Below are 144,179 nucleotides of genomic sequence, written 5' to 3' on the forward strand. Positions count from 1 at the left end.
CTGGTCCTGGTTCTGGTTCTGGTTCTGGTCCTGGTCCCGACGTCTTCCTCTGGGCTGCTGGGTAACGATGGTGTCGTATTTTTTTTTTTTTTTTGATACTGACCTTTATTTTGTTTTGTTTTGTTTGTTTCATGTGTTGAAATGTTTGTTGTTGTTTGTTGACGCTGTCGTGGTTTTGTGTGGGGATGTGGATCTGGATCAGGACTCTTGGACCTGGTTGTGGTCCTGGTCCTGGTTCTGGTTCTGGTCCGACTCATAAACAGTGAAGTGTCTGAACCCTGGTCAAACAAGAAAAAAGAAAAGAAAAAAAACTCAATAAAGTTGAAGTGAACCAAGTCTGAGTCGTTTGTGGTGAGTTCAGGTTCCTCAGAGAACGTGGGAGAAGTCAGTTTCTGGTCCTGGACCCAGTTGTTCAAAGGGTTAAAAACTGATTGGATTTTGGATCATTGATCAGATCAAATCTTGAAAATGGATCAAACCTTCATCAGTTTGTGTTAGTCGGATCAGGAAAACGTTGATCCAGAACATCAGGATTATTCTGATCCCAGCAGTTTGGTGGATTCAGGAACAAAATGGGATTTAAATTAAATTTTATCTGGTCAAATAAACAACATTTATAATGTAGAATATATACAGTTTTGATTATTTCACAATTAAAGAACTTTTCCCCAACTATTAGCAAATTTAATGAGATTTGAAGTTTAAATTTGAAACACATGGGAAAATGTTCCCAATGTATTTGACTGATGTACTGTATATTTGCATTTTTAAAATCTATTTAAACATCCAGACCAGATGAGATCATTTCTGGCTGTTTAAAAAACACTGAAGAAACAAAAAACCAATCCAACAAAGTATAAATGAAACAGTAATCTATTTCAATTAAAAAAAAAATTATTTTTAATTGCTTTATATATATATATATATATACACACACACAGAACAATACAGTTTTGCGAGGGGTAATAGTTACAGGGTATCCGTGGGGTCTTAAAAAGTCAAAAATTTGAAAATCTAAATTTTAGGCCCCTTTTCGCTCCTATAAATTCTGTAATATTCGCCTATCCAAGGTGTACCCAAAGTAAATTGAATGCTGTACTTGAACTGTTTGGAGAATATGGATGTGCTTGGTCTCTTTTGAAAGGCATCACTCTGAAGTTTTTCCCTAAACTGAAATAATCACTATAAGTGCTATTATCATTGAGTAATCTAAGTTGGAACACACTGAATTAGAATGTTTTTATTCTCGCCTGAATTTTTTTGTTGCAATCAGATGCCTGAAGATGAGTGTAGCTGAGAATTTTAGCTGGAAAACACAATGGGACTACAGCATGAAGCCTTACCTGGCCCCAGTTCAAATTTGATAACAATTCTGCTAAAAATGAGTATTTTACACATGTTTTACTAAGTGTATGTCTAGGCGTTTTCCTAAAGTTGCCATTGAGAAACAATACATGCGCCAAAGTGCAGCTTTTGCACAGTTACGCATGAAGATGGCAGTGCTGCCTTTTCCCAGGGACCGTGAATGCAGCATATCGTTCGTTTCGTAATTTCATTGGCTATTCAATGCATCAGTTGCCATCGGGATCGGTTCCTATTGGCTGAAGCCATTCAGCGCTGTCGGAGGGGATGTTCCTCATGAGACACAGCCACTCATTCGCTATTGCAGGCGGCAGCCGGGGACAGGGAGCTTGTGATTGGTCGAGTGAGCTGTCAATCGAAAGGTCAGAGTGCAGCGCCATTTTGAGAAGTGAAATAAACATTGTTTTCATGTAAACGCCGGATTTATGAGGAGAAATAAACGGATTTACTGGATATACAATGCGTAATTTCATAAGATGCAGCAGCGGGATGAGGCTATCTACCGGTACAACCGTGTGTTTTGGACTAAATACTTTACTGGATTGGATTTACTGGACTTTTCTGAATGTAACGAGACCAAGCTTGTGGGGAAACCCTGTGATCCTGAGCCTGCCCTGACACAAATCGTGAGTTATATCGGCTTTTTACGAACTTTGTTAGCATGTTTAAAGTCTGATTCGAGTGTTGCTGTGATGATTATATTTGGAAATGGTCGGCATATCTTTAATCACAAGAGTTTTAGCTTTCCAACGATATGTGGCATGACTATTTCAAGTCACTGGTGACATCCTCTATGACACCTCCCTGTTTAAAACCCCCCCGGGGGCCCGTGGGCGGGCCGTTGGAACGGGAAGAGGTTGTCTTAAATTTGTTGAATTATTGTGTTCAAGTCTTAAATCATTTTAGACAGGTCTTAAATGTTCTTATGCCCTCCATGGGCGAGCATTTCACTCGCATTTGCCCCTAAAAAAAAAAATACATGTGTGAAACGGGGAAAATCACAAAAACAGAAAGATCACAACCTGCGATTGGTCAAAAACTACAAATCCCACAATTCTCTGCCTCAACAATAACAGTAGTTAGTGTAAGTAAGGGAGAGTGGAGCTGTCGGTGAAAAGAGGAAACAACGCCACGTCTGGTCCTGTTCTATGTTGTTCGTTCACACCGTCACCGTTTATTCGTTACGTCCGCGGTGTAAAAGGCCGTGACGCAAAGACGCGATTAGGCGCGAGACGCGGTATACGCGACTTTTTTTTTTTTGCGACGCTACACGCGATTCTTTTATGGCGACGGGACCCTCGCGTCTTCGTCTATTTCATCGTGTTTGGTGGGAAGACCCTCAAGGGGTTTCCCACACAAACACGAGGAACGCTTTTTTTTCGCGCGAGCTTTTACGCGCAACCAAACGCGAGATACGCGAGTTAACGCTCGTTTTCACGAGCCCGCCCATTTTCACTACAACAATTTTTTTTTTTTTTTTTTTTTCAAAGGAGGTTAAATCGAAAGCAACTGGACTTAGTTATTTGTCTAGGAAGACGTTTCACCTTCATCCAAGAGGCTTCATCAGTTCATGTAGCATCTGACCAGGCTGGGACTGGTCCAACTAACTGGTGTGGAGACTCAGTATAAGTCCAGTTGCTTTCGATTTAACCTCCTTTGAAATACTATGACCTGGACAAATGAGAATATGCACAGGCCTACAACAACATTTCTGCTCTCACCAACCATGGTTGAGGTCACAACGCTGCGCTGTAGCTGCTCTGGAAGTCCGAGACACTGAGGCCAAAGAGGAGCAGTGCGTCGCTGTGTCGGACTGTTTGGATTTAAGAAGCTGCACAGAGTCAGGTGAGCAGAAGCTGCCCCCCCCCCTCACCGTGGACAGCGGCACAGACACAGAGACAACATGGAGCTGTGTGACAGGTTGAGTTTTATTTATCATGATAATTACAGTTTTTCTCAATCGCTTTGGTGCTATTCTCAGATCAGAATGAAAGTTCTCATAACTATTAGTTCAACCTCCACAACATGTAGTCATTTGTCCACATCATAGTAGCAGTTTCTCCTTCCTCTGAACAAATTGCAAATGCTTTTGGACATGTATCAGTTGCTCTCATACAATTCTCTGCTGTTTTACAACATTATCATTTGTTTATGTCATGTCAGTCAAAATGAACTATACTTTTGAACGCGGAATAGTCTTTCCCTATAAAACTAATAGTCCTCATTTCATTGCTTGAGTCATTACAAAATTGTTGAACTAGTTTTCGAAATCTGTCAAACTAATTTTAAATGTTGGGAGAAGCACTGTGAATTCAATGATTCAAACATTTACAGTAAGGAACAACAGGTATGTATTCAGCACTAAACAATCTGCACTGCTGTCATTGTGTCAGGCATTACTGTAAGATACAGTGGGACAAGAACTTTTTTACATTTAGACTTACACGGTACTGCACTACAGCATTTTATAAGTAGGAAGCACTTTGACAGTATTGTACACTACAGTAATAATGGTTGATGCAGTACATGTACTGTACATTACTGTAATTTTACTCTGCATCACATAGGATTACAAGACAACCTCACAGAGGTGGAAGAGACTGAGCCCATTACAAACAATGGCATAAGGTTGAAAGAGATACAATGTAAGGATGACATTACTGTATCTTTGGGAATATTGAATCTGTTTCAATCGCTACAACTGACAGAGTGATGTAGATGAAAATGTGACTGGAACGTCTGGATGTGCAGGAATGATTTACAGTACTCTGTAGGTTCAGTTACTAGGCTATATGTACTGCAACATTGTTTATGTAAAGTTGTACCCTAAGAGTGTTTCTTATGTTTGTTGTAGATGACTGTAGTGTATTTTTCCTTTGCACAATGCTGTGAACAAATCAGAATTGCAAAGAGCATATGCAGTAGAAATGTGAAACATACATATTCAGTATCTCCACTAAATACAGTAATGTGTAACTTTACTGTAGTTTTCACATGGCTGTACAAGTAGTGTATAGTGCTGTCTGGAGCATTTTCAGGTAGTATCATCACTTTTTGCATTGGAAAACACTTAGAGAATAAAGTGTCCTAATGAAAACATGACAAAGCCATTTGACCATCTTGTTCATAAACGATGGTGTCAGGACTTCTCATTTTGACGACACTGACAGTTTCATTGACATGAGTACTTGCTTTTGAGGGATGGACAATCCATTTTGAGCAAGTGACGCGCTTTTGCAGGTCATCCACTAGGTTTTGCAGTTTGCGATAATTGTTCTGAGAAATGCACTAACTGTTGTGCAAATGTTAAGTGTGATGTGAGAAAAGCACCAAAGCGACTGAGAAAAACTGTAATACATACTTAGTAACAAGCCTGTAAGTTCAACAAATCAGTATATGCTACTGTGACTTAACTAGCCTAGTTAAATAAAAAGATGTAGTTTAATACCATAATATATAGGGCTGACCAAAGGCCAATTTATTTACTTCATGTGTCAAATATTTATTACTTGTTGCTACGACTCATTTTAGCTTCTTTCACCAAACTCCCATGATGCACTGAGCTCCTACATCCCATCCTTGTTCTTTAGGGCTGCTGTGTGTGGACCAGATGCTGCCGTCACCATGACAACGTCCCAACGTGCAGGAGGACACGCGGTCAGAAACTCCAGAGGTCAGAGAGGAGGTGGGTGGTCCTCCGCTCTGATTGGCTGAGAGACCCCGACTCCTCTCCCTGGACCCAGGACCGGCCCAGTCATGTGACTCTGAGTGAGGGGGGGTAAGAGGGTAAGAGGGGGGGTAAGAGGGTAAGAGGGGGGGGTAAGAGGGTAAGAGGGGGGGTAAGAGGGTAAGAGGGGGGTATCTGTCGGTCATGTGACCTGGAGACTCTGACTAAAATTAACCAGCAGCTGATCTGATCTGAGGTCAAATTTCTCAGCATGGACGACGACTGTTGCCGCTGCGCTGAGACAAGGTGAGAGCTGCTACACTGAGACTGTGTAGTACTGCAGTACTACTACACTAATACTACAATACAATACTACTACGCTGTAATAATACTACCTCACTGTTATACTGGAGTACCACAGTACTGCAATACTACAGAGCTATAGGAATACAACACTAACTACAACATGACACCAGTGTTCACCGACTACAACACTAACACTGTGGTACTGTGTGATACTACTACAACACTGTACAGCTGTACTCTGATAATACAACACTGTAATACAGTAGTACTGCAATAACACAGTGGTGCTATGATAATACTACTGTAATTATAGTGTAGTACCACAACACTGTAACACAACAGTCCATTACTGTGATAGGCTACTACACAACAATAACACTGTACATTGTTATATTACTGCACTGTAATACTACAGCACTAATGAAAATACAACTAACAAGATACACTCAGAGTAAATGTACTTTTTTCATTCTGTGTAACTGACAACGTGAAGATAAATGGAAAATAAATCAAATCAAATCAAATAAATCACTGTTGTAATTTCACCAAAATGAGGATTTTCTGTTATATTGTAAATTTAAATTTTCCTTTATTGTCATCGAGCAATGAAGCACAACGAAATATAGGTGAATCTCTCCCTAATCATTTTAAAAACTATAAAATAAATATACAAAGAGTAATTTAAGATATATATTCATTATGTAATAATGCAATACATTTTCACCTCATTTTGTAATAAAATTGTTAAACGTAATATGTAATAAACTTTGCCGCATTTTGTAATAAGTTGTTACATATTGCATTAGTTACAAAATACAAGTGTTGCACTTTTTTATATAGAAACTTTAATAATAATTTTGTGCAAAATGTAACAACTTATTACAAAATGCAGCAAAGTTTATTACATATTGTGTTTAAGAATTTTATTACAAAATGTGGCAGATTTTACAAAATATTACATCATGAGGTGAAATTAATTACATTATTACAAAATGCGGCCTCAATACAGGCCTCAATTAAATGAATAATTAGAAAAACGGTTTTCTTTACAATTTATTTAGTCAAATAGAAATGAAATCAAAGAAATGAAATGTTTTGTATTTGTTCCTACAGGATGATCAGGAGGAGAGCGAGGCTGCAGCTCAGAGGTCAGAGGTCATCTCGCCTGTCTCCCCGTGCGGCGCTGTGACGTCGTCGTCGTCGTGGTCACCATGGTGGGGGGCGTGGTGGTGTGCGGCTCCATCGGCTCGGTCAGAGCTCTGTGGGAGACCCGGATCAAGAGGAGGAGGGAGGAGCAGGACGAGGAGGAGCAGCAGAGGAGGAGGAGCGGCACCGAGCGGCGCTCCAGACTCAGCCTGGGGGTCTGGGAGGACCGGGCCGTTCTGGCTCCACTCAGACAGAAGCTGCAGACCGAGGACGGACGGCTGGTGCTCCGCATCGAGCAGGAGGAGTGGAAGGTATCTACAGATTATTGTCCTGGTCCAGTCTATGGTCTGATGCAGGGGCGTAGCTTTGGGTTATTTATTTATTTATTTATTTAAAGGTTTAAGGATCAGGGACATTGCACATTAATAAAAACATTTAAACAAATGTAAACATGCCAGAATTAGCCAAAAGGCTATTTTGCATCTGTTGTCCCTGGACTGATGTTAAAAGTCACCCTAAAAGAAAAATAAAATTTTTTGGATTATCAACATACAAATAATACATTCAATGATTAAAAAGCTGAATAGTGGACAAAAGACAGAGAGCTCAGTGAAGGTCCATGCATACACACACAAACTAACATAAAACTGAACTCAAACAGCAGCCGCTACAGACAAAACAGAAGCAACATTAAGCAGCAACACCAACAGAAAAAAAAAAAAAAAGTACACAAGACACAATCACATTATACACATTGGACACATTAGAAGCCATGCACAAAAAGCAACAATACTAGACAATTAATACACTGACAGACAACATGACAGGAAATGTAATGTTCACAGCAGGTTAAACATTTGGGGGGGGTCTCTGTCTGTATAGGGATTTTTTTAAACAAAAAAGTCAGCGTATGCATGAAAAAGTGCAAAATCATTAACTTTGATAAAAGGACAAGGCTTATTTACCTCTTTATTTTGTCATCCCCACCTTTCAGTCATTTACCACTATTAGTATTATTATCTTGCCTGGATGAAGCATTATGAACATAGCACATCACAGCTTGTCAATAGCACAATGTAAAAAAAACAATTTGATTCAGAGAGAAAAGCCAATTCAGTAGCTACTGAGACCAGACAGCTGACTTGAGATAACACTTAACTTTTTAACTCAGTGATATGACTATCACCTCTTTGGGACAGTGTCTTTTCTCCTTTTATATGATGAACCAGCCATTTAAGACTGTTTCTTGGCCTTGTGGCTCTTTTCATTATGTTTCTGAGCAGAATATGGGCTTGACCAATTATGACCAGAGATTACCACGTCATAAAATAATGGCATTACTAACGGCGCTACTTTTTTCAGTAACAGTAATCAAAAAAGTTACTGTTTCCCCATTATAACGCTGTTACCGTTACTGACAATAAAATGCGCCGTTATTTGACTCAAGAAGTCCCATCAGAAAATAATAATACACCTGTTAAAGTATAGCCTACGTTCTAACATCTTTTTCAGTCCGTCAACTTGTCTAATTAGTAGAAAAAAGCCGTTTATCTGGAACTAATCAACTGGAGTTGGTAAACGGGAGGTTACGGGGATGAGTCAGAGTAATTTGACATATTTGAGCATTTTACTGAAAAAAGTAACGCAATAGTTACTGTTATTATGTAGTAATTCAGTTACTAACTCAATTACTTTTTGTTAGGGCTGCTACTAATGATTATTTTCATTATCAATGAATCTGTCGATTATTGTTTGTTCAATAAAATGTTTAAAATCATCAACCAGTGTTTCCCAAACCAGCAGACGACGTCCTCAAATGTCTTGTTTTGTCCACAAACCAAAGAGAGACTCAGTTTATTGTCATAAAGGAACAAAGAAACCAGAAATATTCACATTTAAGAAGCTGAAATCAGAGAATTTGGACTTTTGTTCTTAAGAAACGACTCAAACTGATTATTAGATTATCAAAACAGTTGATAATTAATTTAATAATCGATTATTGTTTGATTAATCAAGTAATTTTTTTTATTTTTTTATATCATAAATGACGCCCTTGGTCTGATGTGAGTGTTTGTCTCTGCAGGTCCTACCGGGCTGTCTGGTCCAGCTCAACCAGGTCCAGGAGTGGCAGCTCCACCGGACCGGACTGCAGAAGATCCCTCACTTCATCTCCAGCTTCCAGAACCTCCTGGTGCTCGATCTGTCCCGCAACGGCGTCTCTGAAATCCCCAAACAGATCGGTCAGTAGCTCCCGACAGGTCAAAGAGGGGGTTTATGGGTGCAGATCCCGGGGGGGACGGGGGGGACGTGGTTCCCCCAATTTCTGAAAAACATGAATTGTCCCCCCCAATAAAAATACCCCAAACTATTCAAAATTTTGCAAATGTATTTTCAGACTTCACATTCCTCACATCTAAAAAGAAATTATTGAATTGGTGGAACAAATAATGTTTGACAAATATATTTCTAGGTGTAACCCTGATAAAAATACAGTGGGTTTACTAAATGTATTTGTGATGGATTAATGTTAAACAGTTCAATTTTTGTGTAAATCCATGAAAAGAGTATAGTTGCAGTTGCTTGATGTGACCACAGGAGGGCGCTTTAGGTACGCTCAATGAGGAAAAGTCTGGTCATGCGTGCGTTGCATGCTGGGAAGAAGACGGGCAAGAATTGCTCTGATACGGATGTTGCTGTGTGATACTGTCGAGCAAGATCGTCGGATGTTTTGTGGAAGAATACGGTTTTATTTTCACAGTACGACTCTGTTCAGCTTTTTGAGTTATCCCGAGGGAGTGCCCGTGCGACTGTAGCCGGAATAGACGCTTCGTTTTGTGTTTCTAACCAAGAACTCCGGTGAGTTGTAACGTTACTGTGTTATGGTGATATGCTAAGTTGCTAACAGCTAATGGAGACGTGAGTTTTCGGTTGTTTATAAATGCAGAATGTTAACTCTTTCGCGACCATTGACGAGTAAACTCATCAAAACCGTTTTTTCTTTTTACAGATTAGACACTCTGGGGTACCCTGTGTGTGAATATGGTAGTCCTCTGATATGTAAAACTGTTTTAAACTATATCACAACATAATGTTTTTTATAAACTGTGTGATCTTGGTTTTGTTTGAGTAATCGTTCTCCTTGAATGCTGCTGTGGGGACGGCGTGCAGCGCTGTGCGGCTGTCGGCTACAGTGTTGCCACTTTCTCGCTGAATCTGGTAACTTTCCAAACCCTCTTTTGACAAAAGTGACCGACGACAAATGTGGCGAGTTTTTCCGGTGCTGTTAGAAACGTTTCTGGTTTGGAGACTCGGATCTGAAAGCCCGTTATCTCTGCTGTTTTCCCGGTGTTACAAATCAACTCGTTTCCACGTTAACTGGTGACTTTTGTTTACAAATGTTGGGCCGCTGCCAGATGCTCCGATCACGGAGAGAAGATGTAGGTGACCTCGCGAATGCCTGAATGAATGAATCTGTTGAGCTCTCGCTCCACCTCATTAATCCAAGCATGATGCTTCATGTTGTGCATTACAATTGTGGGATCCGAAGACACAATATTATGTAAACATTTTCCAAAAAAAAAAAAAAAAAAATCACCCGACACGGGGTTCGAACCGAGTCTGTCACCGACTGCAAAACTGTCATAGCAGAGAGTTTAACCATTACACTACGTAACCGCACAGATGATGTGACAAGGTGATAGAGCTACTGTTGAAATTAAATGCTGTCAAAACAACACCACGGCCAAATTAACTTGTGACCACACTGTTATTGCAATGATACCGCTTTACAGGTCCAGCTTGTTGCACCTCTGAAAAACATTTCATGATGATCAAGATCAAGTCTGGTGAAGATGGTCGAGGAAAATCACGCATTTGATGACACGTTTACGTCCGTGTGTGTAAATAAAACAATTTGAATTCGAGCGGAGTAACGTAGGCTACGTGACATATGGGATTCCACACATTTTGGCACACTCAGTTAAAATACTCCATGTAATTGGAGCACATTTGTGCATGTGCAAGTGCAGCTGTAAACTGCTGTTTGTGCTGCGTTCTGTTGTTGGCAGTTTATTCTATGTCCACAAGGACATCTAAAAATATACTGTAATGGGAAATTTTGGTATAGCATGTTATTCAGGTGTGTGCTTTAAGACTGGGGCACAAACATGTTATTCAAGTGAACATTCCTGTGCTGACAATTTATGTGGCCTTATCAGGGGAAGCAATATCCACACTTAGCAGGCCCGAGGTCAGGACCTGAAGGATCGCTTTGACACAGTGCCTGTGGATTTACCACTCTCACTATCAGGGGGTAAAGCCAGGCATGGCGCCATATATTTTGTCTGTTCAAAGCTTTGTTTTACTATAAGATAGCGTGTCTCTAAACTTCTTCAGCTCACTCACTCACTGACTGTACTCCTGTTCGGTTGTTTGTGTGTGACTCCATTCATGAATGCCTTTTATTAAAACTCAAGAAAGACAGCTGACGTGTCCACTCATCCTTTTTTAATATTTTGGTGAAGGAACAACATTTTTTGCCACCACAATTTGGCGACCACGAAGGGACCCCATCTGTGAGCGGATTTTTCGTTTCTGGACCGAAGGTGATTAAAGCGCACACCTCGGACTCCCCCGTCAAGGAAGGTTGAGAAGAGGGCCTGACGTCCAGAGGACTGAGAGTCCCCTCACCGGTCGGGGTCCAACGAACTCGGTGGCTACAGAAAACACCTCGCTGTCTTTTTCTGGTGAGTTTTGAGAAAAGAAAGGGCCAAAGTCCCGTCTCTACCTACTGAGTTCGCAGTAGTGGCGGCAGACGTGCCGGACAACTCGGCTTCCTATTCGGGGGAGGCCAAGTGTCAGGGAGCGGTAGACTTCCCTCAAGTCGAGGACTTGGGGCTTCAGGTTCTAGGAACCTGCAGTAAGCCAGACCCGGGAGTCTGAGGCACTTAGGGGCTACAACACTAAGACAGGCGGAGTAAGGAGAAGAAACAATTTTGACTGTCTGGAGAACTACAATTTAATTTTGAGAAAATAATTAAAGTCGGAATCCGGTTAAAGTTAAAGAGTAAATTTAAAATTAAAATTTAGCAGTGCTACTCTTCTTCTCTTTTCTTTAAAACAGAAAATAATCTAAATTGCGGTTATTCTGAAATTAAATCTAAATTTATTATGCTTAAAGATTTTAAAGATTCAAATTTGAACGGTGAGTAAGTAAGATAATCTAAATCTGAGTGGCCTACTGTTTTTTCTTTTGTGAAAATTAAACTTGCAAACGTCTGAGAGAATACAATCATGGGAACGAAACAAAGCAAACCCTCTGGATGTAATCTATCCGAGGGACCAGATTACGAAGCCCCAAATATAAAGTACATGACAGATAACTATGGAGAGGAAGCCATGGCCCAATTAGATCTGTGGGTCAGAGAATTTAAATTTCCAAAAATGGGCAGCCTGAGCGTTGAAGAGTTAAAGGCTTTAAATGCGAGACTGCTGCGTCGGAATAATAAAAGCAAGAAGGGAATTAGGATAAATTGGAAAGCTTTTGACATGTGGATGTGTGAAGCAGAGTGTAGGCAGGGCTCCAACAGGACCGTGCCCCGGTGTCTGAAGCGGGATCCAGACCTGGACTCGACTGCACCGTGCCATCCACCTCCACCCCCACCTTCATCGTCACTTCAGGATGTTTCTCCTCATCATCATCATCATCAGCAGCAGCAGCTCCCACCCTGCCTGGCGCTCCCCAAGCCCGGGGAAAAAGAACAATGTGAGCAGCCCGTGTCCATGCCATGGACAGTGGCTGGTAAACATGCTGTCTGTGCACAGTCGCCACTGGTATACTGATGCCATTGAAGCAGTCTTGACTGCAGAACTGATAAAGAACATGGACAGTGGTGACAGAGGGGGCAGCTGTGGCCGCGACCGCCAACTCCACCCGCGACGCAGGTCTCAGAACCGAGGCCGGGACCATGCCGGCTGCGGACGCGGAGCAGCAGGTCGCGGCAACGAAAGGGGGGGCCGATGCTTTCGGTGTGGCAAGATAGGACACTGGGCACGGTACTGCCCCAATGAGAGGAGAGAGAGGGTGAATTGGGACTCACTACTATATGGTGGAAGTGCAGGCCGGGACGGGTCTGGTGGAGACACTGGGCCGGCAGCTGGGAGCGCATTGGAAACACGTGAGAACACCTACACTAACACACACACTGATACACAGACACATGCTGCACGCCGTAACACTGATACTGACACTGAGCTCATGCTAGAAACAGTTCAGAGCCTCGAAGCAGAACTACAACACGCACAACTAGAACCTAGGTACACAATGATGATAGACATGTTGAAATATCTGGATCGGGTCGAATCCGGGGCCACTGATTCTAGTTAAGCAGCTATGAATTTGATAATAAATAGCTTAAACTCAGCACCACGTATCAGTAGACAGTTGGTGTGGGAGGGAAGTTTTTAGCTCCACTAAAATGCATTTGATCCTAATTTGGGAAACATTTCAAACATTCATTGCTCATGACAGAAGTCCAGTTTTAAATTGATGAAAAATGATTTATTTGTTTGTTAGGTTTATCTTTGATTTGTACACTAGACGGGGTTGAGTGAGATAAGGGTAGAAAACTATCAATGCTTTTCCACCACCCCGACACACAAATCATGTTACGGGGGAAAGTAACTCTCCCCCTGCTCTGTTGTGCTGCAGCTCCGAGCACACACACACATTGACGTCACATGCCTGTGCTGCAGTACACACATACACTCCTATTATGACAGTAGGAGTATCACTGATTAAATAATGCTAGGCGGGGATTGTTTGAATGCAAATAGGTTATTTTGAGGTAATGTTAAATGTATTGCCTCAACAATCTGAACCACACATCTCATTGGTAAATCCTGCATGTACAAACTTGGAAAATTGGGTAGAGAAGCTAAATGCTTCCTCAAACTAGGAGGCTACAGCTGATCCTCAGGTGCACTTTAAAGAAGTCCTGAGGGCAAATTGCAAATTGTTGAATAATGATGTTGAAGTTGAGGATGAGATCATATTTTTCTTTGACTATCCCAATTTTCACATAGACAAGAAACTGTTTAAATCTGTTGAAGAGATCTCGGAATTAAAAGATATTCTCAGTCATCTCTGGGCTAAAAGTGAGCATGACGTTTCTGATTAAAAACAATTATAAGCCTGTTGGTATAACGATTAGCCTAAATCACACTGTTTTGTCCCTGTTGTGACTACTATCCTCTCAGACATGATGCAAGTGAAGGCTTTAGGCCTGTGTATGATGCTTTGTTGAAAGCTGGTGTGATTGTGCCATGTGCTGGTTCTCCAGTGAGAACCCCCATTTTTTCTGGTGCATAAGATTCGACCTGAGGGCGAGCCTGCGGAGTGGAGATTTGTGCAAGACCTGCAGGCTGTAAAAGTTGCTGTGCAGGCCAGGGCGCCGATGGTACAGAATCCGTACACGATTTTGTTTAGAATTCCAACAAATAGTAAATGGTTTTTTGTTGTTGTTGATCTTTTTAAACGCTTTCATGTAAGTTTGACAGTCAATTTTGGTTTTGCCTTTTGGTTTGGTGGGAAGGTGTATGCGTTTTGCTCGGTTGTGTCAGGGTTGGTGTAAATCTTCAACGATTTATTGCTTTACTCTGGGGGACAGCCTGGAGCCTCTGGTGTTGCCAGAGAAACGTGCTTTGTTGCAGAATGGTGATGGTATCTTGATTGCAAGTGAGACCAGAGAGAGATGCGTTAAAGCTGCTCTGGCTCTTTTGACCCATCTGGGTAAACAGGGGCACTAGGCCAGCCTGTCCAACATGTAGTTTGTTGCCACAGAGGTCACATCTTGGGTCACATGATCTTAACAGAGGGAGGATCCCCCTCATAAGAAAAAATAAATAAATTTCAATTCTGTAAATTCATTAAAGTGATATAATTTTTGGCCATGAGAAGCTAGCAGACAATGGGTCGCTCGTTGTGCAGTAATTTAGGCACCATTCGCAGCAATTGCTTATGGACAAGGCCTAAAGCTCAGACCCTGTCACTTAGGTTTGACACTGACGACTGTGGAGGCTGTCAAAGTGTTGTAGTGACTTTAAAGTAGTTTTACAAAGCACCTCCAGTACTTGGACTGACTGACTGCTCATGACCTTTGACCAGGACTGTTGACGAGAAGGAGGGATTCTGACTTCTGTCATGTACTGTTTTAACCCTGTTACTCTCCTTCCAACAGCTGAGGACGGAAAGCCACATGACCATGTGGCCATCATAATGTATGTTTTTCTCCCACAGGCCAGAGTTAAAGGATACTCTACTCAGTATTTTTTTTTTTTTTTGAAGAGTGTTAATTTTCAGGAGGTTGGACATATTTGGGTGAATGGAGACGACTTCAACAGGAAAACCTAAATGATCAGCATTAATTGATATTTCTTTTTGGTTGAACTGCTGGTACCGACATAACAAATTGCTGTGCGAAAGTTCACGTAAACAACATTGACATTTTCTCTCTAGGTGATACCAGGACAGATGCAGCTGCAGTCGCAGCTTCAAGGCTACTTTTGTCTCACGAAGTATGTGTCCGTTGTTTTTCTCTAACACCCCCGTTCCATCCCCACAGTTGTGGCTACCGCTGAGATAGCCAACTTGTTGATATGAGCCTCTCTGGCAAGAGAGGGCCGTGTGGAAAACCAGAGAACAGCAGTCTCTGCTGTTTCCCTTGTTTATGTTTTCTCCACAGTGTGTGAAGTTGACACATGGGTTGAACCATGTGTCAAAAAGGGGGAAGGATGAATGATTGAAGTATGTATGAAATCACTGGCCAGTGTGTGGATGAATGATGTGGTATTGTGCATTCTCGTTGTTGTCTGTTTGTTTTTTCCTGCTGTTTGTTTTTCGTATAAATGTTACCAACAGGTGGAGGTTGCCCTACAGGGCCAGCAGACACAGAGCTGTGTGACCGCAGGTCAGGCGACTACATCGTGGTGAACGACCATGACATCCCTGTAAGCAGCTCGGGTGCGGCCTAAGGGTGGCGACCAGTTTCCTGCTGGTTATCTCCATCACCGCGTGGCTGTCGGTGCTGTTACTGAAGGAGATCTACAACCGCAGGACGAGCAACAACGTCATGACAGATTCACCTCACCCAGGCCACAAATCTACACCACACGCTTTGCATTCTGGTGAAGACATCTGCTGTTACCGTGAGTAACACAACATCGAGCTGGAGGACAACGTCGGATGCAGGGCAGTGATGAGAGCTGCAAGGGTGCTGACCAACGCAAGCTGCCGTGCTTGCGCTGCCCTGTCACATGACAAAGGTAACTCTGTGCCGTTGAACACCTCTTCCTAAAATTCTGGGGGCAATGATTGCTTTTACCCAGAATGACATGGCCCTGCACTCGTAGTTCACAACCCGACAGAGGAACGGCTGAGGATTCAACGCAACTGTTGTGAGTTACGAGGGGCTGAAGGTTTGTTCCTGGAATGTTTCCACAGTTGTTTTGAAAACAACTCCACTTTTCCCAAAGGACCACAAATCCTACTACTCAGAGAAGCGCAGTTTGTTCACTCAGGATCGTGTTACACCCAGAGAGCAGTCTCTGGGTACATCAGCACGTGGACAACCTGTGGTGGCGACAGGTAATGTGGGACGACAACTTGGACATCTTCAGATGTGACCTGATATGGTCGCAGGTTTCAATTCTCATAAACATTGACTTTAGGATCACTCTCACTCTCACAAGAACTACAGAGTTGCGGGATGAGCTCCTTTAAGTTTCCATATTCAGTGTTGATAATTTTTCACATTGAGTGATGTAACCAATAAAGTTGTTTTTTTTATGTTTTCAGTTTAGGATAATCACAAAACACCATGCTTGTTTTCATGCATTGCTATATGTGTGAGTTTGATGTTTTGCTTATCTTTAACAGTAGTATTTTATCATTGCTTGTGATTTTGTTTCTACTGCTGGACATGACGGTGTTTACTGAAAGTCTGAATTTCACAAACACAGTTTTGATATCTCTGATTGTTTCATGTTTTTGGTTATTCGTACCATTGGTGAAATCAGTGATGGACTGGAATGACGAGTGGGTTTCCTCCCTTCTGGGGAGGACGATGAGTTGCTTTAACTTTGTATTTTGCCTTAATCATTCCTACGTTTTTTAGTCTCACAGTTTGATTTGATTTGTTTTGTGTTATTCTGGGTCTTCTGCATATTATTTGAAGTAGTTTAGTTTAGTATTGATTATGGGATTTTTTCCTCATCATATTCGAGGTTTTTCCCCTTTTATCTTAAGTTAAGAGCAGCTAGACGGATGAGTCTTTTACCCTCCTCTTGTCAAGTGAGGGGAGGGGTTTTGGCTCGTCTGTGCCTGTGACCTGGGGTCCTCTGCCTGGGGTCTGTAAACTCCCGAGTTGGAGACTGGGGGTGCTGGCGTTTGGCTGGTGCGGGGCAGGGCACCAAAGGTCATGGGGTAGTTCAGTACAAAATTTCCTGTTTCTTGTTTGGTTTAGCATAAAAATGCTAAAAAGGGTGGAATGTAATGGGAAATTTTGGTATAGCATGTTATTCAGGTGTGTGCTTTAAGACTGGGGCACAAACATGTTATTCAAGTGAACATTCCTGTGCTGACAATTTATGTGGCCTTATCAGGGGAAGCAATATCCACACTTAGCAGGCCCGAGGTCAGGACCTGAAGGATCGCTTTGACACAGTGCCTGTGGATTTACCACTCTCACTATCAGGGGGTAAAGCCAGGCATGGCGCCATATATTTTGTCTGTTCAAAGCTTTGTTTTACTATAAGATAGCGTGTCTCTAAACTTCTTCAGCTCACTCACTCACTGACTGTACTCCTGTTCGGTTGTTTGTGTGTGACTCCATTCATGAATGCCTTTTATTAAAACTCAAGAAAGACAGCTGACGTGTCCACTCATCCTTTTTTAATATTTTGGTGAAGGAACAACATTTTTTGCCACCACAATACGCTAAATATATATTAAAAAAATCAACAAGATCTGTGGACAAAAATTAACAATATAATAGTGTGCCATAGGAGAATTAACTTCCAGCTTCTCCAGATACAGAACATTACAGATATTATGCATATTATACATTTTCAAATAAAATAAATAAATAAAAAGTCGGCGATACGGGATTCAAACCGAGTGTGTCACCGACTAAGATCTCTGTGTCAGAGTGTTTAACGATTACGCCATGTATCTGAACAGATTGCTGTTGTCACAAAGTGATACAATTACTGTTGAAATAAAAATGACGCCATGGCTGTCAAAACACTACCACGGCCAAATTAACTTGTGGCCACTGTTATGTCCTGACAATATTTCTACACTTAGAAGAGGAAACACACTTTCTGGCCTTTAAATGATGCCATGTAAAGCCCTTTGAGACAAACTGTTTGTAAAAAACAAACGGGCTGGTTAATTCCCCTATGGCACAAGAGATATGTGAGTGTGTGCTAGTCTCGAATAAACATGCTTGAAGAATAACTCTGCCTCCATGTAAGTGTAATTGAGAAATATTGTTCTTTCATTTCTTTTCTATTATATTGTTAGTTTTTGTCCACAGATCTTGTTGATTTTTTAAATATATATTTAGCGTATATTTTTAGATGTCCTTGTGGACATAGAATAAACTGCCAACAACAGAACGCAGCACAAACAGCAGTTTACAGCTGCACTTGCACATGCTCTAAATGTGCTCCAATTACATGGAGTATTTTAACTGAGTGTGCCAAAATGTGTGGAATCCCATATGTCACGTAGCCTACGTTACTCCGCTCGAATTCAAATTGTTTTATTTACACACACGGACGTAAACGTGTCATCAAATGCGTGATTTTCCTCGACCATCTTCACCAGACTTGATCTTGATCATCGTGAAATGTTTTTCAGAGGTGCAACAAGCTGGACCTGTAAAGCGGTATCATTGCAATAACAGTGTGGTCACAAGTTAATTTGGCCGTGGTGTTGTTTTGACAGCATTTAATTTCAACAGTAGCTCTATCACAAAATCTTCAAACAAAGGAGCGCTTCGTGGACTCGTTGTTTAAAAAGAGGTGCTCTTTGGAAAGGGATCAATGATGTGAGAAAACAAAAGAAAAATTCCAAGGCACTCTCTTACCTATAAAATGCCTTTATTAAATTATGGCATGGTCAACATGACAATTAAAAACTCCGACGCGTTTCGGCGGCTAGCCTTCATCAGGGAGTCAAATGGAGTGGGACAGGAACAATGGTTCTTTTATACAAGTGTTTGTCCAATGACAAGTGTCCGCCTGGTTGCCACAACCCAGAGTGGGTGTGGTCATCAGCCCATTAAAGGGACATATCCATGGCCCAGGCCTCAACTAAGCTGAATGAAAGAATAAAAGAAAACAATCAGTGATATGTACAAAATAAACATGCCAACAGATACCAAAGAGAAAACACTAGATATCAAATAAGATACAACAAAACAATCAAACAGCATAAGATAAAACAAATACAATAATAAGCAGACAGAAACCAGAGAAAAACTAGAGAACATAACAAACTCACAAGAAAACAGTGAAGTCTAAGTCCTCATTCAGGCCCGGATGTTTTGTAGCCTGCAACTTGTAGATCCAAAACACTTCCCTTTGATTCAGTTTTCTTTGTCTATTGCCTTTGCGTATAGAAGATGGAATGTGGTCTATGCCAAATGCTTGCAAGGTAGAAGGATTACTGTTATGGAAGTCAAGGTAGTGTTTGGCCATGGGATAATTAACATTTCCAGTGCGAATTGCATACTTGTGTTCTGCCAATCTGTCTTGGAGGCGTCTTTTGGTTCTGCCTATGTAAAACACTTTGCAGGTGGGACATTCCAACCTATAGATGACAAAGGTAGTTTTACAGTTGATGAAGTGGTTGATAGTATATTCTTTCTGCAATGCAAAATCAAGAAATGTCTTAGTTTGTATAACATTAGCGCAGTGATTACACTGGTGGCATTTATAGGACCCTTTTGGCTTAATGTCCAACCATGTTTTTTGGGTGTCTGGTTTAAGATGGCTGTGAACCAGTTTATCCTGCAGAGTAGGACACCTCTTGAAGCTAAACAGTGGTGGTTCAGGGAAAACTTGACTCAATGTGGTATCGCTTTCTATAATGGCCCAATTCCTTTTTATGATATCTTTAATATTTTCTGCTTCTGTGCTGTAAGTGGTTACAAATGCCACTCTGTCTTTCCTTTCTTTTGGGGTCTGACTTTGTAATAATGTCTGTCTGTCCAGGTCTTTGGCCCTCGTGAATGCTTTCTGTAGGTTGATGTCTTTAAAACCCCTTTCCTGAAAACGTGTAAACATTTCTTTAGAATTTGTTTCAAAATCCCTTTCTTGGTCGCAGATTCTCCGCACCCGCTGAAACTGGCCATAGGGAATATTTTCTTTAAGTCTCTTAGGGTGAAAACTCCTGGCATGTAGTGTGGTGTTTCTGTCTGTCGGTTTTCTATACATAGAGGTGTGTAGATTACCTTGATTGTCTTTAAAGATCTTAAGGTCTAAGAAATGTATACACTCCTTGCTGTAATCCAAAGACAACTTGATATTAGGATTAACACTGTTCAGAAAGGAATGAAAATCCAGTAGCTCTGTCTCTGAGCCAGACCAAATAACACAGACATCATCAATATACCGGCCCCACCAAATAATATGATTGAGGAACTTATTCCTTTGATGGTCAAAAACAAAATCTTCCTCCCATTTTCCCAGATAAAGACCTGCATAGGAGGGACTATAACAAGCCCCCATGGCACAACCTTTGATTTGTTTGAACACTTTATCCTGAAATATGAAAACATTGTTATTTAAAGTCCATTCTGTCAGTGTCAGTAAAAATCCACTAGGTGGCATTTCAGAATCTGAGCGGGCACTTAAAAAATGTCTTAGTGCTGCCAGGCCTTGTTCGTGTTCTATCGTTGTATATAATGATTCAACGTCCATGGTGGCTAAAAAAGTTTCACCATCTATGTTTTCTAGTTGTTCAAGCCTATTAAGAACATCAGTGGTGTCCTGGACATAGGCTGGAAGTGCAGGTAGAAATGGCTTGATGAAATAATCAATATATTTGGAGACAGGTTCAGTAAGACTGTCATTGCCTGATATCACTGGTCTGCCTGGGGGGTTTATCACACATTTATGTATTTTTGGAAGCATGTAAAAAGAAGGCATTTGTGGATTCTCATTGTATAGAAACTTAAGTTCTCCTTCAGAAATCCAACCATTTTCTTTTGCTTCCAAAAGCATCTGACCCAGTTCAATTTTTAGAGACTCGGTAGGGTTAAATGTTAGAGGTTGGTAAAATTCTCTGTTGTATAGTTGCCTATGAGCCTCTTTAACATACATTTCCTTACTCAACACAACAATGGCACCGCCCTTATCTGCTTTCTTAATGACAATGTCTTCATCTTTTGACAATGTTTCCAAAGCTACTTTTTCTTTCATGGTGAGGTTGAAATGTTTATTTGTCCGTTTGTTCTTAAATAAGTTCTCAATGTCAAAATTTACTTTTTTAGAAAATGTATTCAAAGTAGCACTTTGGACCAAAGGGCAGAAAGTAGACTTTGGTTTGAATTGTGTTCTGGTGTGAATAGGTGCAGGCTGACCTGAGTCCAAGGGTCTCGTAGAAGCCGAGGGGGTCTGTTTGTACCATGCTTTAAGGTGTAGATTCCTGTAAAAACGAAATAAGTCAATCTTTGTATCAAATTCCTTTGCTGAGAAGGTGGGAGCAAAGGATAACCCCTTTGAGAGGACTAGAGTACTTTCCTCTGAGAGGGGTTTACCCGAGATGTTGATCACAGCCTCCTGGCGCTGCTCCGTGTGTATCTGGGCTCTGGGTTTCTTTCTTCCCCTTCGCGTCCTCCTCGTCCCCTTCCTCTGCTCCTTCCTGGTCCGTGTCCCCCTCCTCTCACTCCGTTGGGTCGGTGGGGTGGGTTTTCTCGTTGCTCTAAAAAATCCTGTGATGTCTGGGCTGCAACACCAGCATTGTCATCATCATCTCTGCTGGTGAAGTTAAAGGACACCGTTCTGGGCCGAGCTCTAAATCGTGGGCCTCCGTTTGTGTTCCTAGGTGTTTTCTTTCTCCAGTTATAGATTTTTCCTTCCTTATAATCTGTTGTATCTCTCTGAAACTTTCTGATCTTTTCTTGTTTGAGTGTTTTTGTAAATGTCTCAAGATCAGTATTCAGTTTTTCATCAAGTTGCAAAGTGTTTGTCTTAGCTGGGTGTTCCTCAATTGTCTTTCTTATCACAGATATCTCTTTCTGAGTTACTTCTCTGTCTTTGTTAGACTCTTCTATTAGCAGGAGCATCAGGTCAGAGGAGCATTTGTTAAGAATGGCTTCCCACCTGTCTCTGAAGTCCTTTTTGTCATCTCCTCCATAGGCTGGGAATTTCTTAATCCGTAGACCTCTGGGGATGAGTCCTTTTCTCCAATAATCAGACAGAGTTACTGAGTTCAGGTGAAGTCTCATGTCTTTCTCCAGCAAGTACCTGAGGTCCTTGTAGGCTTTGTTTAGATCAGCCCGGGGTGAACCTTCATCAGGCAAATCATCCATCAATGAAGAGGAGGTGATGATCCGCTGTCCCTCCTCCAAAGAGTAGGAGAAGGTGTTCTCCATGTTGAGTGTTCTCAGTGGTCCAACACAGGAACAATGGCTGTGGAGCTGCTCCTTAGAAGCACATCCCAAATGCTTTGCAAAGTTCAAAAAATCTTCAAACAAAGGAGCGCTTCGTGGACTCGTTGTTTAAAAAGAGGTGCTCTTTGGAAGGGATCAATGATGTGAGAAAACAAAAGAAAAATTCCAAGGCACTCTCTTACCTATAAAATGCCTTTATTAAATTATGGCATGGTCAACATGACAATTAAAAACTCCGACGCGTTTCGGCGTCTAGCCTTCATCAGGGAGTCAAATGGAGTGGGACAGGAACAATGGTTCTTTTATACAAATGTTTGTCCAATGACAAGTGTCCACCTGGTTGCCACAACCCAGAGTGGGTGTGGTCATCAGCCCATTAAAGGGACATATCCATGGCCCAGGCCTCAACTAAGAAGAAAACAGTGAAGTCATATAGTCGTAGTCTTATTTCGTTTTTACAGGAATCTACACCTTAAAGCATGGTACAAACAGACCCCCTCGGCTTCTACGAGACCCTTGGACTCAGGTCAGCCTGCACCTATTCACACCAGAACACAATTCAAACCAAAGTCTACTTTCTGCCCTTTGGTCCAAAGTGCTACTTTGAATACATTTTCTAAAAAAGTAAATTTTGACATTGAGAACTTATTTAAGAACAAACGGACAAATAAACATTTCAACCTCACCATGAAAGAAAAAGTAGCTTTGGAAACATTGTCAAAAGATGAAGACATTGTCATTAAGAAAGCAGATAAGGGCGGTGCCATTGTTGTGTTGAGTAAGGAAATGTATGTTAAAGAGGCTCATAGGCAACTATACAACAGAGAATTTTACCAACCTCTAACATTTAACCCTACCGAGTCTCTAAAAATTGAACTGGGTCAGATGCTTTTGGAAGCAAAAGAAAATGGTTGGATTTCTGAAGGAGAACTTAAGTTTCTATACAATGAGAATCCACAAATGCCTTCTTTTTACATGCTTCCAAAAATACATAAATGTGTGATAAACCCCCCAGGCAGACCAGTGATATCAGGCAATGACAGTCTTACTGAACCTGTCTCCAAATATATTGATTATTTCATCAAGCCATTTCTACCTGCACTTCCAGCCTATGTCCAGGACACCACTGATGTTCTTAATAGGCTTGAACAACTAGAAAACATAGATGGTGAAACTTTTTTAGCCACCATGGACGTTGAATCATTATATACAACGATAGAACACGAACAAGGCCTGGCAGCACTAAGACATTTTTTAAGTGCCCGCTCAGATTCTGAAATGCCACCTAGTGGATTTTTACTGACACTGACAGAATGGACTTTAAATAACAATGTTTTCATATTTCAGGATAAAGTGTTCAAACAAATCAAAGGTTGTGCCATGGGGGCTTGTTATAGTCCCTCCTATGCAGGTCTTTATCTGGGAAAATGGGAGGAAGATTTTGTTTTTGACCATCAAAGGAATAAGTTCCTCAATCATATTATTTGGTGGGGCCGGTATATTGATGATGTCTGTGTTATTTGGTCTGGCTCAGAGACAGAGCTACTGGATTTTCATTCCTTTCTGAACAGTGTTAATCCTAATATCAAGTTGTCTTTGGATTACAGCAAGGAGTGTATACATTTCTTAGACCTTAAGATCTTTAAAGACAATCAAGGTAATCTACACACCTCTATGTATAGAAAACCGACAGACAGAAACACCACACTACATGCCAGGAGTTTTCACCCTAAGAGACTTAAAGAAAATATTCCCTATGGCCAGTTTCAGCGGGTGCGGAGAATCTGCGACCAAGAAAGGGATTTTGAAACAAATTCTAAAGAAATGTTTACACGTTTTCAGGAAAGGGGTTTTAAAGACATCAACCTACAGAAAGCATTCACGAGGGCCAAAGACCTGGACAGACAGACATTATTACAAAGTCAGACCCCAAAAGAAAGGAAAGACAGAGTGGCATTTGTAACCACTTACAGCACAGAAGCAGAAAATATTAAAGATATCATAAAAAGGAATTGGGCCATTATAGAAAGCGATACCACATTGAGTCAAGTTTTCCCTGAACCACCACTGTTTAGCTTCAAGAGGTGTCCTACTCTGCAGGATAAACTGGTTCACAGCCATCTTAAACCAGACACCCAAAAAACATGGTTGGACATTAAGCCAAAAGGGTCCTATAAATGCCACCAGTGTAATCACTGCGCTAATGTTATACAAACTAAGACATTTCTTGATTTTGCATTGCAGAAAGAATATACTATCAACCACTTCATCAACTGTAAAACTACCTTTGTCATCTATAGGTTGGAATGTCCCACCTGCAAAGTGTTTTACATAGGCAGAACCAAAAGACGCCTCCAAGACAGATTGGCAGAACACAAGTATGCAATTCGCACTGGAAATGTTAATTATCCCATGGCCAAACACTACCTTGACTTCCATAACAGTAATCCTTCTACCTTGCAAGCATTTGGCATAGACCACATTCCATCTTCTATACGCAAAGGCAATAGACAAAGAAAACTGAATCAAAGGGAAGTGTTTTGGATCTACAAGTTGCAGGCTACAAAACATCCGGGCCTGAATGAGGACTTAGACTTCACTGTTTTCTTGTGAGTTTGTTATGGTCTCTAGTTTTTCTCTGGTTTCTGTCTGCATATTATTGTATTTGTTTTATCTTATGCTGTTTTGATTGTTTTGTTGTATCTTATTTGATATCTAGTGTTTTCTCTTTGGTATCTGTTGGCATGTTTATTTTGTACATATCACTGATTGTTTTCTTTTATTCTTTCATTCAGCTTAGTTGAGGCCTGGGCCATGGATATGTCCCTTTAATGGGCTGATGACCACACCCACTCTGGGTTGTGGCAACCAGGTGGACACTTGTCATTGGACAAACATTTGTATAAAAGAACCATTGTTCCTGTCCCACTCCATTTGACTCCCTGATGAAGGCTAGACGCCGAAACGCGTCGGAGTTTTTAATTGTCATGTTGACCATGCCATAATTTAATAAAGGCATTTTATAGGTAAGAGAGTGCCTTGGAATTTTTCTTTTGTTTTCTCACATCATTGATCCCTTCCAAAGAGCACCTCTTTTTAAACAACGAGTCCACGAAGCGCTCCTTTGTTTGAAGATTCTTCATCAGTTTGTGTTAGTCGGATCAGGAAAACGTTGATCCAGAACATCAGGATTATTCTGATCCCAGCAGTTTGGTGGATTCAGGAACAAAATGGGATTTAAATTAAATTGTATCTGGTCAAATAAACAACATTTATAATGTAGAATATATACAGTTTTGATTATTTCACAATTAAAGAACTTTTCCCCAACTATTAGCAAATTTAATGAGATTTGAAGTTTAAATTTGAAACACATGGGAAAATGTTACCAATGTATTTGACTGATGTACTGTATATTTGCATTTTTAAAATCTATTTAAACATCCAGACCAGATGAGATCATTTCTGGCTGTTTAAAAAACACTGAAGAAACCAAAAACCAATCCAACAAAGTATAAATGAAACAGTAATCTATTTCAATTTAAAAAAAAAATTTTTAATTGCTTTATTTATATATATATTAAATTTGTTGAATTATTGTGTTCAAGTCTTAAATCATTTTAGACAGGTCTTAAATGTTCTTATGCCCTCCATGGGCGAGCATTTCACTCGCATTTGCCCCTAAAAAAAAAAATACATGTGTGAAACGGGGAAAATCACAAAAACAGAAAGAGCACAACCTGCGATTGGTCAAAAACTACAAATCCCACAATTCTCTGGCCTCAACAATAACAGTAGTTGGTGTAAGTAAGGGAGAGTGGAGCTGTCGGTGAAAAGAGGAAACAACGCCACGTCTGGTCCTGTTCTTGTTCGTTCACACCGTCACCGTTTATTCGTTACGTCCGCGGTGTAAAAGGCCGTGACGCAAAGACGCGATTAGGCGCGAGACGCGGTATACGCGACTTTTTTTTTTTTGCGACGCTACACGCGATTCTTTTATGGCGACGGGACCCTCGCGTCTTCGTCTATTTCATCGTGTTTGGTGGGAAGACCCACGAGGGGCTTCCCACGAGGGGCTTCCCACACAAACACGAGGAACGCTTTTTTTTCGCGCGAGCTTTTACGCGCAACCAAACGCGAGATACGCGAGTTAACGCTCGTTTTCACGAGCCCGCCCATTTTCACCACAACAATTTTTTTTTTTTTTTTTTTTTTTTTTTTCAAAAGAGGTTAAATCGAAAGCAACTGGTCTGGACTTAGTTATTTGTCTAGGAAGACGTTTCACCTTCATCCAAGAGGCTTCATCAGTTCATGTAGCATCTGACCAGGCTGGGACTGGTCCAACTATCTGGTGTGGAGACTCAGTATAAGTCCAGTTGCTTTCGATTTAACCTCCTTTGAAATACTATGACCTGGACAAATGAGAATATGCACAGGCCTACAACAACATTTCTGCTCTCACCAACCATGGTTGAGGTCACAACGCTGCGCTGTAGCTGCTCTGGAAGTCCGAGACACTGAGGCCAAAGAGGAGCAGTGCGTCGCTGTGTCGGACTGTTTGGATTTAAGAAGCTGCACAGAGTCAGGTGAGCAGAAGCTGCCCCCCCCCCCCCCCCCCCCCCCCCCCCCTCACCGTGGACAGCGGCACAGACACAGAGACAACATGGAGCTGTGTGACAGGTTGAGTTTTATTTATCATGATAATTACAGTTTTTCTCAATCGCTTTGGTGCTATTCTCAGATCAGAATGAAAGTTCTCATAACTATTAGTTCAACCTCCACAACATGTAATCATTTGTCCACATCATAGTAGCAGTTTCTCCTTCCTCTGAACAAATTGCAAATGCTTTTGGACATGTATCAGTTGCTCTCATACAATTCTCTGCTGTTTTACAACATTATCATTTGTTTATGTCATGTCAGTCAAAATGAACTATACTTTTGAACGCGGAATAGTCTTTCCCTATAAAACTAATAGTCCTCATTTCATTGCTTGAGTCATTACAAAATTGTTGAACTAGTTTTCGAAATCTGTCAAACTAATTTTAAATGTTGGGAGAAGCACTGTGAATTCAATGATTCAAACATTTACAGTAAGGAACAACAGGTATGTATTCAGCACTAAACAATCTGCACTGCTGTCATTGTGTCAGGCATTACTGTAAGATACAGTGGGACAAGAACTTTTTTACATTTAGACTTACACGGTACTGCACTACAGCATTTTATAAGTAGGAAGCACTTTGACAGTATTGTACACTACAGTAATAATGGTTGATGCAGTACATGTACTGTACATTACTGTAATTTTACTCTGCATCACATAGGATTACAAGACAACCTCACAGAGGTGGAAGAGACTGAGCCCATTACAAACAATGGCATAAGGTTGAAAGAGATACAATGTAAGGATGACATTACTGTATCTTTGGGAATATTGAATCTGTTTCAATCGCTACAATTGACAGAGTGATGTAGATGGAAATGTGACTGGAACGTCTGGATGTGCAGGAATGATTTACAGTACTCTGTAGGTTCAGTTACCATATGTACTGCAACATTGTTTATGTAAAGTTGTACCCTAAGAGTGTTTCTTATGTTTGTTGTAGATGACTGTAGTGTATTTTTCCTTTGCACAATGCTGTGAACAAATCAGAATTGCAAAGAGCATATGCAGTAGAAATGTGAAACATACATATTCAGTATCTCCACTAAAACTAAACTACTAAACTAAACTTTGCCGCATTTTGTTATAAGTTGTTACATATTGCATTAGTTACAAAATACAAGTGTTGCACTTTTTTATATAGAAACTTTAATAATAATTTTGTGCAAAATGTAACAACTTATTACAAAATGCAGCAAAGTTTATTACATATTGTGTTTGTTATGGAACTGTGTACTTTTTACTTGCAGTTGCATTTTTCGACCAGTAGACGGCGCAGTAGTTTAATTCATGTGTTTTTTGCGTGCATGGGTTTTTACAGGAAGTGATGTAGCTATACGGATGTTGTTTTTTACCTGCTCCGTAGCAAGAGAGTTCTCCGTCCTCACGTTTGTACCCCTTTGTAGTGGCAATATGAGTAAGTAAACATTATTTGTCATTAGTAGATTGCAAACGCTTCTGTAGGCTAGTTTATCGTAATTTGTTCATTAACGAGCGAGAGTTGATCGCGGACTCTGCCCGTAGATCTGTGTGTGAGTGTGTGTGTGTTAGATCCGCTACCTCCGTTAGCAGCTGGTTACATGTAAACTTGTATTATTTACCTTGTGGTAATTGAACCTTTTTGTATTTGTTTCAGTTTCACAATTTCTGGCAATAAATGCGATCCAGTCACAACTCCAGCCTGTTCCTTGGATACAATGTCAGAAAGAGTTTAGCTGGCTGTGAATCCCAGTCCAGGACACTAGTCAACACTGGGTGAAGCAGTACAGTGAAATCATAGCACTCGGCGAGGGACGTCGACAAACTGTTGGACACTGACTAGAGAGCCAGTCACAGACACATACTCACCTTCACCAGCCCTTCCCAGCCAAGCATAATGGAGACATCGGAGGCTCAAGGTCAAGATAGTGAGGAGACCAAATCACTCTCCGCTCACTCCTTAAAGTCCTCAAAGTCAGAAAGGCTGACTGTTAGATCATCAGCAAGAGCTTCAAGCAGGTCAACTACATCGAGCAGAGCAAGTATGGCAGCAGCAAAGGCTCAAGCGGAAGCACAGGCTGCTAAAGCCAGGCTAGCCTACGCTGAGAAAGAAATGAACATAAAGGTGGAAAAAGCTCGCTTAGAAGCAAGTCTTGGTGTACTTGAGCTACAGAAAGAGGCTGATGCTGCCATGGCCAAAGCAGAGGTGATGGAGCTTGCTGCTGCTCAGCTCGACGCTGCAGAGCGAAGCGGTGAGTTTGACTTCTTGCCTACCCAGGCAACCCCAGAGCAGAAAGTGACTGATTACATAAATAAACACAATCACACTGAACTTCCTCAAAGTCAGAAAGACACTTTTATGCAGCATTGTGGCACCACCTGTCAGCAAAAACAAGCGAAACCTTTGCCGACATTCACACCTTTTCAACGAGAACCAAATCGCCACCAATTCTCACCACTAGATGGCAGCAAACCAACACTACAAAGAGATGTAGTTCAACAAAGTCCTCCCTACAATGTGTTACAGCCACAGTATAGGTTCGCTACGAACCACACAGCTTCCGACAACGCAACCAGTGACCTCGCAAGGTTCTTAGCAAAGAGTCAGCTTGTGAGTGGAGGACTGACTAAGTTTGATGACCAACCAGAGACTTATCTGAGCTGGAAGACCACGTTTCAGAGTACCATTGCAGATCTTGGACTAACTGACACTGAAGAAATAAATCTGCTCATCAAGTGGCTGGGCCCTGAGTCCTCTGAACATGCTAAAAGGATGAAAGCAGTCAATATACGTCACCCATCTGCTGGTTTAAATATGATCTGGACAAGACTTGAAGAATGCTATGGCTCATCAGAAGCAATAGAAAGAGCCCTGTTTTCCAGGATAGAAAACTTTCCAAAGCTCTCCAGCAAAGAACCTCGCAAGCTTCGTGAGCTCTCCGACCTGCTCTGTGAACTGGAAGCTGCAAAGCTAGATGGATACTTACCTGGTTTAAGTTACTTCGACACAGCCAGGGGAGTGAGTCCAATTGTGGAGAAGCTACCCTTTCACCTTCAGGAAAAGTGGACAGCGGTCGGGTCAAGGTTTAAAGAAGACTATAAAGTTGCCTTCCCACCTTTCTCTTTCTTTTCTGAGTTTGTGAGGAAAGAGGCTAGAGCAAGGAATGACCCAAGCTTCACCACAGCTCATCCCTCCTCTGTCAGCTTCAAGAAAGAGAGGCTTCCAGGTAATTACAACACAAGGCCATCAGTCACAGTGCACAAGACAGACGTGTCAACAGATGTACACACACACACAGCGGTTAAACATGCAACTGAAGATATAAGCAGGCAATGTCCTATACATCACACACCGCACCCACTGAAAAGATGCAGAGGTTTCCGAACAATGCTATTGGAAGACAGAAAGAAATTCATCAAAGACAATAACATCTGCTATCGTTGCCTTGCATCCACCAGTCATCAGGCAAAAGATTGTCACTATTAAGTGTGTGGAGTGTGACAGTGAGAGGCACCTGGCAGCTCTCCACCCTGGCCCACCAGTGCAGACACCAAAGCCCCTCTCTTCCTCCAAAGAGCATGGCGGGGAGAGTCTGAGCTCATCAAACCTAGATGTTACCGCCACCTGCACAGAGGTATGTGGAAATGGGATCACAGGGAAATCCTGCTCCAAGATTTGCCTGGTACACGTCTTCCCAGAAGGACAACGACATAACATCAAGAGGATGTATGCAATCATAGACGATCAAAGTAATCTGTCCCTTGCAAAGACTGAGTTTTTTGATATGTTTAACATCCAGGGCACAGTAGAACCATACACCCTCAAGACTTGTGCTGGCACAACAGAAACATCAGGCAGAAGAGCATGTGGTTATACAGTGGAGTCAGCAGACGGGAAATTGAACTTTCCTCTCCCTGTGCTCATTGAATGCAATGCTATCCCTAATAATAGAGAAGAAATACCTACCCCTGAAGCCGCACGTCATCACCATCATCTGAGGTCAGTCGCTGCTGAGATACCGCCCCTCGACCCAGATGTTGACATCCTCCTGCTCATTGGACGGAACCTTCTGAGAGCTCACAAGGTGAGAAAACAGTTGAACGGCAGACACAATGACCCATATGCACAGAAGCTTGACCTGGGCTGGGTTATCATCGGCGATGTGTGCCTCGGCAGTGCTCACAAGCCAACTGAAGTGAGTGCTCTAAAAACACATGTGTTAAACAATGGACGCCCCAGCTTTCTCACCCCCTGTGACAACCGCTTCAGTGTGAAGGAGAATTTCAGCCTGATGGGTCACACAAAAGCAACTCCTCAACAGCCGCAACCACCAAACCCACACTCCAAGCCCACTGCAGAGAATTTAGGAGAGACTGTTTTTTGCCGCACTGTTACTGACAACCAGCTCGCACCTTCTGTCAAAGACACACTCTTTTTAAAGAAGATGAAAGGAGTCTTCAAAGACAAAAATAACAGCTGGGTTGCACCATTGCCGTTTAGGAGCCCCAGACGTCTGCTCCCAGACAACAGGCCCTATGCCTACAAGCGGCTTATGTCTCTTCGTCGCACACTTGACAAGAAGGAAGACATGAGAGCCCACTTCGTCGAGTTCATGCAGAAAATGATTGATAACAAACATGCAGAGCTTGCACCACCTTGTGATAAGGATAAAGAGAGATGGTATCTTCCCACTTTTGGCGTCTACCACCCGCAGAAGCCCGGGAAGATTCGAGTAGTGTTTGACTCGAGTGCACAGTTTGATGGAGTGTCTCTCAATGACGTGCTGCTTAAGGGGCCTGACTTGAACAACACCCTGTTGGGTGTGCTCCTCCGGTTTCGAAAGGAACCGGTTGCCATAACAGCCGACATAGAACACATGTTTTACTGTTTTGTTGTTTGTGAAGAGCACAGAGATTTCCTTCGTTTTCTCTGGTATGAAGACAATGATCTCAGCAAGGACGTGGTAGATTACCGCATGAGAGTACATGTGTTTGGAAATAGTCCCTCTCCAGCTGTGGCAATCTTCGGGCTGAGAATGGCAGCAAAGGAGGCAGAAGAGGTCTACGGCAGTGATGCACGACACTTCATAGAACAAGACTTTTACGTTGATGATGCCCTGAAATCCTTTCCAACTGAAGCTGAGGCTGTCGATGTCCTGCAGAGAGCTCAAAAGATGCTTGCTCTCTCTAATCTGCGTCTCCACAAAATCGCCTCCAACAGAGTGGAGGTGATGAACGCCTTTTCTCCTGAAGACAGAGCCAAGGAAATCAAAGATCTGGACCTCTCCACAGATGAGCTTCCTGTCCAGCGCAGCTTGGGAGTGAGTTGGAATATCATGTCTGATACATTCACTTTCCATGTTCCTCAGAGCCAGAAGCCCTTCACTCGCCGTGGGGTGCTTTCAGTTGTAAACAGCTTGTTCGATCCTCTAGGCTTCCTTGCCCCTGTAACTATCAAAGGACGACTTTTACTCAGACAGCTCTCCAACAGTGACCTTGAGTGGGATAGCCCTCTTCTCCCCGACATGTATGATGGCTGGAGAAGCTGGCAAGAGTCGCTGCAGGATCTCCAGGCACTGCATATCCCTCGCACATATGTCTCCTTCTCCATTTCACAAGCTAAGTGTATTGAGCTTTGTATGTTTTCAGATGCTTCAGTCAGAGCTATAGCCGCAGCAGCCTATCTGAAAGTCACACATGGAGATGGACACACTGAAGTTGGCTTCATCATGGGAAAGGCCAAGTTGGCTCCAGTACCAGAGCTCACCATCCCCAGACTGGAGCTCTGCGCCGCGGTGCTCGCTGTGGAGTTGTCTGAGCTCCTCACAGAAGAAATTGACATGAAAATAGACAAAACTACATTCTACACAGACAGTAAAGTGGTGCTAGGATACATAAACAACCAGCACAGAAGATTTCATGTATATGTAAACAATCGTGTACAGAGAATCAAGCAATCCTCCCTACCAGATCAGTGGAGATATGTCTCAACAGAGCACAACCCAGCAGATCATGGCTCTAGGTCTGTAGGAGCAGGGAAGCTTGCCAGCACCACGTGGTTATGTGGTCCTGCGTTTCTTTTGCAGCCTGAGAGCACAACACCCGAGAAAGGCCCATTTGAGCTTGTTAAACCAGAGGCAGATGTTGAAATTCACTCTAAAGTGACAGTGCTCACCACCACAGTCTCTACAAAGCATTTGGGCTCAGCACGTTTTGAGCGCTTCTCTAAGTGGACGTCCCTGATCAAAGCAGTAGCTCACCTTTGTCACATCTCTCACAGCTTCATCAAATCCAGAGAAGAAACCAGTTGTGCAGGATGGCACCTCTGCAAGACAAGTCTCACAGATGAAGCTTTAACTCAAGCAGAACACACAGTGATCAGATGTGTCCAGCATGAAGTGTATTCAGAAGAAATCAAATGCATCATGGCAAAACGAGGTCTGTCCTCCAACAGTTCTCTTCACAAGCTTCATCCAGTCATCGATGAAAATGGCCTACTCCGGGTAGGAGGACGCCTTGCAGAGTCAAACGTGTCAAGTCGTGAAGCTAACCCTCTTCTGATCCCAGGCAAGCATCACATCACTACACTGCTGATCCGCCATCATCATGTGGCTGTAAAGCATCAAGGAAGGCACTTTACTGAGGGAGCGGTGAGAGCAAGTGGCCTGTGGATAGTAGGAGCCAAGAGGTGTATTGGCAGCATTATCCATAGATGTGTGACCTGCAGGAAACTACGCGGCAGAGAGGAGCAGCAAATCATGGCAGATTTGCCAGCTGAACGTTTACAGACTGACCCCCCGTTTTCTTATGTTGGCCTTGATGTATTTGGACCATGGGAGGTCATTGCACGCCGCACTAAAGGAGGACTAGCCAACAGTAAGAGATGGGCGGTTCTGTTTACATGCATGTCCACTCGAGCTGTTCACATCGAAGTGATTGAAACTATGAGCTCTTCCAGCTTCATCAATGCACTTCGCAGATTCTTCGCGATCAGAGGTACTGCTAAGCAGTTGAGGTCAGACTGTGGCACCAACTTTGTTGGTGCAGCCAGGGAGCTGAAGCTGGAGCCTCCAAAGCCTGGTGAGATGAGTGTAGACAGCTACCTCCTCAATCAAAGATGTTCATGGATGTTCAACCCGCCCCACTCATCCCACATGGGTGGCACGTGGGAGCGGATGATAGGAATTACACGACGCATCCTGGATTCAATGCTCTTACAAGTGAGCCACTCCAAGCTGACTCATGAGGTTCTGATAACCCTGATGGCTGAAGTTACAGCTATTATTAATGCAAGACCTTTAGTGCCTGTCTCCACTGACCCAGAAGCTCCTCTGATCTTAACCCCCTCAACTCTACTCACCCAGAAGTTTGGTGTCCTCTCACCTCCCCCTGGAGACTTCACCAAAGCTGACATGTTCAAATTTCAGTGGAAAAGGGTTCAAGTTCTTGCTGACACTTTCTGGGCTCGGTGGCAGAAAGAATACCTCAACATGCTCCAGAGTCGTCAAAAATGGCAGCTCATCAGGCCAAACATGAAGGAAGGAGATATTGTTCTTCTAAAGGACAAGCAACTGAAAAGAAATGAATGGCCAACAGGAGTCATAGTAAAAGCTCTTCCAAGTAAAGATGGCCTTGTCAGGAAAGTGGAGGTCAAGGTTACCCACAACAAGTCTAAAAAGACTTTCCTCAGACCCATTTCAGAGTGTATTCTTCTCTTATCTCCAGGAGATTAGATTGTGTAAATTTGTTATTGTGGCATTTTTAAAATAATGCCAGACGGGGAGTGTTATGGAACTGTGTACTTTTTACTTGCAGTTGCATTTTTCGACCAGTAGACGGCGCAGTAGTTTCATTCATGTGTTTTTTGCGTGCATGGGTTTTTACAGGAAGTGATGTAGCTATACGGATGTTGTTTTTTACCTGCTCCGTAGCAAGAGAGTTCTCCGTCCTCACGTTTGTACCCCTTTGTAGTGGCAATATGAGTAAGTAAACATTATTTGTCATTAGTAGATTGCAAACGCTTCTGTAGGCTAGTTTATCGTAATTTGTTCATTAACGAGCGAGAGTTGATCGCGGACTCTGCCCGTAGATCTGTGTGTGAGTGTGTGTGTGTTAGATCCGCTACCTCCGTTAGCAGCTGGTTACATGTAAACTTGTATTATTTACCTTGTGGTAATTGAACCTTTTTGTATTTGTTTCAGTTTCACAATTTCTGGCAATAAATGCGATCCAGTCACAACTCCAGCCTGTTCCTTGGATACAATGTCAGAAAGAGTTTAGCTGGCTGTGAATCCCAGTCCAGGACACTAGTCAACACTGGGTGAAGCAGTACAGTGTTTAAGAATTTTATTACAAAATGTGGCAGATTTTACAAAATATTACATCATGAGGTGAAATTAATTACATTATTACAAAATGCGGCCTCAATACAGGCCTCAATTAAATTAATAATTAAAAAACGGTTTTCTTTACAATTTATTTAGTCAAATAGAAATGAAATCAAAGAAATGAAATGTTTTGTATTTGTTCCTACAGGATGATCAGGAGGAGAGCGAGGCTGCAGCTCAGAGGTCAGAGGTCATCTCGCCTGTCTCCCCGTGCGGCGCTGTGACGTCATCGTCGTCGTGGTCACCATGGTGGGGGGCGTGGTGGTGTGCGGCTCCATCGGCTCGGTCAGAGCTCTGTGGGAGACCCGGATCAAGAGGAGGAGGGAGGAGCAGGACGAGGAGGAGCAGCAGAGGAGGAGGAGCGGCACCGAGCGGCGCTCCAGACTCAGCCTGGGGGTCTTGGAGGACCGGGCCGTTCTGGCTCCACTCAGACAGAAGCTGCAGACCGAGGACGGACGGCTGGTGCTCCGCATCGAGCAGGAGGAGTGGAAGGTATCTACAGATTATTGTCCTGGTCCAGTCTTCGGTCTGATGCAGGGGCCTAACTTTGGGTTAAACATTTGGGGGGGGTTAAGATATCTGTCTGTATAGGGATTTTTTAAAGCAAAAAAGTCACCGTATGCGTGGAAAAGTGCTAAATTATTAACTTTGATAAAAGGACAAGGCTTATTTACCTCTTTATTTTGTCATTTTCATATTCGTTACAGTAGTAAAATGAACTTAAAGCAGAAGTAAGCAGAATGTTTGTGTTAAAGCAGAAGTAAGCAATATTTTTGTGTTCATATAAGTCTTAACTCAGTGATATGACTATAACCTCTTTGGGACAGTGTCTTTTCTCCTTTTATATGATGAACCAGCCATTTAAGACTGTTTCTTGGCCTTGTGGCTCTTTTCATTATGTTTCTGTGCAGAATATGGACTTGACCAATTATGACCAGGGATTACTACGTCTACGTCATGAAATAACGGCGCTACTTTTTTCAGTAACAGTAATCAAAAAAGTTACTGTTTCCCCGTTACAACGCTGTTACCGTTACTGACAATAAAATGCGCCGTTACTTGACTCAAGAAGTCCCATCAGAAAATAGTAATAGGCTACACCTGTTAAAGTTTACGTTATACATTTTTTTTTCGGTCCATCAACTAGTCTAACATATTTGAGCATTTTATGAAATAAAAGTAACTCAATAGTTACTGTTATTATGTAGTAATTCAGTTACTATTTTACTTTTTGGTAGGGCTGCAACTAACGATTATTTTCATTATCAATTAATCTGTCGATTATTTAAACGATTAATTGATTTGTTGTTTGTTCAATAAAATGTTGAAAATCATCAACCAGTGTTTCCCAAACCACCAGACGACGTCCTCAAATGTCTTGTTTTGTCCACAAACCAAAGAGAGACTCAGTTTATTGTCATAAAGGAACAAAGAAACCAGAAATATTCACATTTAAGAAGCTGAAATCAGAGAATTTGGACTTTTGTTCTTAAGAAACGACTCAAACTGATTATTAGATTATCAAAACAGTTGATAATTAATTTAATAATCGATTATTGTTTGATTAATCAAGTAATTTTTTTTTTTTTTTTTAATATCATAAATGACGCCCTTGGTCTGATGTGAGTGTTTGTCTCCAAATCCCCAAACAGATCGGTCAGTAGTAGCTCCGACAGGTCAAAGAGGGGGTTTAGGCATGGGTGCAGATCCCGGGGGGGATTTCTGAAAAACATGAATTGTCCCCCCCAATAAAAATACCCCAAACTATTCAAAATTTAACAAATGTATTTTCAGACTTCACATTCCTCACATCGAAAAAGAAATTATTGAAATGGTGGAACAAATAATGTTTGACAAATATATTTCTAGGGCTGACCCGATTATCATATTTCGATAATCGAAGCTTCGCGTACATAAAATCGATTTTAATCGAAGCTTCGACAGCCAGTGGGGTGCGCGATCGTCACGTCTGACGGGGGGGGGGGGTCGTAGCGGAAATAATGAAAGTAATGGCAAACAAACACTGCATATCTCATAAATCAAGCAGGTTTCCAGGATGCCAAGTCGCCTACTCATTTTAATAATTTAATAATTAACAATTGCCGATGAGAACCGGTGTCAAAAAGGAAAAAAGGAAGAAAAAAAAACAATCGATCACGGACTTAAAGATCGATTACCATGGCAACGAACGAAGCTTCGAAGCTTCGATTTTTTTGGGTCAGCCCTATATATTTCTGACTCCACATTCCACCTCTAGTCTCCTCCACTACAATGCAAATGATGGGTAGTTTCTTACTCAGACGCCGATGATATCAGCAGGCTTTAAAAAAAAACGACCCCCTCAATCTTAGGGCTTCATATTTTTTAATCATGCATAAAGTTCCATACACTGGGAGAAAGGGAAGATGGTGAGAAGAATTGGGGATCTGGGAGGGTCGGTGGGAGGCGAAAGATAAGAACGTGAGTAGATATTATATGTCCGAGACCCTTTAAATTATAATTTACTAATATAACAGCAGTGATACGTGCTGTTGGCTGTTTAGGACAAATAAACAAGAAAGGTATAAGCACAATAAATGATTCCCTGTGCAGGACTTTTTGAATGATATGCCGAGACTCTGCGGAGTTGTGATTTATGGCGGCATGGTATGAGCTGCATATGGGCAAAACAAAAAAACAAACAAAAAAAATCACTTTTGTGTCCCCCCCAATCCTGGCATCGGATCTGCACCCCTGGGTTTAGAAGACCGACCCTGTAGCCGGTCTCACCATGTGTCTTCCTGGTTCTGGTTCTGGTCTCAGGGATGTTGACGTGGCTCAGAGAGCTGATGCTGAGCTACAACAGAGTGCAGGTGGTTCCCGAGGAGCTGAGCGGCTGTGAGAGTCTGGAGAGACTGGAGCTGGCCATGAACCGGGAGCTGGACCACCTCCCTGACCAGGTACGGACCAGGGGCCGGATAGGAGTCGACTTAATGAGTAAAACAAATTCTTGACTGAAAGATGCACTTAAAAGGTAGTTATCAAGCATCTTAATCAGACTTTTAGTGAAGTGTAGGACTGAATCTTAAATGCCGGTCTCAGAGCTGAGTTACCACAGTACTGTGCCGTAAACTGAATTTTAGATGTCACTTCCAATTCTTCCAAGTCTTAGAGGATTTTAGTCTTAAGTGCTGAGAATTTGTGGAATTTAGTCCAACTCTCAAACTTAAGAATAAAAGCTTTTTATCAACTTTCTCAAGTCTAAGAATAACTCATACTCCCCCAGATATTTAAAGGGATAGCATTTTGGCAAATTGGCCCATTGCACATTCACCACGCTATGAGATAATAACACAACGTTACCAGACAGAGTTGTTTTAGAGGAAAATGCAGAGACTGCTTGCTGAAAAACTGTACCTGAAGGCAACGCACATCAGCGGTTTTGCATGAATTTCCCTCTACAACAACTCTGTGTGGTAACGTTCTGTTATTATCTCATAGCGTGGTGAATGTGCAGGTCACAACTTGTCCACCAGAGCGTTTTGGAGTTGTTGGATTGTGTATTTGATGAGTTTGATGAGGGAAACCAAGAAATCGCCTCCGTAGCATAGCTCTGAGCAGCTCACGGCTCTGCTCCGCCGTTCTAAAAACAGCTTGCACCGACAATTAAAGGTAACGAACCTACTGCTGCTATGACTATAGGGGTTATGGCAATGAGCCAATTTGCCAAAATGTTGAGCTATCCCTTTAAGACTAAAATGGCCTCGAAGATGCTTTGTAAATACGGCCCCAGAACTTGAACCAGGATCTACATGAAGCACGAGCACTAACATGAATAACAAGGTTCATGTGACACCTAACTCGTCTGATCAGTGGGTGTGTGGAGGGGTTCTCCAGAGGTTCTGGTCCAGCTGCTGGTCTCAGGTCTGTTCTGTGTCCCCTCTCTAGTTCAGACACCTGAGGAACCTGCAGCACCTGGATCTGTCCATGAAGGACTTCACCGGCATGCCGGACTGCGTGGTCGCTCTGCCGGCGCTCCAGTGGCTCGACATGGGAGGAAACCGTCTGCAGTGTTTACCTGAGGACATCCACAGGTGGGTGGTGGAGACACAGTGTGAGCCCCCCGCACTCTGTCACCTTTATTTATACATCTATTCTTGGACTTTTGCCTACATATTTGTATTTACACACGTGTAGAAACCTCAGCCGATGTGGCCTTCGTTCTCTGGACATTATACAGATGCAGGAATGGAACTGGGCAAAAAGGCTTTTAAATGTTCTGCCCCGTCGACCTGGAACGATGTGCAGCAGCACTTTTTCCATTTAATTTCATTTTGATTTATTCCATTCATGGTATACACAGGGTTGCGCATATTTACATAATGTACACATTGTCACCATGAATGAAAAGGAGCAGGATGAAGAAAACGTATAGTACCTGCCCCTCTCTGTTGTTATACTTACATTGGCTTACTTCAACACCAATATTATACTCTATTTCAAAATATTAAAGATGATGAAACATAGTAGTGACAAGAAAACAAACAAAATAGCAGTGGACACCACTCGTCTATCTATCTTTTCTTTTTTTCCCCTTCTTTTTCTCTTTCTCCTTCTTCTTTTTTGTAGACGCTTATCTTTTCTTTTTTAAACATTTTCTTAAACTGAGACATACTTGTACAACTTTTCAGTTCCTTGCTTTGTGAATGCCACAATTTTACACCTGCAACAGAAATACACATTTGTTTTAAGCTTAGCCTTGCAAATGTATGTTTAACCCTCAGATCCTGTTAAAAATCACTAACGTTCCCCTGATTGGGACATTTTTTGTACCCTGTTTTCAAACACACACCACGTCAAAGTAAAAATAGGTATTACAATCATTTTTTGGGGGGCCTGATGGGCGACCTTGATGCTGATTGGTCACGTGATGTTTGGCGCTGACGTTGATGCTGTGCTCTCCTGCACTTCCCCATCCTGAACGCCTCATTGGACCAGAGCTGCCAGAACATCACCTACAAGGTACGACCCAGACCGGTCCAGACCGGACTTCTTTATTTTCTACATTGTAGATTCATTTGCCATCCAGGATCACGTAATCCACCTTTACCTTTACCCCAGTTGTTCAGAGCAGATACAAATTTTTCTAGATGAGCAAATCCAGATAATGAGTGTTTTTAAATGTGACTGTGACAAGGCAATTTTATTTGTATAGCCCGTTTTTACCAACAGTTTGTCTCAAAGGGCTTTACATCCCATCATAACAACATCCTCTGCCCTTAGACCCTCACATCCACTGAGGAAAAACTCCACTTTTTTTTTTTTTTTAAGATTTGTTTTTTATTAACAGAATCTCTTACAGGATGTTATGGTGCATAGCAAGACTCTACAGTTTGTTACAATGAGATAGATCGTATTTTACAGGGAGAACGTACTGTACATAATCTTACAAATACACCACAAGGATGATTTCAGGAAACCCTTTTAACAGGGAAACAATTGGAGAAACCTCAGGGTGGAAAACATGGAAATTGAAGGGGAAAAGGGGGAGAGGAGGAGAGGAGAGAAGAGAGGAGAGGAGGGGAGGAGAGAGGAGGAGAGGGGAGGAGAGGAGAGGAGACTAGGATGGGAGAGGAGAAGAGAAGGAGGAGGAGGGGAGGAGAGAGGAGAAGAGGGGAGAGGAGAGGAAGGGAGAAGAGGAGAGATGGGGAGAGGAGAGGGGGAGTAGAGAAGAGGAGGGGAGAGGAGAGAAGAGAAGAGGAGAGGGGAGGGGAGAAGAGGAGAAGAGAGTAAAGGGGAGGAGAGAAGAGGAGAAGAGAGAGGAGGTGAAGAGGGGAGGAGAGGGGAGAGGAGAGGAGGAGAGGAGAGGGGAGAGAAAGAAATGAGAAGAGAGGAGGGAAGGGGAGGAGAGGAGAAGAGGAGGGGAGAGATGGGGAGAACAGAAGAGAGGAGGGAAGGGGAGGAGAGGAGAAGTCTAATCCTGTAGCAGCGTAGCTATAAAATGCTTCACATCTTTTCTATCTAGTCACTGATGCTCCAGGTTCAGGTGCTGCAGTCGTCGTCGTTGTCGTCATTGCTGTTGTTGTTTGTGTGGTTGCCGTGGTGACCGTGTCTCTTGCCCTCAGGCGTCTCACAACATGGGGCTGGCGATGGACACGAGTCAGGGTCTGCTGGTCCCCAACGTGAAGAAGGTGCAGCTGCTCAGCGTGTTGGACATGGCCCAGGAGCTGAACCGGCTGCAGGCGCTCGGCGCCGTGGGGCAGCTGGGAACGTCGGAGCTGACGGGGGGAACGTTCACCCTGTCCAACATCGGATCAGTGAGTCCAGCCGCCACCGAGACGGACTCTAGACCCGGTCTAACCACAACCTGTTAGAACTAGATTAGAAAACTTTATTGATCCCCAAGGGGAAACTGCTTTGCCACCCAATAAAAACACATACTCCGCTTCGCGTCAGGCCGAACAACGCCCCTTAGCCGTGGTATAATGAGCAGAGACCACGGACTGGAGTGATATATTGCTTTTATAAAACGGTTACCAATAATGACAATATGAAAGAGGGATACGCAATCAATTTCATGTAGTTTTATTCAACCAGAAATACATATTATTCAATAAAATAGCCTCACTGTGGAAAAAATAGTCCCACCTCTCCAGACGTTAGCTCCAAGTAGCTCTGCATCTCGTCTTTTCCTCCGCTTTTTTTCAGGTGAAAGTCACTGCTCAGTCCCCTCTACCATTGTTAACCCTCTGGAGGTGAAAGTTCACCTTAAACATGTCAATTCAACTACTTTAGTCCATTTTTTAACATCGTAAAAACATCAACTGTCTTTGCTACGGACTGCAACAGTCCGTTGTCATGGATACATGACAACAACTTCCATTCACACCAGTCATACGTGCCTGAGGCGGAGTGATAGCCTACGCTGTGATAAGGCTTTAGAATAGTAGCCGTGGTATATGCTCAATATACCACAGTTAACAACCAATCAGATGGGCGGATTTCACCTTTCCGTTTTATAAATCCACTTAACAAACAATACAAACATTTCCATACCATTGCACAAAACTTATCAACATGATTGGATACTTCATACGACAGAGTAGGCTGCTCAAAGCAAGTGATTTAAATTGATATTAAAGGGACAACGAGGAGTTTCTATTTGGTTATAAAAAAAGTCTCACGTTAATGTGGATGAATCTACGCTACCACTTGTTAATGGGCCCATTTTAGATTATGTTATGTTATGTTATGTTATGTTTATTTATTTGATATGGACATCACAAATACATTGAGACTGTTCCAGTGGATAGACCAGATGCTTTGCTTGAGTGTGTTTAGCACAAGTGCTAATTTTCAACACCAGTCCATAGGCGGCTAATCTAAAAATACAGAACATATTATCAACAGTATTAGATAAAACCAAGTGCATGACACTACATCATGACAGTAACATACTAAAAAATACAGAGCACAAGATCAACGAGAGGAGATTGAGCAAACAGAAATCATGATCCTAACAGTAAAAGTAGTAACACTGAAGACGTCCATATTTATACATGTGAGCATTGTTGTTTTGCTTTTAATCCTCTGTTAAACGAGTTTGTGTCAGTCTCCAGTTTCAGGTGAGTGGGTAAAGTGTTCCATAGGTTAACCCCTTTTATTGAGAAGGCAGACTGTCCAAATGATGTTGTACACTTGGGAACAATGCAGTCGCCATAGTAGGAGGCTCGTGTGTTTACTCGGCTTGAGCTACAGCGTCTTTTTATCAGTGCAGAAAACAGGGCTGATACACAGTTATGAAGACATTTAAAAACCAGTCTGATATTAACAGTAAATTATAAAGTTTTCAAATGCAAGAAGGTTGTGTTTTCTCAGGATGCCGCAGTGGTGCCATCTCATTGGTTTTTGATCCATCATTTTTATTGCTTGCTTATATATTATTAGAAAACTTTATTGATCCCGAAGGGGAAACTGCTTTACCACCCAATAAAAACACATACATCCACTTAACAAACAATACAAACATTTCCATACCCCGCACAATCTCCGTTTATGGTGGGAACTACGACGGTATGTGATCGTCTTCCAACCTCTGACTTTATCTCTTGATGAATGAAAACATGAGTCTGTCTTGCACCGGTCAAAGAATTTCACGGTGCGGAGGCTCATAAATGTAGTGTGAAAACACTTTGCCTTTCCAAAACTCCTCGTTGTCCCTTTAACAAACAATACAAACATTTCCATACCATCGCACAAAACTTATCACCATGATTGGATACTTCATACGACAGAGTAGGCTGCTCAAAGCAAGTGATTTAAATTGATTTTAATATAGGCAAGGATAAATAAATGAATATACACCTCCAGAAGATTTAAAAAAACAACAACAGACAACCGCTATTTGTGGTTAAAATATCGGTAACACTTTACTTGAATAGGTATTCATAAGATTGACATAACACTGTCATAACCATGACATAACAGCTGTGATGAACATCAATGAATACTTATGACAGCTGTCGTTAAGTGTCATTCGGTAAGTTATGTCACTTTTAATGCAAAGTTGACATTGTTTGAGATGTTTTTGTTCTGACAACTTGACATAAAGACAATTTAAACTGTCATAGCAGACCTCATTGCCAAACTTAATAATAAGACATAATTTTTAAAGTTTGGCAATTAGGTCTGCTATGACAGTTTAAATTGTCTTTATGTCAAGTTGTCAGAACAAAAACATCTCAAACAATGTCAACTTTGCATTAAAAGTGACATAACTTACCGAATGACACTTAACGACAGCTGTCATAAGTATTCATTGATGTTCATCACAGCTGTTATGTCAATCTTATGAATACCTTTTCAAGGAAAGTGTTACCAAATATCTGACTGCTGCAGGAACAAAGGAGCGTCTAAGTCGTTCAGTAGAACACTGAGGCATCACTAACCGCTCACTGAAGCAGCTTTTAAGATGCTTAAATATATTGTGGAGTGGGTGGTTACCATGGAGAGAACATATCATCATGTTCTCTCTCTCTCTCTCCTGTGTGTTGTAGATCGGAGGGACGTACGCCAAACCAGTCATCCTCCCTCCTGAGGTCTCCATCGGAGCGCTGGGGAAAATGCAGGTGAGTTGCAGACTTTCCCACGACCCATGAACACACCACAGACATCAAACATCAAAGTACTTAGATAAGCCAAGCCCCGCCCCCTTCCTGTGTGTGTGTGCAGGGTAAGAAATTAAGAAAGTATTTTCGGGGCAATTTTGGCCCCCGTGGTCTAAAAAATTAGGCCATTTTCAAAATGTGTGGGGGCCATTAAAAAAAAGGTAATTAGAGCTAGTGAATTAACACATAATACTGTTGAAATGAACGAGTTTCGGGGCAGATAATGTTATTTAGAGGCTGCATCTCGGTGCCCCGGTCAGAAATAAGGTCCAGGTTGTTAAAAACGACACTTCTCCTTTAAACTTATGGGCTATAATAACATCGGACGTTGTTTATTGATAAACTGAGCGCCGACACGTTAGATGATGAGGGTACAAAGTAATAAGAACTGGTAGATTATCACTGTGCGTCGCAGTAGCGTCAGGCCGCCCCTCAACTCATTGAGTGTCAAATTTTGATTTTTTTTTTAATTAAAGGGATAGTTCAACATTTTGGCAAATACACAATCCAACAACTCCACAACGCTCTGGTGGACAAGTTGTGACCTGCACATTCACCACGCTATGAGATAATAACACAACGTTACCAGACAGAGTTGTTTTAGAGGGAAATTCATGCAAAACCGCTGATGCACGTTGCCTTCAGGGACAGTTTTTCATCAACAGTCTCTGTATTTCCCTCTAAAACAACTCTGTGTGGTAACGTTGTGTTATTATCTCATAGCGTGGTGAATGTGCAGCTCACAACTTGTCCACCAGAGTGTTGTGGAGTTGTTGGATTGTGTATTTGATGAGTTTGATGAGGGGAACCAAGAAATCCCATAATGAGCCTCCGTAGCGTAGCTCTGAGCAGCTCACGGCTCTGCTCCGCCGTTCTAAAAACAGCTTGCACCGACAATTGAAGGTAACGAACCTACTGCTAAGACTATAGGGATTATGGCAATGGGCCAATTTTGCCTAAATGTTGAACTATCCCTTTAAATATCTGGGGGAGTATGAGTTATTCTTAGACTTGAGAAAGTTGATAAAAAGCTTTTATTCTTAAGTTTGAGAGTTGGACTAAATTCCACAAAACAAAAAACACAAAGACTATAGGGATTATGGTGATGGGCCAATTTGCCAAAATGTTGAACTATAATGTACATAGCGGGGAAAAAAATCTTCATTTGTTTGTGCGTGTGTGTGTGTGTGTGTGTGTGTGTGTGTGTGTGTGTGTGCTCTCAGGTGCTGCCCCGGTTCGGCGCCGGCGGTCAGGTGGTCCCGGCTCACATCATGAAGGTCAGCTGGTCGGCGGATCACCGCATCATCGACGGCGCCACCATGTGCCGCTTCTCCAACCTGTGGCGGGAATACCTGGAGAACCCGGCCAGCATGGTGCTGGACCTCAAGTGACCGGACCCAACCGGATGGAACCGGATGGAACCGGACCGCCAACACTAACACACCTTCACCTCTCCCCCTTCGCCGCCACCGCTGCTGCTGCTGCCTTCATCATCATCTTCTTTTCTCTCATTTCCTTGTTGCCTTTGAGCGAGTTGCGGCGGCGGCGCGATGCGGCGGGGGAGGGGCCAGCCTGTCAATCATGTCGTTTCCATGACAACCACTCACTCACTCATCCCCTTACTCTCTCACTCTCTCTCTCTCTCTCTCGGTTGGAGGTTTAGAGGTTTTTGTAGTTTTTGGTCCAAGTTGAACCAGGGTTCAGCTCTTCAGGTGCTGGTGGTCTGAGTCTGGGTCTGGATTCTCTTTGCTGGGGGGTCGGGGGTGTGTGTGTGTGTGTGTGTGTGTGTGTGTGTGTGTGTGTGTGTGTGTGTGTGTGTGTGTGTGTGTGTGTGTGTGTGTGTGTGTGTCATCAGTTCATTGATCAGTTTGGACTCTGGTACCCCCCCCCCCCCCCCCCCAACCCCTCTCTGGATCCTGGACCGGACCAGTTTTGTTGTTTTTTTTTCTATTTGGAAAATTAATCCTAATAATTTTAATCTGTGAAACTTTTAATTTGAAAATCACAGGACAGGAAGTTGGTTCAAAAGTGAGACTGAACCAGTGTGTGTGAGTGTGTGTGTGAGATCCAGGACCAGAGTCTGAGACCTGAGACCCGGGTTCACCAGAGTCCAGTTCCACCAGTTCGATCCAGATCAGATGAACCCGTCTGGGATCTGGTCCAGCTTAAAGTGGTTTTCTGAGTCCTGAACCAGGACCACCGCTCTGTGAAAGGTCCAGAAAGTCTCCGCTGATCATCAGGACCAGAACTTCACATGGTTCTGGTCCTGGTTCTGGTCCTGGTCCCGGTCCGATCTGGTCCCGACTGACTGAACTGTGTGTAAATGAACCGGTGGACCTGCTGCTGGTTCTGGTTCTGGTTCTGGACCCGTCTGACTGTTACTGCTCCTCCAGCTCCTGAGGGGAGACCTGGTCCTGGTCCTGGTCCTGGTCCTGGTCCTGGTTCTGGTTCTGGTTCTGGTTCTGGTCCCGGTCCCGACGTCTTCCTCTGGGCTGCTGGGTAACGATGGTGTCGTAGTTTTTTTTTTTTTTTTGATACTGACCTTTATTTTGTTTTGTTTTGTTTGTTTCATGTGTTGAAATGTTTGTTGTTGTTTGTTGACGCTGTCGTGGTTTTGTGTGGGGATGTGGATCTGGATCAGGACTCTTGGACCTGGTTGTGGTCCTGGTCCTGGTTCTGGTTCTGGTCCGACTCATAAACAGTGAAGTGTCTGAACCCTGGTCAAACAAGAAAAAAGAAAAGAAAAAAAACTCAATAAAGTTGAAGTGAACCAAGTCTGAGTCGTTTGTGGTGAGTTCAGGTTCCTCAGAGAACGTGGGAAAAGTCAGTTTCTGGTCCTGGACCCAGTTGTTCAAAGGGTTTAAAAACTGATTGGATTTTGGATCATTGATCAGATCAAATCTTGAAAATGGATCAAACCTTCATCAGTTTGTGTTAGTCGGATCAGGAAAACGTTGATCCAGAACATCAGGATTATTCTGATCCCAGCAGTTTGGTGGATTCAGGAACAAAATGGGATTTAAATTAAATTTTATCTGGTCAAATAAACAACATTTATGATGTAGAATATATACAGTTTTGATTATTTCACAATTAAAGAACTTTTCCCCAACTATTAGCAAATTTACTGAGATTTGAAGTTTAAATTTGAAACACATGGGAAAATGTTCCCAATGTATTTGACTGATGTACTGTATATTTGCATTTTTAAAATCTATTTAAACATCCAGACCAGATGAGATCATTTCTGGCTGTTTAAAAAACACTGAAGAAACAAAAAACCAATCCAACAAAGTATAAATGAAACAGTAATCTATTTCAATTTTAAATTTTTTTTTTTTAATTGCTTTATTTATATATATATATATACAGAACAATACAGTTTTGCGAGGGGTAATAGTTACAGGGTATCCGTGGGGTCTTAAAAAGTCAAAAATTTGAAAATCTAAATTTTAGGCCCCTTTTCGCTCCTATAAATTCTGTAATATTCGCCTATCCAAGGTGTACCCAAAGTAAATTGAATGCTGTTCTTGAACTGTTTGGAGAATATGGATGTGCTTGGTCTCTTTTGAAAGGCATCACTCTGAAGTTTTTCCCTAAACTGAAATAATCACTATAAGTGCTATTATCATTGAGTAATCTAAGTTGGAACACACTGAATTAGAATGTTTTTATTCTCGCCTGAATTTTTTTGTTGCAATCAGATGCCTGAAGATGAGTGTAGCTGAGAATTTTAGCTGGAAAACACAATGGGACTACAGCATGAAGCCTTACCTGGCCCCAGTTCAAATTTGATAACAATTCTGCTAAAAATGAGTATTTTACACATGTTTTACTAAGTGTATGTCTAGGCGTTTTCCTAAAGTTGCCATTGAGAAACAATACATGCGCCAAGTGCAGCTTTTGCACAGTTACGCATGAAGATGGCAGTGCTGCCTTTTCCCAGGGACAGTGAATGCAGCACATCGTTCGTTTCGTAATCTCATTGGCTATTCAATGCATTAGTTGCCATCGGGACTTTTTCCTATTGGCTGAAGCCATTCAGCGCTGTCGGAGGGGATGTTCCTCATGAGACACAGCCACTCATTCGCTATTGCAGGCGGCAGCCGGGGACAGGGAGCTTGTGATTGGTCGAGTGAGCTGTCAATCGAAAGGTCAGAGTGCAGCGCCATTTTGAGAAGTGAAATAAACATTGGCTGTATTCGAAACCGCATACTATACTGCTAGTACGTAGGGGAGACCGGGGACAGTAGCAACAGGGGATGGTTGCAACATGTCATTTTTCTCCAATCAGGAACAAGCTAGAGTGATGATACTCACACTGCACATGCTTAGTTGGATTCCCCCCCTTGCAGAGAAAGATCAGTTGAATTCAAAAGATGCTCCAGGTTTTATTGCAAAAAAACTGTTTTTGAGGTATGAAAGTATTTTTTTTCTTGAGCTTTGTTTTTGTTAAAACTGTTGTCACTCTTTTTGTGATTCTGCTCAAACTTATATGGTTTAAAGGAGTGACATGTTAACTTTAAGGTGATATGATTAGCATGTATCAAGAGCACTTTGTTTAGCTAGCACATGGGGTTTCATCATGGCTGTCCGGTCGTTGCAACTGTCCCCGTGCAATATATGAATATAAAAACAGACCACAAAACAGTATTTTGACATTAATTTTTTTTTACTGTTGTATTGCTAATATTAAAATGATGAGAGAATAAATGACAATGGCAATATAAAAGTTATTCCCTCACAAATTATTCCATTCATCCTATACACTGAAAGTCTTTTTTTTTCAATTTGAATATTTGACATCTGCACATGCAGTAATTCCTCCTCATCTAGACAAATCTATACTGTAATTGCCATCTGATCAAAGCTGATGAATAAATAACACTATAGAACTTACATTTTTGATAATAATCCTTTTACTAGACATGAAATATATTGTATTTGTAACATGTTGCAACTGTCCCCGGGCCCGGGGTCAGTTGCAACATCTGACTCCTTACACTCAAATGCAAATTGTGAAGAATGTGGATTCTGTAATCATCTATTAATTGTATTGACTATTAACAGACAAATGTAAGTTTATTGTATAAAAATTTGGTTTGTCTAATCCAAACCGTCTCTGAGTAAGAGAGCCAAATGCAAAAAGTGTTGCAACTGTCCCCGGTCTCCCCTACTGATTTGGCCAAAATGTAGTATGTAGTATGCAGTATGCGAACAAAAGCAAAATCTGCAGTATGCGAAAAGTTCCCGGATGTCGTACTGATTCGGAAAATATTTCCAGTATGCATCTGACCAGTCTACATCGCCTACTGTATCCCACAATGCAATGCTCCCCTGACGTCCTAACGTAACCAGAGCGTAACCAAAGACGGTAGTGTAGCCGTGTACCGTAACTATAGTTTAATAAAATAAAACTTAATGCAGACTGATCGGTTCATTGTAAAATATTTATTTATTTTTTGTAAATGTGGTGATTTCTGTACGTAACGTTAGGCTCCAGAGCCCCGAGGCAGCGCTGCTCACACACAAGAAGCTTCACTTTACATTCAAACAAACTAACTTAATGCTACTGCCACAATTGAGATTTCATCAATGAGACCAACATTTTTCTCCTAAAAATAACTTAACCAGCCGGTGGTAAACCTTTAAAAACCTGCGGGTAAGTTAATTAGCGACCGTTTTCTCCTCCGGAATGACGTCGTAGTGCTGGCCGGCCGAGCACGTCAGGAGCCGGGCTGCTGCCTCTGTGATGTCCCGGTCGCTGCGGAGCTTCACTTCTCCGAAAAACATCGGAGAAAACTTTTAAACAGCCGTCATTTGGATAAACTGGCCGTATATTTGGGGTCTTAACAGTTACTTTCTCGCATGAAAAAATATTAAAACTTAAAAAAGTTACATAATTACAGCGCTAGAGCGAGAAATAAAACAGCTTTTAGCCTGTTTTACAGCTGCTGCTACCGGTTGCCGTGAAATGCATTCTGGGAAACTCGTATACTGCATACTGCGATGATAACGGTGTCGGTCTGCTGAAGCAGCATACTGAATCCCACATTCAGTATGCAGTATACAGTACATATAACGCAGTATGTAGTAGGCAGTACGGTAGTATGCGGTTTCGAAAACAGCCATTGTTTTCATGTAAACGCCGGATTTATGAGGAGAAATAAACGGATTTACTGGATATACAATGCGTAATTTCATAAGATGCAGCAGCGGGATGAGGCTATCTACCGGTACAACCGTGTGTTTTGGACTAAATACTTTACTGGATTGGATTTACTGGACTTTTCTGAATGTAACGAGACCAAGCTTGTGGGGAAACCCTGTGATCCTGAGCCTGCCCTGACACAAATCGTGAGTTATATCGGCTTTTTACGAACTTTGTTAGCATGTTTAAAGTCTGATTCGAGTGTTGCTGTGATGATTATATTTGGAAATGGTCGGCATATCTTTAATCACAACAGTTTTAGCTTTCCAACGATATGTGGTATGACTATTTCAAGTCACTGGTGACATCCTCTATGACACCTCCCTGTTTAAAACCCCCCCGGGGGCCCGTGGGCGGGCCGTTGGAACGGGAAGAGGTTGTCTTAAATTTGTTGAATTATTGTGTTCAAGTCTTAAATAATTTTAGACAGGTCTTAAATGTTCTTATGCCCTCCATGGGCGAGCATTTCACTCGCATTTGCCCCTAAAAAAAAAAATACATGTGTGAAACGGGGAAAATCACAAAAACAGAAAGATCACAACCTGCGATTGGTCAAAAACTACAAATCCCACAATTCTCTGCCTCAACAATAACAGTAGTTAGTGTAAGTAAGGGAGAGTGGAGCTGTCGGTGGAAAGAGGAAACAACGCCACGTCTGGTCCTGTTCTATGTTGTTGGTTCACACCGTCACCGTTTATTCGTTACGTCCGCGGTGTAAAAGGCCGTGACGCAAAGACGCGATTAGGCGCGAGACGCGGTAGACGCGACTTTTTTTTTTTTGCGATGCTACACGCGATTCTTTTATGGCGACGGGACCCTCGCGTCTTCGTCTATTTCATCGTGTTTGGTGGGAAGACCCACAGGGGCTTCCCACTCAAACACGAGGAACGCTTTTTTTTCGCGCGAGCTTTTACGCGCAACCAAACGCGAGATACGCGAGTTAACGCTCGTTTTCACGAGCCCGCCCATTTTCACTACAACAATTTTTTTTTTTTTTTTTTTTTTTTTTTTCAAAGGAGGTTCAACTGGACTTAGTTATTTGTCTAGGAAGACGTTTCACCTTCATCCAAGAGGCTTCATCAGTTCATGTAGCATCTGACCAGGCTGGGACTGGTCCAACTATCTGGTGTGGAGACTCAGTATAAGTCCAGTTGCTTTCGATTTAACCTCCTTTGAAATACTATGACCTGGACAAAGGAGAATATGCACAGGCCTACAACAACATTTCTGCTCTCACCAACCATGGTTGAGGTCACAACGCTGCGCTGTAGCTGCTCTGGAAGTCCGAGACACTGAGGCCAAAGAGGAGCAGTGCGTCGCTGTGTCGGACTGTTTGGATTTAAGAAGCTGCACAGAGTCAGGTGAGCAGAAGCTGCCCCCCCCCCCCCCTCACCGTGGACAGCGGCACAGACACAGAGACAACATGGAGCTGTGTGACAGGTTGAGTTTTATTTATCATGATAATTACAGTTTTTCTCAATCGCTTTGGTGCTATTCTCAGATCAGAATGGAAGTTCTCATAACTATTAGTTCAACCTCCACAACATGTAGTCATTTGTCCACATCATAGTAGCAGTTTCTCCTTCCTCTGAACAAATTGTAAATGCTTTTGGACATGTATCAGTTGCTCTCATACAATTCTCTGCTGTTTTACAACATTATCATTTGTTTATGTCATGTCAGTCAAAATGAACTATACTTTTGAACGCGGAATAGTCTTTCTCTATTAAACTAATAGTCCTCATTTCATTGCTTGAGTCATTACAAAAAAGGGACAAGAACTTTTTTACATTTAGACTTACACGGTACTGCACTACAGCATTTTATAAGTAGGAAGCACTTTGACAGTATTGTACACTACAGTAATAATGGTTGATGCAGTACATGTACACTGTACATTACTGTAATTTTACTCTGCATCACATAGGATTACAAGACAACCTCACAGAGGTGGAAGAGACTGAGCCCATTACAAACAATGGCATAAGGTTGAAAGAGATACAATGTAAGGATGACATTACTGTATCTTTGGGAATATTGAATCTGTTTCAATCGCTACAACTGACAGAGTGATGTAGATGAAAATGTGACTGGAACGTCTGGATGTGCAGGAATGATTTACAGTACTCTGTAGGTTCAGTTACTAGGCTATATGTACTGCAACATTGTTTATGTAAAGTTGTACCCTAAGAGTGTTTCTTATGTTTGTTGTAGATGACTGTAGTGTATTTTTCCTTTGCACAATGCTGTGAACAAATCAGAATTGCAAAGAGCATATGCAGTAGAAATGTGAAACATACATATTCAGTATCTCCACTAAATACATTAATGTGTAACTTTACTGTAGTTTTCACATGGCTGTACAAGTAGTGTATAGTGCTGTCTGGAGCATTTTCAGGTAGTATCATCACTTTTTGCATTGGAAAACACTTAGAGAATAAAGTGTCCTAATGAAAACATGACAAAGCCATTTGACCATCTTGTTCATAAACGATGGTGTCAGGACTTCTCATTTTGACGACACTGACAGTTTCATTGACATGAGTACTTGCTTTTGAGGGATGGACAATCCATTTTGAGCAAGTGACGCGCTTTTGCAGGTCATCCACTAGGTTTTGCAGTTTGCAATAATTGTTCTGAGAAATGCACTAACTGTTGTGCAAATGTTAAGTGTGATGTGAGAAAAGCACCAAAGCGACTGAGAAAAACTGTAATACATACTTAGTAACAAGCCTGTAAGTTCAACAAATCAGTATATGCTACTGTGACTTAACTAGCCTAGTTAAATAAATAGATGTAGTTTAATACCATAATATATAGGGCTGACCAAAGGCCAATTTATTTACTTCATGTGTCAAATATTTATTACTTGTTGCTACGACTCATTTTAGCTTCTTTCACCAAACTCCCATGATGCACTGAGCTCCTACATCCCATCCTTGTTCTTTAGGGCTGCTGCTGTGTGTGGACCAGATGCTGCCGTCACCATGACAACGTCCCAACGTGCAGGAGGACACGCGGTCAGAAACTCCAGAGGTCAGAGAGGAGGTGGGTGGTCCTCCGCTCTGATTGGCTGAGAGACCCCGACTCCTCTCCCTGGACCCAGGACCGGCCCAGTCATGTGACTCTGAGTGAGGGGGGGTAAGAGGGTAAGAGGGGGGGTAAGAGGGGGGGTAAGAGGGTAAGAGGTGGGGGTAAGAGGGTAAGAGGGTAAGAGGGGGGGTAAGAGGTGGGGTATCTGTCGGTCATGTGACCTGGAGACTCTGACTAAAATTAACCAGCAGCTGATCTGATCTGAGGTCAAATTTCTCAGCATGGACGACGACTGTTGCCGCTGCGCTGAGACAAGGTGAGAGCTGCTACACTGAGACTGTGTAGTACTGCAGTACTACTACACTAATACTACAATAGTTCTAATATACACATTCGGTGCAACTTAGACACATCATCAGTGATGTAACCTGGGTTCACTGGGTGTTTCGGGTCTCGCAACATCATACACCCTCGCCCAGGCGACCCAGCCGGGGTTGATCAAGCCCCAGCTTGTGTCTAAGTAGCATGTGTAGCCCACGGATCTCCCCGCTTGATCCACAGCCATCTCGACGCCTTTTCTGCCGCGTCTGTGATGTTCTTGATGGCTTTCCTTATTTGCAGTCCCTTCACTCCCAACATCTTGAGTGCCCTGATGAGAGACTGGCCGGCGAATCCTCTGCATCCGACCTCGATGGGGTTGCACCGGGTCCTCCATCCCCTGCTTCGACATTCTCCTGCCAGCTCCTCGTACTTGGCTCTCTTCCTCTCAAAGGCCTCTTCCATCCGGTCTTCCCAGGGAACAGTCAATTCCAGCAGGACCACTTGCCTTGTTGTTGCTGACACCAGGACCATGTCTGGCCTAAGTGTGGTCACTGCGATGTTCTCCGGGAATTTCAGCTGTTTCCCTAGGTCGACTTCCAGCTGCCAGTCCCGAGCTGTTGCCAGCAGCCCCCCTGTTTGACTCCGGCACTGCTGTGGCTTCTCCCCAGCCCTAACAAAGGTGATGGACTGCTTTGCTGGTTGTTGGTGTTTGCTGGTGGAGATCCCTGTGCTGATGGCCTCTGCGATGACCCGCAGCACTTGGTCATGTCGCCAGCGGTAGCGCCCATCTCCCAGCGCCCTGGGGCAACAGCTCAGGACGTGCTCCAGCGATCCACCTTTCTGGCAGAGAGGACACAGTGGAGTCTCGGCCAAGCCCCAGCGGAAGAGGTTGGATGGGCTCGGGAGGACATCGTACACCGACCGAACAAGGAACTTAATCCGGTGTGGCTCAGCTCTCCATAGCTCTGTCCACGATATCTTCCGTTCAGCTACCCCGTCCCATCGGGTCCACGCCCCCTGCTGCCGCATCCCCACTGTCCTACTGCAGCGGGCTTCCTCCACCCCTGCTCGGACTGCCTCCTGGATCAGCTGGCGTCTTTCCTTTCCCTGGGCCTTGTTATAGCGTGGTCTTGGGTTGCTCCCGAGGCCTGCCCGTCCGGATGCCACTGTCCCCACCAGCTCGCTGTGTCGCAACCGGGACTCAGCTTGGTCGACTGCCTCGTGGGCCTTCCATTTCCTGCCTGTTCTTACTTCTATGCTAGCCGAGGAGACTTTGATGTCACTGGAGTCCCTGTACAGCAGCACCTCTCTTGCTCGAGTAACCATAAACTCCTCCGTCAGACTGCTAAATGGCAGTTTTAGCTTGTTGTTCCTCCCGTACAAGGCGATGCTGCTGAGGCTTCGCGGTAGGCCCAGCCACCTCCGCAGGAAACAGCTGACCTTCCTCTCGAAGCACTCGGTGGTAGTCATTGGCACATCATAGACCAGTAGCGGCCAGAGGAGACGTGGCAGGATGCCGTGTTGGTAAATCCAAGCTTTAAACTTGCCTGGTAGGCCTGACTTATCCACTGCTGTCAGCCAGGTCCCCAACTCCTCAGATGTTGCTTGGAGCGCTCCGGTGTCCTTCAAGGTGCTGTCGTAGATCTTGCCCAGGCTCTTCACTGGCTTTTCACCCACAGATGGAATCTGGATGCCTCCTAGTGAGAAGCGAAACTGATCTGAAACCTTCCCCTTCTTCACCACCAGGGACCTGGACTTGGCTGGCTTGAAGTCCATCCGGGCCCAGTTGATGAGTCGCTCAAGGCCTTGGAGGATCCATCTACAGCCCGGGACTGATGTTGTAGTCACCGTCAGGTCATCCATAAATGCTCTGATGGGGGGCTGCCGCACACCTGAGTTGGTGAGTGGGCCTCTGCACTCCACCTCTGCTGACTTCACCAACATATTCATGGCCAAGGCAAACAATATCACGGAGATGGTACATCCAGTGATAATGCCCTTCTCTAGCCGATGAAATGTAGATGTTGATGTTCCGGCAGTGACTCTCAAACTGAAACAGCTGTAATAGTTCAGAATAAGGTCCTTGATCTTTCCTGGAACGTGGTGTCGGTCAAGCGAGGTTTACACCAGCTTGTGTGGAATGGATCCGTAGGCATTGGCTAGATCTAGCCAAAGGACTGCCAGGTCTCCTTTGCCTGCACGTGCCTCCCGGCACAATACTACTACGCTGTAATAATACTACCTCACTGTTATACTGGAGTACCACAGTACTGCAATACTACAGAGCTCTAGGAATACAACACTAACTACAACATGACACCAGTGTTCACCGACTACAACACTAACACTGTGGTACTGTGTGATACTACTACAACACTGTACAGCTGTACTCTGATAATACAACACTGTAATACAGTAGTACTGCAATAACACAGTGGTGCTATGATAATACTACTGTAATTATAGTGTAGTACCACAACACTGTAACACAACAGTCCATTACTGTGATAGGCTACTACTACACAACAATAACACTGTACATTGTTATATTACTGCACTGTAATACTACAGCACTAATGAAAATACAACTAACAAGATACACTCAGAGTAAATGTACTTTTTTCATTCTGTGTAACTGACAACGTGAAGATAAATGGAAAATAAATCAAATCAAATCAAATAAATCACTGTTGTAATTTCACCAAAATGAGGATTTTCTGTTATATTGTAAATTTAAATTTTCCTTTATTGTCATCGAGCAACGAAGAAATATAGGTGAATCTCTCCCTAATCATTTTAAAAACTATAAAATAAATATACAAAGAGTAATTTAAGATATATATTCATTATGAAATAATGCAATACATTTTCACCTCATTTTGTAATAAAATTGTTAAACGTAATATGTAATAAACTTTGCCGCATTTTGTTATAAGTTGTTACATATTGCATTAGTTACAAAATACAAGTGTTGCACTTTTTTATATAGAAACTTTAATAATAATTTTGTGCAAAATGTAACAACTTATTACAAAATGCAGCAAAGTTTATTACATATTGTGTTTAAGAATTTTATTACAAAATGTGGCAGATTTTACAAAATATTACATCATGAGGTGAAATTAATTACATTATTACAAAATGCGGCCTCAATACAGGCCTCAATTAAATGAATAATTAAAAAACGGTTTTCTTTACAATTTATTTAGTCAAATAGAAATGAAATCAAAGAAATGAAATGTTTTGTATTTGTTCCTACAGGATGATCAGGAGGAGAGCGAGGCTGCAGCTCAGAGGTCAGAGGTCATCTCGCCTGTCTCCCCGTGCGGCGCTGTGACGTCATCGTCGTCGTGGTCACCATGGTGGGGGGCGTGGTGGTGTGCGGCTCCATCGGCTCGGTCAGAGCTCTGTGGGAGACCCGGATCAAGAGGAGGAGGGAGGAGCAGGACGAGGAGGAGCAGCAGAGGAGGAGGAGCGGCACCGAGCGGCGCTCCAGACTCAGCCTGGGGGTCTGGGAGGACCGGGCCGTTCTGGCTCCACTCAGACAGAAGCTGCAGACCGAGGACGGACGGCTGGTGCTCCGCATCGAGCAGGAGGAGTGGAAGGTATCTACAGATTATTGTCCTGGTCCAGTCTTCGGTCTGATGCAGGGGCGTAGCTTTGGGTTATTTATTTATTTATTTATTTATTTAAAGGTTTAAGGATCAGGGACATTGCACATTAATAAAACATTTAAACAAATGTAAACATGCCAGAATTAGCCAAAAGGCTATTTTGCATCTGTTGTCCCTGGATTGATGTTTAAAGTCACCCTAAAAGAAAAAGAAAAAATGTTGGATTATCAACATACAAATAATACATTCAATGATTAAAAAGCTGAATAGTGGACAAAAGACAGAGAGCTCAGCGAAGGTCAATGCATACACACACAAACTAACATAAAACTGAACTCAAACAGCAGCCGCTACAGACAAAACAGAAGCAACATTAAGCAGCAACACCAACAGAAAAAAAAAAAAAAAGTACACAAGACACAATCACATTATACACATTGGACACATTAGAAGCCATGCACAAAAAGCAACAATACTAGACAATTAATACACTGACAGACAACATGACAGGAAATGTAATGTTCACAGCAGGTTAAACATTTGGGGGGGGTCTCTGTCTTTATAGGGATTTTTTTAAACAAAAAAGTCAGCGTATGCATGAAAAAGTGCAAAATCATTAACTTTGATAAAAGGACAAGGCTTATTTACCTCTTTATTTTGTCATCCCCACCTTTCAGTCATTTACCACTATTAGTATTATTATCTTGCCTGGATGAAGCATTATGAACATAGCACATCACAGCTTGTCAATAGCACAATGTAAAAAAAACAATTTGATTCAGAGAGAAAAGCCAATTCAGTAGCTACTGAGACCAGACAGCTGACTTGAGATAACACTTAACTTTTTAACTCAGTGATATGACTATCACCTCTTGGGACAGTGTCTTTTCTCCTTTTATATGATGAACCAGCCATTTAAGACTGTTTCTTGGCCTTGTGGCTCTTTTCATTATGTTTCTGAGCAGAATATGGGCTTGACCAATTATGACCAGAGATTACCACGTCATAAAATAATGGCATTACTAACGGCGCTACTTTTTTCAGTAACAGTAATCAAAAAAGTTACTGTTTCCCCATTATAACGCTGTTACCGTTACTGACAATAAAATGCGCAGAAAATAATAATACACCTGTTAAAGTATAGCCTACGTTCTAACATCTTTTTCAGTCCGTCAACTTGTCTAATTAGTAGAAAAAAGCCGTTTATCTGGAATCAACTGGAGTTGGTAAACGGGAGGTTACGGGGATGAGTCAGAGTAATTTGACATATTTGAGCATTTTATTGAAAAAAGTAACGCAATAGTTACTGTTATTATGTAGTAATTCAGTTACTAACTCAATTACTTTTTGTTAGGGCTGCTACTAATGATTATTTTCATTATCAATGAATCTGTCGATTATTGTTTGTTCAATAAAATGTTTAAAAACATCAATCAGTGTTTCCCAAACCACCAGACGACGTCCTCAAATGTCTTGTTTTGTCCACAAACCAAAGAGAGACTCAGTTTATTGTCATAAAGGAACAAAGAAACCAGAAATATTCACATTTAAGAAGCTGAAATCAGAGAATTTGGACTTTTGTTCTTAAGAAACGACTCAAACTGATTATTAGATTATCAAAACAGTTGATAATTAATTTAATAATCGATTATTGTTTGATTAATCAAGTAATTTTTTTTTTTTTTTTTTATATCATAAATGACGCCCTTGGTCTGATGTGAGTGTTTGTCTCTGCAGGTCCTACCGGGCTGTCTGGTCCAGCTCAACCAGGTCCAGGAGTGGCAGCTCCACCGGACCGGACTGCAGAAGATCCCTCACTTCATCTCCAGCTTCCAGAACCTCCTGGTGCTCGATCTGTCCCGCAACGGCGTCTCTGAAATCCCCAAACAGATCGGTCAGTAGCTCCCGACAGGTCAAAGAGGGGGTTTAGACATGGGTGCAGATCCCGGGGGGGAATTTCTGAAAAACATGAATTGTCCCCCCCAATAAAAATACCCCAAACTATTCAAAATTTAGCAAATGTATTTTCAGACTTCACATTCCTCACATCTAAAAAGAAATTATTGAAATGGTGGAACAAATAATGTTTGACAAATATATTTCTAGGTGTAACCCTGATAAAAAATACAGTGGGTTTACTAAATGTATTTGTGATGGATTAATGTTAAACAGTTCAATTTTAGTGTAAATCCATGAAAAGAGTATAGTTGCAGTTGCTTGATGTGACCACAGGAGGGCGCTTTAGGTACGCTCAATGAGGAAAAGTCTGGTCATGCGTGCGTTGCATGCTGGGAAGAAGACGGGCAAGAATTGCTCTGATACGGATGTTGCTGTGTGATACTGTCGAGCAAGATCGTCGGATGTTTTGTGGAAGAATACGGTTTTATTTTCACAGTACGACTCTGTTCAGCTTTTTGAGTTATCCCGAGGGAGTGCCCGTGCGACTGTAGCCGGAATAGACGCTTCGTTTTGTGTTTCTAACCAAGAACTCCGGTGAGTTGTAACGTTACTGTGTTATGGTGATATGCTAAGTTGCTAACAGCTAATGGAGACGTGAGTTTTCGGTTGTTTATAAATGCAGAATGTTAAACAATAATGCCATAAAACCAATCGGAGTTGATTGTAAATGTTTTAAGATGTTGTAATGAGTCCACAAGCTAAGTTTTGAGTTGGGAAAAAGTGCATTTATTTACGGGTGCAACGGTAATTTTCCCTGCGTCACTCCGACGCCATGTTCAATGTTAGTGAGTGAGAAAAGGGTTCAGTGTGTGCTAGCGCAGCCTGATATTTGCACGCACAGGTTTTTGCTGTGTTTTTTCTAATGTAAATAGTGTTTAAATTCATTTCTGAAATGATAAAATATGTATTTTGGTAATGTAAAAGAGAAACATGATTGAAAAGAGATTAGAATTGATTTGTGTAACATGATTCATACAGTACTGTTAAAAATACACACTAATGGTGACTCGAGGTTTTAATATTTCATGCTACAGTTACTTGTTATTTTGTGGACAGTATTGCTGGTTACATTCGAGTAAAAAGAAGAAGATAGATATAATTCTGTACAGAAATTCATGATGCTGGTCACTTTGTGTCTATGCTTGTTGGTTGCTGAGTGCTGGATCTGCGTCGAGTTATCTGCGGTGAACCGGGTCTTCTGTCCGAGGCGTGCCGAGGTCGAAGGGGATGCCATATCCTCCATCTTCATCACTGCCTTGAGAGTTGCATGCGCCTGGAGCCTGAGCAGCGCAGTAACCATTCATTACACACATACTACCCGGGTAGCATACACACACATACACTAAAAGACTTGGACTGACACGAATACGGATTCATCCGGACTTTTGACTGAACACATTGAACTTTGATATCAGATCAGCTACGAGCTGAGAGGACAATTTATTTTGTTTTTGTTTATTATTTTTATTATTTTCATACCATTGGGGATTTTGAATCACAATTGATTCCAACTGATTTTGATGTTGTGGGAATAAATATACTTGTGTTTACTACTTACCTTCCCTCGCTCCTTGAGACGAATTAGAACCCAGAGGTTTATCTTTAGTGGTCTTAGTAAATCACAGAGAGTTACATAGGGCTGACCCGATTATCATATTTTGATAATCGAAGCTTCGCGTACATAAATCGATCAGGGGGGGGGGTCGTAGCGGAAATAATGAAAGTAATGGCAAACAAACACTGCATATCTCATAAATCAAGCAGGTTTCCAGGATGCCAAGTCGCCTACTCATTTTAATGTAACAGTTGCCGATGAGAACCAGTGTCACGGACTTAAAGATTGATTACCATTACGAACGAAGCTTCGATTTTTTTGGGTCAGCCCTATATATTTCTGACTCCACATTCCACCTCTGGTCTCCTCCACTACGATGCAAATGATGGGTAGTTTCTTACTCAGACGCCGATGATATCAGCAGGCTTAAAAAAAAACGACCCCCTCAATCTTAGGGCTTCATATTTTTTAATCATGCATAAAGTTCCATACACTGGGAGAAAGGAAGATGGTGAGAAGAATTGGGGATCTGGGAGGGTCGGTGGGAGGCGAAAGATAAGAACGTGAGTAGATATTATATGTCCGAGACCCTTTAAATTATAATTTACTAATATAACAGCAGTGATACTCTCTGTTGGGTGTTTAGGACAAATAAACAAGAAAGGTATAAGCACAATAAATGATTCCCTGTGCAGGACTTTTTGAATGATATGCCGAGACTCTGCGGAGTTGTGATTTATGGCGGCATGGTATGAGCTGCATATGGGCAAAACAAAAAAACAAACAAAAAAAATCACTTTTGTGTCCCCCCCAATCCTGGCATCAGATCTGCACCCCTGGGTTTAGAAGACCGACCCTGTAGCCGGTCTCACCATGTGTCCTCCTGGTTCTGGTTCTGGTCTCAGGGATGTTGACGTGGCTCAGAGAGCTGATGCTGAGCTACAACAGAGTGCAGGTGGTTCCCGAGGAGCTGAGCGGCTGTGAGAGTCTGGAGAGACTGGAGCTGGCCATGAACCGGGAGCTGGACCACCTCCCTGACCAGGTACGGACCAGAGTCGACTTATAAACAAATTATTGACTGAAAGCTGCACTTAAAGGGTGTTACGACTGCCGTCGTTTGGCCTGGGTGATTATAAGGGTGCATATGTATTTCTGCCGTCGCTGGCTTGGTGTGTATTGGGTATGTGTGTAGGTGTGCTTGCGTGTGTGTTTATGTCTCTTTGCAGCTCCTTAGTCGGGTGGCCAGACTCCTCCCCCTCTGGTCCCGATTGGTGCTTCTGAGCTGGCTGGGGATTGGTGCGGCGTCTGAGAGCGGTCCTGGGTCCTGGCATAAAAACCCCGAGTGGCAGTCGGCAGCTGGGCCAGAGCGAGGCAGACCACGCGTTCCTCCCCTTCACCCAACCAGCCACCTTTAGTCTTTGTTGTGTTCTCCCGTAGGGGTGGACCGCCATTTGAGTTATCCAGTTTTCTCCTGTTTTTGGTTAAGTCAGGGAGGTCAGCCTGTGTTCTGTTGTTTTTGGTTTCCTTTGCAGGTTAGTTTGTCCCTCTGAGTTAGATCCTCTTTTGTTTGTTATTTTGGCCGAGGTCCACCCCGAAGTTACTGAACCCTGTCATTATTTAATTATCATTTATTCTGTACCAATAAATATTGGTTTATTTACTTCTGGCTCCGTGGCTGCTTGAGTTTTGGGGAGAGAATGTCACACTTTCATGTTGCTCCTCAGACACCCCTAGCTGGGGTGTAACAAGGGATAGTAGAATTTTTTTTAAAAGTGGGGTTGTATGATCTACAAATAGCCCCTAAGTACTTTAATTGCAGTAGAAGACTCTCTGCACTCCTCCCGTTAGCAACGCCAGCCCATAATAGCCCTGCCCAGAGATTTCATAACTGCTGCTATACCCCCTACGGAGGTTATTGCCTGCCGTCTTAAATGTTTATCGTTTTTAAATGTCTGATTGTAACTCTATTTATGTAAGTGTCATGGGACTACGGATGGAAACTAGCTCCTAGCTAAATCCGACATATTTACTACAATTAATTGTTGTTTTTTTTGTATGTTCATGAATATGTGAGGTCCCATTTCAAATAAACCTTTAAATAAAAAATAAAAAATTTACAACATACAGTGTTGTGAACAGACCCAAAGAAACGGCCTATTTTCACGGCCTAAAAGAGGTTTTACCTGAAAAAAAAATACACAGTTCCATTGTTTGCTATAATATAATTTTTCCAGCCCCTCAAAGTGCAGGAAAAACACAGTTTTTATTTGGACCTAACCAACTGCTGATCGGCGGGCGCTAACCCTGGGCGGGAGGGATACGTGAGTTGGTTAGGTCCAAATAAAAACTGTGTTTTTCCTGCACTTTGAGGGACTGGAAAAATTATATTATAGCAAACAATGGAACTGTGTATTTTTTTTCAGGTAAAACCTCTTTTAAGCCGTGAAAATAGGCCGTTTCTTTGGGTCTGTTCATCTATTTGTAGATCATACAACCCAACTTTTAAAAAAAATGCTACTATCCCTTTAAAAGGTAGTTATTAAGTGTCTTAGTCACACCTTTAGTGAAGTGTAGGACTGAATCTTAAATCCGGTCTCAGAGCCGAGTTACCACAGTACTGTGTGCCGTAAACTGAATTTTAGATGTCACTTCCAAGTCTTAGAGGATTTTAGCCTTAAAGCAGAAGTGAGTGATATATTTGTGTTAATATAAGTCTTAAATAGTTATATCTTCCGACAGCAATCACTTACATAGAGTGTTTGGACTGAAACACGGGTCTCTCAGTCCCTCTGCTCTGCTCTGAGCCGAAGAGAAAACATTTATCGTATCCTACAGTTTTTATCCAATGAGGAGAGAGAACGGCATGCAGGGCTGTGTGTGCAGCCAAGGAACGCCGTGAATGTGGTGACGTAGCGACGAGGACTGTTATGGTGCGTTCAAGGAAACTCGTATTTTTCCGACCGTGAAGTGGTACCAGTTCGATCTGGTACGAGTTCACCGGTCGGAAGTTACGAGTGGCCGTTATAGTGACTTTCACCGGTAAAACAGGTCGGAAAAACACGAGTGGGTTGCCTGGAACGCTACAAAGTTGTAAGTTGTGACTTGAAGCTGTAATTTACGATTTCAAAAGCCTGCCTGGAACGCAGCATTAGCGAAAACGACCGGATCACTCACTTCTGCTTTAAGTGCTGAGAATTTGTGGAATTTAGTCCAACTCTCAAACTTAAGAATAAAAGCTTTTTATCAACTTTCTCAAGTCTAAGAATAACTCATACTCCCCCAGATATTTAAAGGGATAGTTCAACATTTAGGCAAAATTGGCCCATTGCCATAATCCCTATAGTCTTAGCAGTAGGTTCGTTACCTTTAATTGTCGGTGCAAGCTGTTTTTAGAACCGTGGAGCAGAGCCGTGAGCTGCTCAGAGCTACGCTACGGAGGCTCATTATGGGATTTCTTGGTTTCCCTCATCAAACTCATCAAATACACAATCCAACAACTCAGTTAGAGGTAAATACAGACTTGCTGCTTGCTGAAAAACTGTCCCTGAAGGCAACGTGCATCAGTGGTTTTGCATGAATTTCCCTCTAAAACAACTCTGTCTGGTAACGTTCTGTTATTATCTCATAGCGTGGTGAATGTGCAGGTCACAACTTGTCCAACAGAGCGTTTTGGAGTTGTTGGATTGTGTATTTGATGAGTTTGATGAGGGAAACCAAGAAATCCCATAATGAGCCTCCGTAGCGTAGCTCTGAGCAGCTCACGGCTCTGCTCCACCGTTCTAAAAACAGCTTGCACCGACAATTAAAGGTAACGAATCTACTGCTGCTATGACTATAGGGATTATGGCAATGGGCCAATTTGCCAAATGTTGAACTATCCCTTTAAATATCTGGGGGAGTAGTCCAGTAAACTTTTATTATTATGTTTGAGAGTCGACTAACTTCCACAAATTCTCAGCACTTAAGACTAAACTGACCTCTGAGACGCTGGAAAAATACAGCCCCAGAACTTGAACCAGAATCTACAAGAGGTTCTGGTCCAGCTGCTGGTCTCAGGTCTGTTCTGTGTCCCCTCTCTAGTTCAGACACCTGAGGAACCTGCAGCACCTGGATCTGTCCATGAAGGACTTCACCGGCATGCCGGACTGCGTGGTCGCTCTGCCGGCGCTCCAGTGGCTCGACATGGGAGGAAACCGTCTGCAGTGTTTACCTGAGGACATCCACAGGTGGGTGGTGGAGACACAGTGTGAGCCCCCCGCACTCTGTCACCTTTATTTATACATCTATTCTTGGACTTTTGCCTACATATTTGTATTTACACACGTGTAGAAACCTCAGCCGATGTGGCCTTCGTTCTCTGGACATTATACAGATGCAGGAATGGAACTGGGCAAAAAGGCTTTTAAATGTTCTGCCCCGTCGACCTGGAACGATGTGCAGCAGCACTTTTTTCATTTAATTTCATTTTGATTTATTCCATTCATGGTATACACAGGGTTGCGCATATTTACATAATGTACACATAGTCACCATGAATGAAAAGGAGCAGGATGAAGAAAACTTATAGTACCTGCCCCTCTCTGTTGTTATACTTACATTGGCTTACTTCAACACCAATATTATACTCTATTTCAAAATATTAAAGATGATGAAACATAGTAGTGACAAGAAAACAAACAAAATAGCAGTGGACACCACTCGTCTATCTATCTTTTCTTTTTTTCCCCTTCTTTTTCTCTTTCTCCTTCTTCTTTTTTGTAGACATTTATCTTTTCTTTTTTAAACATTTTCTTAAACTGAGACATACTTGTACAACTTTTCAGTTCCTTGCTTTGTGAATGCCATAATTTTACACCTGCAACAGAAATACAGAAATTTGTTTTAAGCTTAGCCTTGCAAATGTATGTTTAACCCTCAGATCCTGTGAAAAATCACTAACGTTCCCCTGATAGGGACATTTTTTGTACCCTGTTTTCAAACACACACCACGTCAAAGTAAAAATAGGTATTACACTAATTTTTTAGGGGGGCCTGATGGGCGACCTTGATGCTGATTGGTCACATGATGTTTGGCGCTGACGTTGATGCTGTCCTCTCATTGGCTCAGGCTGCCTCTCTGGGACTCCTGCACTTCCCCATCCTGAACGCCTCATTGGACCAGAGCTGCCAGAACATCACCTACAAGGTACGACCCGGTCCAGACTGGACTTCTTTATTTTTATCTCTTTCTACATTGTAGATTCAAACTTTTTCTTTAAAAACCTGGACCCAGTTGTTCAAAAGGTTTTGAAATCCCTTGTTTTGCCATCCAGGATCACGTAATCCACCTTTACCTTTACCCCAGTTGTTCAGAGCAGATACAAGCTTCTCTAGATGACCAAATCCAGATAATAAGAGTTTTAACTGTGAATGGAAGGGAGGGCAGGCCGGTTTAACAGCAGGAGAAAGGGCTCATGGGAGGGGAGAAGAGGAGAGAGGAGAGGAGAGGAGGAGAGGAGAAGAGGAGACCAGAGGAGAGAAGAGGGGAGGAGAGAGAAGGAGAGAGGAGAAGAGGAGAGGGGAGGAGAGAGGAGAGGAGAGGAGGAGAAAGGAGAGAAGAGTAGAGGGGAAGAAGGGAGGAGAGGGGAGAGGAGAGTGGAGGGAAGAGGAGAGGAAAAGAGGGCAGGAGAGAAGAGGAGGGGAGAGGAGAAGAGAGGAGGGGGGAGAGGAGAGGGGAGGAAGGGAGAGGAAATGAGAGTGAAGGGAAGAGGAGAGGAGAGGGGAGGAGATGAGAGAAGAAGAGAGTAGAAGAGAAGAGGGGAGGAGAGAAGAGGAGAAGAGGGGAGAGGAAAGAAGGGAGGAGGGGAGAGGAGAAGAGAAGAGGAGGAGAGATGGGAGAGGAGAGGGGAAGGGAGGAAAGGAGAGGAGGAGAGGAGAGGAGGAGAAGGGAGGGGAGGAGAGTCACCAACATGTAGTGTGGACTAATAAATAAGCACCGCTAATGATTTTTAAAAAAAAAGTTTTCTCCTCCGAGGCAGCCGCGGCATAAATGCATCCCTGTTTAGTACGGGCACCTGACATCAGTAAACAAACTCAATAGAATCATCAACATGGCTGGGAAGATAGTTGGTCGTCAACAAAGATCACTAGACAGCCTCTATGACACTGCTGTACAAAGGAAAGCCCTGTGAATAATCAGAGATGAGACTCACCCCCTACATAGTGAATTTGAACTACTCCCCTCAGGGCGGCGGTATAGAGTACCTCTGGCAAAGAAAAAGATCTACAAGGGCTCCTTTATCCCCAATGCCATTTCTATAATCAATAATACACAGTAAAGGAGATCTTGAAGTGTGGTTGTTACCTGTATGTATGTTTTGTTTTGTTTTTTATTATGTGATCATGGTTGATTTGTTTTGACTCATGTAAGTCTTGCTGGCAAGTGTCTGTTTTTCCTATGTAGGTGAGACCAAAGATGAATTTCCTGCCTTGGTGGGACAATAAAGTTTTCTCGGAGAGACTTGGATGGGAGAGATTGAATATTTAGCAAACCACATTTAATAGTTTAATAGTTTTATTGAGTTGGTGTGCTGGAGCAGTGGTTTTAAGTTTAACGAAGTTGCTATAAATGACGGAGGAACCTGCAGCGGGGCGTGTTAAACTGTGGCTCTGCTGGCTGGTCTGAACTCTAGGTACTTGTCAGGTCACTTTGCCTTTCTGAGACGTTGATTTGCTGTTCAACATTACTCTGTGATGTTTTTCCTTTACTTTCTGTTTGGATGTTTTATACCATAAAATATTGAGTTTCTTTTTTCTATCTCCATGAGGTGCTGTTTGCTTCAGGACTCTGACTGACTGGTGGCTCGTGGCCTGTGCCAGTGAGTGTGACTGATGTTGACTAAAGCAATGATTTTATAATTGGGAGTTTAAAGAGTAGACACGGTCGCGCACATCCAGTTCAAAAGGTGCTGGCCTCAAAATTGTAGACAGGAAAGGCAAGAAAAGGACCTTTAAAAGCAAGGATCACAGAGCACAGATGTGCTATCCGAAACCATGACCCGTCCAGTCCAGTTGCAGTTCACTTCACAGAAGCGCGTCACAGCGTTGCCTCATTAAAATATATTGGGATTGAATCAATCAAACTCCCTCGCAGATGTGGCAATGTTGACACTTTACTCCTTAAGAGAGAACTATACTGGATATACACGTTGGACACCTTAACTCCCAAGGGTCTAAATGAGGACTTTAACATCAGACCTTTTTTGTGATTTTTTGTGAGCTCTTTGTGAGCTTTTTTGTTGTGAGCTTGGTGAAAAAGTTGAACAATTTGTGAAAGAGTCTGTGTAATATATAAGATGATTCTCCTGTTGTTTATCTATCATGAGGTTCGACTGTGACGGGTCCTGTTATTTGCTATTTGCTATTTTCTATTTTCTATTGTCTATATTCTATTTTTGTGTGATATATGTGGTTCTTGACATGTCCTGCGTATGATCATTGTAGTAGTTACTTCTCATGTTATACTTATCATGAGGGAGTCCTACTGTTGGATTATATGCATGTTTGGTCTTCTATATATTGTTAACTTTTCCATTTTTTGTGGTTGGATTGGTCCTTTATCTAGCTCAAGGTTATAGGTAATTGAACTTTAAAATGTGTTAAATCTTTAAACATGATTAAAATGTATAAAATGTAAAAAATGTGATAACCTTGTTTTAGACTTTGAAAATTAGCCATCCTATTACTAGAGGCGCCTCTAATTTATTAGATCTGTATGACGGCCAGTCGGCCTGATGGGTGTTGATCTATTTAATTATGATGGAGTTTTTGACAGATTTTTGTATGTTTATGTTTTGCACAAGATGTGTTCTGATCTATACATTCCCTTTACCATGTGACTCATCATGTGACCCTCAGGGGCAGGTTTAAAAACGGGGCGTCTAATGTGTATGAGTTGGTCTGATGAAGAGCAATGAGCTCGAAACGTTACTATTGATGTGCTAATAAATCTGCACATAAGGGAGCTGATGTGTGCGGTCTCCTTTTCTTGCCTTTCCTGTCTAAAATTGGGAGTTTATCCATTGTGTTTTGTTGTGAAATTTACTGGATGCTCAGTGCGCTTGACATCCTGTTTGGAGTGATCTAGTCTACATAGACTGATGCATGCTGGCTGCATGACCTTCTTGATTTGCATGTTTTGTATTGATGTAATCGAAAGTAACCAAAAGCAATCCGGTACATTACTTTAATTTTGTGACGCTTTGTGTAAGTTACCGATTACATTTTTAGCAGGTGACTTGTAATTGTACTGGATTAGACTTTTAAAGGAGCCCTCCCAACCCCGACCACGCCCCTTGTTTCCATAGTTATACTCCTAGTCAACTAGGAGCTTCATCATGTGATCTCTAGAAGAACTTAGACCCAGTCATTTTCAAACTTTTATTCATCTTCAGACGCTGAAACAACTGAAACATTTAAACGACCACATTATACATCAGGTTGATGCTGATTGGATGAAGGTCTTCTGGTTTTCAGGTTATAGACAGAGACCTTCAACATGTCTGTGCAGGTCTATGACCTCATGAATATTATTGTAGGATTAGTGATTGATCACATTTGTAGGAGATGAATCTGATACTTCCCTCTGTGTTCATCTGTCAGTGTTGGGGTAGTCAACCTTAGTGGAGTCAGTTCACTAACTTCTACCATCTCCAGACGCCCTGTGTGGACGGACGTCTTTCCTCATAAACCCGACGTCCTCCCTCAGAGACTGAATCTATCTTGTGCAGCAGCTGTTGGACCTGATCTCTGTCCTCCATCCTTCTGTTGTTGAACACCTGGTACTGACCACTACACTTCTTCAGAAGCTTTTGCAGGTTCTCGTCTTCTCTGATGAACTGGTCCAGGTCGATGCCGTCCTCTTCCAGTCCGTCTCCGTAGGTGAACAGCACCATGGTGTGTTTAGGGGCATCAGGACTCAGCATGTTCTTCAGAGCCTTCAGACTTTCCTGCTCCACTTCAGTGAATCTTCCCAGCTGGATGGTGAGGAGGAAGACGTGAGGACCTGGAGAGCTCAGCTTCAGAGCTTCCTCCAGCTGAGCCTTCACCTGGTTCTTAGGCAGCACAGAGCTGAAGAGACCAGGGGTGTCCACCACAGAGACTCTACGACCACCAACCTCACCTCCTCTCTCCACACAGCTCAGTGTCACAGGGAAGGAACTGAAGCCACTGTCGAACTCCTTCCTCCCCAGGATGGTGTTTCCTGCTGAGCTCTTCCCCACTCTCTCCTGACCCACCAGCACCACCCTCAGGTCAGAGCTACACCCTGGAAACAACACAGGTCATTAGGCTTGAGACAGTGAGGAAACACCTGAGCTCCAGGTCTCAGTGCTGTCAACACATCAGAGTGACACAAAAATCATCATCACAAATATTTGTGTCAGTTTTAATCTGAAATGTTTGAACCAGAATGTGGATAAACAATGGTCTGATCTTAATGATTTTATTTTGTAATTGTTAGAAGTCAAAGTTAAAAGGAAACTACAGTGATGAACTGCACATTAAGATCACACAGAGATAGAAATAATGATTCCCTCTTTATGAGCTGCAGCTAATCAATCATCAATATTAAACATCACAGAATGACACAGGCTTGCCTACCCGACTCAGATACAGCTCCTCCTGGACCTCCCACACTTCTGAGAGCTGCTCCTTTTGATTCTTCAGGATCCATGGCTGGATTTTCTCTCAGTAGACGTTCCTGTTCTTCTCTGATGGCTCTCTCAGCTTCTTGGAACATCTCATTGGTGTAGCAGCTTCCTCCATTTCTCTGAACCAGCATGTTGATCTTCTTCAGCAACTCAGTGACTTGGTCATGATTCTTCGTGTCTCTGTTGTTGAACACGTGGTATCCTCCATCATACTGAGTGATGAGGTCACTGAGAGGTTGAATCCCATAAATCAGTGTCTCTATGGTAACATCTTCTGCTTCTAGATCGTCTCCATGGGTGAACAGGACCATGCTGTACTTTCTTGCTTCTTCTCCAAACATCTCCTGAAGGATCTTCACTGTTTCTTTTTCTTCTTCAGTGAATCTGCCTGGTTGCATCACGATGAGGAACACATGAGGACCAGGAGCAGCAAATGAGACAGATCTAGCGATCTCTCTCTTGACCTGGTTCATTTCTTTACTGGTGTCAAACAGACCTGGAGTATCAACAACAGTCACTGTTTGACCATCAACAGCTCCTGTTTCCTTCTGACACAACAATGTTGATTCAAAGACTCGTCTTCCTAAGATGGTGTTTCCTGCTGCGCTCTTTCCAACGCCAGTTTTCCCAACGAGTACAATCCTGAGATCTGTGGGAGAATATTAAAACTCATTACTGACCATTGTTGTTAACAGACAGTGAAATCTGTGAAGGTGTAAACAGATCTATAATAGATCTGTAAATGTCTGTCATCAGTTCCAAGTCAGGCAGGAGCTCTGATTGGTTGTCTTTTTACACGTCATTTCTGCAACATCTGCTGAGGCAGATCCGCAAATGCTCGCGGCGATCTGTAAAAAAGATTTGTGTGTCACCTCTCTTTTGCCCTGAGCTAATAAAGTAACAACAATAGCTCCATAGAGGAGCCCATGTGCTGCTCATTCCAACATCACATCTAACATAGTACCAACTCTCATGTGCTAATCTTCTGCTTAATGAGTGGCTCAACTTTAGAATAGAAAATTATATTTTTCTAAATGAAGTCACTGTAAATTAAACAAATCATAATCCTACAAATAACTTTGAATAGTAAAAAACCTTACCAGCCATGTTTGTCTTTTCCAGGTGGAGGATGTGTTGAGTCTCTGCTGTTGAAGAGCAGTGAATACATTCAGTTCACTTTCCTCTCTGTTTTATAATGCTGCCCCCGCCCCCCAACACACGCACCCCACCACTCTCAGAAACATGTCAAGTTTCCATTGATAAAGAATATAGTCAGAGGGCGGAGATGCTGCCCTGTGATTGAAAACACCATCAGCTTTGATGGAATCAACAATGTCTCTGTCCACTATTGGCTGTGTCCTCAAACACATCAGACTCAGGAGGAAGGTGTCGAGGAAGATCATCACCATGTCCTTGATCATGGGACGACAATGAGGGAAGCAGAGGGCTGTACTGCGAAGCGAGTTTAGTGGGTTAGTTGTCTAAACTCATTCCCCAAATCGAACATCCTTTTGACAAAACCAGAAACTATCTTAAAACATTATTTGCAGATCTCAGTCATTGCTTTTGCAAAACTCTAAACACAATTCTCATGCAATAAAACAGTCACTGTGATGCACTTGTGATGCATAATGGTAAATACAAGTGGCAAAACTTAAAAACAAATAAAACACATTTGACATCCGTCAAACACAATGACTCAAAATTGATCACACTTGTTTCTCATGATGTGAAATCCAATATAAACCACTGTAGAATGCAAAAAGGGTTACATGTGGTCATTCCGACATTCCACCATTTAGACGTACCACCATTCCGACATACCGCTATTCCAACAAGGCTTTCAATATAAGGAAACGTGCGTTACTCAACAGGTGACTCCCTTCTTTAAGACATGCTGATATAGGAATACCTACATGGTTGTGCGTAATTAAGCAGCAGAGCGCAGACAGGGACTAGTCTGCGTGTCTAGCCTCTACCTGGTCTTTTTACTAAACCTAACCAACTCCTTTCTTCATTGCCTAAGCCCAACCAGTGCAAAATCTTTTGGGGGAAAAAAACGCTATTAAAGGAATTGTCTGAAATGCAGGAGGTTTAAAAAAGAAAAAAAATGCCGTCATTCCGACCATAGGAGGCAAAAATTGTCGGAATGATGGGACGTTTGATAGAAAATTAAGTGTTTCCATTTGGACAATTAGAGGCCTATGTCAGACTGGTGGGATGTCGGAATGGCGGTTGCCCCCCGCAAAAAGACAAGGAGTGATCATTTCTGATGACATTCAGACTACTGTCATAAACCATGTCTTTGTACATGACAATGAGGGAGGAAGGACAAAGAGTCCAACTAAACATCAGTGGATTCTCTGCGTCCATGCTGCAGTAATCTGGAGATTTCAGACAACAGGTAGAATGTACTTTACTGTACTGTTTTATCAATGAAAGTTACTGTATATATTCCAGAAATTAGGTCTACATTACAATTATTTTGCACATTCACTTTTTGTAGAATTGCCAGACTGCCATACTGGGGTGGGAGGACACTTCTCTTCACACCCCAGCAGGAAAACATTGTAGTTGAGATGGTCCATCAAAACGATGCCGTTACACTATATGAAGTGTAAATGGGATAAATGTAGCATGTGATGTTGATTAAGTGGCCTGACCCAGCCCAAAGACCAGGTGAAGATCAATGACTCCGTCAGTTGTGTAGTCATACTTACTCTTTACATCGCATTAGGCTGTAGACCTTCTGCACTGATCAATTTCAGGATGATGATGAAAATTACTTTTTTCACAGTATCATGTTTGATGAATGCAGAGTAAATGCTAAATCCACAGAATTGTGAAATCTTTTTTTTTTCTTTAATTTTGGAGCCAAAAGGGTTTATGGTTACGGTTTTGTCAAAAGGATGTTCGATTCGGGGAATGAGTTTAGACAACTGAGCAACTGATTCACACAACAGGAATTAGTGCTTTAGCAATTCAGAAAAACTGTAAGAGACACAAGTAGCCCAGGTTTTGGCTCGACCCCCTCGGGTTGATCAAGTGCCACTTGATGTTCTCCGATGTTATCTGTGCTGTTACTATGTAATATGCACAGTACTTTCTATATTTTATTGCGTATTGTTATGCACTGTATGATGGTTTTATCTACGATGTGAAGCACTCTGGGTATTCGTACTGAGAAGGGTGCTACACAAATTAAGTACTTACTTACTTACTTACTAGGTTGAGTCCTGTTTAATTTGTCTGTTCTTTTCAGCGGTTGACACTTTATGGAATGGCCAATAGGTGGCAGCTGTGTTTTTTGTTTTACTTTTCTCTACCTGCTGCAAGTTAGAGAGAGCAGTAACCAGTTATCCTGCATTGGAATAGAAAGGACTTGTTAGAAAGATAGAATACTGTACAGTAACTGTTATCAATACGATACAAAACATGTGTGGGGCACTCTGTAACTTGTTTCATCCTGAGTCTGATGTGTTTGAGGACACAGCCAATAGTGGACAGAGACACTGTTGATTCCATCAAAGCTGACGGTGTCTTCAATCACAGGGCAGCGTCTCCGCCCTCTGACTAAATTCTTTATCAATGGAAAATTGACATGTTTCTTAGAGTGGTGGGGGGCGGGGGCAGCATTATAAAACAGAGAGGAAAGTGAACTGATTGTATTCACTGCTCTTCAGCAGCAGAGACTCAACACATCCTCCACCTGGAAAAGACAAACATGGCTGGTAAGGTTTTTTACTATTCAAAGTTATTTGTAGGATTATGTTTTTTTTTCATTTAGAAAAATATACTTTTCTATTCTGAAGTTGAGCCACTCATAAAGCAGAAGATTAGCATAGTTGCTACTATGTTAGATGTGATGTTAGAATGAGCAGCACATGGGCTCCTCTATGGAGCTATTGTTGTTACTGTATTAGCTCAGGGCAAAGGAAAGGTGACACACAAATCTTTTTTACAGATCGCCGCAAGTATTTACGGATCTGCCTCAGGAGATTGTAGGTTTGATTCCAGACAGGGACGATCACAACACACGATGTGTGAGGGAGGGGGGAGGAGAGGAGACACTGTGAACCTTGTTTAGACCTTCCATTAAACCCAAACTGCATCCTGTTCCTTGTTCCACATTAGCGTCACAGCAACCTTCAAGGCCTGTGGCAAAAATGAGTTCATGTGACTGTGATGAAGTGAGTTTGTTTTCTGGACCCAGTATTTAATGGCTGTTTAGACCTTCAGTTAGACCTTCAGGACTCTAAAGACAGTTGTTGTCTCTCTCTGGTGACACACTGCTGTAATTTTAGTTTACACTCTGTCTGTTAACAACAATGGTCAATAATGAGTTTTAATATTCTCCCACAGAACTCAGGATTGTACTTGTGGGGAAAACAGGAGTTGGAAAGAGCGCCTGTGGAAACACCATCTTAGGAGGACGAGTCTTTGAATCTAAGTTGTCTGCATCCTCAGTGACGCCAGAGTGTCAGAAGGCAACAGGAGCTGTTGATGGTCAAACAGTGGCTGTTGTTGATACTCCAGGTCTGTTTGACACCAGTAAAGATCATGATAAGGTGAAGAACGAGATTGCTAGATCCGTCTCATTTGCTGCTCCTGGTCCTCATGTGTTCCTCATCGTGATCCAACCAACCAGATTCACTGAAGAAGAAAAAGAAACAGTGAAGATCCTTCAGAAGCTGTTTGGAAAAGAAACAAAAAAGTACAGCATGATCCTGTTCACCCGTGGAGACGACCTAGAGGCGGAAGATACCGATATAGAAAAAATTATCTGTAAGGATCAATATCTCTGTGGCTTCGTCAGCCAGTGTGATGGAGGATACCACGTGTTCAACAACAGAGACAAGAAGAATCATGACCAAGTCACTGAACTGCGGAAGAAGATCAACATGCTGGTTCAGAGAAATGGAGGAAGCTGCTACACCAATGAGATGTTCCAAGAAGCTGAGAGAGCCATCAGAGAAGAACAGAAACGTCTACTGGGAAGAAATCCAGCTATGGATCGTAAAGAAGCAAGAAGAAGAGCAGAGGGAAGGAATGCATTTCTTGTTGGTGTGGCAGCAGCTGTTGCTGGAGGCGCAGTTGCAGGTCCAATAGGAGTTGCAGTGGGAGCTATAGTGGGAGTTGTGTCAAGTATCTGTTCCATTCAGTGATATTTCATGTTAAATAACCATTATATTCTGTTCACAACTGGAGAGTTTCATGTTAACAGATTCAGCTTCTGGTTTTAATTTATTATGAACATTTTCATTAATCAGCACTGATCCTGACTGCAGCAGTCTGATGAAATCAACCATCTTAAACATGTGATGTATTTGTGTTCAACATGTTAATAAACACAAATGTTTAAAATCAGTTGTGTCTCCAGAACAAGATTGTTCAACATGTGGAAACATCAGACAGGAATGTTTTAATTGTTGACAGCCGGGTGGAGCAGGGATTTTAAATGTGGGGGTGTCTCTGCCTTTGGCCCCTGGTTCTGTCCAGATTCTCTTCACTATGATTTGCACCACTTTATCAACTTCTGAAATTTTGATTTGAGGGGGTAGAACATTGGTGTTGCCCCTGCATAGAGCCGGCCTCATATGCATTCATTGATTGAATGCTAGTGGAACCCAATTCAAAATGGTGGTTTCATGTGTTGGTCTTAAGCAGCTAATTAAGGCAGAAGTAAGCGATCCGGTGGTTTTGGCTAACTTCCTGTCAGCCGATGGAGTTAGCAGCCCCCGTCCTCATCCCTATGTCACCACATTCACACGTATCCCTTGGCTGCACACACAGAGAGGACCGCCCCTTTATGTCGTTCTCTCTTCTCATTGGATAAAGGTTGTAGGATACAAGGAAAGTTTTCTCCTCGGCTTACAGCAGAGCAGAGTGACTGACAGACCCGTGTTTCGGACCAAACACTCTATATAAGTGATTGTTGTCGGAAGATATAACTATTTAAGACTTATATTAACACAAACATTCCGCTTACTTCTGCTTTAATATCGAGGCAAGGCAATTTTTATGTATATCCGGTTTTTACAAACAATTAGTCTCAAAGGGCTTTACATGGCATCATAACAACATCCTCTGCCCTTAGACACTCACATCCACTGAAGAAAAACTCTGGGAAAACCTATTTAACAGGGGAAAATTGGGAGAAACCTCAGGGGGAGGTGAGAGGAGAGGAGAGGAGAGGGCTCCATGTAACCAGATGTGTTCCCCAGCAGTCTAAGCCTATAGCAGCATAGCTATAAAATGGTTCAGAGCTACCTGAACCAGCCCTAACTAAAAGCTCTGTCATAAAGGAAGGTCTTAAGCCTAGACTTAAATGTAGTTAAGAGTGTCTGCCTCTGTGCTCTGGTAGGACAGTAAGGAATGATGAGGTCTTTCAGATATGATGGAGCTTCATCATTAAGAGCCTTATAAGTCAGCAGAAGGATTGTGTCTACTCTAAATGCTACAGGAAGCCAGTGGAGAGAAGCTAAAGTGGGAGAGATGTGCTCTCTCTTCCTAACTCCTGTCAAAACCCTCGCTGCAGCATTCTGGACCAGCTGGAGACTCTTTACAGAGTTTTTCGGACATCCTGACAGGAGAGAGTGACAGTAGTCCAGCCTAGAAGTGATAAATGCATGCACCAGTTTCTCAGCATTACTCTGGGAAAGGATATTCCTAATCTTAGCTATACTGTGCAGGTGGAAGAAGGCGGTCCTAGTCACATGTTTTATGTGGGAGCTGAAGGAAAGGTCCTGGTCAAAAATGACTCCAAAGTTCCTTGCAGTTGTACTCGGGGTCAGGGTGATGCCATCTAGAGTAGCGATCTGATTAGAGAAAGTGTCCCTGAGGTGTTTAGGTCCACACGATGACCTCAGTTTTATCTGAATTCAGTAGCAAGAAGTTAGAGGACATCCAGGATTTAATGTCTTTCAGGCCGTCTTGCAGATTGATGAGGCGGCTTCTGTCATCTGGCTCCATCGACAAGTAGAGTTGAGTATCATCCGCATCCCTGTTTAGTACGGGCACCTGACATCAGTAAACAAACTCAATAGGATCATCAACATGGCTGGGAAGATAGTTGGTCGTCAACAAAGATCACTAGACAGCCTCTATGACACTGCTGTACAAAGGAAAGCCCTGTGAATAATCAGAGATGAGACTCACCCCCTATATAGTGAATTTGAACTACTCCCCTCAGGGCGGCGGTATAGAGTACCTCTGGCAAAGAAAAAGATCTACAAGGGCTCCTTTATCCCCAATGCCATTTCTATAATCAATAAGACACAGTAAAGGAGATCTTGAAATGTGGTTGTTACCTGTATGTATGTTTTGTTTTGTTTTTTATTATGTGATCATGGTTGATTTGTTTTGACTCATGTAAGTCTTGCTGGCAAGTGTCTGTTTTTCCTATGTAGGTGAGACCAAAGATGAATTTCCTGCCTTGGTGGGACAATAAAGTTTTCTCGGAGAGACTTGGATGGGAGAGATTGAATATTTAGCAAACCACATTTAATAGTTTTATTGAGTTGGTGTGCTGGAGCAGTGGTTTTAAGTTTAACGAAGTTGTTATAAATGATGGAGGAACCTGCAGCGGGGCGTGTTAAACTGTGGCTCTGCTGGCTGGTCTGAACTCTAGGTACTTGTCAGGTCACTTTGCCTTTCTGAGACGTTGATTTGCTGTTCAACATTACTCTGTGATGTTTTTCCTTTACTTTCTGTTTGGATGTTTTATACCATAAAATATTGAGTTTCTTTTTTCTATCTCCATGAGGTGCTGTTTGCTTCAGGACTCTGACTGACTGGTGGCTCGTGGCCTGTGCCAGTGAGTGTGACTAATGTTGACTAAAGCAATGATTTTATAATTGGGAGTTTAAAGAGTAGACACGGTCGCGCACATCCAGTTCAAAAGGTGCTGGCCTCAAAATTGTAGACAGGAAAGGCAAGAAAAGGACCTTTAAAAGCAAGGATCACAGAGCACAGATGTGCTATCCGAAACCATGACCCGTCCAGTCCAGTTGCAGTTCACTTCACAGAAGCGCGTCACAGCGTTGCCTCATTAAAATATATTGGGATTGAATCAATCAAACTCCCTCGCAGAGGTGGCAATGTTGACACTTTACTCCTTAAGAGAGAACTATACTGGATATTAGGGGTGTAACGGTATATGTATTCGTCCCGTGCCGTCACGGTACGGGGGTCACGGTTCGGTGCACACAGTCACACGACGAATACGTCTGAATGAATATTAAAAAAAAAAAAAAAAAAGTCGAGTCCTCACAAGAATCCAGGTGGCGGTAATGAGCCTCGAAGCTGCCAGCAGCCGTCATAACAGACGAAGAAGAGAAGTGATGAGAGAGTGAAGTTAGAGGAGGAGAGCTGTCTGCTTCATTCATGTCACTGTGGCTTCTCAATGAAACAAACGGCGGCGGCGGCTCGCGACCATAATACATCCATGCTCGCGACTGGTCCACCGGACAAAGTCCGTCGGCGATGTTTCACGGATGTGCGGTGCGTCGCTAGAAACGCATCAAACACGTAGCGCATGTTCAACCCGATATGTCAATCACTGGTGCAAGTAAAAAAACTAGTTGTGTGCAACAACTTATCCCGCAGCTTTTAAGCCTCTTGACATGAACACAGACAGGTGAGGAGAAAAGGAGACCGCACACTATATATAATCAGACACATTTTGTCTGATGAAGGGCTGACGCCCGAAACGTGTGAGTGACATTAAACTGTCACGGGAGCTTTTAACTAGTGTGCGGTCTCCTTTTTTCCTTACCTGTGTCTTTCTTGGTGGTCCAGCACCTAGTCTTCAGTTTTTTGGGGGATGTGCGTGTAGCTGCCTAATATGTTTTATGAACACAGGCAGGACCAGAAACATCACCAAAGTAACTGCTAGTCTAATTTAACTGTGTAAACCAACATTGATGTCAGTTTATTGTTTTGTTTTTTTAATAATAATAATTTAATAATTCGAATAATAGTTGCACGTTTTTTTTCCTCTAGAATTAATAAATGGCATTATAACACTCCTAATGCACTTGTTTTATTTTGTATTCTTTTTTCTTTTAACTTTTATAACACAAGACAGATTTTAGTTTTACATTCAATTAGTGTCTGTTGTACCGAAACCGTACCGAACCGTGACCCCTGAACCGAGGTACGTACCGAACCGTGACTTTTGTGTACCGTTACACCCCTACTGGATATACACGTTGGACACCTTAACTCCCAAGGGTCTAAACGAGGACTTTAACATCAGACCTTTTTTGTGATTTTTTGTGAGCTCATTGTGAGCTTTTTTGTTGTGAGCTTGGTGAAAAAGTTGAACAATTTGTGAAAGAGTCTGTGTAATATATAAGATGATTCTCCTGTTGTTTATCTATCATGAGGTTCGACTGTGACGGGTCCTGTTATTTGCTATTTGCTATTTTCTATTGTCTATATTCTATTTTTGTGTGATATATGTGGTTCCTGACATGTCCTGCGTATGATCATTGTAGTAGTTACTTCTCATGTTATACTTATCATGAGGGAGTCCTACTGTTGGATTATATGCATGTTTGGTCTTCTATATATTGTTAACTTTTCCATTTTTTGTGGTTGGATTGGTCCTTTATCTAGCTCAAGGTTATAGGTAATTGAACTTTAAAATGTGTTAAATCTTTAAACATGATTAAAATGTAAAAAATGTGATAACCTTGTTTTAGACTTTGAAAATTAGCCATCCTATTACTAGAGGCGCCTCTAATTTATTAGATCTGTATGATGGCCAGTCGGCCTGATGGGTGTTGATCTATTTAATTATGATGGAGTTTTTGACTGATTTTTGTATGTTTATGTTTTGCACAAGATGTGTTCTGATCTATACATTCCCTTTACCATGTGACTCATCATGTGACCCTCAGGGGCAGGTTTAAAAACGGGGCGTCTAATGTGTATGAGTTAGTCTGATGAAGAGCAATGAGCTCGAAACGTTACTATTGATGTGCTAATAAATCTGCACATAAGGGAGCTGATGTGTGCGGTCTCCTTTTCTTGCCTTTCCTGTCTAAAATTGAGAGTTTATCCATTGTGTTTTGTTGTGAAATTTACTGGATGCTCAGTGCGTTTGACTTCCTGTTTGGAGTGATCTAGTCTACATAGACTGATGCATGCTGGCTGCGTGACCTTCTTGATTTGCATGTTTTGTATTGACGTAATCCAAAGTAACCAAAAGCAATCCGGTACATTACTTTAATTTTGTGACGCTTTGTGTAAGTTACCGATTACATTTTTAGCAGGTGACTTGTAATTGTACTGGATTAGACTTTTAAAGGAGCCCTCCCAACCCCGACCACGCCCCTTGTTTCCATAGTTATACTCCTAGTCAACTAGGAACTTCATCATGTGATCTCTAGAAGAACTTAGACCCAGTCATTTTCAAACTTTTATTCATCTTCAGACGCTGAAACAACTGAAACATTTAAACGACCACATTATACATCAGGTTGATGCTGATTGGATGAAGGTCTTCTGGTTTTCAGGTTATAGACAGAGACCTTCAACATGTCTGTGCAGGTCTATGACCTCATGAATATTATTGTAGGATTAGTGATTGATCACATTTGTAGGAGATGAATCTGATACTTCCCTCTGTGTTCATCTGTCAGTGTTGGGGTAGTCAACCTTAGTGGAGTCAGTTCACTAACTTCTACCATCTCCAGACTCCCTGTGTGGACGGACGTCTTTCCTCATAAACCCGACGTCCTCCCTCAGAGACTGAATCTATCTTGTGCAGCAGCTGTTGGACCTGATCTCTGTCCTCCATCCTTCTGTTGTTGAACACCTGGTACTGACCACTACACTTCTTCAGAAGCTTTTGCAGGTTCTCGTCTTCTCTGATGAACTGGTCCAGGTCGATGCCGTCCTCTCCCAGTCCGTCTCCGTAGGTGAACAGCACCATGGTGTGTTTAGGGGCATCAGGACTCAGCATGTTCTTCAGAGCCTTCAGACTTTCCTGCTCCACTTCAGTGAATCTTCCCAGCTGGATGGTGAGGAGGAAGACGTGAGGACCTGGAGAGCTCAGCTTCAGAGCTTCCTCCAGCTGAGCCTTCACCTGGTTCTTAGGCAGCACAGAGCTGAAGAGACCGGGGGTGTCCACCACAGAGACTCTACGACCACCGACCTCACCTCCTCTCTCCACACAGCTCAGTGTCACAGGGAAGGAACTGAAGCCACTGTCGAACTCCTTCCTCCCCAGGATGGTGTTTCCTGCTGAGCTCTTCCCCACTCTCTCCTGACCCACCAGCACCACCCTCAGGTCAGAGCTACACCCTGGAAACAACACAGGTCATTAGGCTTGAGACAGTGAGGAAACGCCTGAGCTCCAGGACTCAGTGCTGTCAACACATCAGAGTGACACAAAAATCATCATCACAAATATTTGTGTCAGTTTTAATCTGAAATGTTTGAACCAGAATGTGGATAAACAATGGTCTGATCTTAATGATTTTATTTTGTAATTGTTAGAAGTCAAAGTTAAAAGGAAACTACAGTGATGAACTGCACATTAAGATCACACAGAGATGGAAATAATGATTCCCTCTTTATGAGCTGCAGCTAATCAATCATCAATATTAAACATCACAGAATGACACAGGCTTGCCTACCCGACTCAGATACAGCTCCTCCTGGACCTCCCACACTTCTGAGAGCTGCTCCTTTTGATTCTTCAGGATCCATAGCTGGATTTTCTCTCAGTAGACGTTCCTGTTCTTCTCTGATGGCTCTCTCAGCTTCTTGGAACATCTCATTGGTGTAGCAGCTTCCTCCATTTCTCTGAACCAGCATGTTGATCTTCTTCAGCAACTCAGTGACTTGGTCATGATTCTTCGTGTCTCTGTTGTTGAACACGTGGTATCCTCCATCATACTGAGTGATGAGGTCACTGAGAGGTTGAATCCCATAAATCAGTGTCTCTATGGTAACATCTTCTGCTTCTAGATCGTCTCCATGGGTGAACAGGACCATGCTGTACTTTCTTGCTTCTTCTCCAAACATCTCCTGAAGGATCTTCACTGTTTCTTTTTCTTCTTCAGTGAATCTGCCTGGTTGCATCACGATGAGGAACACATGAGGACCAGGAGCAGCAAATGAGACGGATCTAGCGATCTCTCTCTTGACCTGGTTCATTTCTTTACTGGTGTCAAACAGACCTGGAGTATCAACAACAGTCACTGTTTGACCATCAACAGCTCCTGTTTCCTTCTGACACAACAATGTTGATTCAAAGACTCGTCTTCCTAAGATGGTGTTTCCTGCTGCGCTCTTTCCAACGCCAGTTTTCCCAACGAGTACAATCCTGAGATCTGTGGGAGAATATTAAAACTCATTACTGACCATTGTTGTTAACAGACAGTGAAATCTGTGAAGGTGTAAACAGATCTATAATAGATCTGTAAATGTCTGTCATCAGTTCCAAGTCAGGCAGGAGCTCTGATTGGTTGTCTTTTTACACGTCATTTCTGCAACATCTGCTGAGGCAGATCCGCAAACGCTCGCGGCGATCTGTAAAAAAGATTTGTGTGTCACCTCTCTTTTGCCCTGAGCTAATAAAGTAACAACAATAGCTCCATAGAGGAGCCCATGTGCTGCTCTTTCTAACATCACATCTAACATAGTACCAACTCTCATGTGCTAATCTTCTGCTTAATGAGTGCCTCAACTTTAGAATAGAAAATTATATTTTTCGAAATGAAGTCACTGTAAATTAAACAAATCATAATCCTACAAATAACTTTGAATAGTAAAAAACCTTACCAGCCATGTTTGTCTTTTCCAGGTGGAGGATGTGTTGAGTCTCTGCTGTTGAAGAGCAGTGAATACATTCAGTTCACTTTCCTCTCTGTTTTATAATGCTGCCCCCGCCCCCCAACACACGCACCCCACCACTCTCAGAAACATGTCAACTTTCCATTGATAAAGAATATAGTCAGAGGGCGGAGACGCTGCCCTGTGATTGAAGACACTGTCAGCTTTGATGGAATCAACAATGTCTCTGTCCACTATTGGCTGTGTCCTCAAACACATCAGACTCAGGAGGAAGGTGTCGAGGAAGATCATCACCATGTCCTTGATCATGGGACGACAATGAGGGAAGCAGAGGGCTGTACTGCGAAGCGAGTTTAGTGGGTTAGTTGTCTAAACTCATTCCCCAAATCGAACATCCTTTTGACAAAACCAGAAACTATCTTAAAACATTATTTGCAGATCTCAGTCATTGCTTTTGTAAAACTCTAAACACAATTCTCATGCAATAAAACAGTCACTGTGATGCACTTGTGATGCATAATGGTAAATACAAGTGGCAAAACTTAAAAACAAATAAAACACATATGTCATCCGTCAAACACAATGACTCAAAATTGATCACACTTGTTTCTCATGATGTGAAATCCAATATAAACCACTGTAGAATGCAAAAAGGGTTACATGCTGTCATTCTGACATCCCACCATTTAGACGTACCACCATTCCGACATACAGGGCCGGCCCTGTACATCTGGGGGCCCTAAGCAGGATAAAATTGGGGGCCCTGCCTCACAGTGTAGCTATATATGTACCATCAAATATTCATAAAACCAGCTACCATATGCAACCCTTGCATATTTTATTGTACCTCTATCAACATGATGGCGAGCAGATATTTTATTACTAATTAGAGTCACTGAAACACTTAAAGCTGTCTAATTGGTTGGTTGGTTTACTTTATTAATCCCTCTGAAGGGAAATTGATTGTCACTCTGTACGTACAACATTCAACACACAATACTACAACATGACAAGCATTGGCAACTCAGGCAGTACAATAAGTGCAATGCAATGCATTACTCAGCATAGCACACAACAGAAACGACAATAATTAACAACAATGTTCATTAAAAAACTTCACTGCACCAGGTACAAAAGACCTCCTGAATCTTTCTGAGGAACATCTCGGCATCACCAGTCTGTTGCTAAAAGAACTCTTCAGTTCATGGAAGAAAACATAGAGTGGGTGGTCCTTATTGTGCAGAATGCACCAGAGTTTCCTCCCCACCCTCTTCTCCATGACCACCTCTAAGGAGTCAGGAGGCAAACCAATGATAGAACCTGCCTTTTTAATCACTTTGTTAATCCTGTTTCTGTCCTCAGACTTCAACCCCCACCCCCAGCAGACAACAGCATAAAAAAGCACACTAGCTAAAATACTATGAAAAAACACATTCAAGAGTGGCCTGCTAACATCAAATGATCTTAGCTTCCTGAGGAAAAACAGCCTGGACTGGGCCTTTGTGAAAATAGCACAGGTGTTCTCTTTCCAGTCCAGCCTGTTATCCACACGGACGCCAAGATACTTGTAGTGGGGGACAACCTCAATAGCCACATCCTTGATAATTACCGGAGTAATTGGTGTCTTTTTCCTTCTAAAATCAATTACAAGTTCTTTTGTCTTGTTTAAGTTTAAAATGAGGTGGTTATCATCACACCATTTGACGAAGCTGTCTATTTCTCTTAAGTAGGATGTGTGCTCGTCTCCAGTGATGTAACCTACAAGTGCAGAGTCATCAGAAAATTTTTGTAGATGACATTCAGACAACAAGCTTGATCTACAGTCTGATGTGTACAAAGTAAATAAAAATGGAGACAAAACAGTACCTTGTGGTGCCCCTGTGTTTGTTAAAATAGTTTTAGATACCTCGTTACCCATTTTCACAAACTGGGGTCTACAAGTGAGGTAGTCCATAACCCATTGGGCAGTACAGCTATTTATATTCCAATCAAGTAATTTCTTAACTAGAATGTGCGGCTGAATAGTATTAAAAGCATTTGAGAAATCAAAAAATAAAATTCTTACAGATGCACCAGCTTTCTCCAGGTGACTGTACACTCTGTGTAGCATATAAAGTAAGGCATCATCCACACCGACTCCTTTCTTATACGCAAACTGTAAGGCAAGGCAAGGCAAGGCAATTTTATTTGTATAGCCCGTTTTTACAAACAGTTTGTCTCAAAGGGCTTTACATGGCATCGTAACAACATCCTCTGTCCTTAGACCCTCACATCGACTGAGGAAAAACTCCATGGAAACCCTTTTAACAGGGAAAAACAGGAGAAACCTCAGGGTGAGCAACAGAGGAGGGATCCCTCACCCAGGACGGACAGACGTGCAATAGATGTTGTTACAGACAAGAAAACAGTTTACAGTTTGTCACAGAATGTGCGGAATATGGAAATGTTAGCAGGGGTTGATGAAGGCAGTCTCTAGTGAGGGGAGGGGGGGGGGCAGGGAGAGCCGGTCAGCTCGATGGGAGGACTGGGTGGCAGACTGGTCCATGGGAAGGGAGGGGAGGCCGGTCTAACGGCAGGGGAAGGGGTGGGATGGGGGCGATGTAGGCGGCGGCTGGTGCAGAGAGATGGAGCTCCGGTGGATCTGCGGAAACACAGAGAGAGTGCGAGACACCAAGGCCAAACTACAAAGTACAACAGAAAATGACAGTTCAAAAATATACTGAGGAGAGGAGAGGAGAGGAGGGGAGGGGAGGGGAGGGGAGAGGAGAGGAGAGGAGAGGAGAGGAGAGGAGAGGAGAGGAGAGGAGAGGAGAGGAGAGGAGAGGAGAGGAGAGGAGAGGAGAGGGCTCTGAGTAACCAGATGTGTCCCCAGCAGTCTAAGCCTATAGCAGCGTAGCTATAAAATGGTTCAGAGCTACCTGAACCAGCCCTAACTAAAAGCCCTGTCATAAAGGAAGGTCTTAAGTCTAGACTTAAATGTAGTTAGAGTGTCTGCCTCTTTGACCCATGGAGAGAGCTGGTTCCACAGTAAAGGAGCCCGGTAACTGAAGGCTCTACCTCCCAGTCTGTTTTTAGAGATACTGGGAGTCACTAACAGACCTGCATTCTGGGAGCGGAGTGCTCTGGTAGGACAGTAAGGAATGATTAGTTCTTTCAGATAGGATGGAGCTTTATCATTAAGAGCCTTGTAAGTCAGCAGAAGGATTTTGAAGTCTATTCTAAATCCTACAGGAAGCCAGTGGAGAGAAGCTAAGGTGGGAGAGATGTGCTCTCTCTTCCTAACTCCTGTCAAAACTCTCGCTGCGGCATTCTGGACCAGCTGGAGACTCTTTAGAGAGTTTTTCGGACATCCTGACAGGAGAGAGTTGCAGTAGTCTAGCCTAGAAGTGATAAATGCATGCACTAGTTTCTCAGCATCACTCTGGGAGAGAATATTCCTAATCTTAGTGATACTGCGCAGATGGAAGAAGGCGGTCCTAGTCACATGTTTTATGTGGGAGCTAAAGGAAAGGTCCTGGTCAAAAATGACTCCAAGGTTCCGCGCGGTTGTAAAACTGTAGTGGATCCTGGTATGCAGAAACCTGCTTACTAAGATGCCCAAGGACCACTCTTTCAAAACATTTCATAAGCTGAGAGGTCAGTGCTATTGGCCTAAAATCCTGTATGTCATGAGCATTTGCTTTTTTAGGCACTGGCACAATACATGAAGTTTTCCACATCACAGGGATCTTAGACTGAGTGAGGGAAAGAGAAAAAATAAACTGTAAGACATCACAGAGTTGCTCTGCACATATTTTCAGGGCTCGTGGCGAGACCCCGTCTGGGCCCGGAGCCTTATTTATCCTGAGCCTCTTCAGCGCAGAGCAGACCTCATCAGATGTAATAGCAATAGGGGGGCTAAGATGACTATCACTTCCCCTATGAGAGATAGTAGCGCACACTGCATTCCGTTCGGCAGAGAAGTCAGTATTGTCAAACCTAGTAAAAAAGCAGTTTGCCTCATCAGCACCCAACCCTCCATCCGGTAACTTAGTAGAGGTAGGGCCATAACCTGTAATTAATTTCATGCCCTTCCATAAACCTTTTGAGTCTCCCTGCTGGAGTTTGCTCTCCACTCTATCCTTATACCTCCTCTTCCCCTGCCTGATAGCCCGTTTTAGGTTTTTCTGTGCTAGTTTGAGCTCATTCCTGTCGCCCTTAAGAAAGGCTCTTTTCTTATTATTAATAGCAGCTTTAATTTCCTTGGTTACCCAGGGTTTATTGTTAGCAAAACTTTTAATTGATTTACATGGGATAATCATATCAACACAAAAATTGATGTACCCAGTGACACACTCTGCAATGTTATCCACATTACTGTCCTCATCATCATAAAACACAGTCCAGTCCGTCTGCTCGAAGCACCCCCGCAGCTCCTCACACGCCTCCTCTGACCAAACACGCACCGATTTGGAGGAGATAGATTGTCTGTGGACAAGTGGTGTGTATTTAGATGACACCAGCACCAGATTATGGTCCGAGCCACCCAAGGGGGCCAGGGGGAGCGACGAATAGCCATCCTTTACGTTGGAATAGAAAAGATCAATGGTTTTATCTTTCCTCGTGGGGCAGGTAACGCATTGCTTGAAGGAGGGGAGGGAGCGCGAGAGCGTGCAGTGATTGAAATCACCGTTAATGATGGTGAGAGCATCGGGTGATCTACTCTGCAGATCATGAACAACTTTACTTAGTGTGTCTGTTGCCCTCTTAGCATTTGCGGACGGTGGAATATAGACCACGATGACAAGCACGTTGGAAAATTCACGAGGTAGATAGTAGGGTCTACAACTCACCGCCAGCAGCTCAATGTCCTTCTCGCTCACTCTCCTCCGCTCCGTGACGTGTCCTGCATGACACCACTGTTGGTTTACGTAAATGCATACTCCCCCTCCGGATTTTTTGTCAGTCATGTTCAAATCACGATCGAGTCTCATTTCCTTAAATCCTTCGACTTCTATATGCGAGGAGGGAATTCGATCCGACAACCACGTCTCAGTGAAGCACAGCAGGCTACTTTGTCGGAAGAGCCTGTCATATTTACACAGAGCCGCCAACTCATCCACTTTTTTAACCAGGGATTGCACGTTGCCCATAAGCACAGACGGGAGAACAGGTTTGAACCGTCGCTGTCTGTTCCTCACTTTAACACCTCCTCTTCGGCCCCGTTTCCTAGGCCTGATTTCTGCTGGTAGATCCAGTAACAAACGCTCCGCAGCGGCAGGTCGGAGCTGGAAGAGCTCACCTGAGCTATAGGTGTATCTTGCTGCGGTAGTAGTTGCTTCACATTGTGCACGCACACTCAGCCACAGGATTCCCCAGAACAACCACAGGAAGAGCCCGATCGCTGTATCTTTAGTCCACCACATTTTTCAGATGCATAAGAAGCAATACACTTAAAAGAACTTGCCCAAGGGACATAAAAACGAATAAAAACAGCAGCCGTACACACGAGACAAGCGCACAGGTGACTAGTCGCCGAGCAGGGCTGGCGCCATTGCACTTGTCATTTTTTCTTCTACTTAGTTTTTGTCTGAATGTTAATGTTAATATTGTGAATGGCGATAGGTGGCTCCAAACCTGCAGTATTAAATCACTACTTTTGATGTAGCAGAAAGATAAAATATTCTACAAAAGATTACAGTTTGAACAGATTTATTTTCTTTAAATTATCTGTACAGCTAAATTCTATAACCCTTAAAACAAAACTTCAGTTGAGAAGAAGATAGAGGATGTTGGTTGGTCAGCAGCATCATCAGCAGTAACCATTGGAGCTGTGGAGAAGATTAGTAGAATTTTTTTAGCCACTTGTGTACACACAATTTAATTTTCCAACAGAGATAAACATATTGTGGCAACAAACAAGAAACTTACCAACTGTATGACTGGAACCAGCCACAGGGGAATGAGGATGTGGCAACATGACATATCTAATCAGCCATTAATAAATGGGTGATTGATCCTTTATCCCCTCACAGGAAAACAGCTGTTATCTTTTCACTGTAAACAGACCTTTTACAGTCTATGAAACAGACCTTAAAATCAGCCAGGACATGTTAACTGCAGCAGGCTGGTACATGTAGCAGCTAGCCAGCTAAGTGAGCTAACACAAGCACTGACATGTTTTTCGGCTAAACGTACATCTGGTAAACATAACATTAATTAGCCTTACCTTGTCCTTGTTTTTTTTTCATCCTCGGCCTTCTTCTTTTTCCTATTTTCTGCACCTGACAGATATATCCTTTTGGACATCGTCACTGTTCAAAAGCTAATCACCTCCTCGCAAATCGCGATCTCAGTGAGTGAGGGAGGGAGGGGGCCAGGGGGGAGAGGGGGGGGAAGGGGTGGTGCGCGCTCGTTACCGGACAACGGCCACAGTCTGCGTTACGTTTACGTATGCGTGTCACGGTCATTGTTGCCAGTTGGGTCAAGGGTTACACGTTGCCGTTGTCAGAGACGGTTAGACAAATGATTGAGCAAAGTTTGGGGGCCCCCTAGTGGCTGCGGGGCCCTAAGCAGCTGCTTAGTTCGCTTATAGGGAGGGCCGGCTCTGCCGACATACCACTATTCCGACAAGGCTTTCAATATAAGGAAACGTGCGTTACTCAACAGGTGACTCCCTTCTTTAAGACATGCTTCCAGAAATTAGGTCTACATTACAAATATTTTGCACATTCACTTTTTGTAGAATTGCCAGACTGCCATACTGGGGTGGGAGGACACTTCTCTTTACACCCCAGCAGGAAAACATTGTAGTTGAGATGGTCTATCAAAATGATGCCGTTACCCCATATGAAGTGTAAATGGGACAAATGTAGCATGTGATGTTGATTAAGTGGCCTGACCCAGCCCAAAGACCAGGTGAAGATCAATGACTCCGTCAGTTGTGTAGTCATACTTACTCTTTACATCGCATTATTTTGTAGACCTTCTGCATTGATCAATTTCAGGATGATGATGAAAATTACTTTTTTCACAGTATCATGTTTGATGAATGCAGAGTAAATGCTAAATCCACAGAATTGTGAAATCTTTTTTTTTTTCTCTAATTTTGGAGACCAAAAGGGTTTATGGTTACGGTTTTGTCAAAAGGATGTTCGATTCGGGGAATGAGTTTAGACAACTGAGCAACTGATTCACACAACAGGAATTAGTGCTTTAGCAATTCAGAAAAACTGTAACAGGCACAAGTAGCCCAGGTTGAGTCCTGTTTTATCTGTCTGTTCTTTTCAGCGGTTGACACTTGGAATGGCCAATAGGTGGCAGCTGTGTTTTTTTTGTTTGTGTAGCCCTTGCTAAAGTAATGGGTGTATTTGCATTTTGATAACAATATAATGTACAGATTCATAATTCATGTGAAGTTTATTGTGTATTGATGTGTTTAAAAATGCATAAATATGGTTAAAATACAAAGGTTAAAAAAGTTAAAAATCTACAAGAAGTATGCGTTAAAAATATAAGTTCATGTCATCTCATGTCGTGTCCTAAAAGAAAAAAGAGTAAGTTCATCTGAAACAGTGTTTAAGTGTAATTACGTTATTTACACCATATTATTTGTTTTAAGAGGTGTCTATCACAAAAGTCTTTGCTGTGATTGGCTTGTGCAGAGCTCGGAGACTCCGGCCAATCGCGTGAGCAGTCTGACGTGAGGGGGTGGGATTTAGACTGTGTTGTGGTTCCGGGAAGAAAGCAGGGAGAAGAAAAAAGAAAAAGAGGGAGAGACACGAGTTAGCCCAACCGCGTCGAAGTTTTGAGACTTTTTAGAGGCTGAAAGTTCTTGTTTTAAGGTGAACGGACTGTTACCGGATAATATAGACTTTTGTGCCCTGTCGAGAGGATCTGCGCCCTCCGGTGTGGACGAGAGCTGTCGGACGGAATCGTTAACGAGCGGACTGTGAGTTTCGGCTGCGCCTGCCGGCGAGCCGCCATTCCCCCCTCATCCCCCCGTTTCCCCACGGACTGTCGGGAGCGCATGGACTGTTGTCGGGAGCCGTGAGTAACTGTTGATTTGCACGTGCCTTTTATTTTGCTTTCAGAGAGCGAAGCGGCCAGTGTGTTTTGGGCCTCAACGCACACGAGCAACGAAACAGGCCTGCAACGGGGTTTTGGGGTAGCTTTTCCCAGACTGTTGTGGACTGTGGTGTGTGCGTGTGGGTGTGTGTGTGTGGGTTCATTGCATTATTCGCTCGCTTTATGTTTCATGATATTTGGTGTGAAGAACCAGTGATTGCCAGCATTTAAAGTGATTTAAAACGGGTATAATTTCTGTTGAATATTAATTTTATTGTCACTGAACCCAAGTGGTTATTGCATATTTTTATTTTTCTATTTTGAACTAAAAAATCCTCTAACTAAAAAAGTATTTACATTTAAAGTGCTATTGTGTGTGGTTTTCATTTACTCAATTCTTATTTTATTTATTAAGCATAACAAAAAGGGGAATATCATAAGTTTAACCCAGGCCCCGCCCCATAGGTACATGAGACGGGTGTTACACAAAATGGAGGCACCGCTGGGATATTCCCATGCTTAATGTTTTTCGTTTTTGCCCGTTAAAGGTGCATTTCGTTTTAAATCTTTCACAGCTACACACCAGTAGTAGGTTAGAGTAATGACTACTCAGACGACTACTCAGACGACTACTCAGACAACTAGTCAGACAGCTTCTCAGCCAGCACCTGAGCTTAGTAGCTGGTGCAGTGAGGCAGGCATAGACCCAAACCGGGCCTTTGTACTGCATGACGTTCCTGCTGACACTGACCATACAGCCATTGAAGAGACTGCTGAGACAGTGAAAGCTTTTGGAAAAGTGAAAGTAAGAGAGACAGTACTTGACGTTAAGACCGGCAATAGTCTAGTACTTTGTGAATGTCGTCAAGATGTTCACCCAGACCGCATACCATCTCAACTTCAGACATTGGATGGAGGTCCTGCCTGGAAAATATCCCTCTTTGTTGAATCTGAGAGTCCGGCTGATGATTTCTTAGCCAAGCTCAACAAGCTACTCAAAGAGGAGGGAAAATCAGTTAATGATGTTCATGCCATGCTGTCTACAGATGTTCCACAGGGTAACTCACCTGAATCGATCATACGTGCAGTTGGAGATCTGTTAGAAAAAACAATGCGACCTACCAGTGAGAACAATGCATTTAGACGTCTTCGGACGTTCTCTGGTCATCTCCCCACACCAGCAGGTGAGGAGAGTGTTGAACACTGGCTCGAGCAGGCTCGCCTGATGATTGAAGAGTGTGACTGTTCTGCCAGAGAGAAGCGAAAGAGAATAGTAGAGAGTTTAAAGGGGCCTGCTCTGGAAATTATCCAGGCTGTGCGGCTAAATAATCCTGATGCTAGCCCTGAGTGTTATGTAGAAGCTATGGAAAGTGCATTCGGAACTCCTGAGTCTGGTGAAGATTTGTATTTTGCTTTCAGGAGTCTCCACCAACAGCGAGGAGAAAAGCTGTCAGACTTCCTGAGAAGGTTGGAACGCTCACTGACCAAAGTGGTGCAAAGAGGAGGTCTTCCGAGTCACAGAGCTGATCGTGCACGCATCGACCAACTCATAAGGGGCGCTGCTGAGTCTGACATCATGCTTTTACAGCTGCGACTAAGAGAAAGGAAGGAGAAACCCCCTACCTTTCTGAAGCTCCTGAATGAGATCCGGGAGGAGGAAGAATATGAGGCTGCACGACGTAAGTTAAACACAACAGTGAGACAAGTTAAAGTTGGTGAGGAGACAAAAACCAAATCAACAGAAGTTCAAGAGTTAAAAACAGAGATTAAAGAGCTACGCTCTCAGCTTAAAGAGCTAACACACCAGCGACAAGACACACAAGCTGAGCTAACACAAAAACCAACCAAGAAAAGTACAGATACTGCAACAGAAAGTGAAGTCCAGCAGTTAACGCAGCAAGTGCAACAGTTACAACACCAGTTAACTGTCATGTCTGTATCACATGGTGCAACCTCAGCAGACACAAAAAGGAAAGATGGGGGAGCTAGATACGGCAAAGCTTCGAAACCATACACTGTAAAAGATCCTGACAGTTTTTTCTGTTACCGGTGTGGCGAGAACGGCCATATCGCCACTCACTGCATAGCCCCAGAGAATACAGCCAAAGTAATCCAAAGACTGCTCGGAGCGCTGCGCAAGAGTAAGGAGGAGAAGGGGGCTTCAAAAGGCTCTGCTGAGTCTAAAGGGGTTGGTTCAGTCAGGAAAAGCTCGGTGCACACACCTTCACTCGGTGGTTTGCCGGAAGGGCTGGTCGGTCCATCCATGATGGCCAATGTGACCATTGAAGGGCAGCCATGTAGAGCTCTTTTAGACAGTGGTTCTCGAGTCACCATCATTTTCGAGAGCTGGTACTCCCGTCACCTCCCCGATGTGCCCATCCTTCCGCTCACAGACCTCGCCATATGGGGCCTGAGTGACTCTACTTACCCATACAAGGGGTATGTGGCCGTTGAGTTGGGGTTTCCCCCTAACACAGAGGGAGCTGAAGAGGCAGTCTCCATCTTAGCTCTAGTATGCCCCGACCCAAAGAGTCCAGACCCAGTTCCCGCCATTATTGGCACCAACTCAAAGAAACTGCATTCTTTGCTCACCCACTGTGGAGAGTTTAAAGGTAACGGTGAGGTTCATTCACTGAGGATAGATACTCTCACACCAGAACCCCTCTCATCACCTAGCGTCTTACCACTGGGTGTGGTTGGTCAGGTGAAGTGGCAAGGCCCCGGGTCTCTCACCATTCCCCCAGGGGGAGAGCGTTATGCTGTCTGTAAGGTGGAGCAGCAGCAGCCCTTGGGTAAAAGTATCCTGATGGTCGAGGTAGATGAAACAGCAAACCTTCCAGCTGGTGTACTGGTTCCACCTGTTGTACTGCCAGCGTCTGCGATGGATACCAATGGTTTCAAACTTCTGCTAAGAAATGAGTCCCAAAAGGAGACTGCTGTCCCTACTGGCACAGTGCTGGCCCAAGTGTACCTGGTAGACACAGTCACTGAGTTAAAGAAGACCTCAGTCCAAGAGAAGTCTATTGACCCTGAGCTGTTTGACTTTGGGAATTCTCCCATACCTGAGGCGTGGAAAGCCAGGTTAGCCACAAAACTGGCAGAGAGAGCCAATGTCTTCTCATTGGAGGAGTGGGACGTCGGGCTAGCAAAAGGTGTGACTCACCACATAAGGCTGCGAGACACTAGGCCGTTCAGGGAGAGATCCCGCAGGATCGCCCCAGCTGACATTGAAGATGTTCGCCGTCATCTTCAGGAACTTTTGGCAGCGGGAATAATCAAAGAGTCGCGGAGTCCGTATGCATCTCCGATTGTCATAGTAAGAAAAAAGAGTGGCAAAGTGCGAATGTGCATTGATTATCGGCTGCTGAACTCCAGAACTGTTCCCGATCAGTATACTATGCCGCGCATAGATGATGTACTGGATTGTTTGACAGGGAGCAAATGGTTCTCTGTATTGGATTTGAGAAGTGGATATTACCAAGTGGAGATGTCAGAGGCAGATAAAGAAAAAACAGCTTTTATCTGTCCTCTTGGCTTCTTTCAGTTTGAGAGAATGCCTCAAGGTATCACTGGTGCTCCTGCAACCTTTCAAAGGTTAATGGAGAAAGCCGTCGGAGACATGAACCTGATACAAGTTCTCGTGTACCTTGATGATCTCATTGTTTTCGGTAGGACCCTAGAGGAGCACGAGGAGCGACTATTAAAGGTTCTGGATAGGCTAGAGGAATGTGGCCTCAAACTTTCCATTGACAAGTGTCAATTTTGCCAGCCCCAGGTGAAGTTTCTAGGGCACATTGTTTCGGCCTCTGGAGTTGCCACTGACCCCGAGAAAGTGAGGGCTGTGACCCACTGGAAGAAACCCACCGACTTGAAGTCCCTGAGATCCTTTCTAGGATTTTGTGGGTACTATCGGCGGTTCATTGAGAGCTATTCCTCCATCGTCCGCCCACTCACCGAACTGACCAAAGGTTATCCTCCTGCACAGAGGAGCAGGAAGGATGTCATCAAAGGAAAGAAAGAGACTTACTTCCAAGTCTCTGAGCCTTTTGGTAGTCGTTGGACTCCAGCTTGCGATGAAGCCTTTCAGAACATTGTCTACAAACTCACACATGCACCTGTCTTGGCCTTTGCCGACCCGGCTAAACATTACATCCTGCATGTGGACGCAAGTCTAAATGGGCTGGGAGCTGTGCTTAATCAAGAGTATCCAGAGGGGATCCGCCCAGTCGCTTTTGCCAGTCGCAAGTTGAGTCAAGCCGAACGGAACTATCCAGTCCATCAGCTAGAATTTCTAGCTCTAAAATGGGCAGTCGTTGATAAGTTCCATGACTATTTGTATGGTGCGAAGTTTACGGTAAGAACAGACAATAATCCCCTTACCTACGTCTTGACGACGGCCAGGTTGAACGCGACAGGCCACCGGTGGTTAGCGGCGCTCTCCACCTACGACTTCAGCATCCGCTACAAGCCCGGCCGGGAAAATATTGATGCTGACTTATTGTCCAGGAGTCTGCAGGAGATAGGAGATGGGTGGGTGGATATACCTCCCTCTGGCATCAAAGCCCTGTGTCGTAGGATCACTACAGCTGGTTCCTACCAAGACACCACCAGATTCGTTGACCAGCTAGGTGTTTCGCCTGACGCCATTCCTGCTGTGTATGCTGGTCTTACTCAGATTGAAATGAGCCCACTGGAGCAGTTGAGCTTAAAGGAGCTCTCAGAAGCTCAAGACTCTGATCCGGTCATAGGGGTAGTGAAGCTTCAAGTCGAGCGGGGACAAGGTGCTCCAGTTCCTAAGCATCCTAACCCAGACGTGACCTTGCTGCAGAGAGAAAGTTCCAAACTTAAGATAAAGCGTGGCCTTCTGTTCAGAGTCACCAAAAGACCCTCTGGGAGAGAAGTGAGTCAGCTTGTCTTACCTGATAAATATCGACAGATGGTGTTGAAATCAGTGCATGATGATGCTGGTCATCTCGGTACAGACCGAACCACAGAGCTCATTAAGGACCGGTTTTACTGGCCCAAAATGGCCTCTGAAATTGCGACATACATCCAGAACTGTGGAAGGTGCGTAGCTAGGAAAACTATCCCACAGAAAGCTGCCCCTTTACAGCAGATCACAAGTAGTGGCCCTCTAGATCTGGTCTGCATAGATTTTCTTTCCATTGAGCCAGACTCAAAAGGCATAGCTAACGTGCTAGTTGTCACTGATCATTACACCAGATATGCTCAAGCATTTCCCACAAAAGATCAGAAAGCACTTACTGTAGCCAAAGTCCTCTTTGAAAAGTTCTTCGTGCATTATGGGTTGCCTGCCCGCATCCACAGTGACCAGGGTCGAGATTTTGAGAGCAGACTCATAAAAGAGCTTTTGACCCTACTCGGCGTCCGCAAGTCCAGAACATCACCTTACCATCCTCAGGGTGATCCTCAGCCTGAGCGGTTTAACCGCACTCTTCTGGCAATGCTTGGCACGCTTGATCCAGCTCGGAAGCCAAAATGGAGCCAGCATATCAGTCAGCTAGTGCATGCTTACAACAGCACAAGAAATGATGCCACTGGGTACTCGCCCTACTTCCTTATGTTTGGAAGAGAGGCGCGGCTACCAGTTGATTTGTGTTTTGGCATTGGATCCGAGGAAGAGGATGATTTGAAACACCACCAGTATGTGGCCAACATGAGAAAGGAGCTACGGAACGCTTACCAGCTAGCCGCTGATGCAGCTTCCAAGAACCATGAACGGAACAAAAAACGGTATGATACAAGAGTTCGGAATCAGACCTTGGAGGAAGGAGACCGGGTATTGGTTCGCAATCTTGGCATCACAGGAAAACACAAACTACAGGATCGCTGGAACTCCCTACCCTATGTAGTGGTCGCCAAGTTACCCAATCTTCCTGTGTATCGTGTAAAACCGGAGAGAGGAACTGGTGTAGTAAAAACATTACACAGAGACCACCTGCTACCCATTGGTTACCTGGTGAGAATGTCTGCTCCATCAGATCGGACAGTACAGCCCAAGAGACCGGTGACCAGGGCACAGCAAACTAGGTGTGAAAACGAAGATCAGACACAAAACACAAGACATGTAAGCCAAGATGATTATGACTCAGAGTCTGAAGAGGAACATGTCTACTTCTTACCTCCACTGACACTTCGTGCCCGTGTAGACTCTCAGAGCAATGAGGCTGAAAAAAGGGATGCTCCTGACCTGCACGACAGACCCGTGAGAGATCATCTTGTTGTCAATGACTTACCTGAAGCGGAGGAACCAGCGGATGAACTTCCAGAAGCAGAGGAGCAAATGGAAGAAAGGCCACAGACACGCCGAGACTCTGTGGTGGACACAGAGCTAGACGAGGGAGACGTCCCTATCCCTAGCACCTCGGTTGTGGATGCTGACTCTCGCCGTGAACCTACTGCAAAAAGGAAAGTGAAACCTGTCCTACGCCTCAGTTATGATGAACCTGGACAACCGACTGACAGACCTGTGACTATTAGTTTTCGAGGTATGATAATCCAGATTAGCTATGACCCAGACGCCATACAGATACATTAGGCAGAGTGTTGAACTACTGATTTGGGTCTGATGAGGACATCCAGACACTTAGATGGGGGAGGATGTAGCCCTTGCTAAAGTAATGGGTGTATTTGCATTTTGATAACAATATAATGTACAGATTCATAATTCATGTGAAGTTTATTGTGTATTGATGTGTTTAAAAATGCATAAATATGGTTAAAATACAAAGGTTAAAAAAGTTAAAAATCTACAAGAAGTATGCGTTAAAAATATAAGTTCATGTCATCTCATGTCGTGTCCTAAAAGAAAAAAGAGTAAGTTCATCTGAAACAGTGTTTAAGTGTAATTACGTTATTTACACCATATTATTTGTTTTAAGAGGTGTCTATCACAAAAGTCTTTGCTGTGATTGGCTTGTGCAGAGCTCGGAGACTCCGGCCAATCGCGTGAGCAGTCTGACGTGAGGGGGTGGGATTTAGACTGTGTTGTGGTTCCGGGAAGAAAGCAGGGAGAAGAAAAAAGAAAAAGAGGGAGAGACACGAGTTAGCCCAACCGCGTCGAAGTTTTGAGACTTTTTAGAGGCTGAAAGTTCTTGTTTTAAGGTGAACGGACTGTTACCGGATAATATAGACTTTTGTGCCCTGTCGAGAGGATCTGCGCCCTCCGGTGTGGACGAGAGCTGTCGGACGGAATCGTTAACGAGCGGACTGTGAGTTTCGGCTGCGCCTGCCGGCGAGCCGCCATTCCCCCCTCATCCCCCCGTTTCCCCACGGACTGTCGGGAGCGCATGGACTGTTGTCGGGAGCCGTGAGTAACTGTTGATTTGCACGTGCCTTTTATTTTGCTTTCAGAGAGCGAAGCGGCCAGTGTGTTTTGGGCCTCAACGCACACGAGCAACGAAACAGGCCTGCAACGGGGTTTTGGGGTAGCTTTTCCCAGACTGTTGTGGACTGTGGTGTGTGCGTGTGGGTGTGTGTGTGTGGGTTCATTGCATTATTCGCTCGCTTTATGTTTCATGATATTTGGTGTGAAGAACCAGTGATTGCCAGCATTTAAAGTGATTTAAAACGGGTATAATTTCTGTTGAATATTAATTTTATTGTCACTGAACCCAAGTGGTTATTGCATATTTTTATTTTTCTATTTTGAACTAAAAAATCCTCTAACTAAAAAAGTATTTACATTTAAAGTGCTATTGTGTGTGGTTTTCATTTACTCAATTCTTATTTTATTTATTAAGCATAACAAAAAGGGGAATATCATAAGTTTAACCCAGGCCCCGCCCCATAGGTACATGAGACGGGTGTTACATTTGTTTTTTTTACTTTTCTCTACCTGCTGCAAGTTAGAGAGAGCAGTAACCAGTTATCCTGCATTGGAATAGAAAGGACTTGTTAGAAAGATAGAATACTGTACAGTAACTGTTATCAATACGATACAAAACATGTGTGGGGCACTCTGTAACTTGTTTCATCCTGAGTCTGATGTGTTTGAGGACACAGCCAATAGTGGACAGAGACACTGTTGATTCCATCAAAGCTGACGGTGTCTTCAATCACAGGGCAGCGTCTCCGCCCTCTGACTAAATTCTTTATCAATGGAAAATTGACATGTTTCTTAGAGTAGTGGGGGGCGGGGGCAGCATTATAAAACAGAGAGGAAAGTGAACTGAATGTATTCACTGCTCTTCAACAGCAGAGACTCAACACATCCTCCACCTGGAAAAGACAAACATGGCTGGTAAGGTTTTTTACTATTCAAAGTTATTTGTAGGATTATGTTTTTTTTTCATTTAGAAAAATATACTTTTCTATTCTGAAGTTGAGCCACTCATAAAGCAGAAGATTAGCATAGTTGGTACTGTTAGGATATGTAGGCTCTCCCTCTGTTCCCCCCTCCCCTCTGTGTCTGTGTTTGTCTGTGTGGGCTTGGCATGGGTGTGTCTCCTCCAGCGACTACACCTGCACTGCATCAGGCTCATCACCCCTCCTCCCCTGTCTGCAGGATATGAGCCGGTTCCTTCATGGTGTTCCTCGCCAGTTCGTCGTTGACCGTGCATGTGGTAACACGTCTCTTGGCCCCTTCATGTCGTTTTTGACAGAAGTTTTTGCATTTACTTACCTGTTTTCGGTGTTGTCTTGTTTCAGTACCTGTACCTCTGCCCTGCTTCCCTGCTGCCGTGCCCAGCCCTGCCTGCCCTCGGACCACACCGCTCCAGGCCACACGGAGCCTGGCCTCCCCCACTAACCCCCCCACATTTGTGTTACTAATAAACATCCCTCGACGGGTCTGTCTAAATCACAAGTCCAACTTTCCTTTTTGGAGCGCAAGCTTAACAGTACGAACTGGCCACAATGGACTCGACAGACCCGGTTCGTCAGGCGCTGACCAACCAAGGCACTCTGATTGGGCAACATGATCAGATGCTCAGAGCCTTGTTTGAGAGCAATCAAGCCCTAACCTCCCACGTTGCAGAGATGTCTCGCCAGGTTACAGCTCTCGCCTCCTCGGTGCAAGCCTCAGTTCAGCCGCAGGCAGGAATCGGGACAGAGCCTCAGTCTACGCCACGACGGGAGTCTCACGTGAGTGATCCGGACCCTTTCTTTGGTGATCTAGACAAGTGTCGGGGTTTTTTGCTACAGTGTGGTCTAGTTTTTCAGCAGCGGCCAGTGTCTTTTTCTTTTGATGTGGCGAAGATAAACTTTTTGATTGGATTGCTGCGGGGCCGGGCTTTGGCATGGGCAGAGGCAGTGAGTGCCACGGTAGATTTTTCTGAGATGTCATTCTCTGAGTTTTCAAGACACTTCAAGAGAGTTTTTGATCATCCTAACTACAGCGGAAATGCTTCCAACAGACTGATGAACATACGGCAGGGGATTCGTTCTGTGGCAGATTACTCTGTGGATTTTTGGACTCTAGCATCGGATGCGCAATGGAATGACTCTGCTCTGAAAGCAGTGTTTCTGAAGGGTTTGAATGAACAATTAAAGGATGAGTTAGCAGCCCGGGATGTCCCGGATGATTTGCCCTCTTTTGTTTCTCTTGCCATCAAAATAGACCAACGATTGCGGGAGAGGCAGCGGGAGAGGACGCCGAGGAATCCTCGCCCCAACCTTCCCTCTCGTCCTGTTCCCCAGCAAGCCGTGAGGGTCGACACACAGATGGACCACCCGCCAGCCCGTCCTGCGGAGGACGAACCCATGCAACTCGGCCGTGCCAGGCTGAATCCAGAAGAGCGCCTCCGCAGGATGCGTGCTGGTGAGTGTCTGTACTGTGGTGGATCTGGCCATTTTGTTAGTACCTGTCCTAGCAGGCCAAAAGAGAGCGCTCGTCAGTGAAAGCGGGAGTCCTGACGAGCGCGCATGTGACTAAAACCTCCCCTCAAGTGACTCGGTTATCAGTCCCAGCTAAATTGCATGTCAGAAACACTGTGTTCCCCCTACAAGCTCTCATTGATTCAGGTGCAGAAGATAATTTCCTGGATGAGGAACTGGCGGATCAGCTGGGATGTGACAAGGAGCTGCTGGAAGGGCCTATACCAGCTCTGGCTTTAAATGGTAAAGTGTTCACCCAGATTACGCATAAGATTTCTCCCCTAACTCTCGTGTTATCTGGTAATCACTGTGAACAGATTTCATTTCATATTATCTCTTCACCTGAGAATCCCCTGGTTCTTGGTTATCCTTGGTTAAGATTACATAACCCTCATATTGACTGGTCTCTAAATAAGATACTTGGTTGGAGTGATCATTGTCTCTCAGTTTGTTTGCAGTCTGCCTTGTCTCCCCTAGTTCTCACTCCAGCCCCCCCTCCCGACCCTCCAGATTTGAGTAAGGTTCCTCTCGAGTATCGGGACCTCCGGGAAGTATTCAGCAGAAGCAAGGCCCTGTCACTACCCCCCCACCGGCCTTACGATTGCGCCATTGATTTGCTTCTTGGGGCTCCGCTTCCCTCCAGCCGTCTTTACAACCTAACCCGACCAGAGAGGGAGGCCATGGAGAGGTATATCACAGAGTCCGTAACTGCTGGGATCATTCGGCCGTCATCATCACCATTAGGGGCTGGATTTTTCTTTGTGGGAAAAAAGGATGGGACATTGAGACCCTGTATTGATTTTCGGGGCCTAAACAACATCACGGTGAAAAACAAATATCCACTCCCTTTAATCAACTCTGCTTTTGAGCTCCTACAGGGTGCACAAATCTTCACCAAATTGGATCTCCGGAATGCGTATCACCTGGTACGGATCAGGAGCGGGGACGAGTGGAAGACGGCCTTCAATACGCCTTTGGGACACTTTGAGTATTTGGTAATGCCTTTTGGTTTGACAAATGCCCCGGCTGTTTTTCAGGCCCTGATCAATGATGTGTTGCGGGATTTTTTGAACCACTTTGTCTTTGTGTATTTGGATGATATTCTCATTTTTTCTAAGAACCCTGAGGAACACATTTCCCATGTCCGCCAGGTGCTGGTCAGACTTCTGGAGAACAAGTTATATGTGAAGGCCGAGAAATGTGAGTTTGGAGTGGAGACGGTGAACTTTCTGGGTTATGTCATTCAGCAGGGGAAAGTGCAGGCGGACCCAGGGAAGATTCGCGCAGTGAAAGAGTGGCCGGTTCCAAAGTCTCGGAAGGAGCTGCAACGTTTCCTTGGATTTGCAAACTTCTACCGACGTTTCATTCGGAATTATAGTAAGGTTGCTTCACCACTCACCAAGCTCACATCCACCAAGGTGCAGTTCAGCTGGTCTGCGGAGGCAGATCAAGCTTTTAACCAGTTAAAGTTACTGTTTTCCACAGCACCTGTGTTAATTCAACCAGACACCAGTAAACAGTTCGTCCTGGAGGTAGATGCCTCGGACACGGGCGTAGGGGCAGTACTGTCTCAGCATGTTGGTCCACTTAATTGTCTGCACCCCTGTGCTTTTTTTTCCCGCCGTTTGTCACCTGCAGAGCGGAACTACGATGTGGGCGATCGAGAGCTACTGGCAGTCAAGCTAGCATTAGAAGAGTGGAGGCACTGGCTGGAGGGGACAGAGAAACCTTTTGTGGTCTGGACCGATCATAAAAACTTGGCGTACATCCAGTCTGCCAAACGTCTCAACTCCCGTCAAGCCCGGTGGGCGATGTTCTTCAGCCGCTTTAACTTCACCCTCACATACCGTCCAGGTTCACGGAACGTAAAGCCGGACGCTCTCTCGCGACTATTTTCCCCCGTCGATGCCACTGACACCCCAGAGACTATTCTCCCTCAGGGACGGGTGATTGCTACTTTGACCTGGGGAATCGAAAAGACTGTCAAGGATGCACAGGGACGCCAACCTGACCCAGGTAATGGTCCACCTAATCGCTTATTTGTCCCTGATTCTGTCCGTTCCCAGGTCCTCCAATGGGCGCATGTCTCAAAGTTTGCATGCCATCCCGGTGCCAACCGTACCCTGTCCCTGTTGAGGAGATATTTCTGGTGGCCTACAATGGAGAAGGATACTCGGGAGTATGTAGCTGCATGCCCCACCTGCGCCCGGAGTAAAGCCTCCCACCAAGCTCCAGCCGGGCTCCTTCGTCCACTGCCAATTCCACATAGACCGTGGTCTCATATAGCACTTGACTTTGTCACCGGATTACCACCTTCCCAAGGTAACACCACCATTTTTACAGTTGTTGACCGCTTTTCAAAGGCTGCACACTTTGTTCCCCTGCCCAAACTTCCCACAGCTATGGAGACCGCCCAGTTATTACTGGACCATGTTGTTAGGGTCCACGGAATTCCCCTGGACGTCGTGTCTGATCGCGGACCCCAGTTTATCTCCCAGGTATGGCGAGCCTTTTGTCGATCCTTGGGAGTTGGTGTCAGTTTGTCTTCTGGTTATCATCCACAGTCAAACGGTCAAGCTGAGAGAACTAACCAGGTGCTGGAGTCCTCCCTGCGCTGCGTCACAGAAAAGGATCCCACAACATGGTCATCACAGTTGGTATGGGTCGAATATGCCTACAACACACTCACCAGTTCGTCCACGGGCCTCTCGCCATTTGAAGCCTCCCTGGGATACCAGCCGCCTCTCCTGACCTCCCATGGATCTGATTTGACGGTACCCTCTGTCCAGGCCTTCATCACGCACTGTAGGAGGACTTGGCAGGACACCCGCCGTGCCCTAGAAAGAACCCAGGAAGCCACCCAATCATCGGCCAACAGGCATCGGAACCCAGCCCCTCCCTACCAGCCCGGACAGAAGGTCTGGCTGTCCACCAGGAACATCTCCCTACTCACCGAGTCACGTAAGCTTTCCCCTCGATACATTGGTCCCTTTGCTGTCAAAAAAGTCATTAATCCCACTGCAGTCCGACTTAAATTACCGGGAAACATGAAGATTCATCCCACGTTCCATGTTTCACAAGTTAAACCAGTTTCTTCCAGCCAGTTGTGCCCGCCTTCCGATCCCCCTCCACCCCCCCGGGTCATTGATGACCACCCGGCTTTCACTGTCCGGCGCCTGGTGGATGTGCGGCGAAGAGGACGCGGCCTGCAGTACCTTGTCGATTGGGAGGGGTATGGGCCGGAGGAACGCCTCTGGGTGCCTCGGTCTTTCATCCTGGATCCTGATTTGGTGGCGGCGTACCATCGGGAGCATCCTGACAAGCCTGGAGGGTCGCCAGGAGGCTCCCGTTGAGGGGGGGGTACTGTTAGGATATGTAGGCTCTCCCTCTGTTCCCCCCTCCCCTCTGTGTCTGTGTTTGTCTGTGTGGGCTTGGCATGGGTGTGTCTCCTCCAGCGACTACACCTGCACTGCATCAGGCTCATCACCCCTCCTCCCCTGTCTGCAGGATATGAGCCGGTTCCTTCATGGTGTTCCTCGCCAGTTCGTCGTTGACCGTGCATGTGGTAACACGTCTCTTGGCCCCTTCATGTCGTTTTTGACAGAAGTTTTTGCATTTACTTACCTGTTTTCGGTGTTGTCTTGTTTCAGTACCTGTACCTCTGCCCTGCTTCCCTGCTGCCGTGCCCAGCCCTGCCTGCCCTCGGACCACACCGCTCCAGGCCACACGGAGCCTGGCCTCCCCCACTAACCCCCCCACATTTGTGTTACTAATAAACATCCCTCGACGGGTCTGTCTAAATCACAAGTCCAACTTTCCTTTTTGGAGCGCAAGCTTAACAGGTACTATGTTAGATGTGATGTTAGAATGAGCAGCACATGGGCTCCTCTATGGAGCTATTGTTGTTACTTTATTAGCTCAGGGCAAAGGAAAGGTGACACACAAATCTTTTTTACAGATCGCCGCAAGTATTTACGGATCTGCCTCAGGAGATTGTAGGTTTGATTCCAGACAGGGACGATCACAACACACGATGTGTGAGGGAGGGGGGAGGAGAGGAGACACTGTGAACCTTGTTTAGACCTTCCATTAAACCCAAACTGCATCCTGTTCCTTGTTCCACATTAGCGTCACAGCAACCTTCAAGGCCTGTGGTAAAAATGAGTTCATGTGACTGTGATGAAGTGAGTTTGTTTTCTGGACCCAGTATTTAATGGCTGTTTAGACCTTCAGTTAGACCTTCAGGACTCTAAAGACAGTTGTTGTTTCTCTCTGGTGACACACTGCTGTAATTTTAGTTTACACTCTGTCTGTTAACAACAATGGTCAATAATGAGTTTTAATATTCTCCCACAGAACTCAGGATTGTACTTGTGGGGAAAACAGGAGTTGGAAAGAGCGCCTGTGGAAACACCATCTTAGGAGGACGAGTCTTTGAATCTAAGTTGTCTGCATCCTCAGTGACGCCAGAGTGTCAGAAGGCAACAGGAGCTGTTGATGGTCAAACAGTGGCTGTTGTTGATACTCCAGGTCTGTTTGACACCAGTAAAGATCATGATAAGGTGAAGAACGAGATTGCTAGATCCGTCTCATTTGCTGCTCCTGGTCCTCATGTGTTCCTCATCGTGATCCAACCAACCAGATTCACTGAAGAAGAAAAAGAAACAGTGAAGATCCTTCAGAAGCTGTTTGGAAAAGAAACAAAAAAGTACAGCATGATCCTGTTCACCCGTGGAGACGACCTAGAGGCGGAAGATACCGATATAGAAAAAATTATCTGTAAGGATCAATATCTCTGTGGCTTCGTCAGCCAGTGTGATGGAGGATACCACGTGTTCAACAACAGAGACAAGAAGAATCATGACCAAGTCACTGAACTGCGGAAGAAGATCAACATGCTGGTTCAGAGAAATGGAGGAAGCTGCTACACCAATGAGATGTTCCAAGAAGCTGAGAGAGCCATCAGAGAAGAACAGAAACGTCTACTGGGAAGAAATCCAGCTATGGATCGTAAAGAAGCAAGAAGAAGAGCAGAGGGAAGGAATGCATTTCTTGTTGGTGTGGCAGCAGCTGTTGCTGGAGGCGCAGTTGCAGGTCCAATAGGAGTTGCAGTGGGAGCTATAGTGGGAGTTGTGTCAAGTATCTGTTCCATTCAGTGATATTTCATGTTAAATAACCATTATATTCTGTTCACAACTGGAGAGTTTCATGTTAACAGATTCAGCTTCTGGTTTTAATTTATTATGAACATTTTCATTAATCAGCACTGATCCTGACTGCAGCAGTCTGATGAAATCAACCATCTTAAACATGTGATGTATTTGTGTTCAACATGTTAATAAACACAAATGTTTAAAATCAGTTGTGTCTCCAGAACAAGATTGTTCAACATGTGGAAACATCAGACAGGAATGTTTTAATTGTTGACAGCCGGGTGGAGCAGGGATTTTAAATGTGGGGGTGTCTCTGCCTTTGGCCCCTGGTTCTGTCCAGATTCTCTTCACTATGATTTGCACCACTTTATCAACTTCTGAAATTTTGATTTGAGGGGGTAGAACATTGGTGTTGCCCCTGCATAGAGCCGGCCTCATCTGCATTCATAGATTGAATGCTAGTGGAACCCAATTCAAAATGGTGGTTTCATGTGTTGGTCTTAAGCAGCTAATTAAGGCAGAAGTAAGCGATCCGGTGGTTTTGGCTAACTTCCTGTCAGCCGATGGAGTTAGCAGCCCCCGTCCTCATCCCTATGTCACCACATTCACACGTATCCCTTGGCTGCACACACAGAGAGGACCGCCCCTTTATGTCGTTCTCTCTTCTCATTGGATAAAGGTTGTAGGATACAAGGAAAGTTTTCTCCTCGGCTTACAGCAGAGCAGAGTGACTGACAGACCCGTGTTTCGGACCAAACACTCTATATAAGTGATTGTTGTCGGAAGATACAACTATTTAAGACTTATATTAACACAAACATTCCGCTTACTTCTGCTTTAATATCGAGGCAAGGCAATTTTTATGTATATCCCGTTTTTACAAACAATTAGTCTCAAAGGGCTTTACATGGCATCATAACAACATCCTCTGCCCTTAGACACTCACATCCACTGAAGAAAAACTCTGGGAAAACCTATTTAACAGGGGAAAATTGGGAGAAACCTCAAGGGGAGGTGAGAGGAGAGGAGAGGAGAGGAGAGGAGAGGGCTCCATGTAACCAGATGTGTTCCCCAGCAGTCTAAGCCTATAGCAGCATAGCTATAAAGTGGTTCAGAGCTACCTGAACCAGCCCTAACTAAAAGCTCTGTCATAAAGGAAGGTCTTAAGCCTAGACTTAAATGTAGTTAAGAGTGTCTGCCTCTGTGCTCTGGTAGGACAGTAAGGAATGATGAGGTCTTTCAGATATGATGGAGCTTCATCATTAAGAGCCTTATAAGTCAGCAGAAGGATTGTGTCTACTCTAAATGCTACAGGAAGCCAGTGGAGAGAAGATAAAGTGGGAGAGATGTGCTCTCTCTTCCTAACTCCTGTCAAAACCCTCGCTGCAGCATTCTGGACCAGCTGGAGACTCTTTACAGAGTTTTTCGGACATCCTGACAGGAGAGAGTGACAGTAGTCCAGCCTAGAAGTGATAAATGCATGCACCAGTTTCTCAGCATTACTCTGGGAAAGGATATTCCTAATCTTAGCTATACTGTGCAGGTGGAAGAAGGCGGTCCTAGTCACATGTTTTATGTGGGAGCTGAAGGAAAGGTCCTGGTCAAAAATGACTCCAAAGTTCCTTGCAGTTGTACTCGGGGTCAGGGTGATGCCATCTAGAGTAGCGATCTGATTAGAGAAAGTGTCCCTGAGGTGTTTAGGTCCACACGATGACCTCAGTTTTATCTGAATTCAGTAGCAAGAAGTTAGAGGACATCCAGGATTTAATGTCTTTCAGGCAGTCTTGCAGATTGATGAGGCGGCTTCTGTCATCTGGCTCCATCGACAAGTAGAGTTGAGTATCATCGGCATCCCTGTTTAGTACGGGCACCTGACATCAGTAAACAAACTCAATAGGATCATCAACATGGCTGGGAAGATAGTTGGTCGTCAACAAAGATCACTAGACAGCCTCTATGACACTGCTGTACAAAGGAAAGCCCTGTCAATAATCAGAGATGAGACTCACCCCCTACATAGTGAATTTGAACTACTCCCCTCAGGGCGGCGGTATAGAGTACCTCTGGCAAAGAAAAAGATCTACAAGGGCTCCTTTATCCCCAATGCCATTTCTATAATCAACAAGACACAGTAAAGGAGATCTTGAAGTGTGGTTGTTACCTGTATGTATGTTTTGTTTTGTTTTTTATTATGTGATCATGGTTGATTTGTTTTGACTCATGTAAGTCTTGCTGGCAAGTGTCTGTTTTTCCTATGTAGGTGAGACCAAAGATGAATTTCCTGCCTTGGTGGGACAATAAAGTTTTCTCGGAGAGACTTGGATGGGAGAGATTGAATATTTAGCAAACCACATTTAATAGTTGTATTGAGTTGGTGTGCTGGAGCAGTGGTTTTAAGTTTAACGAAGTTGCTATAAATGACGGAGGAACCTGCAGCGGGGCGTGTTAAACTGTGGCTCTGCTGGCTGGTCTGAACTCTAGGTACTTGTCAGATCACTTTGCCTTTCTGAGACGTTGATTTGCTGTTCAACATTACTCTGTGATGTTTTTCCTTTACTTTCTGTTTGGATGTTTTATACTGTTAAGGATTTTCATTCAAACTCCACTTCAGTACAGCTTCCACCATTGCTTTATTTTCTCCATGACCGACCGCTGGAACACACAAGCGTCAACAACTTTCCCGGGGCTAGTTACACACACGTCACATCCGGGATCGTACAATAAACATCCTTCAAAATAAAAGTACTGTGCATAACACAATGAGTAAAGGCGCTTTCTTTTACATTGCTTAACACCCCCACTCGTCTTTAACTTAATGGGTTTCCTGAGAACACAACATTTTATGTACTTTTATGTACCAAACATATCTTTGACAAACCTTTTCAGTTTCAGTTTAGTAGCTGGTTTTGTCATTACATCAGCAAGCATTTTCTCAGTAGGACAATACTCCAGATATATCTTGCCATTGTTTACAATATCCCTGATGAAATGATACTTGATGTCTATGTGCTTACATCTTTGCCTGTTTACAGGGTTCTTGGCAAGTGCAATAGTACCTTGGTTGTCTTCGTACACTTTTGTTTGTGTATACTGGTACTTGTCCATTCCTTTAAGTAGCTGTTTCAAATATATACATTCCTGTATAGCTAATGCTAAGGCAATGTATTCTGCTTCACACGTAGAAAGTGCAACCGTTGGTTGTTTTCTTGATTTCCATGAAATGAGAGCGCTTCCTTCATTTAGACTAACACAATAACCTGAGATACTGCGCCTGTCTGCTCTCTCTGATGCCCAGTCTGCATCACTGTACACTTTCAAACCTAGTTTACTTGTGTCATTTCTTTTGAAGCATAAACCTTGTTCTGCTGTACCTTTAAGGTACCTAAACACATGTTTTACAGTGCTCCAGTGTTCTTCAGTTGGATCATCAAAATGCTGTGAGAGTTTACTGACCACAAAACTTATGTCTAGTCTAGTGCATGTGGACAGATATATTAAACTTCCCACTGCCTCTCTGTACTTTCTTGAATTTGTCATTTTTTCAGCATTTTCTGAATAGTCAAGTTTTGGTTCACATGGGGTCTCTCTTGCCCTACAATCTTCCATTTCAAATCTTTTCAGTATTTTGTTCACATATATTTTCTGTGACATAAGAACTTGGCCTTCTGTTTGTTCAAAGTCTATTCCCAGAAAATGTCTGAGTCTTCCCAGATCTTTCATTTTGAACTTTTCAGTTAGCATTGTTTTCACATTTGTTAATACACTTTCATTGCTAGCTGCTATTATCAGATCATCAACCCATATAATGAGGATTACCTTTTCATCATGTATTTCTTTTGTATACACACAAGGATCAGCAGGGTTCTGTGTGAAGTCATTTCTGATCAAACATGCATGTAACATAGCATTCCAGTTTCTTCCGGACTGCTTGAGACCATAGAGAGACTTATGCAGTTTACACACTAGATTTTCACCTGTGTCTGACCATGTCTCGTAACCCTCTGGTTGCTCAATGTAAAGTTCAAAGTCAATAGGTGCATGTAAATATGCTGTCTTAACGTCCATCTGATGCAGCAGCAGATTCTCCTGCGCTGCTTTCTGCATGATCACCCTCACACTGGTCATATCAGCAGTAGGTGAGAATGTCTCTTCGTAATCAGTTCCTTGTTTTTGACTGTAGCCTTTTGCTACGTATCTCGCTTTGTACTTTTCTGATCCATCGGTGTCACTCTTGAGTGCGTACACCCATCTGCCCCCCACTGCTCGTTTGCCTGGTGGAAGATGGGTGAGGCTGAATGTTTCATTTTCCTCCAGTGACTGCATCTCCTCATTCATAGCATTGATCCACTGCCTTGAGTTGGTTGAAGCAATGGCATCCTGGTAAGTCTGAGGAATGTCACACACTGCTCTGTAACAGAAGTCAATACATGTTTGTAGTTTGTCTACCTTTCCTTCCGTTTCAAAGTCCTGTGGGTAAGTTGGTTTCTTTCTTTCCCTCTTTGGGTTCCGCCTTGTTCTCTCAGCATCATCTTCTTGCTGAGGCACTTCAGTCTGTTCTGGAGCAGTCTCAGAAACATCATTTTCATTATCATGACTTGATGCATTTTCTTTGTTTTCATCAACCATTTCTCCATCGTCATGACTTTTTGGCTGTACATCTCTATCACAATACTCAATGTGTGCTTCAGATGTTTGTGTCTCTTTTTCATTTGCTGTTTTGGTTGTGAATTTCACTAACCTGTGCTTTTGGACTTTTTCTGTGTCTGGATAGTACACCAGATAAGCTGGGCTGTTTTTATCATATCCTATAAAAACACCTTGCTGGCACCTGGAATCTAACTTCCCTTTCTCTTGTTTGTAGGCAAAACAGATGGATCCGAACTTCTGCAGTTTGGAAACATCCGGTTTCACACCTGTAAACATCTCATATGGAGTTTTTCTTGTGCGTCTGCTGTAGCACCTGTTTCTCACATAAGCAGCTGTCTGTACAGCATAGTTCCACAGTTTATCTGGTAAGTTACTCTCTAGCAGTAAAGGCAAGGCAAGGCAAGGCAAGGCAATTTTATTTGTATAGCCCGTTTTTACAAACAGTTTGTCTCAAAGGGCTTTACATGGCATCGTAGCAACATCCTCTGTCCTTAGACCCTCACATCGACTGAGGAAAAACTCCATGGAAACCCTTTTAACAGGGAAAAACAGGAGAAACCTCAGGGTGAGCAACAGAGGAGGGATCCCTCACCCAGGACGGACAGACGTGCAATAGATGTTGTTACAGACAAGAAAACAGTTTACAGTTTGTCACAGAATGTGCGGAATATGGAAATGTTAGCAGGAGTTGATGAAGGCAGTCTCTGGTGAGGGGAGGGGGGGGGCAGGGAGAGCCGGTCAGCTCGATGGGAGGACTGGGTGGCAGACTGGTCCATGGGAAGGGAGGGGAGGCCGGTCTAACGGCAGGGGAAGGGGTGGGATGGGGGCGATGTAGGCGGCGGCTGGTGCAGAGAGATGGAGCTCCGGTGGATCTGCGGAAACACAGAGAGAGTGCGAGACACCAAGGCCAAACTACAAAGTACAACAGAAAATGACAGTTCAAAAATATACTGAGGAGAGGAGAGGAGAGGAGGGGAGGGGAGAGGAGAGGAGAGGAGAGGAGAGGAAAGGAAAGGAAAGGAGAGGGCTCTGTGTATCCAGATGTGTTCCCAGCAGTCTAAGCCTATAGCAGCGTAGCTATAAAATGGTTCAGAGCTACCTGAACCAGCCCTAACTAAAAGCTCTGTCATAAAGGAAGGTCTTAAGTCTAGACTTAAATGTAGTTAGAGTGTCTGCCTCTTTGACCCATGGAGAGAGCTGGTTCCACAGTAAAGGAGCCCGGTAACTGAAGGCTCTACCTCCCAGTCTGTTTTTAGAGATACTGGGAGTCACTAACAGACCTGCGTTCTGGGAGCGGAGTGCTCTGGTAGGACAGTAAGGAATGATTAGTTCTTTCAGATAGGATGGAGCTTTATCATTAAGAGCCTTATAAGTCAGCAGAAGGATTTTGAAGTCTATTCTAAATCCTACAGGAAGCCAGTGGAGAGAAGCTAAGGTGGGAGAGATGTGCTCTCTCTTCCTAACTCCTGTCAAAACTCTCGCTGCGGCATTCTGGACCAGCTGGAGACTCTTTAGAGAGTTTTTCGGACATCCTGACAGGAGAGAGTTGCAGTAGTCTAGCCTAGAAGTGATAAATGCATGCACTAGTTTCTCAGCATCACTCTGGGAGAGAATATTCCTAATCTTAGTGATACTGCGCAGATGGAAGAAGGCGGTCCTAGTCACATGTTTTATGTGGGAGCTGAAGGAAAGGTCCTGGTCAAAAATGACTCCAAGGTTCCGCGCGGTTGTACTCGGGGTCAGGGTGATGCCATCTAGAGTAGCGATCTGATTAGAGAGAGTGTCCCTGAGATGTTTAGGTCCAAACACAATGACCTCAGTTTTATCTGAATTCAGTAGCAAGAAGTTAGAGGACATCCAGGATCTAATGTCTTTCAGACAGTCTTGCAGATTGATGATCCGGCTTCTGTCATCTGGCTCCATGGACAAGTAGAGTTGCGTATCATCCGCATAACAGTGAAAATTGATTGAATGCTTCCGGATGATGCCACCTAATGGGAGCATGTAAAGAATGAAGAGGATTGGCCCTAAGACTGAACCCTGCGGTACACCATGCGTAACTCTGCTATACTCTGAATGGTCGTTATTAACATTAACAAATTGAAACCTGTCAGATAAGTATGACTTAAACCATTTCAGGGCGGGCCCTTTAATCCCTATTTCATGATCTAGTCTCTGCAGCAGGATGCTGTGGTCGATGGTGTCGAATGCAGCACTGAGGTCCAAAAGTACAAGAACAGAGACGAGACCTCTGTCTGAAGCTATAAGAAGATCATTAGAGACTTTGACAAGTGCTGTTTCAGTGCTATGGTGTTCTCTGAATCCAGATTGGAAAGCTTCAAAGAGCTCGTTGCTGTGCAGATGTTCATGTAGCTGCTCCAGGACGATCTTCTCAAGGATCTTAGAGATGTAAGGAAGGTTGGATATAGGCCGATAGTTGGCGAGGACATCTGGGTCAAGAGAAGGTTTTTTAAGTAAAGGGTTAATGACAGCCACCTTGAAGGCCTGTGGCACGTAGCCTGTGGCTAAGGAAAGATTGATTTGGTTCAGAAAAGAAATGTTAATTAAGGGAAAGACATCCTTAAGTAGTCTTGTCGGGACTGGATCCAGCAGACATGTGGCTGACTTGGAAGAAGTAATTGCAGAAGTTAAGTCTGACAGGTCGATGGGAGAGAAGCTGTCCAAGTGTGTACCAAGTCTGGGAGGTGCTTCTATGGGTACTGTAATCTGTGGTCCATTACTAGCAATTTTCGTTCTAATATTAACTATCTTTTCGGTAAAGAAAGTTAGGAAGTCGTTACTGCTAAGAGATGGAGGGATGGATGGCTCAACGACACTATGGTTCTTGGTTAGCCTGGCCACAGTGTTGAAAAGGAACCTGGGGTTGTTCTTATTCTTTTCTATTAAAGATGAATAGTAATTGCTTCTAGCATTACGGAGTTCTTTTTTATATATTAATAAACTATCCTTCCAGGCTTGACGGTATTCCTCATGTTGGCTGGAATGTGTTTTCCTTTCCAGCTGTCTGGTCTTCTGTTTCAGAGCGCGCAGATTTGGGCTGTACCAGGGAGCTATTCTTTTCTGGTTGATAACTTTCTTTTTCAGGGGAGCTACAGCATCAAGTGTCCCAAGGAGTGCTGCTGCAGCGCTATCCACAAGATAGTCCACCTGTGTGGGGGTGAAACCAGCATAACTGCCCATAATATGGTTACAGGATGTGGCAGCAAGCTCTGCTGGAATAAGCTCTTTAAACCTAGAAACAGCAGTGTCAGATAGACATCTACTGTAGCGGGATTTTTTCCCAGGTAGGATATAATTTGTTAAAGTAAATTCAAATGTTATTAAAGAATGGTCAGACAAGACGGGGTTCTGAGGAAGAACTGTGACATGGTCAGTTTCTATTCCATAAGTAAGTACTAAGTCAAGGGTATGATTAAAAGTGTGAGTGGGTTTGTTTACCCTCTGAGAGAAGCCGACTGAATCCAAAAGTGACTTGAACGCAGTAGCCAGACAATCATCCTCGACGTCCACATGAATGTTAAAGTCACCTACTATAATGACTTTGTCTGAGCTCATTGCTAAATTTGACAGAAAGTCAGGGAATTCTTCTAGAAACTCAGAATAAGGTGCAGGAGGACGATACACTACAGCAAGTAAGAGTGGTTTTTCTGCTTTCCAGTCTGGGTGAGAGAGGCTGACAGTAAGGCTTTCAAATGTATTATATGAACTATTATGTCTAGGGTTGATAATCAGATTTGACTGATAAATAGCAGCCACTCCTCCTCCTCGGCCTGTGTTACGAGGCACATGACAGTTAATGTAACTAGGAGGGGTAGATTCATTCAAACTAACATATTCATCTTGCTGCAACCAGGTCTCAGTGAGTGTTAATATGTCAATATGGTGACTTGTAATTAAGTCATTCACTAGGAGAGACTTGGATGGGAGAGAACGAATGTTGAGCAAACCACATTTAATAGTTCTATTAGGTTGGCTTGCTGGAGCAGTGTTTTTGATTTTAACTAAGTTGCTATAAACAACTCCTCTAGATTGGGGTTTAGGCTTAGACAGCCTCGAGGCAGACACAGTTTCTATAGGCTGGGTGGGTGACAACAAGAGGGAACCAGCAGAGGGGCGTGTTAAACTGCGGCTCTGCCTGCTGGTCTGAACTCTGGGTGCTTGTCAGGGATTAGCACGGCTAATAAAGTTCCCTATGTTACTAGATAGGAGGGATGCGCCATCCAGAGTAGGATGGACGCCATCTCTCCGAATCAGACCAGTCTTTCCCCAGAAGGAGGTCCAGTTATCTATGTAAGCCACGTCGTTATCTAAGCACCACCTAGACATCCAGCGATGGAATGAACGCATGCGACTAAACATATCGTCACTCACTAAGTGTCGTCACTCATATCCTGCCACTAGGGGGAGAATAAAGTGACCACGGGAGTCTATGGTGGTGTCGCTACTCTCTTTTCCAGTGCTCTAGGCTTATCTAAGTACTTTGATGTTTGATGTCTGTGGTGTGTTCATGGGTCGTTGGAAAGTCTGGAACTCACCTGCATTTTCCCCAGCGCTCCGATGGCGACCTCAGGAGGGAGGATGACTGGTTTGGCGTACGTCCCTCCGATCTACAACACACAGGAGAGAGAGAGAGAGAGAACATGATGATATGTTCTCTCCATGGTAACCACCCACTCCACAATATATTTAAAGCAGAAGTAAGTGATATATTTGTGTTAATATAAGTCTTAAATAGTTATATCTTCCGACAGCAATCACTTACATAGAGTGTTTGGTCTGAAACACGGGTCTGTCAGTCCCTCTGCTCTGCTCTGAGCCGAAGAGAAAACATTTATCGTATCCTACAGTTTTTATCCAATGAGGAGAGAGAACGGCATGCAGGGCTGTGTGTGCAGCCAAGGGACGCCGTGAATGTGGCGACGTAGGGACGAGGACTGTTATGGTGCGTTCAAGGAAACTCGTATTTTTCCGACCTGTGAAGTCGTACCAGTTCGATCTGGTACGAGTTCACCGGTCGGAAGTTACGAGTGGCCGTTATAGTGACTTTCACCGGTAAAACAGGTCGGAAAAACACGAGTGGGTTGCCTGAAACGCTACAAAGTCGTAAGTTGTGACTTGAAGCTGTAATTTACGATTTCAAAAGCCTGCCTGGAACGCAGCATTAGCGAAAACGACCGGACCACTTACTTCTGCTTTAAGGATCTTAAAAGCTGCTTCAGTGAGTTGGTATGGAAATGTTTGTATTGTTTGTTAAAGGGACAACGAGGAGTTTTGGAAAAGCGAAGTGTTTCCACACTACATTTATGAGCCTCCGCACTGTGAAATTCTTTGACCGGCGCAAGACAGACTCATGTTTTCATTCATCAAGAATTAAAGTCAGAGGTTGGAAGACGATCACATACCATCGTAGTTCCCACCATAAACGGAGATTCGGTGGTGTTATTCTCATGACTCGCCACGAAACCGAAAGTAAAGAAACCTGCATTTCCACCACCACTAATAATAACAAAATAACGGTAGAGACAGAACGATATATTTATCGAAAATGGGCCCATTAACAAGTGGTAACGTAGATTCATCCACATTAATATGAGACTTTTTTTATAACCAAATAGAAACTCCTCGTTGTCCCTTTAATATCAATTTAAATCACTTGCTTTGAGCAGCCTACTCTGTCGTATTGTTAGGGTGAAAACTGTCTTAACACTGAATGTTTGCCTTTTACTAACTGAAGTTGATATTGTGCCTTACTGATTAATAAATAAAACAGAACACCAATGTTTTACTGACTGATGAGATAAAGCTGAACCTGTGTCTCCACACTGGAGACTGCAAAGCTGCACACATCAGAACTAACACTGAGCATATTCTCCACTTTGACATTACTGATCAACACTGAATATATCTCACTGATGATTGTTTTATCAGATTGAGCACCCAATTAAACAAGTTAATCCTGCGTGGGGTGAAACATTTGCCTTTATGTACCTGTTTATGCATTCACTTTAAGTATTAGTAAAGTTTAGTCTCATGTTTTAACTAACCTATTGTGTCTTATATTTTTGACTAACCCATTGAGTTATAATATAATGCAATGAGTACCAGTAACCTGTTTGATCATTCAGAGGCAAGTTGAGAGCACACAGAGCCACAGTGAAATCAAAACATCTCCAAGGCCGAAGGGAGGAGAGGATGAGAGCACCGGCTAACCTGGTGTTACCCGGGTAACCGATTACTGTAATAAAAAATAAAATGACGTCATGTCTGACTGACAGAGCGCAGCCGGTGCATAAATGCGCTCTGACAGTCTCTACTGTTATTATCCACCTGATATTGTGTCTGACGACGCTGTGTGTCAGTAATGCGCTCTGTCTGACGGTAGTTTAAGATGCACATATGGGGCAGATGTGCATCTTTATGCCGGGGAATAAATGCGCTGCGCTCTGAGTGCTGAGCGCAGCGCATTTATGCCGCGGCTGCCTCGGAGGAGAAAACTTTTTTTTCTTTTTTAAAAAAAAAATCATTAGCGGTGCTTATTTATTAGTCCACACTACATGTTGGTGCCTTCGGTCCTCTCTGCCTCGCATCGTTTCAGGAAATAACTGGGAAGGTTTCAGAATGTTTGTAAACTGAAAGCAGATTTTCTAACAGACTTGATGACACCTGTCGTCTCCCTCCCGACGGCGTACGCCGAGGGAACCACCACAGATTATTGTAAAAGGTTTGAAAGTCCGAGGCTCGATCCAAAAACGCTTTTACGCAGCAGAAAATCACGTTGCTTGATCCAAAACTGTTTAACCTCTTCATGCAGAGGCCATTTTTGGCAATTTCCGCCTGTTTTTGTATCACTGCAATTAAAGCTTAATAACCACAGAAGTACTAATCCCACAACTATGGTTTATGGCTTAAATGAAAGACAACCTTTGTCCCTTTACATCTATATGTATAAAATATTGAATTGAGTCATTCCATAAAAAAAATGGGCTTCTGAAATTACTTTTTTTTTTTGAAAAAAAAAAAAACGAGTTTGAAATGTTTGGTGAAAAGGTGATATATCAAAATCCTAATTATAAAACAGGTTGAATTTTACATATATGGTTCACACACTCCCTGTCCACATATGTACCAAATTTGAGGTTGATAGGTAAAACTACTGAGGCACTATAGAGTTTTTCCAAACAGTGTCCCTTGGCGATGTACAGTGTGCAAAACCTGTCCAAAATTGTCCAATTTGGCTAAAATGCACACTGCAAGATTTTAGTGAGACTTTTTTTCCCCCAACAGATAACCTATTGGGGCCAATCACACACTTGATGGTTTTTAGGAACACCAGTTACATAAGTAAAATGCCATTTGAAAATTGTATTTCTGGGGATGAATATTTAGTGTCCAAAACCCATCCAAACAGGAATTTGACCTATTTTCGCCTGTATTATATTGTTATTTTCCTTTAAAACTCCAGAAGTAAACATCCCACAACCATCAGTGATGGCTTAAATTAACAAGGACATTTGAAATAGTTCATTTTGTCTTTTATTATTATTTTAATTAAACTTGGGGCAGCAAAAACACACTTTTTGTGTCGACTTGTATTGCTTACATGTTGACACTAGGGGGAGAGGGAACCACAGGAACCAGCTGGGTGCAGGCTTAAGCTTTGCCCAATCAGGGATCATTATATATCAGGTCACACCTTACAGTCTCTGCTATTGGACCAAAAAGTTTTCACCCCCGTGACTTTGATTGACAGGCGATGCCAGCTGCGCAAAGCGGGTGCGCAGTCTGACGGAGAATGACTCATTAGCATTAGCACTGCGGGTAAACGTAACCATTGATGGATTATCTGGTCACGATGGATTAAATCGCCCATGCCTGTTTTGTCGACCACATCTTCAGCTTTAACAAGAGGGTAAGCTTGTAATTTTATTCAGTGTTTTAGTGGGTCTATGATTGACAAATGTCCGTATTTTTCGGCACTCGAAAATGACTTCCGGGTTTGTTTGTGTTGAGTGAGCAGGCTGGTTTAAACCTTTGATGGGGTAAAAACTGCATTTTTGTGCTTTGCTTTTGTTTATATGACAGTTTATGATTTTTTGGTGGTGAAAGAAGAGGTGTACAGATGGTACATATATGTTAAAATCACCTTCGTTGTTGACGTGACGTCGCTTGTGGGCTGCCGTAGTCTGATATTGTTTGAGACATTTTCAGTGACTGTGAAAAAACCGTAGCACCTAGAAACTTCATTTTTTTTTCTACATGTTGCCGAAAGTGTCCTTAAAAGGTCTGTGGTGGAGTTTTCATTACAGCATGCCTACTTTTCGTTGTATTAAGGACAACGTTCATGTGTTATTGATTTGGGACGCCGGCGACACTAGACTGACGCTCTAACGTGCCTTTTTTTTAATCCTAGGTTAACCGGATAATAAATTCATAACCGATTAGCAGATTGCCTACTCGGGTACCCGGGTACTCGGGTAACCGTGCACATCCCTAGTTCTAACAGGTTGTGGTTAGACCGGGTCTAGAGTCCGTCTCGGCAACCGCACAAACAACAACAGCAATGACGACGACGACGACGACCGCAGCACCTGAACCTGGAGCATCAGTGATTAGATAGAAAAGATGTGAAGCATTTTATAGCTACACTGCTACAGGATTAGACTTCTCCTCTCCTCCCCTTCCCTCCTCTCTTCTATTCTCCCCATCTCTCCCCTCCTCTTCTCCTCTCCTCTCCTCTCCCCTCTTCTCCTCTTCTCTCCCTTCCTCTCCTCTCCTCCTCTCTTTTACTCCCCTCCCCTCTTCTCTTCTCCTCTCCCCTCCTCTATTCTATTCTCTTCTCTCCTCCTCTCTTCTTCTCTCCTCTCCTCTCCCCTCCTCTATTCTCTTCTCTCCTCTCCCCTCCTTTCCTCCCTCCTCTCTTCTCCTCCTCCCCTCTTCTCTTCTCTTCTCCCCACTCCTCTTCTCCTCCTCTCCTCTCCCCTCCTCTCTTCTCTTCCCCTCTCCTCCCCTCCCTTCTCCTCCTCTCCTCTCTCTCCTTTCCTCCCTTCCCCTCTCCTCTCCCATCTCTCCTCCTCTTCTCTTCTCCTCTCCCCTCCTCCCTTCTTCCTCTCCCTCTTCTCTCCTCCCCTCTCTTCTACTCTCTTCTTCTCTCATCTCCTCCCTCTCCTCTCCTCTTCCCTTCACTCTCATTTCCTCTCCCTTCCTCCCCTCTCCTCTCCCCCCTCCTCTCTTCTCCTCTCCCCTCCTCTCCTCCCCTCCTCTTCTCTCCTGCCCTCTTTTCCTCTCCTCTTCCCTCCACTCTCCTCTCCCCTCTCCTCCCTTCTTCCCCTCTACTCTTATCTCCTTTCTCCTCCTCTCCTCTCCTCTCTCCTCCTCTCCCCTCTTCTCTCCTCTTCTCCTCTCCTCCCCTCTCCTCCCCTCTTCTCCCCTCTCCTCTTCTCCTCTCTCCTCCCCTCCCCTCCCCTCCCATGAGCCCTTTCCCCTGCTGTTAAACCGGCCTGCCCTCCCTTCCATTCACAGTTAAAACTCTTATTATCTGGATTTGGTCATCTAGAGAAGCTTGTATCTGCTCTGAACAACTGGGGTAAAGGTAAAGGTGGATTACGTGATCCTGGATGGCAAAACAAGGGATTTCAAAACCTTTTGAACAACTGGGTCCAGGTCTTTAAAGAAAAAGTTTGAATCTACAATGTAGAAAGAGATAAAAATAAAGAAGTCCAGTCTGGACCGGTCTGGGTCGTACCTTGTAGGTGATGTTCTCTCCACAGCTCTGGTCCAATGAGGCGTTCAGGATGGGGAAGTGCAGGAGTCCCAGAGAGGCAGCCTGAGCCAATGAGAGCACAGCATCAACGTCAGCGCCAAACATCACGTGACCAATCAGCATCAAGGTCGCCCATCAGGCCCCCCCAAAAAATGATTGTAATACCTATTTTTACTTTGACGTGGTGTGTGTTTGAAAACAGGGTACAAAAAATGTCCCTATCAGGGGAACGTTAGTGATTTTTCACAGGATCTGAGGGTTAAACATACATTTGCAAGGCTAAGCTTAAAACAAATGTGTATTTCTGTTGCAGGTGTAAAATTATGGCATTCACAAAGCAAGGAACTGAAAAGTTGTACAAGTATGTCTCAGTTTAAGAAAATGTTTAAAAAAGAAAAGATAAATGTCTACAAAAAAGAAGAAGGAGAAAGAGAAAAAGAAGGGAAAAAAAGAAAAGATAGATAGACGAGTGGTGTCCACTGCTATTTTGTTTGTTTTCTTGTCACTACTATGTTTCATCATCTTTAATATTTTGAAATAGAGTATAATATTGGTGTTGAAGTAAGCCAATGTAAGTATAACAACAGAGAGGGGCAGGTACTATAAGTTTTCTTCATCCTGCTCCTTTTCATTCATGGTGACAATGTGTACATTATGTAAATATGCGCAACCCTGTGTATACCATGAATGGAATAAATCAAAATGAAATGAAATGGAAAAAGTGCTGCTGCACATCGTTCCAGGTCGACGGGGCAGAACATTTAAAAGCCTTTTTGCCCAGTTCCATTCCTGCATCTGTATAATGTCCAGAGAACGAAGGCCACATCGGCTGAGGTTTCTACACGTGTGTAAATACAAATATGTAGGCAAAAGTCCAAGAATAGATGTATAAATAAAGGTGACAGAGTGCGGGGGGCTCACACTGTGTCTCCACCACCCACCTGTGGATGTCCTCAGGTAAACACTGCAGACGGTTTCCTCCCATGTCGAGCCACTGGAGCGCCGGCAGAGCGACCACGCAGTCCGGCATGCCGGTGAAGTCCTTCATGGACAGATCCAGGTGCTGCAGGTTCCTCAGGTGTCTGAACTAGAGAGGGGACACACAACAGACCTGAGACCAGCAGCTGGACCAGAACCTCTGGAGAACCCCTCCACACACCCACTGATCAGACGAGTTAGGTGTCACATAAACCTTGTTATTCATGTTAGTGCTCGTGCTTCATGTAGATCCTGGTTCAAGTTCTGGGGCCGTATTTACAAAGCATCTTCGAGGCCATTTTAGTCTTAAAGGGATAGCTCAACATTTTGGCAAATTGGCTCATTGCCATAACCCCTATAGTCATAGCAGCAGTAGGTTCGTTACCTTTAATTGTCGGTGCAAGCTGTTTTTAGAACGGCGGAGCAGAGCCGTGAGCTGCTCAGAGCTACGCTACGGAGGCGATTTCTTGGTTTCCCTCATCAAACTCATCAAATACACAATCCAACAACTCCAAAACGCTCTGGTGGACAAGTTGTGACCTGCACATTCACCACGCTATGAGATAATAACACAACGTTACCACACAGAGTTGTTGTAGAGGGAAATTGTATTACTAGAGCTCTGTAGTATTGCAGTACTGTGGTACTCCAGTATAACAGTGAGGTAGTATTATTACAGCGTAGTAGTATTGTATTGTAGTATTAGTGTAGTAGTACTGCAGTACTACACAGTCTCAGTGTAGCAGCTCTCACCTTGTCTCAGCTAACTCCTGCGGGAGGTTGTTTATCAGTGACTCAGTATGTGGGCCAAGAACTCGGTTGCACAATTATACGGACTTTTATGCGTGATAACGCTATCGCTGGCGTTCTTCTGGCAAGAGGTGGCTGGACACAATGGAAGACCCAGCAGCAGCAGCAGCAGCCGCGTCACTTTCAGCCGAGAGCTCCTTCTCTCCATGCGGACCTCCACTAAGGGGGACATGCCGGTGGGACTCCCAGCTGAGCTGTGGACACCGCACGGCCCGGTCAGAACACTTTCAGACCGGACCCCCCGCCGGAAAAGAGGAAGGAGAGGTGGCGTGCGGCGGAGACTGAAAAGGCTGAACCTGGACAACCGTCGCCGGCTCCCTCCACTGCCTACGGTCCTACTCTCAAATGTTCAGTCAATCAGGAATAAGCTGGACGAGCTGGAGGTGTGGGCCAAATTCAAGAAGGAAAGTAAAGAAACGTGTCTGTTGGCATTCACTGAAACGTGGCTTGATGACTCGGATAAAGACGAGGATCTCGTTATAAGCGGGTTTGGAAGCCCACTTCGGCTTGACAGGTCATCGGAGATTACCGGTAAAAGCAGAGGAGGAGGAGTGTGCCTCTATATCAATCAGAGGTACTGTAATACGGCCGTGGTTCGGGAAAAAATATGCACAACCGATATCGAACTACTGTCTGTCTCACTCCGACCCTACTATCTGCCCTGGGAGTTTCAACAACTTTTTTTCACACTTGTTTACATTCATCCACGAGCAAACGCATCAGCGGCGGTACAGCTGATTGCAGATGTCACACACAGACTTGACTCAATTTGCTCCGATGCTCCCAAGTTCATCCTTGGAGATTTTAATCACTGCACTTTAAATAAAACTATGAGAACCTATGAACAATATGTAACCTGTTCGACAACTTTGAAAAACTCTAAAATAGACCTGTGTTATGGGTCTGTAAAGGGAGCTTATAAGTCCCTGCCCATGCCTTCCCTCGGAGCGTCATATCATGCTCCTTTTCATTCATGGTGACTATGTGTACATTATGTAAATATGCGCCACCCTGTGTATACCATGAATGGAATAAATCAAAATGAAATGAAATGAAATGAAAAAAGTGCTGCTGCACATCGTTCCAGGTCGACGGGGCAGAACATTTAAAAGCCTTTTTGCCCAGTTCCATTCCTGCATCTGTATAATGTCCAGAGAACGAAGGCCACATCGGCTGAGGTTTCTACACGTGTGTAAATACAAATATGTAGGCAAAAGTCCAAGAATAGATGTGTAACTCCCACCACAGGTAAGTAATTAGCAAATGATAACAGTCCAAGGAAGAAAATTAAACAGTTTTATTACAGGGTTCTGCTTGACAGGTTATAGGCCCACTTGTATCTCTTCAGTTTACGTCATCAATATTACTAGCAAGGCTAGGATTACGTTTTACAAACCACTCTTAACACTGCAAAAGGTTTTACACACTTGGTGAACTAACACACTTAAGGTTTGCACACAACTCAATTTCACTGCAAACATTTTAACCACATCACACCTTATGCCTGCCTTGATGGCTTGACTGAGACTTCACCTGAGACTGAAAACAAGTGGGGGGTTTGCCGCAGAAAATAAACAAACAAATAAACAAACAAAAAGAAAAGAAAAAAAGAAACTAGTCCGCCCAAGGGCAATACCCAGCTCTTTTTGCCCGTTACCGGCTCACTCGCCAGGCGGACTAGACAAAATAATAAACCCAAACTAATAAACAAAACAACGGCAAGAAACAGCTAATAGGCTGCCGATTCTCTGCAGAGACACAAATACAAACCTTCAATACTTTATTACATCCATAAAAATATTTAAGAGTTTACGGCAACTTTAAAATACCTGGTCTGCCGAACTTTGCCCATTCACCGGCTACCAGCTACTCACAACCCCAGCAGGGCGACAAGTCTGAAAAATATAAAAAACACAGTTCATATCAAACAATAACATAATGATATAAACCCTCAAAACAGGGCCTCAGCCTACCAGTTCTCCTTGGTTTCCCTGCATGCCCGCATGGAGTGAGGTGTGCACCTGCCTCACTCCTCCGGCCGGAACCAACAACAGACTCTCGTTCCCTCTACAGGTAGGCTTATTTCTATACCGCGCCTTAACTTCCTGCACCTCCCCTTCCCTACTCGGTGCCACCTGCCACAGATGTATAAATAAAGGTGACAGAGTGCGGGGGGCTCACACTGTGTCTCCACCACCCACCTGTGGATGTCCTCAGGTAAACACTGCAGACGGTTTCCTCCCATGTCGAGCCACTGGAGCGCCGGCAGAGCGACCACGCAGTCCGGCATGCCGGTGAAGTCCTTCATGGACAGATCCAGGTGCTGCAGGTTCCTCAGGTGTCTGAACTAGAGAGGGGACACAGAACAGACCTGAGACCAGCAGCTGGACCAGAACCTCTGGAGAACCCCTCCACACACCCACTGATCAGACGAGTTAGGTGTCACATGAACCTTGTTATTCATGTTAGTGCTCGTGCTTCATGTAGATCCTGGTTCAAGTTCTGGGGCCGTATTTACAAAGCATCTTCGAGGCCATTTTAGTCTTAAAGGGATAGCTCAACATTTTGGCAAATTGGCTCATTGCCATAACCCCTATAGTCATAGCAGCAGTAGGTTCGTTACCTTTAATTGTCGGTGCAAGCTGTTTTTAGAACGGCGGAGCAGAGCCGTGAGCTGCTCAGAGCTACGCTACGGAGGCGATTTCTTGGTTTCCCTCATCAAACTCATCAAATACACAATCCAACAACTCCAAAACGCTCTGGTGGACAAGTTGTGACCTGCACATTCACCACGCTATGAGATAATAACAGAACGTTACCACACAGAGTTGTTGTAGAGGGAAATTGTATTACTAGAGCTCTGTAGTATTGCAGTACTGTGGTACTCCAGTATAACAGTGAGGTAGTATTATTACAGCGTAGTAGTATTGTATTGTAGTATTAGTGTAGTAGTACTGCAGTACTACACAGTCTCAGTGTAGCAGCTCTCACCTTGTCTCAGCTAACTCCTGCGGGAGGTTGTTTATCAGTGACTCAGTATGTGGGCCAAGAACTCGGTTGCACAATTATACGGACTTTTATGCGTGATAACGCTATCGCTGGCGTTCTTCTGGCAAGAGGTGGCTGGACACAATGGAAGACCCAGCAGCAGCAGCAGCAGCCGCGTCACTTTCAGCCGAGAGCTCCTTCTCTCCATGCGGACCTCCACTAAGGGGGACATGCCGGTGGGACTCCCAGCTGAGCTGTGGACACCGCACGGCCCGGTCAGAACACTTTCAGACCGGACCCCCCGTCGGAAAAGAGGAAGGAGAGGTGGCGTGCGGCGGAGACTGAAAAGGCTGAACCTGGACAACCGTCGCCGGCTCCCTCCACTGCCTACGGTCCTACTCTCAAATGTTCAGTCAATCAGGAATAAGCTGGACGAGCTGGAGGTGTGGGCCAAATTCAAGAAGGAAAGTAAAGAAACGTGTCTGTTGGCATTCACTGAAACGTGGCTTGATGACTCGGATAAAGACGAGGATCTCGTTATAAGCGGGTTTGGAAGCCCACTTCGGCTTGACAGGTCATCGGAGATTACCGGTAAAAGCAGAGGAGGAGGAGTGTGCCTCTATATCAATCAGAGGTACTGTAATACGGCCGTGGTTCGGGAAAAAATATGCACAACCGATATCGAACTACTGTCTGTCTCACTCCGACCCTACTATCTGCCCTGGGAGTTTCAACAACTTTTTTTCACACTTGTTTACATTCATCCACGAGCAAACGCATCAGCGGCGGTACAGCTGATTGCAGATGTCACACACAGACTTGACTCAATTTGCTCCGATGCTCCCAAGTTCATCCTTGGAGATTTTAATCACTGCACTTTAAATAAAACTATGAGAACCTATGAACAATATGTAACCTGTTCGACAACTTTGAAAAACTCTAAAATAGACCTGTGTTATGGGTCTGTAAAGGGAGCTTATAAGTCCCTGCCCATGCCTTCCCTCGGAGCGTCATATCATAACAGTGTTTACTTAATGCCCCTGTACAAATCGCTCTTCAGACGGCCCCAGTGCACCGAGAAGGAAGTTAAAATCTGGTCTCAGGACAATATTTCGGCACTTCAAGCATGTTTTGAATGCACTGACTGGAATTGTTTTCTCAGTACTTGTGATGACATTGATGAACTTTGTGACACTGTTTCCTCTTATGTTTCTTTTTGCACAGACTCTGTTATTCCATCAAAAAAGGTTGTTATTCATTCAAATAATAAACCTTGGGTAACTAGAGATCTTAAACTTGTCATAAACAAAAAGAAAAGGATCTTCTACACAGGAGACTCTTCTGAGAAGAAGTCTGTCTCCAGAGAAGTGAAGAGGGAAATTGCCAAGGCTAAAATAAAATATAAGAACAAGATAGAAATGCAATTCAGCGGGGGTAATATTAGATCAGCCTGGCAGGGCTTGAAGTCAATGGTCTGCATTAATCAGAGTACAAAGGGGACCCAACAACAGGTCAGCATTGGGGGGATAAATGATGCAGATTTGCCCTGTGCTTTTAACAGGTTCTTCTCTCGGTTTGAAAGGTCTGATTTTACTTCTGAAGTCCACAAGTGGAGGAATTCTCTTGTACCTCAAAGAGATCTTGAGATATCACAAGATAGGGTCACTGCCTTACTAAAGAAAATTAATATAAGGAAAGCAGCCGGCCCTGATACAATTTGTGGGCGCACATTAAAACACTGTGCCACTCAGCTCAGTGAAATTTTCACAAGTCTTTTCCAACTGTGCGCTGATCATTGTCAACTTCCCTCCAGTTGGAAAACATCAACTTCAGAGAGTTAAATGAATTCAGACCTGTTGCTTTAACATCTCTGGTAATGAAAATTTTTGAGAGAATCCTAAAAGATGAAGTTATCTCCTTAGTATCCGATAAGCTCGATCCCTTGCAGTTTGCTTATCAGGCTGGTAGGGGGGTAGAGGATGCAAAAGCCTTCATCCTTGATAAAATTTACAAACATTTGGAGAAGCCCCAATCTCATGCAAGGCTCTTATTTGCAGATTTCTCCTCTGCTTTTAATAAGATGCAGCCACATATTTTAATAGACCAGCTTTCATCATATTTTAAATTACCCGACCAGCTTTTATTATTGCTCTTAAATTTTTTAACGGACAGAAAACAGAGAGTCCTGGTAAATGGCACTACGTCCAATCCACTGGTCTCAAATACAGGCTCACCCCAGGGTTGTGTCCTGTCGCCTTTACTTTTTATCTTGTACACAGACAGCTGTAGGTCTCAAAATGGAAGCAGTCACTTGGTGAAATTCTCCGACGATACTGCACTTCTAACTCTCCTTGAGGGCTCAGAGTCTGACCATGGCAGCGCCCTACCTGACTTTGTAAAGTGGTGTGAGGAAAACTACCTTGATCTCAACATGTCAAAAACAAAAGAACTTGTTGTTGATTTTAGGAAAAATCGTGAGGAACTAAAACCAAGTATCATTCAAGGCAACAACGTTGAGATTGTTGACACTTACAAGTATTTAGGAACAGTGTTTGACTCTAAACTGAAGTTTGATGCAAACACAGAGAATATTATGAAGAAGGGCCAACAGAGGATCCACTTGCTAAGAAGGCTAAACTCTTTTAATGTTTGTAAAGAGACCATGTGTGTGTTTTATCAGTCCTTTATTGAGAGCATTTTAACATTTTCTTTTATTTGTTGGTTTGGTGGCCTCTCTATCAAGGACAAGAACTGCCTGTACAATATTGTGAAGGTGTGCTCCAAGATTATTGGCATCCGCCAGAGAGACCTGAGTTCCCTGTGGGAGAGGCAGGTGATCAAAAGAGCGCGGGGAATAATTTCCCAGCCCGACCATGTTTTGTCTTCTGACTTTGTTTTAATGCCATCTGGCCGTCGTTTTGTTGCACCTCTTGTCAAGACAAACCGTCGGGCAAAATCCTTTCTTCCCTCTGCCATCAGGTTGTTAAACCTGGAGGTGACAGCACGTGACAGCACTTTATATTGTTGTATTTACTGTTGCTATTTATTTATGGTGCCATGTATGTATTATTTTTTATCTTTATTATTACCAACGTGCGGTGAGAGTCTGTGCCACATACTGTTTACCTGATATGAACTTGTTTTTGTCTCCCTTCTCTTTCTTTTATTTGTCTTTTAATGAAACTGAGTCTGCTAAACCGAATTGCCCCTTGGGGATAAATAAAGTTGTCTGAACTGAACTGAACTGAACTGAACAGCGCAGCGGCAACAGTCGTCGTCCATGCTGAGAAATTTGACCTCAGATCAGATCAGCTGCTGGTTAATTTTAGTCAGAGTCTCCAGGTCACGTGACCGACAGATACCCCCCCTCTTACCCCCCCTCTTACCCTCTTACCCCCCCTCACTCAGAGTCACATGACTGGGCCGGTCCTGGGTCCAGGGAGAGGAGTCGGGGTCTCTCAGCCAATCAGAGCGGAGGACCACCCACCTCCTCTCTGACCTCTGGAGTTTCTGACCGCGTGTCCTCCTGCACGTTGGGACGTTGTCATGGTGACGGCAGCATCTGGTCCACACACAGCAGCCCTAAAGAACAAGGATGGGATGTAGGAGCTCAGTGCATCATGGGAGTTTGGTGAAAGAAGCTAAAATGAGTCGTAGCAACAAGTAATAAATATCTGACACATGAAGTAAATAAATTGGCCTTTGGTCAGCCCTATATATTATGGTATTAAACTACATCTTTTTATTTAACTAGGCTAGTTAAGTCACAGTAGCATATACTGATTTGTTGAACTTACAGGCTTGTTACTAAGTATGTATTACAGTTTTTCTCAGTCGCTTTGGTGCTTTTCTCACATCACACTTAACATTTGCACAACAGTTAGTGCATTTCTCAGAACAATTATTGCAAACTGCAAAACCTAGTGGATGACCTGCAAAAGCGCGTCACTTGCTCAAAATGGATTGTCTATCCCTCAAAAGCAAGTACTCATGTCAATGAAACTGTCAGTGTCGTCAAAATGAGAAGTCCTGACACCATCGTTTATGAACAAGATAGTCAAATGGCTTTGTCATGTTTTCATTAGGACACTTTATTCTCTAAGCGTTTTCCAATGCACAAAGTGATGATACTACCTGAAAATGCTCCAGACAGCACTATACACTACTAGTACAGCCATGTGAAAACTACAGTAAAGTTACACATTACTGTATTTAGTGGAGATACTGAATATGTATGTTTCACATTTCTACTGCATATGCTCTTTGCAATTCTGATTTGTTCACAGCATTGTGCAAAGGAAAAATACACTACAGTCATTTACAACAAACATAAGAAACACTCTTAGGGTACAACTTTACGTAAACAATGTTGCAGTACATATAGCCTAGTAACTGAACCTACAGAGTACTGTAAATCATTCCTGCACATCCAGACGTTCCAGTCACATTTCCATCTACATCACTCTGTCAGTTGTAGCGACTGAAACAGATTCAATATTCCCAAAGATACAGTAATGTCATCCTTACATTGTATCTCTTTCAACCTTATGCCATTGTTTGTAATGGGCTCAGTCTCTTCCACCTCTGTGAGGTTGTCTTGTAATCCTATGTGATGCAGAGTAAAATTACAGTAATGTACAGTACATGTACTGCATCAACCATTATTACTGTAGTGTACAATACTGTCAAAGTGCTTCCTACTTATAAAATGCTGTAGTGCAGTACCGTGTAAGTCTAAATGTAAAAAAGTTCTTGTCCCACTGTATCTTACAGTAATGCCTGACACAATGACAGCAGTGCAGATTGTTTAGTGCTGAATACATACCTGTTGTTCCTTACTGTAAATGTTTGAATCATTGAATTCACAGTGCTTCTCCCAACATTTAAAATTAGTTTGACAGATTTCGAAAACTAGTTCAACAATTTTGTAATGACTCAAGCAATGAAATGAGGACTATTAGTTTTATAGGGAAAGACTATTCCGCGTTCAAAAGTATAGTTCATTTTGACTGACATGACATAAACAAATGATAATGTTGTAAAACAGCAGAGAATTGTATGAGAGCAACTGATACATGTCCAAAAGCATTTGCAATTTGTTCAGAGGAAGGAGAAACTGCTACTATGATGTGGACAAATGACTACATGTTGTGGAGGTTGAACTAATAGTTATGAGAACTTTCATTCTGATCTGAGAATAGCACCAAAGCGATTGAGAAAAACTGTAATTATCATGATAAATAAAACTCAACCTGTCACACAGCTCCATGTTGTCTCTGTGTCTGTGCCGCTGTCCACGGTGAGGGGGGGGGGGGGCAGCTTCTGCTCACCTGACTCTGTGCAGCTTCTTAAATCCAAACAGTCCGACACAGCGACGCACTGCTCCTCTTTGGCCTCAGTGTCTCGGACTTCCAGAGCAGCTACAGCGCAGCGTTGTGACCTCGACCATGGTTGGTGAGAGCAGAAATGTTGTTGTAGGCCTGTGCATATTCTCATTTGTCCAGGTCATAGTATTTCAAAGGAGGTTAAATCGAAAGCAACTGGACTTATACTGAGTCTCCACACCAGTTAGTTGGACCAGTCCCAGCCTGGTCAGATGCTACATGAACTGATGAAGCCTCTTGGATGAAGGTGAAACGTCTTCCTAGACAAATAACTAAGTCCAGTTGAACCTCCTTTGAAAAAAAAAAAAAAAAAAAAAAAAAATTGTTGTGGTGAAAATGGGCGGGCTCGTGAAAACGAGCGTTAACTCGCGTATCTCGCGTTTGGTTGCGCGTAAAAGCTCGCGCGAAAAAAAAGCGTTCCACGATGAAATAGACGAAGACGCGAAGGTCCCGTCGCCATAAAAGAATCGCGTGTATTGCGTCGCAAAAAAAAAAAGTCGCGTATACCGCGTCTCGCGCCTATTACTGTACGTTCACACCAAAAGCTTCCAAAGCGTCAAAAACGCTCGAGGGGGGGCGTCAGACAAGACAGCTCCCAAAACGGCAAATATTTTCAGCCGCTTTGGCCGCTCGTCATGTGACTGACGTCAAAGTTCGATCGCGCTGGTCATTGGGGAGCCGAAATACAAAAAAAAGAAAAAAACAGGCAACCGACGGATATCTCTATTCTGACAGGCTGCCGCCGGTTGCCGCTTGACCGCGTCATAGCTCATTACCCTAAAGTTAAACCTGGCTCAACTTTTCATCTGGTGACGCTTTGGACGCTTTGGAAGCTTTGGACGCTCTGGAAGCGCGGCAACGCCTGTTGACGCTTTGGACGCTCGGTGTCGCCGGGCGCTCATTGAAAATGAATTGACTTCCGGCGTTTTTGACGCTTTGGAAGCTTTTGGTGTGAACGCACAGTAATCGCGTCTCGCACCTAATCGCGTCTTTGCGTCACGGCCTTTTACACCGCGGACGTAACGAATAAACGGTGACGGTGTGAACCAACAACATAGAACAGGACCAGACGTGGCGTTGTTTCCTCTTTTCACCGACAGCTCCACTCTCCCTTACTTACACTAACTACTGTTATTGTTGAGGCAGAGAATTGTGGGATTTGTAGTTTTTGACCAATCGCAGGTTGTGATCTTTCTGTTTTTGTGATTTTCCCCGTTTCACACATGTATTTTTTTTTTAGGGGCAAATGCGAGTGAAATGCTCGCCCATGGAGGGCATAAGAACATTTAAGACCTGTCTTAAATGATTTAAGACTTGAACACAATAATTCAACAAATTTAAGACAACCTCTTCCCGTTCCTACGGCGCGCCCACGGGCCCCCGGGGGGGTTTTAAACAGGGAGGTGTCATAGAGGATGTCACCAGTGACTTGAAATAGTCATGCCACATATCGTTGGAAAGCTAAAACTCTTGTGATTAAAGATATGCCGACCATTTCCAAATATAATCATCACAGCAACACTCGAATCAGACTTTAAACATGCTAACAAAGTTCGTAAAAAGCCGATATAACTCACGATTTGTGTCAGGGCAGGCTCAGGATCACAGGGTTTCCCCACAAGCTTGGTCTCGTTACATTCAGAAAAGTCCAGTAAATCCAATCCAGTAAAGTATTTAGTCCAAAACACACGGTTGTACCGGTAGATAGCCTCATCCCGCTGCTGCATCTTATGAAATTACGCATTGTATATCCAGTAAATCCGTTTATTTCTCCTCATAAATCCGGCGTTTACATGAAAACAATGGCTGCGTTCCAAAAGCGGGTTGAGTCGCCCTCGTTCACTTGCCCTCAGCACTTGCCCTCGGGGGAATCCCCGCCGCCATCATAAGGGCTGTTCCATTTCTCTAAACAGCTGAAGTGAACTTGGTGAGATCGACCCTTGAGGGCTGAGTGATCAAGTCAACATCGATGGTCACTCCAGAGCTGTATATCACCCACAATGCATTGCAGTGGTGCACGAAAAATACGTCCATGCGGTGGCGATAATGAACCTCAAGCACCAGTTGTGTGTTTACCACCAAAGAAGAAAATAAATGAAAGGGGTCAGTAAATATTCAATTCAATAAACTAGTTTAGCAGTGACATGTCAGAACAAACAATTTACAAAGTGGTAGGCTAGTAGAGTAATAGGCAAACTTATTTGTCACAAAAAAAAACGTGTCTAAAGAGCCTTAATCTGACGTTTCATATTCACATAGTTGCTGTGCCTGAGTTGATGTGTAGTTTAATAAGGAATTTTAATCAGGATTGGTCTGATGAAGCAGAGCTCATCATCAGTGACAGACAGAGAGAAAGAGTAGTATTATAGAGTAGCCTATTGAATTTTCACCCTAAACCGGTCAATCTCCCCCCCCCCCTAAGAGGCAGTACAGCGCTACACCTACGACATGTGGTCGACCAGTGATTGTCCCAGCTGTTAGTGAACGAGGGCAGGTGCGTTCCATTTACCTCTTCTACTCCTCCCCCGCCCACTTTCCCTCCGCTCTCCAAGTGGCCTCCGTGTGACATCATAGCAAGGGCTGAGGGCAAATGAGCGAGGGAAACTCAACCTGTTTTTGGAACGCAGCCAATGTTTATTTCACTTCTCAAAATGGCGCTGCACTCTGACCTTTCGATTGACAGCTCACTCGACCAATCACAAGCTCCCTGTCCCCGGCTGCCGCCTGCAATAGCGAATGAGTGGCTGTGTCTCATGAGGAACATCCCCTCCGACAGCGCTGAATGGCTTCAGCCAATAGGAACCGATCCCGATGGCAACTGATGCATTGAATAGCCAATGAAATTACGAAACGAACGATATGCTGCATTCACGGTCCCTGGGAAAAGGCAGCACTGCCATCTTCATGCGTAACTGTGCAAAAGCTGCACTTTGGCGCATGTATTGTTTCTCAATGGCAACTTTAGGAAAACGCCTAGACATACACTTAGTAAAACATGTGTAAAATACTCATTTTTAGCAGAATTGTTATCAAATTTGAACTGGGGCCAGGTAAGGCTTCATGCTGTAGTCCCATTGTGTTTTCCAGCTAAAATTCTCAGCTACACTCATCTTCAGGCATCTGATTGCAACAAAAAAATTCAGGCGAGAATAAAAACATTCTAATTCAGTGTGTTCCAACTTAGATTACTCAATGATAATAGCACTTATAGTGATTATTTCAGTTTAGGGAAAAACTTCAGAGTGATGCCTTTCAAAAGAGACCAAGCACATCCATATTCTCCAAACAGTTCAAGAACAGCATTCAATTTACTTTGGGTACACCTTGGATAGGCGAATATTACAGAATTTATAGGAGCGAAAAGGGGCCTAAAATTTAGATTTTCAAATTTTTGACTTTTTAAGACCCCACGGATACCCTGTAACTATTACCCCTCGCAAAACTGTATTGTTCTGTATATATATATATATATATATATATATATATATATATATATATATATATATATATATATATATATATATATATATATATATATATATATATAAATAAAGCAATTAAAAAAAAAATTTAAATTGAAATAGATTACTGTTTCATTTATACTTTGTTGGATTGGTTTTTTGTTTCTTCAGTGTTATTTAAACAGCCAGAAATGATCTCATCTGGTCTGGATGTTTAAATAGATTTTAAAAATGCAAATATACAGTACATCAGTCAAATACATTGGGAACATTTTCCCATGTGTTTCAAATTTAAACTTCAAATCTCATTAAATTTGCTAATAGTTGGGGAAAAGTTCTTTAATTGTGAAATAATCAAAACTGTATATATTCTACATTATAAATGTTGTTTATTTGACCAGATAAAATTTAATTTAAATCCCATTTTGTTCCTGAATCCACCAAACTGCTGGGATCAGAATAATCCTGATGTTCTGGATCAACGTTTTCCTGATCCGACTAACACAAACTGATGAAGGTTTGATCCATTTTCAAGATTTGATCTGATCAATGATCCAAAATCCAATCAGTTTTTAACCCTTTGAACAACTGGGTCCAGGACCAGAAACTGACTTCTCCCACGTTCTCTGAGGAACCTGAACTCACCACAAACGACTCAGACTTGGTTCACTTCAACTTTATTGAGTTTTTTTTCTTTTCTTTTTTCTTGTTTGACCAGGGTTCAGACACTTCACTGTTTATGAGTCGGACCAGAACCAGAACCAGGACCAGGACCACAACCAGGTCCAAGAGTCCTGATCCAGATCCACATCCCCACACAAAACCACGACAGCGTCAACAAACAACAACAAACATTTCAACACATGAAACAAACAAAACAAAACAAAATAAAGGTCAGTATCAAAAAAAAAAAAAAACTACGACACCATCGTTACCCAGCAGCCCAGAGGAAGACGTCGGGACCGGGACCGGGACCAGAACCAGAACCAGAACCAGGACCGGGACCGGGACCAGAACCAGAACCAGAACCAGGACCAGGACCAGGACCAGGACCAGGACCAGGACCAGGTCCACCGGTTCATTTACACACAGTTCAGTCAGTCGGGACCAGATCGGACCGGGACCAGGACCAGAACCAGGACCAGAACCATGTGAAGTTCTGGTCCTGATGATCAGCGGAGACTTTCTGGACCTTTCACAGAGCGGTGGTCCTGGTTCAGGACTCAGAAAACCACTTTAAGCTGGACCAGATCCCAGACGGGTTCATCTGATCTGGATCGAACTGGTGGAACTGGACTCTGGTGAACCCGGGTCTCAGGTCTCAGACTCTGGTCCTGGATCTCACACACACACTCACACACACACACTGGTTCAGTCTCACTTTTGAACCAACTTCCTGTCCTGTGATTTTCAAATTAAAAGTTTCACCGATTAAAATTATTAGGATTAATTTTCCAAATAGAAAAAAAACAACAAAACTGGTCCGGTCCAGGATCCAGAGAGGGGTTGGGGGGGTGAGGGGGGGGGGGGTACCAGAGTCCAAACTGATCAATGAACTGATGACACACACACACACACACACACACACACACACACACACACACACACACACACACACACACACACACACACACCCCCGACCCCCCAGCAAAGAGAATCCAGACCCAGACTCAGACCACCAGCACCTGAAGAGCTGAACCCTGGTTCAACTTGGACCAAAAACTACAAAAACCTCTAAACCTCCAACCGAGAGAGAGAGAGAGTGAGTGAGAGAGTAAGGGGATGAGTGAGTGAGTGGTTGTCATGGAAACGACATGATTGACAGGCTGGCCCCTCCCCCGCCGCATCGCGCCGCCGCCGCAACTCGCTCAAAGGCAACAAGGAAATGAGAGAAAAGAAGATGATGATGAAGGCAGCAGCAGCAGCGGTGGCGGCGGTGGCGATGGCGGCGAAGGGGGAGAGGTGAAGGTGTGTTAGTGTTGGCGGTCCGGTTCCATCCGGTTCCATCCGGTTGGGTCCGGTCACTTGAGGTCCAGCACCATGCTGGCCGGGTTCTCCAGGTATTCCCGCCACAGGTTGGAGAAGCGGCACATGGTGGCGCCGTCGATGATGCGGTGATCCGCCGACCAGCTGACCTTCATGATGTGAGCCGGGACCACCTGACCGCCGGCGCCGAACCGGGGCAGCACCTGAGAGCACACACACACACACACACACACACACACACACACACACACACACACACACACACACACACACACACACACACACACACACACACACACACACACACACACACACACAAACAAATGAAGATTTTTTTCCCTGCTATGTACATTATAGTTCAACATTTTGGCAAATTGGCCCATTGCCATAATCCCTATAGTCTTAGCAGCAGTAGGTTCGTTACCTTTAATTGTCGGTGCAAGCTGTTTTTAGAACGGTGGAGCAGAGCCGTGAGCTGCTCAGAGCTACGCTACGGAGGCTCATTATGGGATTTCTTGGTTCCCCTCATCAAACTCATCAAATACACAATCCAACAACTCCACAACACTCTGGTGGACAAGTTGTGAGCTGCACATTCACCACGCTATGAGATAATAACACAACGTTACCACACAGAGTTGTTTTAGAGGGAAATACAGAGACTGCTTGATGAAAAACTGTCCCTGAAGGCAACGTGCATCAGCGGTTTTGCATGAATTTCCCTCTAAAACAACTCTGTGTGGTAACGTTGTGTTATTATCTCATAGCGTGGTGAATGTGCAGGTCACAACTTGTCCACCAGAGCGTTGTGGAGTTGTTGGATTGTGTATTTGCCAAAATGTTGAACTATCCCTTTAATTTAAAAAAAAAAATCAAAATTTGACACTCAATGAGTTGAGGGGCGGCCTGACGCTACTGCGACGCACAGTGATAATCTACCAGTTCTTATTACTTTGTACCCTCATCATCTAACGTGTCGCCGCTCAGTTTATCAATAAACAACGTGCGATGTTATTATAGCCCATAAGTTTAAAGGAGAAGTGTCGTTTTTAACAACCTGGACCTTATTTCTGACCGGGGCACCGAGATGCAGCCTCTAAATAACATTATCTGCCCCGAAACTCGTTCATTTCAACAGTATTATGTGTTAATTCACTAGCTCTAATTACCTTTTTTTTAATGGCCCCCACACATTTTGAAAATGGCCTAATTTTTTAGACCACGGGGGCCAAAATTGCCCCGAAAATACTTTCTTAATTTCTTACCCTGCACACACACACAGGAAGGGGGCGGGGCTTGGCTTATCTAAGTACTCTGTGGTGTGTTCATGGGTCGTGGGAAAGTCTGCAACTCACCTGCATTTTCCCCAGCGCTCCGATGGAGACCTCAGGAGGGAGGATGACTGGTTTGGCGTACGTCCCTCCGATCTACAACACACAGGAGAGAGAGAGAGAGAACATGATGATATGTTCTCTCCATGGTAACCACCCACTCCACAATATATTTAAGCATCTTAAAAGCTGCTTCAGTGAGCGGTTAGTGATGCCTCAGTGTTCTACTGAACGACTTAGACGCTCCTTTGTTCCTGCAGCAGTCAGATATTTGGTAACACTTTCCTTGAATAGGTCTTCATAAGATTGACATAACAGCTGTGATGAACATCAATGAATACTTATGACAGCTGTCGTTAAGTGTCATTCGGTAAGTTATGTCACTTTTAATGCAAAGTTGACATTGTTTGAGATGTTTTTGTTCTGACAACTTGACATAAAGACAATTTAAACTGTCATAGCAGACCTCATTGCCAAACTTTAAAAATTATGTCTTATTATTAAGTTTGGCAATGAGGTCTGCTATGACAGTTTAAATTGTCTTTATGTCAAGTTGTCAGAACAAAAACATCTCAAACAATGTCAACTTTGCATTAAAAGTGACATAACTTACCGAATGACACTTAACGACAGCTGTCATAAGTATTCATTGATGTTCATCACAGCTGTTATGTCATGGTTATGACAGTGTTATGTCAATCTTATGAATACCTATTCAAGTAAAGTGTTACCGATATTTTAACCACAAATAGCGGTTGTCTGTTGTTGTTTTTTTAAATCTTCTGGAGGTGTATATTCATTTATTTATCCTTGCCTATATTAAAATCAATTTAAATCACTTGCTTTGAGCAGCCTACTCTGTCGTATGAAGTATCCAATCATGGTGATAAGTTTTGTGCGATGGTATGGAAATGTTTGTATTGTTTGTTAAAGGGACAACGAGGAGTTTTGGAAAAGCGAAGTGTTTTCACACTACATTTATGAGCCTCCGCACCGTGAAATTCTTTGACCGGCGCAAGACAGACTCATGTTTTCATTCATCAAGAATTAAAGTCAGAGGTTGGAAGACGATCACATACCGTCGTAGTTCCCACCATAAACGGAGATTCGGCGGCGTTATTCTCATGACTCGCCACGAAACCGAAAGTAAAGAAACCTGCATTTCCTCCACCACTAATAATAACAAAATAACGATAGAGACAGAACGATATATTCATCTAAAATGGAGCCATTAATAAGTGGTAACGTAGATTCATCCACATTAACATGAGACTTTTTTATAACCAAATAGGAACTCCTCGTTGTCCCTTTAATATTAATTTAAATCACTTGCTTTGAGCAGCCTACTCTGTTGTATGAAGTATCCAATCATGTTGATTGTCAAGTTTTGTGCAATGGTATGGAAATGTTTGTATTGTTTGTTAAGTGGATGTATGTGTTTTTATTGGGTGGTAAAGCAGTTTCCCCTTCGGGATCAATAAAGTTTTCTAATAATATATAAGCAAGCAATAAAAATTATGGATCAAAAACCAATGAGATGGCACCACTGCGGCATCCTGAGAAAACACAACCTTCTTGCATTTGAAAACTTTATAATTTACTGTTAATATCAGACTTGTTTTTAAATGTCTTCATAACTGTGTATCAGCCCTGTTTTCTGCACTGATAAAAAGACGCTGTAGCTCAAGCCGAGTAAACACACGAGCCTCCTACTATGGCGACTGCATTGTTCCCAAGTGTACAACATCATTTGGACAGTCTGCCTTCTCAATAAAAGGGGTTAACCTATGGAACACTTTACCCACTCACCTGAAACTGGAGACTGACACAAACTCGTTTAACAGAGGATTAAAAGCAAAACAACAATGCTCACATGTATAAATATGGACGTTTTCAGTGTTACTACTTTTACTGTTAGGATCATGATTTCTGTTTGCTCAATCTCCTCTCGTTGATCTTGTGCTCTGTATTTTTTAGTATGTTACTGTCATGATGTAGTGTCATGCACTTGGTTTTATCTAATACTGTTGATAATATGTTCTGTATTTTTAGATTAGCCGCCTATGGACTGGTGTTGAAAATTAGCACTTGTGCTAAACACACTCAAGCAAAGCATCTGGTCTGTCCACTGGAACAGTCTCAATGTATTTGTGATGTCCATATCAAATAAATAAACATAACATAACATAACATAACATAATCTAAAATGGGCCCATTAACAAGTGGTAGCGTAGATTCATCCACATTAACGTGAGACTTTTTTTATAACCAAATAGAAACTCCTCGTTGTCCCTTTAATATCAATTTAAATCACTTGCTTTGAGCAGCCTACTCTGTCGTATGAAGTATCCAATCATGTTGATAAGTTTTGTGCAATGGTATGGAAATGTTTGTATTGTTTGTTAAGTGGATTTATAAAACGGAAAGGTGAAATCCGCCCATCTGATTGGTTGTTAACTGTGGTATATTGAGCATATACCACGGCTACTATTCTAAAACCTTATCACAGCGTAGGCTATCACTCCGCCTCAGGCACGAGGCATGTTCCGGAACATGCGCTTCAACTGGGAGCAGCAAAGTCTGGTAGCTCTGAGTTTTTGAGTTTTTACTCAACATTTGCTTTATTTTTGTTGTGTTATTTGTTATCTACTGATGGATGCTTCTCTGGGGAGAAGAGATTCTTCAGAGATGAGCTTCTTTCATTGAAAATGGACAGATCTGGAGGACACCACCATCCTGTCCTCAGATGATCTGAAGAGGTGCTTTTGTGGTGGTTGTTGTGCTGCTGCTGGTGCAAAGTTAAAGGCTTGGAGGTGGAGATGTCCTATCAGTCCTTTCTGAGGTCAGTCATCATTGGAAATATCAACTCTCTGCCCAACAAGAGTGATGAAGAGCTGGAGATATTGGTGAAGACTCAGAAAGTAGACATTTATTTTATTTTTTCGAATCATAACAACACTTGTGTACATCCCACCTAATGGCAACTGCTTAAGTTCCATCTGAAGTTCTCCATGAAGTTGTTGCTAGGATACAGACTAAACATCCTGAGGCACTAGAGCACTGAAGAAGGAGGAGGCAATTCTTTACGGCCTGGATCATCCACTTCATGGCACCTTGACTGACCAGGAAAGCAGCGGTGGTGGACGGCTCCTCTCTCCTTGCTGCAAGATGGAGGAATATAGTAGTGGGGCAGATAAGCAAAATGATTTGGCCCCTCCACCAATGATCCTGATCCACCCAGCTGCCTCTTCACCATCGGTCCTGCTCCACCCGGCGGCCCTGCTCCACCCGGCGGTTCCTGCTCCATCCGGCGGTTCCCGGCGGTTCCTGCTCCACCCGGCGGTTCCTGCTCCACCCGGCGGCTCCTGCTCCATCCGGCGACCCTGCTCCATCTTTCTTTCTTTTTTGTGTCATTGTCGTGTGAGCTACTACACTAATATGAATTTCCCTCCTCGGGATGAATAAAGTATTCTCTACTCTACTATTCTACGTATGACTGGTGTGAATGGAAGTTGTTGTCATGTATCCATGACAACGGACTGTTGCAGTCCGTAGCAAATACAGCTGATGTTTTTACGATGTTAAAAAACGGACTAAAGTAGTTGAATTGACATGTTTAAGGTGAACTTTCACCTCCAGAGGGTTAACAATGGTAGAGGGGACTGAGCAGTGACTTTCACCTGAAAAAAAGCAGAGGAAAAGACGAGATGCAGAGCTACTTGGAGCTAACATCTGGAGAGGTGGGACTATTTTTTCCACAGTGAGGCTATTTTACTGAATAATATGTATTTCTGGTTGAATAAAACTACATGAAATTGATTGCGTATCCCTCTTTCATATTGTCATTATTGGTAACCGTTTTATAAAAGCAATATATCACTCCAGTCCGTGGTCTATGCTCATTATACCACGGCTAAGGGGCGTTGTTCGGCCTGACGCGAAGCGGAGTATGTGTTTTTATTGGGTGGCAAAGCAGTTTCCCCTTGGGGATCAATAAAGTTTTCTAATCTAGTTCTAACAGGTTGTGGTTAGACCGGGTCTAGAGTCCGTCTCGGCGGCGGCTGGACTCACTGATCCGATGTTGGACAGGGTGAACGTTCCCCCCGTCAGCTCCGACGTTCCCAGCTGCCCCACGGCGCCGAGCGCCTGCAGCCGGTTCAGCTCCTGGGCCATGTCCAACACGCTGAGCAGCTGCACCTTCTTCACGTTGGGGACCAGCAGACCCTGACTCGTGTCCATCGCCAGCCCCATGTTGTGAGACGCCTGAGGGCAAGAGACACGGTCACCACGGCAACCACACAAACAACAACAGCAATGACGACAACGACGACGACTGCAGCACCTGAACCTGGAGCATCAGTGATTAGATAGAAAAGATGTGAAGCATTTTATAACTCCTCCCCTCTCCTCTCTTCTCATTTCTTTCTCTCCCCTCCTCTCCTCTCCTCCCCTCTTCACCTCCTCTCCTCCCCTCTTCACCTCCTCTCTCATCTCCTCCCCTCTCCTCTTCCCTTCACTCTCATTTCCTCTCCCTTCCTCCCCTCTCCTCTCCTCTCCTCCCCCTCTCCTCTTCTCTTCTCTCCTCTCCCCTCCTCTTCTCTACTCCCCCTCTCCTCTCCCCATCTCTCCTCTTCTCCCTTCCTCTCCTCTCCCCTCTTCTCCTCTCTCCTCCCCTCCTCCTCCTTCTCTTCTCCTCTCCCATCCTAGTCTCCTCTCCTCTCCTCCTCTCTCCTCCCCTCCTCTCCTCTCTTCTCTCCTCCTCTCCTCTCTTCTCCTCCCCTCTCCCCCTTTTCCCCTTCAATTTCCATGTTTTCCACCCTGAGGTTTCTCCAATTGTTTCCCTGTTAAAAGGGTTTCCTGAAATCATCCTTGTGGTGTATTTGTAAGATTATGTACAGTACGTTCTCTCTGTAAAATACGATCTATCTCATTGTAACAAACTGTAGAATCTTGCTATGCACCATAACATCCTGTAAGAGATTCTGTTAATAAAAAACAAATCTTAAAAAAAAAAAAAAGTGGAGTTTTTCCTCAGTGGATGTGAGGGTCTAAGGGCAGACGATGTTGTTATGATGGGATGTAAAGCCCTTTGAGACAAACTGTTGGTAAAAACGGGCTGTAATAAAATTGCCTTGTCACAGTCACATTTAAAAACACTCCAGTGTTTACTCTACATTCATTTAGCAGTGGCGCACCGCCACAGCTAAATCCTAGCCGCCGCTGCTTCAAATTTCTTTTGAAGCAGCATCATCAAGAGATGTTGATTCGGTGGAAACCCGGCTTTACAGGTGCGCGGGGGGGGGGGGGGGGGGGGGGGGGGGCGCTACGGTATGCGGGGGGCAATCACGGGGGGGGGGGGTCTGGGGGTCTGGGGGTCTGAGCGCCACTCCTTAAAAAAATCCTAGAGGAAACACTGCACTCATTATCTGGATTTGCTCATCTAGAAAAATTTGTATCTGCTCTGAACAACTGGGGTAAAGGTAAAGGTGGATTACGTGATCCTGGATGGCAAAACAAGGGATTTAACTGGGTCCACGTCTTTAAAGAAAAAGTTTGAATCTACAATGTAGAAAATAAAGAAGTCCAGTCTGGACCGGTCTGGGTCGTACCTTCAATCAATCAATCAATCAATCAATCAATCAAACACTTTATTTGTCCCCAAGGGGCAATTTAAAAAGGCATAAAGAGCAGCATTAAGACAAACAAGACATCAGACAACATAGAAACATTCACAACCTTGTAGGTGATGTTCTCTCCACAGCTCTGGTCCAATGAGGCGTTCAGGATGGGGAAGTGCAGGAGTCCCAGAGAGGCAGCCTGAGCCAATGAGAGCACAGCATCAACGTCAGCGCCAAACATCACGTGACCAATCAGCATCAAGGTCGCCCATCAGGCCCCCCTAAAAAATTTGTGTAATACCTATTTTTACTTTGACGTGGTGTGTGTTTGAAAACAGGGTACAAAAAATGTCCCTATCAGGGGAACGTTAGTGATTTTTAACAGGATCTGAGGGTTAAACATACATTTGCAAGGCTAAGCTTAAAACAAATGTGTATTTCTGTTGCAGGTGTAAAATTGTGGCATTCACAAAGCAAGGAACTGAAAAGTTGTACAAGTATGTCTCAGTTTAAGAAAATGTTTAAAAAAGAAAAGATAAGCGTCTACAAAAAAGAAGAAGGAGAAAGAGAAAAAGAAGGGAAAAAAAGAAAAGATAGATAGACGAGTGGTGTCCACTGCTATTTTGTT

At 43.5% G+C, this 144,179-nt stretch overlaps 4 protein-coding genes and 1 long non-coding RNA gene across 6 annotated transcripts in view; 2 read left to right on the top strand and 3 right to left on the bottom strand.

Annotated features, from left to right (window-relative positions):
* Positions 1–5,216: 5,216 nt before the first annotated feature.
* LOC310995557 (leucine-rich repeat-containing protein 39-like) lies at positions 5,217–46,160 on the top strand. 2 transcript variants are annotated; one of them, XM_083984646.1, is made up of 7 exons: positions 5,217–5,335; positions 6,449–6,792; positions 8,565–8,721; positions 37,996–38,132; positions 41,298–41,489; positions 44,229–44,300; positions 45,563–46,160. In XM_083984646.1, exons 2-7 carry the CDS (start codon positions 6,547–6,549, stop codon positions 45,728–45,730), a joined length of 972 nt encoding a protein of 323 aa, XP_083840772.1. In that variant the 5' UTR covers positions 5,217–5,335; positions 6,449–6,546; the 3' UTR covers positions 45,731–46,160. The 2 variants fall into 2 exon arrangements, with proteins under 2 accessions (XP_083840772.1, XP_083840773.1); XM_083984647.1 differs by lacking the exons at positions 41,298–41,489; positions 44,229–44,300; positions 45,563–46,160 and adding an exon at positions 39,121–39,384.
* A 7,621-nt stretch (positions 46,161–53,781) lies between these two features.
* LOC310995692 (leucine-rich repeat-containing protein 39-like) lies at positions 53,782–66,203 on the top strand. The gene is made up of 6 exons (XM_083984814.1): positions 53,782–53,899; positions 57,166–57,509; positions 59,256–59,412; positions 61,938–62,074; positions 65,113–65,258; positions 66,140–66,203. The coding sequence occupies exons 2-6, from the start codon at positions 57,264–57,266 to the stop codon at positions 66,174–66,176; spliced, it is 723 nt and encodes a 240-aa protein (XP_083840940.1). The 5' UTR covers positions 53,782–53,899; positions 57,166–57,263; the 3' UTR covers positions 66,177–66,203.
* A 3,510-nt stretch (positions 66,204–69,713) lies between these two features.
* On the bottom strand, positions 69,714–83,526 carry LOC310995721 (GTPase IMAP family member 8-like; the record flags this gene model as incomplete). The annotated part of the gene is made up of 5 exons (XM_083984845.1): positions 69,714–70,336; positions 70,672–71,370; positions 81,444–82,034; positions 82,370–83,068; positions 83,520–83,526. The coding sequence occupies 5 exons, from the start codon at positions 83,524–83,526 to the stop codon at positions 69,714–69,716; spliced, it is 2,619 nt and encodes an 872-aa protein (XP_083840971.1).
* Positions 83,527–89,264: 5,738 nt separating this feature from the next.
* LOC310995696 lies at positions 89,265–89,810 on the bottom strand. The gene is made up of 3 exons (XR_014595845.1): positions 89,740–89,810; positions 89,442–89,567; positions 89,265–89,341 (listed from the first exon to the last, which is right to left on the bottom strand). It is a non-coding gene; the product is annotated as an uncharacterized lncRNA (long non-coding RNA).
* A 46,376-nt stretch (positions 89,811–136,186) lies between these two features.
* LOC310995694 (lipoamide acyltransferase component of branched-chain alpha-keto acid dehydrogenase complex, mitochondrial-like) overlaps positions 136,187–144,179 on the bottom strand; it is a 12,300-nt gene continuing 4,307 nt past the window's right edge. The window contains exons 3-5 of the mRNA XM_083984816.1: positions 142,005–142,196; positions 137,958–138,029; positions 136,187–136,805 (exon numbers count right to left, since the gene is read on the bottom strand). Of these exons, the coding sequence (XP_083840942.1) occupies positions 136,638–136,805; positions 137,958–138,029; positions 142,005–142,196 (432 nt within the window). The 3' untranslated portion in view covers positions 136,187–136,637. The remainder of the gene's footprint in view (positions 136,806–137,957; positions 138,030–142,004; positions 142,197–144,179) is intronic.

The sequence above is a fragment of the Trachurus trachurus genome, assembly GCF_905171665.1.
Source record: "Trachurus trachurus genome assembly, chromosome: 13".
In the NCBI taxonomy this organism is placed as follows: domain Eukaryota; kingdom Metazoa; phylum Chordata; class Actinopteri; order Carangiformes; family Carangidae; genus Trachurus; species Trachurus trachurus.

Bases quoted from the DNA above. Each gene is read 5' to 3' on its own strand.
- LOC310995557 (XM_083984646.1), top strand. From the start codon at position 6,547: ATGGTGGGGGGCGTGGTGGTGTGCGGCTCCATCGGCTCGGTCAGAGCT. The intron at 6,793-8,564 runs GTATCTACAGAT...TTGTCTCTGCAG, and splicing joins TCGAGCAGGAGGAGTGGAAG to GTCCTACCGGGCTGTCTGGT. The intron at 44,301-45,562 runs GTGAGTTGCAGA...GTGTGCTCTCAG, and splicing joins GAGCGCTGGGGAAAATGCAG to GTGCTGCCCCGGTTCGGCGC.
- LOC310995692 (XM_083984814.1), top strand. From the start codon at position 57,264: ATGGTGGGGGGCGTGGTGGTGTGCGGCTCCATCGGCTCGGTCAGAGCT. The intron at 59,413-61,937 runs GTCAGTAGCTCC...TTCTGGTCTCAG, and splicing joins TGAAATCCCCAAACAGATCG to GGATGTTGACGTGGCTCAGA. The intron at 62,075-65,112 runs GTACGGACCAGA...TCCCCTCTCTAG, and splicing joins TGGACCACCTCCCTGACCAG to TTCAGACACCTGAGGAACCT.